At 35.5% G+C, this 144179-nt stretch overlaps 2 non-coding genes and 2 pseudogenes across 2 annotated transcripts; all 4 read left to right on the top strand.

Moving 5' to 3' along the window:
• The first annotated feature begins 16049 nt into the window (after positions 1-16049).
• LOC141662807 (small nucleolar RNA R71) lies at positions 16050-16156 on the top strand. Its single transcript, XR_012550904.1, has one exon. It is a non-coding gene; the product is annotated as a small nucleolar RNA R71 (small nucleolar RNA).
• A 9706-nt stretch (positions 16157-25862) lies between these two features.
• LOC141662790 (small nucleolar RNA R71) lies at positions 25863-25969 on the top strand. The gene has a single exon (XR_012550884.1). It is a non-coding gene; the product is annotated as a small nucleolar RNA R71 (small nucleolar RNA).
• Positions 25970-52248: 26279 nt separating this feature from the next.
• LOC141660885 (serine/threonine-protein phosphatase PP1 isozyme 3-like) lies at positions 52249-90563 on the top strand (annotated as a pseudogene).
• Positions 90564-91519: 956 nt separating this feature from the next.
• On the top strand, positions 91520-93211 carry LOC141660884 (AP2-like ethylene-responsive transcription factor PLT2; annotated as a pseudogene).
• Positions 93212-144179: the final 50968 nt, after the last annotated feature.

Here is a 144179-nt window from a genome sequence, read left to right as displayed (position 1 = left end):
TTCGGCTGATTCACATTAACTGGACGGTTGCCCTGGCCTCCGTCGCCTGCATTTTGTCTCTTGAAATTAAAATTTCTCCCTGGCTGAAACTTGCCCTTCTTAAAATTTGGAAACTTCCCTGGTTGTGGTTGACCTTCATTCCCTTCAAACTTCCTCTTCTTACTTTCCTTCTCTTTCTGGGACATCTCGCTCTCTGTCTGTGCAATCATGGCCTTCTGTACAACTCCTGCATAGGTATCCAATTCAAAAAAGGCTACCTTCCCTCTGATCCATGGCTTCAGACCTTGCTGGAATCTTTTAGCCTTCTTCCTATCAATATCCACATATGACGACACATACCTTGATAACTCTTCAAACTTACTCTCATAATCTGCCACCGACATATTTCCTTTCTTTAACTCTAAAAACTTCAACTCCATATGATCCTGGACAAACTGAGGAAAATACTTTTCTAAAAACAATTCCTTAAACCTCTCCCAAGTAATATTATCTGTACCTTCTAATGTCTTCACAGTCTCCCACCAATAGGTGGCCTCATTCTTCAAGTAATAACTCGCAAACTCAACCTTTTGTTCTTCCTTTACTTTCACTAAAGCAAATGACTTCTCTATTTCCTTTAACCAAACTCAACCTTTCGGTTCTAAGGAACGCTTAAATTCTGGTGGGTTTACCGCCTGAAAAGTTTTAAAAGTTACCTGGGGATTGGTCTGTCTTTGTTGTTGTTGTGCCAGGTGAACTGTTTGTTGAGCCAATATTTGAAGGATCTGGGCTATTGCTGGGTCTATGGGTCCTGGGTTTATATTCTGGTTTGTGTCATCTTGGTTGTTATTGTTGTTGTTGTTGGTTTCTTCATTCTGGGTGTTGGTGCAGGTATTTCTTCTGGGAGGCATTTTCTGTATAGAATCAAACAACTTATTTAGCTTTTAAATCAAATCCTTTGCATAAAAGAAAAGTTTTGGAAAATAGAAATATCTCTTTTTGAAAACAGTTGTGACAGTTGAACTAAGTAAATTGCGTGCTTCTTTATAGAATATAAATAGTATGGGAATAGGGTACATGGTATCACAGGGGTATTACTGGTACAATAAATAAGGTAAAGTAAAACAGGTGCAGTAAAGTAAATAACAATGCTGGAAAGGAAAAGATACTGATATATATAGATCAAAAGTTTTAGGCAGTACAAGCGTAAAGACGCTTCGGAAGTAAAAGCAAAAGGGTACAACAAACCTACTCACCAATCAGCAGATCTAGTCTATAAGTACAACCCAAAAGTCTACCGATACATACCACACACTACTGTACATACTACATAACCATAACAACACTGATCAGCATCTCCATCTCTGGATCTCTGACTCAACTCCAAGGAAACTCTGGTCCTCCCAGCCTCTCAAAGTCTTCCATCACCTCAGGAGCCCATCCCATAAGTGCATCGGGGCCTCGGCCAGGTAGTGTAGCTCCATATAGCCTAGCCTCAAGAATTCTGCGTGTCACATGGATCTCTTCTCGAAGCTCCCTCACACCACGATCAAAATCTGTAGTCCTAATGATATGTTGTAGCTCTCGGATCTAGGCCAACAAGGAATCACGCTCCAATAGAAGAGCCTCATACTGGTAATAAGGAACTGGGTGCAATGTAGACTGGAATGGGGCACCTGCAACTGAATGCCCAGTGGAATCTAAGTCAGCTGGTGGGGGTCCTCTGATAGGTGGCCTCATGCCTGGGGGTGGAATAGCCTGCAGTGGTACGGGCTGCAATACAGGTGGGGGTAGAATAGCCAACACTGGTGGAACAATAGGACGTGGATCTGAAGATGGTACTCCAACTGAAGGCTCTGAGTGATCAGCTGATACGGGGATGAATGAGTCGGCCATCGCTGCTATTTGAAATCATATCGTAATATAAGAATCTCGGACCACAACGCGAATCATACTAATACCTATTATACCATATCACTCAACCTCTCGATGTTCTATTTTTCTATTCCTTTCTTCTAATCCTACCCCTCTACCCATTCCCGTCAACCTAGGCTTGTGTCAGTGACTTATAACCTGTAACTCTGATACCAAACCTGTGGCGCCCTCCAAACCCGGGTCAGAAGTTTGGGGTCCACACACACACACCTTATTTATATCCTGCTTAACAATAATAAAGATAATAATAATATGCAGTGACCCTACTTACCAACGACCACGGACCGCAACAGGTTAAAGTATGCACACAAGCCAAACACACAATTATATTACAAACCGTTCAAATCCCAACTATCCAAACTCAGAACTGAGTATTAAACATTATTACAAACTTTTACAAACTTAAATTACTCTAAAAGGTGCCTACTAGCTAAACTCGATCAACCTGAACCCCTAGCTCTCGCGCTGGACTGGGGATCCGCGTTACCAACAGGTTCCTTCTTAACTGGAAAAGAACATAAACAACATCGCATAAATGAGCTAACTAGCTCACCAAGTCACAATGACAAAACTGAGAATAATGATCATCAAGTGAAAAGGGTTATGATATCAAGTGAACAATGAATTATGATTTAAAGTTGGATATTATATTTTCATTTTAAAAACAAAGGTTAGGCTGCTGATCAGTCACGCACTAACCCCTGTTGGATTTTAATCGCAGCGGGGGCATGGCAAAATACTTTTACACATATAAAATCCGAATAAAAGTATATAAATCGTGAATAAAAATTCGAGGGATCGAATCTAACCTTTTAAAATAATTCGGAGACAACGATCAGAGATCCTTAGCAGTTGCTCCTCAAGTGTGAAGCACTCCACCGGTATCCACCAAGAAAACGATGTTAAGGAGGAGGAAGGAGGTGGAGAGAATTGGGTTTTCCAAACTTTTTGGATTTTCGAGTTTGATGTGGGTTAGAATAAAATAGGGTCTATAATAGTGTATTTATAGGGAAAATTTTCAGCTGAAATATTCCCATAAATAATATTATTATTATCCCATTTATTATTCTCATTAATAATTAAAACACCTTTTAATTATTAATCCTTTTTCTAAACACTTTAAAAATAATTCTCTCTCTTGATTTAATTTCCAAAAATTAAATCCTTAATTAATAATATTAAGAACTTTTCTTAATTAATTTATAATCAATTAAATCTCATTTAATCAATTATTAAATTTTCCAATTAATTATTTATTTCATAAATAAATAATTATTAGCCATTATTAATTAATTCCTCCACCATTAAATCATTCTCTTTTTATGGTGTGACCCTGTAGGTTCAATATTAAGCCGGTAGTAGAAATAAATAATAATAAAACTATTTTATCATTATTTATATAAATTCTCTAATTTATTAAATATGATTAATTAATTAATCACATTTATTCTACATCGTGAGGGATACTTCTTAGCATATCGCGACTATCCGGATAATATGAATTCACTGCTTAGAATACCAAGAACCTATTCAGCGAATAGTTACTGTACAATAAACTCCTCCTACCCTACAATGTCCCGATTAAATACTAGGCATGGATCTCGTGTCAAGCCTATCTAATTTAATCACTTGCTTACCATTTACTATGCGTAGTTCTATGCAAATTAGAAACTCCTTTCTAATTTCATTTACTCTGGCCAGAGATTCCTGAACTAGCATAAGTGGATCAGTCTTGAACATTCGCTTCCTTCACTGGAAGGGGTAGATCCTATATTGATCAAACATTATCTTCGTGTACAAATTCCTATACCCAGTAGAGCCCTAATAATTGTTCCTGGAGACTAAGAACTATAACCAAAGCATAGTTTAGTGTACACAAGATGACTATGATGACCTCAAGTCTAAGGATACTTGTACAACTATCACTATGTGAACAACTGCTGACACGTGAGTGAACTCCATCAGTTGTTCAGCTGTGCGAGTCATGTTCAGTGAACTTATTCTATAATAAGCACCTACATACTAGCTATAGTGTCACCACACAAATGTCTATGAGAACAGACATCCTTCATAATGAAGCAAGCATAGTATGTACCGATCTTTGCGGATTATTAATTACCAGTTAGTAATCCTATGACCAGTAACTATTTAAGTTTAGAGTTATCATCTTTTAGGTCTCACTATTATGATCTCATCATAATCCATAAAAAGCTTTACTCTAAACTATGGTATATCTTATTTAAACACTTAAATAGATAGAGCCCGTAATAAAAACAAAACAAGTCTTTTATTAATATCAATGAAATCAAAACAGATTGCACAGGAAGTTATTCCTAAATCCTAATACATGATTGGACTTAGGACATATTCCTTTCAATCTCCCACTTGTACTAAAGCCAATCACTCTGGTATCTAATACCCATCTTGTCTTTATGATGATCAAAGTGACTTTCATAAAGTAGCTTTGTGAGTGGGTCTGCTATGTTGTTATGTGTGTCAACTCTAATTCAATACAATATAAGAAATGTTACCGCGCTCCCACTAACCCTTTTTGTAGACGCATGGTTCATCTACGTTTTTGATAGAATAAAACTCTTTGATTGTCTCATCAAAACGGATATTCCATATACGAGAAGCTTGCTTTAAACCACATATGGTTCGCAGCAGCTTACATACTAGGTTTTCATTTCTCTTGGAAAGAAAACCATCTGGCTAATTGCCAGATCTCATAGTCGTAATAAGCAGCAATCGCAAGCAAAATCCGAACTGATTTTAACAGGGCTACATGTAAAAGGTTTCATCAAAGTCAATCCATTGCCTTTGTTTGAATCCTTTTGCCACAAGCCTGGCCTTATAGGTCTCCACCTGGCCATCTTCTATAATCTATCTTTTGTATACCGTATACATAGATTCCATTCCGGATTTCATGGCACTATGCCATTTTTCTGAGTCAACACTACTCATAGCCTCATTATAGGTCACAGGGTCGTCATCATCAATGATAGACAACTCATTGTCATTCTCAATGACAAGGCCATATTACCTCTCAGGTGGGCGAGACACTCTCCCTGATCTATGAATGGGCTGTTTCACAAAAGGTTGTTCAGTCAGAACAGGTGTTTCCACTTGATCCGTAGTAGTTTGTGCTTCTTAAACTTCATCAAGTTCAATTTTGCTCCCACTGTTTCCTTCAAGGATAAACTCCTTTTCCAAGAAGGTAGCATGTCTGGAGACAAACACCCGATGATGGGTGTAAAAGTAATACCCTAAAGTCTCTTTAGGATATCCCATAAAACTATATTTTACGGATCGATATTCCAGCTTATCTGGGTCAACTTACTTGACATAAGCTGGACATCCCCAAATCTTAACGTGTTTAAGACTCAGTTTCCTTTCTTTCCATATCTCATACGAAGTTTGAGGAACAGATTTTGGAAGGCACCTTATTCAGTAAATATGCTGAGGTTTCCAATGCATAACCCCATAGGAATACTGGAAGATTTGCATAGCTCATCATGGACCGAACTATGTCTAACAAAGTTCGATTTCTCCTTTCAGATACCAATCTGGAGGAGTCCACTGGGAGACTATACCATTTACTTTGAGATAATCTAGAAACACTCCATTAAAGTATTCACCACCTTGATCTAATCGAAGAATTATAATACTATGTTTGGTTTGTTTCTCCACTTCATACTTATATTCTTTGAACTTTTCAAAGGCTTCAGACTTGTGTTTCATCAAACACATATCCAAATCTAGATCTATCATCTATGAAAGTAATGAAGTATGAAAATCCACCCATGGCTTGCTTAGACATTGGTCCACATACATCTGTGTGTACCATTCCTAGCAAATTTGCAGTCCTCTCTCCATGTCTACTAAATGGAGACTGCAGTGCCACTATAAAGTGAGATTTTCATCATCCCTTTTCTTTTATTAGTTTGTTCAATCTGAAGTAAATTATGTCACATATATACAGACCATTATTTAAAGCACCACGTCCATAAAGAATATTATCTCAAAGAATAGAACATTCATTATTCTCAATAATAAATAAAAATCCAGCCAAGTCTAACATGGGAATAATATTCCTCACAATCGAGGGAACAAAATAACAATTATTTAAAACAATAGTCTTGCCCGTAGGCATATGTAAATGAAATGATTCTACATCTTCGGAAGCAACTCTTGCTCCATATCCCATCAGTAGAATCACCTCCTCTTCCTCAAGAGTCCTACTTCTCCTTGGTCCCTGCAACAAATTGCAGATATGAGAACCACAGGCGGTATCTAATACCCAAGTAGAAATGACATATTCACTTCTATCATGAACATACCTGAATCAGAAGCAGTAGTCTCACTACCCTTCTTCTTCAATTCTGTAAGGTAAACCTTGCAGTTCCTCTTTCAGTGCCCCACCTTGTTACAGTGAAAGCAAACAACTTTGCTCTTGGGGTCTTCAGCTTTTGGTGGAACCAGCGTTTTCTCACCTACTTTCTTCTTCTTGGAAGAGTTCCTCTTCCTTTTCTTAGGATTGAAACCTTCACCAACTAGAAGAACAGAACTCTTCTTAGGGGGAAAATTCGATTCCGCAGACTTCAATATGTTGTGGAGTTCAGGCAGGCTGACATCCAACTTATTCATGTGAAAGTTCACAACAAACTGCGAGAACGAACTCGGAAGCGATTGCAAGACCAAGTCTTGGCTCAACTCCCCATCCATGGCAAAACCAAGTTGTCCAAGACGTTCAATCAAATTGATCATCTTAAGTACATGGTCATTCACAGATGATCCCTCAGACATCCTACACCCGAACAGCTCCTTCGATATCTCATATCGAGCTGTCCTCCCCGCCACATCATACAACTCTTGTAGATGCATGAGGATAGTGTGAGCATCCAAATGCTCATGTTTCTTCTGTAGCTCAATGTTCATGGAAGCTAGCATGATGCATTGAGCAACATTTGCATCATCTATCCACTTACGATACACAACATGTTCATCATTATGTACATCATCTAGCAGGTTCAGTAGGCTTAGGTGAGTCAATCACGTATTCCAGCTTCTCAATCCTGAGAACAATTCTCAAGTTTCGAAGCCAGTCAGCATAATTAGGACCAGTCAATTTGTGAGCATCTTGTATGCTCCTTAGTGATAGTGCAGAAGACATAACGTACAAAGTAAATCTGTAAATGATAAACACATAACAACAGTTAGCAAATATTCGATTTCATTTCAAAACACTATATGAATCGGGTCTTTATTCATAAGTGGATCCCACTAGTTTTCCTAATTTATTCAACCCCCTACGTGAAAAATTAAGCATTCATAATGCTAGTGGGAATAGGGATCCTACATTCCATTACACGACCCCGGCTGTAGCACGAACCGCCATGTAATGTTCAATAGGCAGACAATTCTTGTCAATTACATCTCATGTTATTCCCTAATCAAACTTTAGCCTCTTGAATAATTGAGTCTCGGCTGTAGCACGACAAACTCAATATTCTAAGTCAAGTCTAACCCAACATTCCGTACAGTTGAATCAGTCCCCAAAGGCCCACGGCTGTAGCACGTACCGACCTTTAGATTCTTATTCAATGTACACATCTCTATGTAATAGACAAGTATTACTTATTTCGAAATCAAAGCCCTCGGCTGTAGCACGAACCGACAATGATTCAAAAATAAGAACTACTTTTCTATCATGTTGGAAGGCTATGACCGACACAAGCCCGTTGTGTCATTGGCCAATTACTACTTGATATTATTTAATTTTAGAGGGATTATATTACGTTACAATCATAATCATATTATAAAGAAATTCTTCCTTTTAAATTAAATATTTCAAATCAATAATCAATAATCAGATGATTCCCAGATCGGGTGGAGCATTGTCAAGAGGCGTCACTTAATAACCCTTTCTTACAGATAGAAATCTGTTGTTGACAGAATCATCCTTTCTCTCATATCGAAAATTCATATTCAATTACGTGTTTCACAAACACAAGAATCTCATGATTGTATTCATAATATTGTTATTAAGGTTATCAAACAATTTCACTATACTAGGTTGTCTAACAAACGCCTTATGTTCATTTAAGTTCACCTAAATCTATCATCGCATGATAAACTAAGCATATATCACATATATCAACATGAATAAACATCAAGGTAGGCATGTTCTATCATCTAGCACATTAGTCTAAGCATTATACATCTCTATGTATCACATGAAGCATTTAAAAGCAATTAAAAACAGTCAAAAACAGCTTTAAAACACTTCATGGAAATATAAACAGTTCAAAACTTTTATATAAACTAAAATTGATCACTCCATTAGATCCGTCTCGGAAAATCGAATCCAACGGTATATTGCACGCCCAAAACGGAGTTACGAAACTCCCAGAAAATCAATTTTAAAATCAACAAAGGGGCTGTAACGCATTACAGGAACGCGTTAAAGGACTTGTAACGCCTTCCGGTGATACGTTACACCCCTTTTAAGCCATTAAAGGGTGTAACGCATTCCGTGAATGCGCCACAGATGTGTAACGCATTCCCGGAATGCGTTACACCCCTATTTTTTTTTGTTTTACAGCCGCCTGACAGATTCTTTTCTCGGTTGTCGTGCCTGACAACTGACCTATACCTGTAGCTATTCTATCCGTGCAGCAGAAGATAGAATACAACACGGACAGTACAAATATATATACATACATGCAATTTATATATATATATGATTATTTAATTACAAATTTAATTGAAATAACTTCAAAAATTCATAATAAAAAATCTATGCATCATAAAATTATGAAAAAAATACCCAGACGATCTACAACACTTGTAGAACCCAGATCAACAATCAAAATTATTCTGAGAAATGATTTCTCATCAGACAAAATTAATCCATAATATAACTTGTAAAAATCATAATTAATTCATACAAGCACATAAAATTCTGAAATTTTTACCACAGATCTATATGCATACAACCTGGCTCTGATACCATTGTTGGATTTTAATCGCAGCGGGGGCATGGCAAAATACTTTTACACATATAAAATCCGAATAAAAGCATATAAATCGTGAATAAAAATTCGAGGGATCGAATCTAACCTTTTAAAATAATTCGGAGACAACGATCAGAGATCCTTAGCAGTTGATCCTCAAGTGTGAAGCACTCCACCGGTATCCACCAAGAAAACGATGTTAAGGAGGAGGAAGGAGGTGGAGAGAATTGGGTTTTCCAAACTTTTTGGGTTTTCGGGTTTGATGTGGGTTAGAATAAAATAGGGTCTATAATAGTGTATTTATAAGCAAAATTTTCAGCTGAAATTTTCCCATAAATATTATTATTATTATACCATTTATTATTCTCATTAATAATTAAAACACCTTTTAATTATTAATCCTTTTTCTTAACACTTTAGAAATAATTCTCTCTCTTGATTTAATTTCCAAAAATTAAATCCTTAATTAATAATATTAAGAACTTTTCTTAATTAATTTATAATCAATTAAATCTCATTTAATCAATTATTAAATTTGCCAATCAATTATTTATTTCATAAATAAATAATTATTAGCCATTATTAATTAATTCCTCCACCATTAAAACATTCTCTTTTTATGGTGTGACCCTGTAGGTTCAATATTAAGCCGGTAGTATAAATAAATAATAATAAAACTAATTTATCATTATTTATATAAATTCTCTAATTTATTAAATATGATTAATTAATTAATCATATTTATTCTACATCGTGAGGGATACTTCTCAGCATATCGCGACTATCCGGATAATATGAATTCACTGCTTAGAATACCAAGAACCTATTCAGTGAATAGTTACTGTACAATAAACTCCTTCTACCCTACACTGTCCCGATTAAATACAAGGCATGGATCTCGTGTCAAGCCTATCTAATTTAATCACTTGCTTACCATTTATTATGCGTAGTTCTATGCAAATTAGAAACGCCTTTCTAATTTCATTTACTCTGGCCAGAGATTCCTGAACTAGCATAAGTGGATCAGCCTTGAACATTCGCTTCCTTCACTGGAAGGGGTAGATCCTATATTGATCAAACATTATCTTCGTGTATAAATTCCTATACCCAGTAGAGCCCTAATAATTGTCCCTGGAGACTAAGAACTATAACCAAAGCATAGTTCAGTGTACACAAGATGACTATGATGACCTCAAGTCTAAGAATACTTGTACAACTATCACTATGTGAACAACTGCTGACACGTTAGTGAACTCCATCAGTTGTTCATCTGTGCGAGTCATGTTCAGTGAACTTATTCTATAATAAGCACCTACATACTAGCTATAGTGTCACCACACAAATGTCTATGAGAACAAACATCCTTCATAATGAAGTAAGCATAGTATGTACCGATCTTTGCGGATTATTAATTACCAGTTAGTAATCCTATGACCAGGAACTATTTAAGTTTAGAGTTATCATCTTTTAGGTCTCACTATTATGATCTCATCATAATCCATAAAAAGCTTTACTCTAAACTATGGTATATCTTATTTAAACATTTAAATAGATAGAGCCCGTAATAAAAACAAAACAAGTCTTTTATTAATATCAATGAAATCAAAACAGATTACACAGGAAGTTATTCCTAAATCCTAATACATGATTGGACTTAGGACATATTCCTTTCAACCCCGAGCAAAGCACACAGCACTGCTCTTAACTACTGGATCCAAGGCACACATTGGCCTAACTTGACCATTTATATGGTCTGGCCACGAATCTGGTCCACAATTTTATAAAATAATCCAATTCCAACATAATAACAGAATAAACAATGTAAATCAATAAACAGAATCATAAACAACACTGGATGTTCGATAATAAAATGGTTTCAATCTTCATAAGGATCAATATGGCATTTTCAAAGTTTGGCTGTTAGATAATAAAATCTGGAATCAGGGTTTAGCGCTCAGTGCTTTAGGGCACTTGCAATATAAAATAGGATTATCAATTAACTATAGTATATCTCGAGAAAGTTCAGAACACTTGCCTGGTACTAGCTTGCTATACTGCACTAACTTCCAATCACAACCGTCTACTCCTCGACTATCTGTTTCCCTTTCCTACGCCTTGCCTCTTCTGCTCATTTATTATAAGCATCTATCAATATTTAACTCATACGATTTTATTCGAAACACACTTTTATCTACCCTTCGTTTCACCCAAATCCGATTAACGGATTGAAAGTTACGCTATAACCAAGTAAACATCGAACATATAGATCGACAGTTAACCAACAAGTCACATATTGCACATAACAAGTTAAACCATCAATGATATATCATTTATAAAGAAGTCTTGGGTCATAAACAGGCTTTCGGGTATTTAAAATGATTTTTAAAACATTTTTCGGAATTAAAATAGGTCGTTGGATCAATTTCAGAGTAATAAACAAGGTTCGGTTGGCCAAATCTGGCTTCAAAACAATTTTCTGATAATTATCGAGCCTTGAAAATAAGTTAAAATAATATTTTAAAGCTCGAAACTATTTTTCGGAATTTTTAAATCATTTTTAAATAATTAAATCTAATTAAATAATTAACTAAAATCAATTAATAATTAATTAAATCAATTAATCGATTAATTTTTGAATTAATTGACCAATTAATCAATTAAATATTAACTGAAATTAATTAACTAATTAATTCAGATTTATTTTTGAATTAAAAATAATTTTTGGAATTAAAATAATAATTTCTGGAATTTTCAGAAATTAAAAACGGATTTTTTATAAATAAAATAAATAGAAAATATGATTTTTAAATAATTTTAAAACAGGAATCCAAAATATGCAAATTCTGGAAAGTTCAGGGACTGAACTTCACCATCTTCAAAAGTACAGGGACTAAACTGTAATTTTGCAGTTTAGTCGCCGGAAAATTTCGGGGATGGCCGGAGAACACGATTCCGGCATCCTCACCCCACCATCTACTTCAGATATGATCTACACAACACCAGGAACACAACCATGCAATCAAATCACATCAATAACCCCTGACCTGGCCGGAAAATGGCCAAAAACATCACCGGTTTCCGGTGAACCGACGAAAACTTCAAAACACAACTCCCTTCGATTCAGACATCATCTGTTAACGAGCTATAAACCAATCGATTGCAAATTTCATAAGGAACACAACCCACTATAATACAACAGCTAATAAACCCTAAATCAAAAAGCCCCAAATTCAATTGAAAACATTCATACGGGTTATAAATCCTAATTTTAAAATTCGAAGATTAAACTCAATTTTGAACATGTTATTGAACTCAAAATCAGTCATATGACATATGAAAATCATCAGGACAACAAGCTCTACAGCATGCAATTATCAAATCATTCAAACAATCATCCGAACAAAAATTCATATTTTTAATAAAATTAATTCAAAAATAAATAAATTTCCAGAAAATAAACCTTTGATTTTGCAGTTCTGGAACTTGTATAATCTGATAGTACTCTTCAAAACCTCCATTTTGGTTACTAGAGCTTCCCGAGCAGATTCCAATAACACCTCCAAATAGTAGTTTGATTTTCAGAAAGGTTTATGAATATATGTATTTTCTTTGGAAAATTATATAATTACTGTCTGCAAATGATTTTTGATACGGAATAAAATACGGTAAAGGCTATTTATAATTACGGAAAATTATTATCCCGTTGGATCATTCCAGATACAAAATGGTATGTTTATTTATAACAACTGATCCAAACGGTATCGGTTTTCGGGATAATTATCCAAACCAGTACAATTTATACTGCGGTCTTGGTCTCAGCGCCTGGTTACACGTATTACGAGGTGATAATTGTGATAGTTTAATAAAAAGATCCCGTTTATCAAAAATACTAGTTTTATTGATTTACCGAAACGAATAATGTATCGAAAATGTTGCGCCGGGACCCGCGCAGGACAAACCGTACGCCAGATCGAAAAAGTTGAAACATGGAAAATGCTCGGAATATTGTAATTAGGTTAGGAAGGAGTTTTCGGAAGAGTTTCGGATTATAAAAACGCAACAACGGATGGCGTCGGTTGGTTCCCGATTGTATAAAATAGTTTTTAAATACTCGGAAAAAGATTTTATAAAATCCATATATTTCCTATAAAATCATAAATCAACATAAAAATAATTAGGAAGATATGACAATTATCTATATTTTATTTTGGACATATAAAAATGAAAATACTCAATTAATATTATTTTTAAACATCCAAACACATTTAACACTTAAAAAATAATTCGTAGAATAGATACTGAACACATATAATAATTGTCTATTAGCAAAAATAATTACACGATATATCCTAGATATTACAGATAGCGTCTGTTAGTGTGAGTGTAAGTCTAGTATCGATTCTAAAAATAATTACGAGTCTAAAATCAATTGTGTGCCTTATATGCTATGTGTTTTACGTGATTATGTGAACCTTATGTCCTATATAATTATATATTTATATATGTGAGTCTGATAAGATCGGATGGGTAGATGATTAGGACTACGTGGTATCAATTCGAGATACGCATATGAAGTAAGTTATCTAAACGAATATCTTTCCATGATAGATTCCATATCCGCAAGGCGAATCAAGCCAGAGACCGAAGACAGTGAGGCATACGAGGTGAAGTCCACACTAGGCAAGTTTTTCCCCTATTCTAAGTTCAGAATAGTGAAATATACCCCACTTTTCCATATCAATTATATCTTGATAATTCTTGTTCATATAAACTGATACACAATTATTGATTCTTGTTTCTATTTCATTTCAATTCTTGATTTCTCCCAATTTATTGAATCCTCTATTCATATTCCAATACTTTTACCCTTGTTATATATATTCTGATATATCCTGATGTTGGGATACATCGAAAGCATATCGATTATTCCAGATGTTAAGCTATGGACTGGATAGTTACGATGCGAGCTGGGTATTAACCAAACCCTTGATTATGAGGCCATAGTTGCATGGGTACCCCTTATGTTGGTTAGGTCTATGCAGTTGGGTATAGATCTGCACTGTATCCTAACTGATCAGCAGGTTATAGTGCATATGTTGGTTCTTATTTCCAGTCTTGTTCATTTGGCACTCGCCAGTAATGGCAAATTATTATACAGATGGTTGTTCAAACCAGTAGATTACCGGTTCATTTATTCTTTTTTCTTTATACTATACATTTTGTTGCAGGCTTGTTGAGCAATTTTAGCTCACCCCTTTTATTGTTATTCCCATTGTTTTTCAGTCAAGGTAGAGAATGAAACCCATCAGACCCACATAGTTAAGAAGCGAGTCAAGCAGCGGGACCATCTTATACCAAGGGTGTTTGTCCCTATCCCAGAAGAGAGCTTTGAGTTACCAGATCAGGTGTAACAGGATAAGTAATAACGATGGTTTGAAAAAAAGTGGTTTAGTTTAGAATGTAAATAGAATAATGTTTTGTAACAAAGAGAGTTCTTGAGATAGTTGATCCAGTTTGGGTTGTAATAAAGTTGGTTTGTGGTTCTTGTTTTCAATCCTTAACCTTGAAAAGATCCTGAGTAGTAGTAGTTCGGGGTAATTATTTTATATATATTATGCTTGTACAGGTTTAGTGAGTAGTTAGTGTTCATAATACCTCAAATCTAAATGCCGGATTTGGAGGGTGTTACAATTGGCATCAGAGCTTAGGTTTTGGCCCTTGAAAACAAGAACATTAGAGTTAAGATAAGATAGGAAGATCGCATGAGATAGGAGTATTGGTATTAGGGGTTGTTTGTTAATTAGATTAGGAGTTTGTGAGTTCTAGGCTTGTGATTTGATTTTTTTCTATGTTGTGATTATTATGTTAGATGGCTTCTTCAGTATCGTCTTCCAAGTGTACAACATCAGACCCGGTATTACCCCCAGCATCAGTCCAGGAGTTTCCTACATTACCACCACCTCCACCTCTGCCACATGGACCAGTGCCGGATCAGTTACCTGCACCCGAGGTACCAGATTTTGTTAATTACTTTCCTTATTTTGAGCCTGAGATACCGGAGCTTCCTCCATTAGAGTTTCCCGTATTTGATATTCCTCACATGGATAATTTACCTCAGGGGGAGGATTTGGATCCCCAGGGTCTAGTGGAGCAGCCTCAGTTGCCACAGTTTGAGCCAGAGCCAGAGCCACCGATGTATGCACCTCAGGAGCCGCCTGTACTATTCCCAGCACCATTGGCTATCTATGCCCCTGTGCCTGAGATATATCAGTTCCTGCAGCAGGAGTTTATGGATGAGATTGTGGATCAGCCAGTACCCTTGTCTTCTCGAGGTTCTCGCACGGATCTTCACGAGCCCCCCGTGCTGTCTTACCAGAGGTTTCAGAGTGAGAGGGAGGATAAAGTGAGATGGCAGGATCAGTGCCGAGAGATCCTTGGATTATTTGAGAGACAGGAAGATGGACCAGTCCGAGTGCCGAGGTCTTGATAGAGACCACCTGACTTTTGCACAACAGCTTAAGTTCCTCAAAATCGGCACTAGAGGGTGGAGCTGCACCTCCTTGTTAAGGATATGATTGCCTTTGAGCATAATGCTATGGTTGCTGGAATCCAGGTGGATTGAACTATTTACTTACGCCTTGCTGATATGGTTGCTGAATAGCATTCTGATTATTACTCCAGCTGAAGTTTGGATGATTTCTGTAGTTAGGATGATAAGTAGCTGGTACAGGCTGCTGCGGTCGCTGATAATTGTTCACATACTGAACAGATTCTTTAACAAGAGAACACTGATCCGTAGCATGAGAACCTGCACAAAACTCACAGACCATAACTATCTGATTGACTCCATAAGTGGCTAGAGAATCGACCTTCATAGACAGCGCTTGGAGCTACGCTGCAATAGCTGTAGCTGCATCAACTTCCAAAATGATTGCTACCTTCCCAGGGATCATCCTTTGAGTCGGGTTTTGATGCTCATTTGCAGCCATAGTCTCAATAAGATTATAAACCTCAGTATAGCTTTTGGCCCACAAGGCGCCTCCAGGTGCTGCATCGAGCATGGGCCGAGATTGGGCCCCCAAACCATTATGTAAACCAGTGATCACCATCCAATCAGGCATTCCATGATATGGACACTTTCTCAACATCTCCTTGTAGCGCTCCCAAGCTTCGCACATAGATTCTGTAGGTTGCTGCGCAAACTGAGTAAGAGCACTCCTCATAGCCGCAGTCTTCGCCATTGGATAAAACTTTACCAGAAACTTTTGCGCAAGATCTTGCCAAGTAGTGATAGACCCAGCTGGTTCAGAATATAACCAGTCCTTAGCTTTATCCCTCAGTGAGAATGGGAAAAGCCTCAGCTTGATAGCCTCATCAGTCATACCATTATATTTGAAAGTACTACAGATCTCGACAAAATTCCTTATGTGCATGTTGGGGTCTTCAATCGCAGCACCTCCAAAAGAAACATAATTCTGCACCATCTGAATAGTGCCCGGCTTGATTTTAAAGTTATTGGCCTCAATAGCCGGGTGCATGATGCTAGACTGAATGTCATCAATTTTAGGCCGAGAAAAGTCCATAAGAGCTGGATCTGCGGGAACAATACGATCACCCATGATTACTGGCTCTTTCTGCTCACTTCCTGAATCTGAATCTTCAAAATCTATCTTCTCCGGAATATCAAGAACTTCGTCTGTCTCCTCAGCCGTATTTAAAGTCCTCTTGCGAGTACGAGAACGTGTTTGCATAAACGCTCGCTAAAGTACCTGAAACACAACTGGAAAAAATAAGTAACACATCTTAATCACTGAGTCCTAATGACCAATGATGGTAATTACATAAACTAAACAAAAACGCCGAGTCCCCGACAGCGGCGCCAAAAACTTGTTAAGGCGAAAACACGCACTAATAACACACGCAAGTATACGCGTTCGCAAGTAATATAGAATACTTTCTAGTTCGTTCCCACAGAGACTCAGACTAATTATGTTCAATTACACTCACTCACCAATGTATGATTACTTCTCAATGTTAAAACAATAACACTTAAATTTGATTAACTAATTATTAACTACAATTAACTACTAGAATTAAGCACTTAATTGACACTTGAATTAATATTATTAAACACACATGAGATCATAACTTCATTACTACTTCCTTCAATAGTCATTGTTATTACCCTTAGCATGCAACGGTGATGATATTAATCGAACAACACGAAACTGATAAAAGCCAACTTTCGTTATACTAATACAATTCTACCAAACATCCACAATTAAGATAGAAGTTGAATAGGCATCAATTATGTTGAGACCCTATATATCTACAGAATTTGACAACATAATGATTTAAGCACAAGTTATTCCTTTTATTTACACAGGGCGAATAAAACGGCTAGAGTTACCCACTAATCATGTATACTCATACACGAACCTATGCTAGCATGGCAAGTTCTAAATCTCAAGATCCACCGTCGCTTCACAAGAGATTAACACCCTATCCTATATGTTCGCGAAGCACATAAGAAGATTAAGCACCACCAATACTAGATATCATACAATCATCACACACTAAGGTATTAAACAACTAACTAAAGAATTCCATAATAAATCCGTTACGACCCCATGATCACGACTAGCCCATGATAGCACTCATCGTCATCATGGGTTCATATGAAAACATGATAATAACACACAAGAATAATAACTAAAACTACTTATATTAAACCAGAGTACATCACAAGAGTAAAGAGGTTTAAAGGAAAGAAAACTAGCATCCAACGTTACAACGAAACAAAGAATCACAAGAAAATATGCTTCCTCTTCATTGCGGTGTGCTAAAACGGACTTCTTCCTTATCTCCTCACTCTTCGATTAATACTACGATCCAACCTTTTTGAAACGTCTCTGAAAACTACTTATATAGGAGTCCCATAATACCCAGCTAACTCAGAAGTTGGAAGTTAAACAGAACTAGGAGTCCAAAATAATTATTCAAATTTTCCGTCCCTGAGCGGCCGCTCAGCATTCCTGAGCGGGCTTTCAGCTTCCTGAGCGGTCGCTCTGCAGAGCTGAGCGGGCGCTCAGCTCCCTACTGGAAACTGCTATGTTTTTCTCCCGTTTCTTCGCTGCAATCTGCTCCTATCTTCCCGCTTACAATGCCAAACACATGCCAAGGCTTATTATTGATGAAATCTCTCCAAAAATGCAATAAATACCCTGAAATTGCACAAACACTAGAAAAATGTATCAAATACATAAAATACTTGATTTCAAGACATCAATTCAAGCCATTATAAGACGTTCTAAGTGGTATAAAATGCCACTTATCACACCCCCAAACTTAAATCGATGCTTGTCCTCAAGCGTCACAGACTCAAAAACAAAACAAAAACATGCCTGAATGCAATCTATATGAAATGCAGCGGTCCCCCTTACTACGACCAAACCAACCAACTTACGACATCCCAACAAATGCAATTAGGCGAATAAAGATCAATCAAACCATGCAAACTAACATACAGCCGGAAATGTGGTGTGTGCAGATGCTTAACAGATATGCTTCGAAACTAGATCAATTACTATAACTCGACTATCCTCAAGGTAATCACATGATTATACGAAAAATAAAATTCTAGGCACAAAATGACTTACAACACTTCAAGATTACTGGAGCTTATTACGGAATCACGCTTTTTATTTATTACAACAACAATGCTTATTTGACCGTGCAATGAGTGAGGTCCATAAAAGACTTATACAATGGCATCCATGTAGCGAGCATTAGGTTAGCGGATCCCAGACTATAAAAGCCTTAGGTCACTAGGCACAAAGTCCCCTAAGAACTTAATAACTCGAATACCAAAGAGCCCACTCATGATCAATTATGCATTAACTCTCTATTTTTTTTCTTTTTTTTTCTTCTTTTTTTCTATTTTTTCTATTTTTTTATTTATTATTTTTTTTTTCACAATTTCTGAGCAAGTGCGCTTCGTTCCATCTTGCTCAACCCTAGACTACTCGCATAAAAATACGAGCCGGCTACTAGCCATTTGACGCCTAGCCTAATTAGCAATGAATTCCACTTTTTACTCTAATTTTTCTTTTCATGCCTTTTATCACTAAGAACCTATTATAAATTCTAAGCATAATCAATAGATTAACCTCGAAAACCATCAAACCATAACAACAATCTAGTCCCTAAGCATTCTCCAAGACTTAGTGAAATTATAAGTGTTTCTAGCTTGCATGTCAACCTACAAGACTCAACATCACTTTAACGCTATCACTACACTCCCATCAATATCACAAATTAATTGGTAAATCAACGCAAAAGGGATCATGGTATATGCATGAGCTAGATGACATGATAAATAAATTTATAAATAAAAATAAAAATCATAATAAAAAAAACTATATGGCAAAAATATGCAACTATATGAACTAAACTATCATGAATATGCAACTATATGACACACACAAAATATTCCTTAACTACCACCCCCAAACTTAAAATCTTCACTGTCCCCAGTGAAGGTAGTAGAAAGGAACACAGGGTATACCTACTCAGAGAGATCATCATCATCACCACCCTCAAAGGGTGGAGTATCAGGAGGCGGATATGCAGAGTCCTCACCAAAAAACTGGCCACTGGATGTCAGCTCCAAGGCCTTTGAAAGCAGTCCCAAGCGCAAGGGTGAGCTCCTGAGCAAACCTGCTCTGCGTCTCGTACATAGCATCCATCCTCCTCGACAGCCTCCTATACTGGGCATCATCCATCCCAACACCCTCCTGAGCTCTAGAAGAACCAGCCTCATCTCGCCTTGGCCTCTCCATGGCAGCACCTCATGCTGGATGCCCTCCTGGAAGACGATAACCTAGCCCATGCTCCTCGGGCTCTCCACCAGTCCACTCCTGCATCGCATGCAGAGTCGCGGAGTCAATAGGAGCGGCCGGCAACTGCAACTGCTCGTGAGACGGCCACTGAACTCCCACTGCTCGGCAAAGCTTTGTAACCGTGGATGCATAAGGGATGTTCATGTGCTTAGCTCCCCTCAAAAACTTCAGAATTCCTTGGTAGATGAACTCACCAAGGTCCACATAGTACTCCTCATTCAAAATTCCCCATAACAACTGTACTCTCTCAACTGTGACCTCATGTGCATGCAAAGTAGGCAGAATATTAGCGCAAATAAAAGCATTCCATGCACGTGCATACCTATTCATCGCAATCGCCGGAAAGTGGCGATACTCGTTAGTCCCAGTCTTGAAGGTCCAAACTGTGCCCGGCCTATAGAGAGTAGCACAAATCAAATCCAAGTCAAAATCCTCAGTAGTCTTCTCATTCCAATTCTCCTCCGTGGGCTTCCTCTGTCGCTGCCTAATCACACGGCGAATCGCCACAGGGTGATAATCCACCATCATCCCCCTCACAACAGAATACCCATTCTTTTCAGCTTTCGCGTTCACATAGAACTCGCGAACAACGCTCATCGGAACTGCTTCAGGAGACTCACAGAAAGCAATCCAACCCTTCTCAGCAATCATAGGCAACAACTCACCATCCCTCCCCGATGGTAAGAACCCCCTCTCCTTCAAAATTGGCTTACCCAGAAGCCTAGTATACTCCTCCTCAGCAGCCCTATCAAACAAACGAGGCCTCGCAGCAGTACCCCTCGAAGAATCAGCAGTAGGAACACTGCTGCTATCAATAGTCCTGGATCTCTTGGGTGCCATCAAAACTGAGAAAAAGTGTTTAAGATTTGTGTTTTTGAATATGGGAGAGAGTTTAAGGTTTGAAAGTGTATGGGGAGTATATGGAATAGTTGTATGTATATATAAGGTAGAGATTAGGGTAAAATTTGATTAGGAGTGGGTTTGAGGGTTAAAAACATGGGATAATGGGGAAATAGGTCGTGGGTAATGGGGCTGTGTTTTGTTTTTTTATTTTTCATTTTTTTTTGGATTTTTATAAAGCTTAAAAAATTCTGCCAGTCGGCCCCTGAGCGTTCGCTCAGCAGAGCTGAGCGGCGCTCAGGGGTCTTCTGGAAAAAAAAATTCTTTGCCCTGTTTTTCAGATTTTTTTGTGGTTTTGGATATGTTACTAACTTCTAAGGGATCCTGTAACAACAAATCATGGGTTGCCTCCCAAGAAGCGCTTATTTTTCGTCATTAGCTTGACGTAGCGTACCTTAATCAAGTTGACAACAAAACGGCACTAACCACTTCCCGGTTTGCCGTGTCCCCATAGTAATGCTTCAAACGCTGACCATTAACCTTGAATGCTTGGTCCGGATTATTCTCAAAAATCTCCACCGCTCCATGTGGAAACACAGTTTTGACAATAAAAGGTCTAGACCACCTTGATTTCAACTTCCCAGGAAAAAGTCGGAGACGAGAGTTGAATAAAAGAACTTGCTGCCCCGACATAAATGACTTAGGATATAACTTCCTGTCGTGCCACCTTTTTACTTTTTCCTTGTACATTTTGTTGTTCTCGTACGCTTGGAGTTGAAATTCATCAAGTTCATTTAGCTGAAGCATTCGCTTCTTTCCAGCTGCATCTAGATCCAGGTTCAACTTCTTCCATGCCCAATAAGCCTTATGCTCAAGCTCCGCAGGTAAATGACATCCCTTACCATACACAAGTTGAAATGGGGACATCCCAAGTGGAGTCTTATATGCTGTTCTGTAAGCCCAAACAGCTTCATCGAGCTTTAAAGACCAATCCTTCCTTGACGGACAAACAACCTTCTCTAAAATGCGATTGATCTCTCTATTAGACACTTCCGCTTGACCATTTGTTTGCGGATGATAGGTAGTAGCAACACGATGATTCACATTATAGCACTGCATCATTGAAGTGAACTTACGGTTGCAGAAATGCGACCCTTCATCACTTATGATTACTCGTGGCGTTCCAAACCTTGTGAAAATCTGTTTAAGAAGAAAATTCAACACTACCTTTGCATCATTCGTTGGCAGAGCTTTGACTTCTACCCATTTTGAGACATAATCGACTGCCAGCAAGATGTACTGATTATTGTCGGACGAGACAAATGGCCCCATGAAATCGATTCCACAAACATCAAAGACCTCGACTTCAAGCATCACATTTAACGGCATCTCATCCTCTCGTAAGATTTCCCACTCTTTGGCAACAATCACACCTTAAAACGAACTGATGAGCATCCTTAAACAAAGTAGGCCAGAAAAAACCTGCTTGTAGAATACGAGCTGCCGTCTTCTCACCACCATAATGTCCATCATAAACCGTGGAGTGGCAGTCTTGTAATATCCCCTCCGTCTCACAGAATGGGATACATCTCCTGATGATCTGATCAGTCCCTGTCAAAATAAATACGGTTCATCCCACATATACCACTTTACCTCATGGAGAAACTTCTTCTTTTGAGCTGTATTCAAATGAGGAGGCATTATATTGCTGACAAAATAATTCACAATATCTGCGAACCATGGCTCTTCCTCCTGAACTGCGTACAACTGCTCATCAGGAAAAGATTCGTTGATCAATATTTTATCATGTGAAGTAGACTCGGGATTCTCCAATCTAGGGAGATGGTCAGCTACTTGATTCTCAGTACCTTTTCGATCCTTGATCTCTAACTCAAATTCCTGTAGCAAGAGCACCCAACGAATGAGTCTAGGCTTCGAATCCTTCTTGGAAACCAAATAGCGAATGGCTGCATGATCAGTGAACACTGTCACCTTTATCCCAAGCAAATAAAATCAAAATTTTTCGAAACCAAAGACTATAGCCAAGAGCTCTTTCTCAGTAGTGGTGTAGTTCATTTGGGCTCCATTTAAGGTCTTGCTAGCATAGTAGACCACATGAAAGAGATTATTCTTGCACTGCCCAAGAACTGCGCCCACCGCATAATCACTCGCATCACACATCATCTCAAAAGGCTCTGTCTAGTCAGGTGCTGTAATAACTGGTGCAGTTATCAAACTCTTCTTGAGAGTCTCGAATGCCGTCAAGCATTCATCATCAAATTTGAAAGGCACATCCTTCTCAAGAAAGTTGCACAACGGCTTAGATATTTTTGAAAAGTCTTTGATGAAACGCCGATAAAAACCCGCATGACCAAGAAAACTACGGATTCCTTTCACAGAAACAGGTGGTGGGAGATTTTCAATGACTCCCACCTTGGCTTTGTCCACCTCAAGACCCTTGCTCGAGACCTTATGCCCAAGAATAATGCCTTCACGCACCATAAAGTGATATTTTTCCCAATTGAGCACCAAATTAGTTTCCACACATCTTTTGAGTACTGCACGAAGATTATTCAAACATTCATCATACGAATGTCCAAAGACGGAGAAGTCGTCCATGAACACCTCGACATTATTTCCAATCATATCAGAGAATATAGCCGTCATACATCTCTGAAAAGTGGCTGGTGCACCACATAAGCCAAACGAAACTCTGCGAAAAGCAAACGTGCCAAATGGACAAGTGAAGGTAGTCTTTTATTGATCCTCTGGTGTAATACATATCTGATTATACCCCGAATAACCATCCAGAAGACAATAATACTCATGACCGGCCAACCTGTCAAGCATCTGATCAATAAATGGGAGAGGGAATTGATCCTTCCTCGTGGCCTTGTTCAACTTTCTGTATTCCATGCATACCCTCCATCCTGTGACTGTTCGAGTGGGGATGAGCTTGTTCTTCTCATTTGCTACCACAGTAATACCTCTTTTCTTAGGTACACATTGTACGGGGCTCACCCAAGAATTGTCAGAAAAAGGATAAATGATTCCTGCATCCAGCCACTTCATAATTTCTTTCTTTACCACTTCTTTCATGATAGGATTAAGTCTGCGTTGTTGCTCAACAGTCGGCTTACTACCCTCCTCTAGCAGAATCTTATGCATGTAATATGAAGGGCTGATCACTTTGATGTCTGCTATAGTCCATCCGATAGCCGATTTAAATTCTCTCAAGATCCTTAAAAGCTTGTCCTCCTCACTACCTGAAAGGTCAGATGCAATAATAACAGGTAAAGTAGATGCATCACCTAAAAAAACATACCTCAAGTGTTCAGGCAATGGTTTAAGCTCCAAGATAGGTGCTTCCTCAATAGATGGTTTGAGCTTTCCTTCAGCATTTTTGAGGTCGAAAGTACCAAGAGATTCGAATGGCATGTCTAGCTTTCGCCTCCAAGGAGAAGGATTTAGATATTGTAGTTGCTCATTGCCATCCTCATCATCACTGTCAAAATCCCCCACTAAGGCCTTCTCTAATGCATCAGACATTAGCATATGATCAAGTTCTGAAGTAACCGTAGAATCAATCAAATCCACTTTTAAGCACTCCTCATCTTCTATAGGGAATTTCATTGCTTTGAATACATTGAATGTCACATCCTAATCCTGCACCCTCATAGTAAGTTCACCTTTCTACACATCTATCAAGGTATGGCCTGTAGCCAAGAAAGGTCTCCCCAAGATTATGGGAATTTTCTTATCTTCCTCGAAATCCAGAATAACAAAGTCTGCAGGGAAGAAGAGCTTATCCACCTTTACTAGCACATCATCCACTATGCCTCGTGGGTATATAATAGAACGATCATCCAATTGTAGAGACATGTAGGTGGGCTTTGGATCAGGTAAATTCAACTTTTTGAAGATCGACAACGGCATCAGATTGATACTTGCTCCCAAATCACAAAGGCACTTGTCAAAAGACAACTTGCCAATGGTGCAAGGAATGGTGAAGCTACCTGGATCTTTAAGCTTTGGAGGTAACTTTTGTTGCAGTACAGCACTGCATTCTTCCGTTAAAGCAACGGTCTCAAGATCATCCAGTTTCACCTTCCTTGAAAGAATACTCTTCATAAATTTCGCATAACTAGGCATTTGCTCCAGAGCCTCAGCGAAAGGTATGTTGATGTGAAGTTTCTTGAAAACCTCCAGAAACTTATCGAACTGCTTATCCAGCTTTTGTTGTTGCAATCTCTTAGGGAAAGGTGGTGGAGGATAGAGCTGTTTCTCCCCTATATTACCCTCAGGCAGAGTGTGTTCAACAGTAGTCTTCCTTGGTTCCGCCGCTTTCTCCTTTTGCTTAGCTTCTTCATCACCAACTTCAGCTTCTCCTTCTTTTACTTTTTCAGCATCAGCAACTTTTCCAGACCTTAAGGTAATAGCCTTGACTTGCTCTTTAGCTTCCTTCCTGCCTGGCATTTTAGTATCACTGGGAAGTGTGCCAGGTTGACGATTAAGCACTGTATTGGCTATTTGACCGATTTGATTTTCCAAGGTCTTGATAAAGTCCACCTGACTTTTGCACAACAGCTTAAGTTCCTCAAAATCAGCACTAGAGGGTGGAGCTGCACCTCCTTATTGAAGATATGATTGCCTTTGAGCATAATGCTATGGTTGCTGGAATCCAGGTGGATTGAACTGTTTACTTACGCCTTGCTGATATGGTTGCTGAATAGCATTCTGATTATTACTCCAACTGAAGTTTGGATGAATTTTGTTGTTAGGATGATAAGTAGCTGGTACAGGCTGCTGCGGTCACTGATAATTGTTCACATACTAAACAGATTCGTTAACAAGAGAACACTGATCCGTAGCATGAGAACCTGCACAAAGCTCACATACCATAGCTATTTGATTGACTCCATAAGTGGCTAGAGAATCGACCTTCATAGACAGCGCTTGGAGCTGCGCTGCAATAGCTGTAGCTGCATCAACTTCCAAAATACCTGCTAACTTCCCAGGGATCATCCTTTGAGTCGGGTTTTGATGCTCATTTGCAGCCATAGTCTCAATAAGATTATAAACCTCAGTATAGCTTTTGGCCCAAAAGGCGCCTCCAGCTGTTGTATCAAGCATTGGCCGAGATTGGGCCCCCAAACTATTATAGAAACCAGTGATCACCATCCAATCAGGCATTCCATGATATGGACACTTTCTCAACATCTCCTTGTAGCGCTCCCAAGCTTCGCACATAGATTCTGTAGGTTGCTGCACAAACTGAGTAAGAGCACTCCTCATAGCCGCAGTCTTCGCCATTGGATAAAACTTTACCAGAAACTTTTGTGCAAGATCTTGCCAAGTAGTGATAGATCGAGCTGGTTCAGAATGTAACCAGTCCTTAGCTTTATCCCTCAGTGAGAATTGGAAAAGCCTCAGCTTGATAGCCTCATCAGTCACACCATTATATTTGAAAGTACTACAAATCTCGACAAAATTCCTTATGTGCATGTTGGGGTCTTCAGTCGCAGCACCTCCAAAAGAAACAGAATTCTGCACCATCTGAATAATGCCCAGCTTGTTTTCAAAGTTATTGGCCTCAATAGCCGGGTGCATGATGCTAGACTGAAAGTCATCAATTTTAGGCCGAGAAAAGTCCATAAGAGCTGGATCTGCCGGAACAATACGATCACCCATGATTACTGGCTCTTTCTGCTCACTTCCTGAATCCGAATCTTCAAAATCTATCTTCTCCGGAATATCAAGAACTTCGTCTGTCTCCTCAGCCGTATCTAAAGTCATCTTGCGAGTACGAGAACGTGTTTGCATAAACGCTCGCTAAAGTACCTGAAATACAACTGGAAACAATAAGTAACACGTCTTAATCACTGAGTCCTAATGACCAATGATGGTAAGTACATAAACTAAACAAAAACGTCGAGTCCCCGACAGCGGCTCCAAAAACTTGTTAAGGTGAAAACACGTACTAATAACACACACAAGTATACGCGTTCGCAAGTAATATAGAATACTTTCTAGTTCGTTCCCACAGAGACTCAGACTAATTATGTTCAATTACACTCACTCACCAATGTATGATTACTTCTCAATATTAAAACAATAACACTTAAATTTGATTAACTAATTATTAACTACAATTAACTACTAGAATTAAGCACTTAATTGACACTTGAATTAAAAATATTAAACACACATGAGATCATAACTTCATTACTACTTCCTTCAATAGTCATTGTTATTACCCTTAGCATGCAACGGTGATGATATTAATCGAACAACACGAAACTGATAAAAGCCAACTTTCGTTGTACTAATACCATTCTACCAAACATCCACAATTAAGATAGAAGTTGAATAGGCATCAATTATATTGAGACCCTATATATCTACAGAATTTGACTACATAACGATTTAAGCAAAAGTTATTCCTTTTGATTACACAGGGCGAATAAAACGGCTAAAGTTACCCACTAATCATGTATACTCATATACGAACCTATGCTAGCATGACAAGTTCTAAATTTCAAGATCCACAGTCGCTTCATAAGAGATTAACACCCTATCCTATATGTTCGCGAAGCACATAAGACGATTAAGCACCACCAATACTAGATATCATACAATCATCTCACACTAAGGTATTAAACAACTAACTAAAGAATTCCATAATAAATCCATACGACCCCATGATCACGACTAGCCCATGATAGCACTCATCGTCATCATGGGTTCATATGAAAACATGATAATAACACACAAGAATAATAACTAAAACTACTTATATTAAACCAGAGTACGTCACAAGAGTAAATAGGATCAAAGTAAAGAAAACTAGAATCTAACGTTACAACGAAATAAAGAATCACAAGAAAATATGCTTCCTCTTCATTGCGGTGTGCTAAAATGGTCTTCTTCCTTATCTCCTCATGCTTCGATTAATACTACGATCCAACCTTTTTGAAACGTCTCTGAAAACTACTTATATAGGAGTCCCATAATACCCAGCTAACTCAGAAGTTGGAATTTAAACAAAACTAGGAGTCCAAAATAATTATTCAAATTTTCCGTCCCTGAGCGGCCGCTCAGCATTCCTGAGCGGGCGCTCAGCTTCCTGAGCTGTCGCTCAGCAGAGCTGAGCTGGCGCTCAGCTCCCTACTGGAAACTGCTCTGTTTTTCTCCCGTTTCTTCGCTGCAATCTGCTCCTATCTTCCCGCTTACAATGCCAAACACATGCCAAGGCTTATTATTGATGAAATCTCTCCAGAAATGCAATTAATAACCTGAAATGCACAAACACTAGAAAAACGCATCAAATACACAAAATACTTGATTTCAAGATATAAATTCAAGCCATTATATGACGTTCTAAGTGGTATAAAATGCCACTTATCATGCAGCAAGAGATGCAACAGCAACAACAGCGGTTTCAACAACAAATGTTATAGCAAGCCGCTCATCCAGAGCAACAAGCGCCACCAGCAGCACCGGTAGTTACTTTCAAGCAATTCCAGTCGGTAAAGCCTCCAGAATTCGAAGGTTCCGCAGATCCTACAAAGGAGAGAGCTTGGTTAAAGGAAATAGAAATGGCTTTTTCATTAGTTAAAGTTGAGGAAGGTCATAAGAAGGATTTTGCTAGTTACTTTTTGAAGGGTGAAGCCAATTACTGGTGGGAATCGAAGAAAGCTTTGGAGGGCAAAGGTGTGGTAACTTGGGATAGATTTACTGATCTTTTTTTGGAAAAATATTTTCCTCGCTACATGAAGAATCAGATGGAGATTAAGTTCTTGGAGTTGAAGCAGGGTAATTTATCGGTCACGGATTATAAAGCCAAGTTTACTGAATTGGCCAGATTTGTTCCCGAGCAGGTAGATGCGGATGAAAAGCAAGCTAAGAGGTTTCAGCAGGGATTGAAGCCATGGATCCGTAGGAGGGTAGCAGTGTTTGAGCTGACAACTTACTCAGCTGTGGTTCAGAAGGCCATGATCATTGAAGGTGAGAGTGAAGCATCTTAAAAAGAGAAAGGACCCGGAAGTTTCCAGAACTGTACAAACAGAAGGCCGGGATTTCAAGCCCGGGGAAATATGAACTTCAGAAGAACAAAGCAGGGCAATCAGAGGACGGGTCACCGACTTCCAGCCTCAAATCAGCAGAGACTTGTCCGACCACCTATACCTGATTGCAGACCATGTGGTAAGAAGCATACTAGGATTTGCAACAAGCCAAACATCACGTGCTTCAAGTGTAAACATAAGGGACACTACTCTGGAGAATGTCCGGTGGGAAAGGCAGAAGTCACTTATTTCCAATGTGGAAGGAAATGATACATTGCCAAGGACTATAGAGGAGCAGCAATGGCCGTCAGCATTCCAAGGGTTTTAACACTACCTCCGCCACCACTACCACCACAGAATCAGCCCAGGGCAAGGACTTTCAACATGTCAATGAAAGAAGTGGTACAGAGTCCGAATGTGGTTGCAGGTACGCTTCCTGTGAATTCTGTAAATGCTCAAGTATTGATTGATTCAGGAGCTATGAGATCTTTTATTTCTAAGAACTTTATTTCTAAGATAGATTGTGAGGTTCAGTGGTTAGATGAAGTGTTAGCCATAAAGTTAGCAAATGATGATCATGTTATGGTAGATCGAGTATGTCCAGGTTGTGATATTAAGATAGGGGGACGTCATTTCTCAGTTGACTTGATACCTTTCAAATTAGGAGAATTTGATGTTATTATAGGAATGGATTGGCTAGCTAATAATAATGCTCAGATCGATTGCGCAAATAAGAAGGTAAAACTACAAACCGAAGAAAATGCAACAGTAACGTTAAAAGGTGAAAAGCAAAAGCAGAGATTCTTAACAGTGATGCAAACGAAGTGATTGTTATGTCAAGAATGTCAAGCTTATCTAGCCTACATGTTGAATATGGAAAAAAAAAGCCCCAAGACTGAAGTTATTCCTGTAGTTTGTGAGTTAACCGATGTCTTTCCAGATGAACTTTCAGGATTACCTCCGGATCGAGAGATCGAGTTCACTATTGATTTGGAACTAGGGACTAAACCAATTTCAATGGCTCAGTATCGAATGGCGCCTGTTAAAATGAAAGAATTGGCAAAGTAATTGCAGGATCTTCTTGACAAAGGAATCATAAGACCTAGTGTATCCCCATGGGGCGCACCAGTGTTGTTTGTGAAAAAGAAGGATGGTAGTATGCGACTATGTATCGATTATCATGAGCTGAATAAGTTGACTATTAAGAACAAATATCCTTTGCATTGAATCGATGACTTGTTTGATCAATTAAAAAAAGTGGCATGTATTTCAAAAATCGATTTGCGATCATGCTATCATCAATTGAAGATCAAGGCAGAAGATATTCCAAAGACTGCGTTCCGAACGAGATATGGACACTACGAATTTCTTATGATGGCATTTGGACTAACTAATGCACCTGTAGCATTCATGGACTTGATAAACCGAGTATTCAAGAAGTACCTATATAAGTTTATCATTGTACTTATTGATGACATCTTGATCTATTGGAAGACTAAAGACGAGCATGCAGCATACTTGAGAATGATATTGGAGACATTGAGGGAGGAACAACTTTATGCAAAATTTTCAAAATGTGAATTTTGGTTGAAGGAAGTGCAATTTCTAGGACACATCATCAGTGTTGAAGGAATTCAAGTCGATCTAGCAAAGATTGAAGCTATTTTAAACTGGGAGAGACCGAAGACTCTGAAGGAAGTCAGAAGTATCTTAGGATTAGCAGGTTATTACAGAAGATTTATTAAAGATTTACAAAGATAGCCACGCCATTGACAAAGTTGACCTGGAAAAATGAAAAGTTCGAATGGAATGAGAAATGCGAAGAAATTTTCCAAGAATTGAAGAATCGATTGGTAACTGCGCCTGTACTTGTTTTACCTGATGATCAAGGAGACTTTGTCATTTACAGCGACGCTTCTTATCGAGGACTTGGATGTGTTTTGATGCAACATGGCAACGTAATCACATACGCTTCTAGACAATTAAAGCCTCATGAGCAAATATATCCGACGCGTGATCTGGAACTAGCAGCAATCGTATTCGCACTGAAGCTCTGGAGACACTATCTGTATGGTGAAAGATGTGAGATTTACACGGATCATAAAAGTTTGAAGTATATTTTCACGCAAAAAGAACTCAACATGCGACAGCGATGTTGGCTAGAGCTAATCAAAGATTACGATGTCTCGATTAACCATCATCCAGGCAAAGCTAATGTTGTAGCAGATGCGTTGAGTCGAAAGGAGAGGTTGAACTTGTTAACATCTTCGGAAGGCTTGATCAAAGAGTTCGATAAATTAGAAATTGAAGTTTATATTCCAGAAAGCTCTACTGAAATGATTTATGCAATGACTTTTTAGCCAGAACTATTGGAGAAGATAAGAAGATGTCAAGAAGAAGTAATGAATCATGAAATTGATAATTTTTCAGGAGAAGGGATTACCAGCCAAAAAGATGATAAGGGAATTTTCGAGTTGCTTCGAGAATCTGGATACCAAACGTACCGGAATTGAAAGCGGAAATTTTGCAAGACACTTATAGTTCAAGATATTCAATTCATCCCGGAAGCACCAAGATGTACAGAGATCTGAAAGAAAACTTTTGGTGTCCATATATGAAGAAAGAGATAGCGGAATGGGTCATTAAGTGTTACACGTGTCAAAGAGTCAAAGCTGAACATCAACGCCCGAGCGGATTACTACAACCACTAGATATTCCAGAATGGAAATGGGAACACTTAGCTATGGATTTCGTAGTGGGACTTCCAAGAACCAAAGCAAATCACGATACGATTTGGGTTATTATCGACAGATTAACGAAGTTAGCACATTTTCTTCCGATCAACGAAAGGTTTTTACTAGACAAGTTAGTACATCTATATCTCAAAGAAATTGTGATGCGTCATAGAGTACCTGTATCTATTGTATCAGATCAAGATCCCCGTTTTAATTCGGGATTTTGGAGATAATTCCAAGAATGTCTAGGGACCAAGTTGAACATGAGTGTCGCTTATCATCCACAGATGAACGGGCAAAGTGAAAGGACTATTCAGACTATTGAAGATATGTTACGTGTATGCGCGATAGATTTTGAAGGCAATTGGGATGAGCACTTACCGCTAGTGGAATTCTCTTACAACAACAACTATTATGCGATTATCGGAATGTCACCTTATGAAGCTTTATATGGAAGAAAATGCAGATCTCCTACATATTGGGATGAAGTGGGAGAGCACAAGATTCTAGGTCCAGAAATAATTCAGCAGACCAAGAAAAAGGTAGAACTTATTCGCAAGCAACTCGAAGCAGCGCAGAATTGATAGCGTAAATATGTAAATCCAGCCAGAAAGGATGTGAACTATAAAGAAGGAGAGCATGTACTATTAAAAGTCTCGCCATGGAAGGGATTGACTAGATTTGGCAACAAGGGCAAGCTAAAGCCTCGTTATGTCGGTCCATTTGAAATTCGAAAGAGAGTTGGAAAAGTTGCATACGAATTAGCTTTACCACCCCATATGCAGCATATTCATAATGTATTCCATGTGTCCATGCTTAAGAAGTATAACCCTGATACAAGGCATGTAATAGAGTATGAGCCGATGGAGCTTCAGGCAGATTTATCGTATATAGAGCTGCTGGTAAGAATTTTAGATCGGCAAGACAGAGTATTAAGGAATAAGTATGTACCATTAGTGAGAGTTTTGTGGAGAAACCCAGTGGTTAAAGAATCAACCTAGGAGCTTGAGAGTGATATGTTAGAAAAGTATCCTCAGTTATTTTCATAGTGTGATTCTGATGACAAAATCCTATTAAGGGGGAGAATGTAACGACCGAGAAAATTACACTTGTATTATAATCTAATAAAGATAATTATGTGTATTATTATGTAATTAAATGTGTTAAGTCATAAAACCCTAATTGCTATGTGCTACGTGTTGTCTGTTTTGATCGGATTTTGTTTCGGGCAATTATTGATTGTTTTATCATAAGTTATAGGTTTTATATCAAAACCCGTACAACTCAAATCGTGTTTTAAAAGCCCGTATTTCAAACAAAATCATTGACCCTATTTTGCCAAGAACGACCTATACTATATCGTTATTTTGAACCCCTAGACGTTTTACAAATTTACCTCGTTTGCGAAAAATGACTTTTCCGGACCCATTCGGAAGTCAAAAACCCCACAAAAATCACATTTTTATTTTTATATGATCATGAAATTATCAAACATCATTTTTCTTTGTATTTTTGTAATATTCACAATTTTTGGGAATTTTTGACATTTATTTTGTATTTATTGTATAATTAAAAATTCATAATTGGTACCCAATAATTATAAAAAATTGGGGCCAAATATTTTTATTAGATGTGTAATTAGCTCCTTAATTTTATTTAGGGATATTATTTTCATAAGTATAAATACTTGTTTTATTATTAATTAATTAGTTAATTATTATTAAAAATCAGAAATATCCAAGAACATTGTGTGGGTGAAGAAAAGTTCTTCAGATTCAATCACATATTTCATCGTGTTTCCGTTCACCAAATCGATCATGTGAGTAACCAAAATGATCCTCTCGATCTCTATTTTCTATTCATATCATCAATTTGATGTGTTGTTGAGTTGATTTTCAATTTGTGTTTTTAGGGTTTATGTTCGATTTAGGTGTTTGTTATTTAGGAGTTGTTTGTTTGTTTTGATGATTCCAATAGCTTTATTTTTAGTTAAGGAATGATTTTGCATAGTTAATTGATTCGTATAACCCCGGGAAGATAGTTCCCGAGTTCTTGGTTTTTATTAATTTTTGATTTCATTTTTGTTAATTTATGGACGTTTTTGGTTGCTGTAAGTTGTAGGAATTGATTTAAGAACTTAAGAGCTTTAATTTCATTTATAAATTGTTGACTTTGGTGTACAAACATGAAGGATCGTATTTTTCGCCATAGTTTTGCCATTTTTTGCCTGGTTTAGCCGGAGAAGACGACGGAGTAACAGGTGGTTCACTACTAAAAATAGTAGATACGACATTGGTGCTTAGACATCGGTATGTAATGGACCCGATGTTAAAAGCCTATTTAACATCAGTTTTAAAAAAAGCGATGTTAAAAGCCTGTTTAACATCAGTTTTGCATAGTAGCCGCTGTCTATGTTCAATTTTAAAATAATAACAAATTTATGTTTTTCACTTTAACATCGGTTATTTATGCTAACCATTGTCTATAAACATTAATAAAAAATGATTAAATAAATGTTTCAGTTTCCCCGCTAAGTACCAAAATTTTCCCCCGTAACAAAAAAGTTAAAAAATTATTTCCCCCTTCCCCCTTTACTCACACACCCATACATCTCTATCTCTCTCTCTTCATCTCCATCTTTATCTCTCTCCCCCAAACCTCGACTCACACATCAGGGCTCTCTCAAACTCGCGGCTCTCTCTCTTTGTTGTCTCTCTCTCAGACCACGATTGTAATTCTCTCTAAAACCTTCAGTACTCTATCTCAAAAACTCTGATTCTCTCTCTCAAATATTAAACTTCATCTCCTTCAGCTCTCCTCTCTCCCTCTCTGTCTTTCTGTCTCTCTCTGTCTCCTTTCTTACTGCTCCTTTCTTGTAAAACCCAATTTAAACCTAATACAAAATCACTGAATCGAGTTTTGCTCTCTCTTTCTCCACTCTACTATTGTATTCTTTATTACCATCTCTTTCTCCTCTCTCTTCGGTCTCCCTATCTAGATCTTGGTAAAAGATTCTGGCCATGGTAAAAGCGATTGACGATGGTTTGAAAAAGGGAAGGAGTTTTCCGTTACAAATCGGGCTAGAAATTGGTGGTCTTTTTTAATTTAGTAGCTTAAAATCGAGCCGAGAAAGCAAATGTTTGGTTTGATTATGTATGTAAATTTTAAATTTATTTTAAAATTTTATGTTTTGATTTTAATGAAGCTTTTATTATAGGTCTGAAGCTTTGGAGCTTGAAACCAACCTTCAATCGGTAACATATATCTCTCTCTCTTTTAGCTTTATTTACATCCATTGTGTATTTATATAGATATGTCGGTGTATATTTATATTTGTATGTTCAGTTTTGTTTATTCTATTATGTTCTACAATTAAGTTTAGGTGTTATTAACACATTTAGCTCTAGATTTTTTGTATTAGATCTCTATGTTTTTATCATTGAGAGCTATGTCATTTGGACTGTTGTAGATGCAGTTCTTTTGAAGCATATATGGAAGTGGTGTGGCATTGTTCTCAAGAGCTCTGTATTATTGTCGATATGGGTAAGAATCTGTTCTTTGATTATAACTTCTCTAGTTTATTTTATCGACTCTGACATTGATTTATCTCCCCAGATTTTTGTCATCCCAGTTTTGATTGGATTGCTCTTTGAACTTTTGGTAATTGTGCCAATGCTGGTAGCAGTAGATGAAAAACCTGCATTCCTTTTGTATCAGGATTGGGCTCTAGGACTAATTTTTCTCAAGATCTGTACCAGACTGGTGAGTTATATATCGCCTCTTATGTCTTTATTAGAGGGTATGTATATAAATCTTAAATGTATAAGAGTAGGAACTCTGAGTGCCCCGTTTTTTATGTGATTTCTGTCACATTCATTACATAGTCCAAAGAAAAGGCTGGTCTGTTGGCCACATTTGAATAATAATGTTGAGAGCCACAGATTCATGCCTCACCTAATTCTGTGTTGAACTGATAAGATGGCATAAGTAGAATTTTGCTCAAATGGACCAACTAACAGGTCTCATTCTGATGTTGACGTCTTTAATAAGAAAAGTAGATAACTAGCAACATCCAGTAATATTCTTTTGTGATATCTATATGTTCTGTGTTATTTTAAATGATTAAACAGACACTTAATAATCCTTTACTGTTTTTAGTAATTCAGATGATACATCGTCTCATTTTTCTTTGTTAAGTGATAAGTGATGATATATATTCTAATGGTACCTGTAATGTGTTAATAATCAAACCTTATTTCTGTGTATAACATGGTACCTGTATATTTTCCAGTCATTCTTTCTTCTTCTTGTTTCACCTTGTGATTATAAAGATGAATATTTTCACGTCGATATACTAATTTTTTGACCTATATTTCTCAGGAAGAACTGAAATCTGTTGGACATATTGAAACTGCTTCGCGGTCCTGCAAATAGTATGTATTTGGTCTTACATATGTATTACCCTCCTTCCACCTGTTCATTATTAAAGATATTATTTTTTGTACCATCACCTTCAGCATTTGAAACTACTAACATTATCCAGTATCTATGTTGTAAAATATACTGTCTGCTAAATTTAGTTTTTATCCATAATTGGACAGGGTTGTTGATTATGTGATCGTAAGTTTTGATCCTTTAATTGATACGTAAGAACATTATGTTTGATTGTATGAATTCGCAAAGGTAAATGTATCTAATCCTTGCCACTAATTTCTTATTCATGTGTGCAAAAGCTGTAATAACCTTTTCTAATATATCACCAATTATTGGTAAAAGCTAGCCTTTTTGCATATTATCTTTTACAACTTGCTTGAGATTTAGTATATATATTTACTTTAGGCTTGACTTGCTGGTGAATATGTAGTATGAAACTATAAATCTTTCTAATTTACTCCACTTGGTATACTTGAAAGGCTTTCACCACCAGTCTTTCATATGTTAAGGGGTCTATGTGATTTACTACTTTTTGTTCACATGAATCAGGGATGAAATGCTAGGGTTGTGTTTTTAACTCTCTTTATAAAATTACTGCAGCATTTATCCAACTGCCCTTCCCTCTATTTGAACTAACATACAGACCTCAATTTACAACATATTTTGCTTAGCAAAGAAAATGGTAGTCCTTTGGATTGTATGGACAACAAATACAATTATGAAAAGATTGAATCATTGTGAACCAAATGAAAGAATCTGTCTCACTATTGAATTTATTCTTTCAACGACATAAATTAATGTCATTTCTGGTTCAAGAACTCTAATATGTATCCAGTTAATTATCTAGAGCTTGTACTTGTATCATTTTGCAATCAATGTATCTCTGTACATCCTGGCTGCTTTTGTCACTTGAGATGTTGGTTCTGTAAGTATTGCTAAACTGTGACAAGGATACCTGGATTAGTTGTGGGTACTAGTTACAGTGTTACACTCATTTTGAGAAAATGTATACAGCCCTATCTAATATATGAGTACATTCTCTGTTTTCTTATGCTCTCACTGTGTAAAGACCAATTGATTTGTCCGGACTATAGAGATAGCATTGCTAATAGCATGTTCATGTATTGTACAGATGTATGCAGTTTTTCTGCCAATTGCTGTATTCTGCCTCTTCTATATCCGGAGAAGAAGTGTCTATGACTGCACCATAGTATTTTAGGTGGGTACATATTGACTATATAATCTCAGCAGTTAAAGATAAACTGCTCTTTCATCACCTAGTCAATATCCTACTGAAAATCTTGTACACTGTTGATGAGCTAATGATAAATACTCATTATGCAGGCCTCTTATCCGCTGTACTGATAACTGGTTTTATTACGGATTCTATTAAGAACACAGTTGGTCTCCCTCGACCTGATTAGTTTATAGGAAATGCTTTATGAATGTGGTTTATTGATGACTGGACATTATTGTTGGTGTTTGACACTCACTATGATTGTCTGTTTAGATTGTTCAATATATCTAAGATAAATACAATTTGGGAGCTCAAGTTGCTGCTTGTTTGATGGTTGCTTTTTTAAATACAATTCTGCAAACATACCCCTTATATTTATCAGTAGACATTAAATCCTCTTTGTGTTTTCTTCAGTTATATTGGAATCTAATTTCAAACTTTTCACTCTGTTAATTTTTCTGTATCAGGTTTTGCTATACGGCTAGAGGAGGATTCTGCAATACAGAAGATAACATATTTGAATTTGGTACAGGTATTAGTGATATTGTATTCTCAAATAATCAAATAATAAAATTTGTTCACACGGTAATAAGACTGTTTTATATCTCTATTTCTTTTTTTTATGAAATCATATTATCATCTAACATAAACTTTGTATTAATTCTAGTTTATATATCAAATATTCTACAGTAATGATTGATATTGTTTATTTTTATTACAGTCTAAATCATCGGCACCATTAGAACCAGACGTACACATTATCGGCCTGCAGGGTTGATTTGCTGCTCTTTGGTTTGATCATGCAGAAGTCAGACTCTTCTTTAGTTTGTCGGAATTGAGTTGATTGGCTAAATTGGATGGAGTTGTCGGAATTTAAGAATAGGGTACTTAAAAATTAGTATAGTATAAGTTGGTTAATGGAATGCTTGTATTTTATTTGAAATGTATGTATAGTATGATATGAGTAATATTTTGGTATTACACTTGTAATTTGGATGAATACCTTTATGTTTCTGTTTAGATGTTTTTTGTTGGGATGTTGCATTGTTTTGGTTCCCTATGGCTATAAATAGTACCAGGATGGCATGCAATTTACAGAACATTAACATCACAATGGTGCATGTAAACCGATGTAAAAAAATGTACAAAAGACATCATGTAAAATAATATTAAACGAAAAAGAACTAAAAAAACCGATGTGAAATAGTCATTTGACATCGGTTCTGAAAAGAAACATAATATATTTTAAGTCAAATAATATCGGTTAGAGAAATTGGCTGATGTTAAACAAAAAGATTTAACATCGGTTTCATGAAGAAAACCCATGTCTTATCCATCATTTCAAATCGGGGGGCTAACTTAACCGATGTCTGATCAAATATTTCACATCGGGCAACTAATCTAATCGATGTCTGATCTAGCATTTCACATCGGTTTGTTTGAAAGAATTTTAATAAATGGCATTTAGAGCTTGTAGATATCATGTTTTAATGGATAAATACCTCATAATATACCCATATTCACCTAGAAATAATGTAATATAAGCTGAAATTTGTTGCAAAGACATCACATTTAATCTTAAAACCGATGTATAGCACTGTAATAGACATCGGCTGTTAACCGATGTCAAAGGCTGATGACATTTAACATCACACGCGAAGACATCGGTTCAGATTTTTTTAACATCGGTTCTGAACCGATGTCTGATCCCATATTTCTAGTAGTGGTTGCAGAGGAATCGACGACGGTGTTGCGGAGAAGAAGTGGAGTGAGTCTGCAGTTGAACCGTACTGAAATCGTTGTGTTTAAGCCCCGTTTTTGTCTCGCCGAAAAAAGCCGCCAGTGCCGAATTCTGGGCAGCCGGCCGTCCTGTTCTTGTTCAATCCGGAGTCGACCCGGTTTCGACCCGGGAAACGACCCAGGTTTGATCTTCAAAACCTTGATTAAAAACCCTGAATTATGTTTCTGAAAAATCAATTTAATTACTTTTATTTTTCTAAAATAGAAAATAGTTTAATAATTCCAAAAATTTATTAAAAATCAGTTTTAAATTCTAAAAATTATTATAAATAATTTCTAAATTATTTAATTAATTTAGAAATTTGAAGTGGATTATTCATTTATTTAATTATTTATTTATTTAATTATTTATTTATATACCTATTATTTAATAAGTAAGTAATTAATTAATAAATAAGGTTAAAAATAATCGAATAATATGACTAATGGTTCGATAATTAGTCGAATAATGTGAGTAACTCGTAGTGATACGTGTAGTTGATCGATGAGTTGGATTATTATTCGAGCGATAATTTATTTATTCAATTAGATTATAATATTCATAGCAAATAATTATTCGTAAATAGTCGGGTTAATCTTATAATTGATAATAATTTATGATTAATTGCAATAATTTGTAATTAATTCTAATAATTAAGGATTAATTATTTTAAAATAAAATAAATATTAAATAATTATTTAAAAATATAATTAAGGTTGATTTAATTATAATTAATTATTTATAATTGATTTATAATTAATTAAATCTTGTTTATTGTGTAATAATTAAATCGTTAGTCCGATTTAAGTGAAACGAAGACCCTTAGACTTAGAAAAATAAAACGATTTCATTAAAAAAATAATTATAAATCCTAATTTCTTCTGAAAGCGAGTCGTCTTGTGATAGTTAATGTTTATAGGCCCTATTAGGGGTATAATCGAGCTTAATAAATCCCGAAAAAATTATAAATCGAACTAGATAGTGTCTGTTAGTGTGAGTATATGTGTAGTATCGATTCTAAAAATAATTACGAGTTTAAAATCAATTATGTGCCTTATGTGCTATGTGTTTTACGTGATTATGTGAACCTTATGTGCTATATAATTATATATTTATATATGCGAGTCTGATGAGATCGTATGGGTAGATGATTAGGACTGCGTGGTATCAATTCGAGATACGCGTATGAAGTAAGTTATCTAAACGAATATCTTTCCATGATAGATTCCATATATGCAAGGCGAATCAAGTTAGAGACCGAAGGCAGTAAGGCATACGAGGTGAAGTGCTCACCAGGAAAGTTTTTCCCCTATTCTAAATTCAGAATAGTGAAATATACCCCACTTTTCCATATCAATTATACATTGATAATTCTTGTTCATATATACTGATACACAATTATTTATTCTTGTTTCTATTTCATTTTGATTCTTGATTTCTCCCAATTTATTGAATCCTCTATTCATATTCCAATACTTTTACCATTGTTACATATATTCTGATATATCTTGATGTTGGGATACATCGAAAGCATATCGATTGTTCCGGATGCTAAGTTATGGACTAGATAGTTACGATGCGGGCTGGGTATTAACCAGACCCTTGATTATGAGGCCATAGTTTCCTGGGTACCCCTTATATTGGTTGGGTCTATGCAGTTGGGTATAGATTGACATTGTATCCTGACTGATCAGTAGGTTATAGTGAATATGTTGGTTCTTATTTCCAGTCTTGTTCATTTGGCACTCGCCAGTAATGGCAAATTAATATACAGATGGTCGTTCAAACTAGCAGATTACCAGTTCATTTATTCTTTTCTCTTTATACTATACATATTGTTGCAGGCTTGTTGAGCAATTTTGGCTCACCCCCTTTTATTGTTATTCTCATTATTTTTCAGTCAAGGTAGAGAATGAAACCCATCAGACCCGCATATTCAAGAAGCGAGTCAAGCAGCGGGACCCTCTTATACCAAGGGTGTTTGTCCCTATCCCAGAAGAGAGATTTGAGTTACCAGATCAGGTGTAGCAGGATAAGTAATAGCGATGGTTTGAATAGAAGTGGTTTAGTTTAGAATGTAAATAAAATAATATTTTGTAACAAAGAGAGTTCTTGAGATATTTGATCCAGTTTGGGTTGTAATAAAGTTGGTTTGTGGTTCTTATTTTCAATCCTTAATCTTGAAAAGATCCAAAGTAGTAGTAGTTCGGGGTAATAATTTAATTTATATTATGCTTGTACAGGTTTACTGAGTAGTTAGTGATAATAATGCCCCAAATCTATACCCCGGATTTGGAGGGTGTTACACCTAAACTCCTTGGCGGCATGTCCGAACTTTTCACAAGTGAAGCAATTCCTTTTAAACTGTCTTCTCCCGTTGAAGTTCTTATTCATTTTAGTGTCATGAAGCTGATTTGGACCCTTATCTTTTGAACCTATTTTATAACATGCATCTTTTGACTCAACAAGATTAGCAGCAAAATAAGAATGAACAAATGATGTCTCGTTTGTTTGAATTTGATTTTGTTCCTCAATCTTGATATGAGACTCTAAGTCATGAAGAGTAAAATCCTTTTATTTATACTTCATCGCATGAACATATAGTTGCTAAGATGGTGGTAATTTCTCAAGAAGACAATTAGCTTGAAACATTTCACAAATTTTTATTCCTTCGACAATAATATCAGCACATAAATATTCATATTCATGAACTTGTTGAAAAACAAGCTTATCATTAGACATACAAAAATTTAGCCAGCAACTACATGCATATTTCTTAGTCCCAAAATCATCGGAACCATACTTGGTTTTTAAAGCATCCCATATTTCTTTAGCCTTCAAAAATTTACTATATATTAAATATAATGCAATAACATTCCACGACAAGTCTTATTATCCTTCTCAAAATCTCTCTTAGAATTTTCGGCATTAGTAAGACAATAATCTACTATGCTCTGATAAAAAAACTTCATCTTATTATACCACATTTTATAATTTTTTCCATCAAAGGGGTCTAATTTAGACATATCAGAAATAAAAGTATTGGAAGTTATAGTGGTAAATAAGATATGTAATAACACTAAATTCAATTTTAGAATATAAGACAAGGTGAGAAAGCAAACTGAATAACTGGTGAGAATGACATAGTCGTGGCGTGAATTAACACTGTCTTGATCATTGCCCAAAAGTATGTTTATATTTATATGAGAGTACTAGAATATCTTATTTGTGTGTCCCAAAATAAATGATTTTATAACTAAAAGTCTTGCACATTATTTTCTTTTGAAGCAAATTTATTTTTAAAATAATATTTATATTTTATTATTCCAACACGTTTGTAACTAAATTACCTTGTAGGTCTTCTCCAAGTTTTCGGAGACTTGCATGTATGATTTCTCGAATTAATGAAAGTCATCTTTTATTCAAAAAATAACTACGAGCCGTGTTTTCATTTTTCTAATTTTAGAAAATATGAAAATATTTTTTAACACTTTTAATATTTGTAGTTATAATATCAAAAATATGGAAAAACAGTGTTTTCTATTTTTCAAGTTTTTGTTTAAAATTTTACATTTGAACATGTTTTTAGTTTTTTCACTTTTCTTAGAAAAATTTTCTCGAAAACAGTCGAAGTTAGGAACCAAGCATTTACCGAACAAAAAATGATTATAAAATTTTTAAAAAAATCACGCATATAAACAAGTCTTTACTAATATTATAAATACATACTTGTTTGTATTAAATTCGGGTTTCTTTCAAACTATTAAAAATTATCAAAAAAAATTATAAATATACAAGATAACACTTGCTATAACTGAATTTGTATTATTTTTTTAAAAAAAATATAATTGTAAATGTACTAATTTTGTCTATTTAAAAAAATTAATTTTGGTGTGTCATAGTAATAATTTTCCAGGAGAAGTCCGAAATAATTATGTTTAAATAAATAAATATAAAATATATAATTCTTGACATATTTTTGAAGCCTCGGAAAAAAACAGTTGGAAAATATGTGATTTTACTTTTAATAAAATTTCAAAATTATATTTGTGTGGTAAATGTAGATGTGGTAGTAATTTAACCTATAATATTTTAAACTGATACCATATGTAGATGTGGTAGTAATTTAACCTATAATATTTTAAACTGATACCATATGTTACTCTTTAAAAAATTATAGAAATATATTTATATAATTCAGATGCTATGACATTGAAGAATTTAAGCTAAATAAAGCTACACATCTTAAGGAGGGGCACAATTTACTAAATCTTTTAGGCAGATAGGTAAAATCTTTCTACCACACGGTTAAGATCTAAATGTTTAGATTTTTTGAACAAGCAACCTAATATCTTCTATATATAATAGCACAAGAAGGAGATAATATTTTGAGATTAAAAAGTCTCCCTGTTTTTAATATTTATATATATAAAAGTTGTGTTTAGTGATAATCGAACTCGAGTTGCTTTATTATTCTATACAACCCCGTACCACTGCACCATATTGTCATATGAGTTTTTTATCATACACATAATATATAAGTGTACTAAAGTAATATTTTATTTAACTTTAAAGATAGCTACTTGAATTCCGCAAAAAAAAATGATAGTTACTTGAATATTTGTACAATTAATTTTAAAGAACTGAATTACAGATATAAAGTTAGGCATAGTACATAAATGGATTATTATTTTATTTATTATTATTTTTTAGTATGAAAATATATCTCATATATTTTTAACATATTTTTTATTATAAAAAATAATTAAAATGTACATATATAATTTTTAAAGAAAATATTGAAAATAGAATCGCCTATATATATTAATAATCTAGATTGGTATTAAATATTTAGATAAGTTCGAATTATAATGAGTCAATGAATTTTAGTTTATTTTGAATTTGAAATCTGAATTTGGCCCATTGTTCAAAAAATACTAGAAATTTGACTTTATGACTAACCGAAAAATATTGTCACATTCTACGTTTAGTAAATTTAAATTACAAGTTCGACGAGAATATCTTACCAATAATGTGAAATTTTTTGATATCTTATATTAATATAAATTGATGTATTTTGGGACTTGTCCCGATTTTAAAAATATTTGAAATTTGATATGAGATCTCACAAGATTTGTTAAAACTACGATGATAGATTAAATCGATTTATTTTTATTTTTCATTTAAAAAAAACTAGCTTTTAAAAAGAATTCTTTTAGATAAACAATATTCATTGATCAAGATAATATTGTACAAATATTTTGAATAATTTTAAAATTTTGAATAATTCAAATAAAAGTTATATATATAATATATTGTAGCATTTGATTAAATGCATTTTATGTTATTTAAAGAAAAAATATATATTTATCAATGATTTGAAGAAATTAACCAGTTCAACTGATATTTATAAAACTTTATCCAATTGAAAATATTTAATTTTAGGAGAATAGTATCGTAATGAAATAAACTTAAAAATGGTTTAAATAACGATATGATTACAATTTTTCCTTCGAATTCTTGAAAAAAAATCATGAATATCAATAATAAGTCTTTATAATATATAATTTATTTTTAAGTTATAACCATGATTGATACTCGATTGCGTAAAAATTGATATGGATTGTTTGTCACTAATATGTGAATACCAAATATATATTATTGCAATCTATTTATTACATAATTTTAATTTTTGAATGATCCATGTTATTTAAGTAATCAATTATCTCACTAGATGTTAATAATGATTATACATGTACACAAATCAGATATTTAGCATATAAATAATTAAAACCATCGTAATTTACTAAAAAATGTAATATACAATAATTTACATGTTGACACGCATACATAAACTTAATCTTACTTTGTTAACAATAGTATAAATAAAAAACTAACATTTTTCCATACATACATATGTTGAATTTTAAAAACTAACATTTTTCATTAAAATCAACTTTTATATTAACAACAGTAGTGTAAATTTTATATTATTGTATATTATGATTGCAAGTCATTCTCACTTCAGTTCTGCATTTTTTATCTTTTTAAATTAAGTAAGTTAATTGTAAGTTAGTAGTGAACTCGGTAATAATATAGCCCACTACATATAATTTATTTAAATAAAATTCAATTTTTTTGGTCAACTGTGTATACCACATATATGTTTATTTTTAGTTTTTTATTTGTAAACATACTAATGACATTCTATAGATTAAGTTTAATCGTTTCGTTTTAAACTACACTGACTACCCTTTTTATATTCATTCATTAAATACAAATTATACAACACAAACAAGAATATATATATATATATGTTGCTTAATGAGCTATATTTGAAACGTTGTGTAATTTGGTAATATTCTGTATGAAAATAATACACATTCATAAACAATCAACTTGTATTTGATATACGTTAGACATTGTAAAATATTTACAAATAAAAAAATAGCTAAAACATAATAATTGTATGATGCATAAGTAAACGCATGGGTTGTTATGCTAGTAGAAACTAAAACCTTACATGCACACTCAAAAGCAAAACTACAAATTTTAAAAAAACTAACATTAAAACACTTTAGTATATATATAAGTTACAAATCTATGTCTTTATATTTATAAATTATATACATTTATAAATTTATAATTGTATATTAATTATTTTACTTCCTAACATCAAATTAAGAAAAAATAATACAATAATTGAAAAAATATCTTATTTTTGTAATGATCATATTTAGTTAAAAATAAAATATTAATTATAATATTGTTATAGATTAAAATATTATTATAATTCTAACCAATCACAAAAAAAAGTAAACAAAAAGAATATTATTTATAATCAACTAAACTTAATATATTAATTTACTTCAATAATTTAGAAATTTTTACACATTTCTAAAGTTTCAAACAACATAACCAAAATAAATAATATTACAATTAAACTTTGAAACATACTTTTTCTTTAAATATTATTTTATACCAAGTTCAAGCATATTATTCTTTTACTCACATTTATACTTAACCTAACGTAATAAATATTCATATTTTCCTCATAACTTACACAAAAATTTTGTAATATTAACCAAGTATAACAATGTAATGTTGTAAACCAAATTCAACCGAGTACTTTTAAATAAAATACAAATTAAAGTAGGATAAATACTACAATGTTTTTATATATTCTGAAACATAAATATAGAGTTCTCGGCACTACTTTTTTTACATATTATAATACCAGACTATCTAATTATAAATATTGAAATTAAATATTCTGAAACATAAATATAGAGTTCTCAACAGTACATTCTCTTATAATATTATAATATCAGACTACCTAATTATAAATATTGAAATTAAAATGTAACTAAAATAATTAATTAACTATAAAAAATTTATTTTTTATTTACAAATTTTATTAATAAATCAAACATTTACAATGATATCATTAAAAGAGTCATTGAAATACTTAGCAAAAAAAAAAGTCATTGAAACTAAGCAGTTCACAGACATAAATTCCCAATGCTAATTTTTATTTATTTTAACATTATTTGTATCTGGTGAAAAACTAAAATAACCATCATCTGGGGCTTAATATCCAAAATATTATTTGACGGGAGGGAATGCTCAAATTACCTGTTAAATACGCATGTCCAACATGCGTATTCAATTTTTTGTTTTTAGCGAATACGCATATTCGACATGCGTATTTCTTGTCTTTCAAAACGTGAATACGCATAGCACACATGCGTATTCTTTACAAAAAACTCAAGGTTGTATACGCACTGTTATAATACGTAATAGGTTGGTATTTCAGATAGTCCGCACGTATCTCAGTATTTTGGGCACGGACTGGAAAATGGGGTATTGATAAATATAGAGTTCTCAACTGTACATTCTCTTATAATATTATAATATCAGACTACCTAATTATAAATATTGAAATTAAAATGTAACTAAAATAATTAATTAACTATAAAAAAATATTTTTTATTTTTTATTTACAAATTCTATTAATAACTCAAACATTTACAATGATATCATTAAAAGAGTCATTCAAACTAAGCACTTCAGATATAAATTCCCAATGCTAATTTTTATTTATTTTAACATGATTTCTATTAGTGCTTTTTCAATTTATACGACTTATTCAAGATAAAAATTAAAAGATACTTTTAAATTTACAATATTTTTCAATGACTTTTCATTTACAATTTTTTTATTCTTAAAAACAAAAATTATATATATTTTTCTAAACTTTTTTTTCATATTTTTTAGTACACCTACATAAAAAAATTGTCCTACTGTATTAAAGAGCCCTACATTAAACAGCCTGTTCAATGGCGAACAGCTCGCTCCCCCTCATGTTATGGCCCCCTTGATCAATTAACCGCCACTGGATCCTTAAATTTATATCGCCTCATGAAGAAGAAAAATGTAGCAATAAATATCAAATTATATCAATATATCATGGTCAATATAATACTAAACAAGTATAGATAAGAATCTATTAATTGGTTGATAAGTTCAATCCAGACAATTTTTGAATCATGCATACAATGCTCGTGTCTTCTGTAGATTGTTCTAATTATCAGCAGTGAATAAAGTTTCTTTGTAAAAATATTCGCACGTACAGAATAATAAGCTGATATGAACATCTTCCATCATGAGTCCTTGACTGCATGTTATAAGGATGTCCTCTAATAAATGTTAAAAATAGACTACTGTTTTTGCTAAGAAAAAGGAATACAAGTGGAAAGTGATGCAAGCATCTATATAAAAATTAACAAAGGTATTCGTTAGATCTGCAAAATCTTCTTTCAGCAGGGAACAATATATTTTATAAATAAAAACATATGTTTAATGTGAGCAATTGCCTAGGTGACGTTCTTATTGGCACCACTTTGATGAGGTTTGGCGTTCCGGAAATGTCAGCGTGAAGTAACTGTTTTCTAATTTTAATTTGTAAGAACAGTTTATAATATGATGAATATCAGTGATTTAACAGATCATTTTATCTTACAATTTTTAAAAATAATTCTTATATCAACTCTTTATTTTTATACTAATAATTTATTTATAATAAATGGAGAAAAAATGAAGGAAGAGAGAGAAAATAAGTAAAAATGAAGGATAAAATGAATTTGTGTTTTGTTATTAATAAAGTACGATATGATTCTCTTAACTGGATGTTTGAGCACCACTTTCAATCAAGATTCTTATAATTTAGGTTAGAGAATCATATATAAGTTGTCTATTGAACTTTCTCTAACCTGTATGTTATGTTAAACTATAATATAATATCTACCTATTAAGATTTATTTTTTTAAAATGGTAATGTAGTTGGGGTTTATAAAAGAATGAACATAAATTGATAGAAAGCCTGTAGTATAAAAAAATTTCCCAAGTCGATTGAAACGGTCATAAATTTGATTAAAACAGCCCAATTCGAAAAAATTGGTCAACACTAAAAAACTTAATTATTTTTAAAACAATAATGAAATTTTAAAAACTCTTCTTTCCAACAAATATTCAAATAGAACCTTAATTATAACGGAAAGGAATAGATGTAAAGATTATCAAATTTGACTAAACAACAAGTAAAAGATCAACACCCCGGTGACAATAGTGAGTGTAATACTAGTGAAGAAAATATATAACACAATTTTATATATACTCTTGTTTACAAATCTCCAAAAGGAAAGTTTTTATTTTTGGTGGTACTGTGAGTTCCTAAATGAAAAACCACCTAGCCTCCAGGCGATTGATATTATTACTACTCAATATTTTACACATGTCTGCTGTTTTATATTCGCTACCGGTTGGTTTCCAAATCAAAATGTCTTCCTGGGTGCTAGTGACAATAATTAGGTTGTGTACTATGTCTGCGTAATGGAGTCCTTGTTGTTTGAGTGATCTTTGCCAAATCTAAAGATTAGGAACCTGTAATGTTTGCCATATTTCGACCATGTCTTTTATGTAAACGTGTTTGTATTTCAGTCTGTACAGACGTGGAAAACTGTCCCTTAATACCCAATTCCCGGTCCATATGTCCTCCCAGAAAAAAATCTCTCTCTCTTTCTAGCTTTTCAACTGTTGTTTACTGAAGTAAATAAAATCCTTGTGTCTTTATTATTATGCAGGTTCTCTAGGTTTTTAATGAGTGTGGAGTTGTTTCCTCTCTCACTGTTAGTTATCCAAGTATCAATTTCCTCTCCGTATATGTTCTCAGGCCTGATTCACGGAGAGTCCTTATTTTCTTTTATCTGCCATCACATTTTACCCAGCATAGCTAGATTTCTCTTTTTAAGTCAGTGATGCCAAGTCCCCCTTCTTTATTTTAAAATGAATCTTAGATTAATTATTTATTTTGATAATTTCATAATTTAACATAAAATTTAAAACGCTTAATCCTCTCGAAATATGCATGAATTTAATCGACACAAATCTACACAATCAAAAGTCAAAAAAAGCCATCTCCAGTAAAATATTTTTAAAAATGTCTTCATGTGTATTTAAAAATAAATACAAGATATTCCAATTTGCTAAAAAAAATCAAAATATACTTTTTTAAGTAATATACTCTTAAATTCAAATCAATGAGATCGTAAAAGATTTATCGAAAAATGATATTTTTTAGGCTCTGTTGCAATATTTATTAGGCAACAAGTTTGAAAAAAAAGGATATTAAGATTCAGATATTATTTAAAAGGCTCGTGCTAAATTTGTTTTAAAAACAGATGTTTTTAAAAGGATAAAATATAAATCTTACACACCATAAATTTTTTATAATATATAGGTAACTTTGAAGGTTTTTCAAAGTCGTCGTATTTAATGGTGCTAATTATTTAATTAATTAAGTAATTAATGATTAGTTGAAAAGACTAAAATATCATTATTATATAATTAAATTAGATGAGATTTTTTCTCCATAAACTTGTTTGTCTGTTATGCAAGTTGCAAACAAACACAACTAAACCTTCAATCAATCCACAACACTCTCTTCATCCACCATTCATTTTAACTCAATCTCAACTACTCCCTTTACCAAACTCCTTCTATAAATAAACACCTACCCCCATCATTTCTTACACAAGCTAAAAGCTAATTAATTGATGGGCATTTTCAAGAAGTATTCTCTCTACACATTCTAAAATTCACTCCATCTCAAAACCTTATCTCTTACAAATATATATCATATATTCAAGATTTTTGACCTGCATAACAGCATGGTTAAGTACTAGATATATAACCACAGAAATATATAAAAAAAAATTGCATAGTAGTTTAAAGGAAAAAACATACTTTATCAAGCCCAGTATCTCATGTTCGAGCTTCATCCGCATTTCTTCTTCAATATTTACATCTTGTAGGATCTCCGGTAACTTTACTATAATTGGAGAATGTAATCAAATTAACAAAAAAAAGAATATTGTGGCATAAATATAGCTTAGTTCCTGTTAGGGTATATACTGAACTATTCATTTGAAAGTATATAATAATCTTTTAAGAATCTTGAATGCATGTTTTCACAATGTCTGTATATTATATATTGTAGACAATTTAGTATCAAATGGGATAACAGAAAATTAGATTGTCAGACTCCTTATATAATATAGTAAAGGTTCACTGTCTAAGTGGTGTTAGACAAATCACTGGAACGACTGAAATATTATTTAGAAATAGTTTATCTTGACTATTGAATGATACTTGTGTATAATTGAACATGAACGCGACTAAGTTAGAATCTCGTACATAAGTAAGGCTGTTTGTAGGTTACCCCATGGGAACGAAATATTTATTTTATAGTCCGAAGAATCGGGATGTCACTGTAAGCACCAATGCTAGATTCTTAGAGCAAGACTATATAATAAATCAAAAACCCATGAGTAGTGTCGTTTTAGAGGAACTAGTGGGAGGGACAGATAATACCCAGAAACCGATAGTACAAGTAGAAGAGCCAAAACAAAATGCACAACATGTCACTAATACCGCACAAGTGCCTCGTCAAAGTGGGAGGGTTGTTCGTCAGCCTGATAGATTCATGTTTTTGGGAGAGTCTTCGGACTTGGTCTCTGGTGAACATGATGATGATCTTTGGACATAAGAAGATGCACTGCAAGGCAAAGATGCAGATCTTTAGCAAAAGGCAATGGAATCTGAGATTGAATCGATGTATTCAAATCAGGTCTGGGAGCTCGTGGAACCACCCAAAGGTGTAAAACCCATTGGATGTAAGTGGATCTACAAGAAAAATAGGGGATCAGATAAAAATGTGAAAGCCTGGAAAGCAAGACTTGTTGCGAAAGGGTATACTCAGAAAGAAGGTATCGATTATGAGAAAACTTTTTCGCCAGTGGTCATGCTTAAGTCAATCTGTATTCTTTTATCTATAACAGCTCATCTCGATTATGAGATTTGGAAAATGGATGTCAAGACAGCTTTCCTTTATGGAAGTCTTGAAGAAACCATCTATATGCAGCAACCAGAGGGATTCATTAAGGAAGGCCAAGAGCATCTTGTATGTAAGCTTAAGAATTCTATTTATGGACTTAAACAAGCTTCTAGGTATTGGAACATTCATTTTGATCATTGATCAGGCAGCCCAGTCGTATGGGTTTGATCAAAGTTTAAGGGAAGCATGCCTGTATAAGAGATGTGAGGGAAATGCAGTGGTATTTCTAGTGCTATATGTTGATGACATTTTACTCATTGGAAACAATGTTAAGATATTGTCTTCAATAAAGACATGGTTGTTCAAAAAATTTGAAATGAAGGACTTAGGTGAAGCGGCATACATCCTTGGGATCAGAGTCATAAGGGATCGCAAGAAAATGATGTTGGCTTTATCTCAGGAGCCCTACATAGATGGCGTATTAGCTCGTTTTAACATGCAAGTCTCCAAGAAGGGTAATTTAACTCTCAGACATGGAGTTTCTCTGTCAAAGAGTCAGTGTCCTTCGACACCTAAGGAGACAGAGGACATGAAGATAGTTCTTTATGCTTCCACATATGGAAGCCTAATGTATGCGATGTTATGTACGAGGCCTAATATCTGCTTTTTCATGGGCATGGTTAGCAGATACCAGTCTAACCCAGGACAGGAACATTGGAGTGCAGTAAAAACAATACTCAAGTACTTGCGCAGGACTAAGGAGTATATGTTAGTTTACAGGTCCTCGGATTTATTGCCCGTGGGATATACCGATTCAGATTTCCAGACTGATAAGGATAAGAGAAAGTCCACCTTGGGATGTGTTTTTACTTTGGGAGGTGGAGCTGTAATATGGAGGAGTGTGAAGCAGAAATGCATTGCAGACTCAACCATGAAAGCCCAGTATGTGGCAGCTAGTGAGGCAGCCAAAGAGGCTATATGGTTCCGAAACTTCCTGCTGGATTTGGATGTAGTTCCTAATTTACCACGGCAAATCACGATTTATTGTGATAATACTGGTATTGTGGCGAATACCAAGGAGTCACGGGCCCATAAGGCAGCAAAACACATAGAGCGTAAGTATCACCTAATACGGAAGTTCATTAAGCGAAGAGATATTATTGTTGCTGATATAGCGTCAAAGGATAACCGGGAAGATCCTTTCATAAAGAGCTTACAAGCTAGGGCTTTTCAGGAGCATGTGGAAGCGATAGGAGTCAGACATTTGGTCACATAGTTATATAGTTGGTGGTGGATTGATTGTAATAAACACTGATATACTCAAAGAATAGCTTAAGTATAAGTGGGAGATTGTTAGGGTATATATTACACTATTTGTTTAAAAGTATATAATAATCTTTTAAGAATCTTGAATGCATGATTTCACAATATCTGTATATTATATATTATAGACAATCTAGTATCAAATGGGATAACAGAAAATTAGATTGTCAGACTCCTTATATAATATAGTAAAGGTTTACAGTCTAAGTGGTGTTAGACAAACCACTGGAACGACTGAAGTATTATTTAGAAATAATTTATCTTGACTATTGAATAATACTTGTGTATAATTGAACGGGATCGAAATAGTAGAATAGTTACAGACAATCTAGTATCAAATGGGATAACAGAAAATTAGATTGTCAGACTCCTTATATAATATAGTAAAGGTTTACAGTCTAAGTGGTGTTAGACAAACCACTGGAACGACTGAAGTATTATTTAGAAATAATTTATCTTGACTATTGAATAATACTTGTGTATAATTGAACGGGATCGAAATAGTAGAATAGTTATGCATTAGTCCTGCAGGCAGATTTGTTTTTGCACAATTATAAGGTTGAGTGGATGATCAAGGATGTAAGATATTGATTAAATTGATTGTTAGAAATTAATTTAATCAATGGACATGCGATTTCTTAAACATAGGGAATTTTACGGAATTAACAAAGGTAGTGCAAATATTAATTCTTTAGTGGATTGAATTAATATATAATTACATTGGGCTTGGCCTAGAATATCATTCGGAGGCCCTACCTAATTATCCATGATCCCTATTGTAGCCTAAAAATATTCTAATTCTTGTGAAGCCGAAAAAAGGGGTGCATGCATGTGTGTGCAAGAACACATAAAATAACATCCTAGGGTTTGAGAGAGGCAAACATTTTTCTCAAGGAGCCAGTTAGGGTTTTGGATTTTCGGAGCTATCAAGAGAGGTAAACCTTGGGAGATCGAAGCCCACAGTTCGTCCAAGGAGAATCGAGGAATACAGTAGAAGACGTGGAATTGAATCGCTTCCGCCGTAGCGATTAAGGTTAACGTTCTGTTCGAACTCTCTATACAAATTCATATCATAAAACGCAGGGCCGAGATCCGTTGTCCCAACAGTTCCACCAAACAATCTCTCTCAAGCCAAGAAAAACTCATCCATACTACTTCCTTGCCTCCCGAAGGGCTGCCCAAGTTCGACCAACAAGCCAAAATTCGGCCGAATCTCCAGCGAACTTTTTCGGCCAATTTTTCCAGCAAATTTTTCCGTTTATCTTTTAAAAGTGATAATTCTTAACTTTTTTTAACCAAGTCTTATCGACCATACTTTATATTCATATAAGAAGTTTTGTACTACCTTCTCTTCATCTTTATCGAGCTCTTACATGGAATCTATAAACAAAAATAAATCCATACAAGAATTTTTTAATCGAACACCGATTCGAGAAATTATACAACTTCTACCACGAAGTGATAATTTAACACACATAGCTTAATTTAAATTCCTTACTAGCACCTTAGTGTTTCATGGGAAAATAAATCACAAAAGCTAGCATTTCATTCAGTAAACTTAAACGCATTTAATTTGGCCATATATTAATATAATTTCTATAATTGTTTAAAAGACTTAAGCAACTTCCCTTAGTAGCACATTTAGTATTTCGTGGGAAAAAATTAAGGATTCTGTTATATATCCATATATACTTGTTACATTTAGTTAAGAGATTTTAAGTGAATTCCCTTACCAACACCTCTAGTGTTTTGGGGGAATATCTTAAAGCTTTTAAGTTAAAATAAGTGTATATATATAATCGTATAAGAATTAAGAGACTTCCCTTACTAGCACCTTTAATGTTTCGTTGGGAAAACTTAAAACTTATATTGTACTATATATATATACATATAAATTATGCTAATATAACTTAAACTCTGCTCTTATAAATTGTGATATATTGTGTTTAAGTTATGCACATTTTCTTTCGTCGACCAAAAAAATTATAAGTGCAAATAGTTAAAGAATATTTGTTACACTCTCGATTTATAAAAGTCTATACATGACTATATTAAAAGATAAGTTGTTTTATCAAACATCTAAAAGCTACAACACTTCACTAAGAACTTGATATATTTATTACTTAAGAAATAAGATATATTTTTCAAATCAAAGTAATATCAGGTATACTTTAACATTTATATAAGTCGAAAGAAAGTATACATTCATAAATCCTTAAGTCATCATACTTAAATAACGTTACATTTATTACTCCCACACTACAAATTATCCACCTAGAGTAATAAATAAATGTACTTTTATTACAACATAAAATCTTACGAAAAGTATACACTAATATTCTTTTAAGAATATTATAAGTTACCTCGATCTAGTTAGTTATTATACTAGTCCAAAAACTCTTTTTATTTTAAGGTATTGTTTCGTAGAGATTGTCTTCTATGTTTTGTAGTGAGGTGAAGTATATTGAGGTGATTCTCGTTCTGAGACCCAAGTCCTAAACGTACTAACGGGGAGTTAGTAGTCTTCACAATGTGAGAAAGAGGAAAGATCCAAGACCAACAAAATCCAAGACCAAGAGTTCTACATCAACTTTGAAGAAATAGCGCGGAGTTATTGTCTAAGAGAGGTTGTGTAGGTTTACACATTTATTTTGAGGTGGTAACCCGGAGTTACGCACCAAGATAAATATTTATGGGCTTCCAAAGGCTTCTCCGCCTACGAAAAGTATGAGGTTATTTTAAGGGAAAATATCGAGTCCTGGAGAGGAGCTTGAGGACTGGACGTAGGGGTGAGCGAATCTATTAGAGGTTGTGCCATCGCGAACCAGGATAAATCTCAAGTGTGGTATTTTATTTCCTTTTCTTTTATTTACGCATCTATAATCTGCACAACTACTCGCTAAAATATTTAAAATAGGATAAATATTCTTAAAACACTCTAATATTTTTTAAATTGGTAATTAAGCCCTTTTACGGGACCTAACAATTTGTATCAGAGTGGTGCTTTTTAACGTGTTTGTTAAGTGATTTGCAGATTTACAAACACAATAAAAAGTGATTCGGAATGGTGTATCTAAATACCATCAGCTATGGTGAAGCTCTCTCCCTCCTCTATTTGATGGCACCAACTATGCAACATGGAAAATGAGGCTTCGCATCTATGCTAGATCTCAAGAAGTCATAATAGAAGATGGAGTTATCATTCCTACCCAAACGGTTGATGACATCATTATCAAAAAGAAGGTCAGTGAATATAACTCAATAGAGGAAGATAGAATGAGTATAGATGCTAAGGCCAAAATGGTACTCACAAGTGCACTTGTTGAAAAAGAATATAAAAGAGTAAATAATTGCAAGTCAGCACAAGAAATGTGGGATAAACTAGTGATTACCTACGAAGGAACCACTGACATAAAAGATTCTCAAATGGAAAAGCTGATCCCCAAATACGAGAACTTTAAACTCCAAGAAGGAGAAAATATCATCGACATGGAAACTAGATTTACACGCATTGTCGATGAATTATCACAACTCGAAAAGAGTTATACACAAAATAAAAAGAACTGAAGAGTTCTTAAGTCATTACCTCCAAGTTGGAAGATTAAAGTAAAAAATAATCAAAGAGATGCACAATATTAATGATTATAAAATAGATAATCTATTTAGAAATCTTCGTGCTTACGAAGAAGATAATTTACAAGAAAAAGTCATTCCAAAAGTGGAAGACAAAAGAAAATATATGGCTTTAAAATCTATACTTATACATTCTAAACAACGATGATGAATTAAACGAAGAAATATAAAATCTTGATGAAAGCGAAATTGCTTTACTTACGAGACAACTTCGCCGTGTGCTTTAAAGCAATGCTCAAAGAAACGGAAAAGGCTTCCTTAAATCAAATAATCAACAAAGAGTTTTTAACTCTAACGGAAGGCCAAATTACTCTCAAATTTACATTCCTAATTATAACAGTAATTTTCCATCGACGATCTACAATAAAGGAAAAGGTATGCAAAATACTACTGTCTATAATAATAACACTCCTACTTACACTCCTCCTAAATAAAAGGAACAAAATCCAGAGGAAATACAAGAGGTATTGTTAGGTCCCAATGTGTTTGTAGAAGGGGGGTTGAATACAAACAATATCGAATAATCGAATTTAATGCGGAATAAAAAAAATGTGAAATAAAATTCAAGTTAAATAAGAATATTATTAAACTTGAAAAGTGTTACAACAACTGTATCAATTACAAGGGATTAATCTCAAATTAATTATCACAAATCTAGAATAAATTCGACATGAACTTTTTCTATTTTTTCAATAAAAAGAATCAAATGCTAAACGCAATTTGAGATTAAGTTCTAGGGATTTTGATCCGCTAGATAGTTACACAAGAACAAGAGAATGATTCCTAGTTGTTTGGCTTTAACTTTAAAACTAGAAATTGTGATCTTGAAGTTTGCAGATGAAGGATGAAATATTGGCTGCTTCTTTTCTTTTTGTTCTTGAATGGTTGACTTGTGTTCTGTTGGATGATTGTGTCTTCTGCTGTTTCTGTCTTTTTAATTCAATCAACAGAATCACTTGAACTGGAATGACAATCGGTTGAACTAGCAAGACAATCTGTTGAACCAGTAGAACTTTCGGTATGACAATCAGTTTAAGCTAGTATGACTTTCGGCAAGACTATCTGTTGAACTAGCAAGACTATCAAACTGAACTAGCAAGACTATCTCCTTCCAGTAGAACTTTCGGTGAGACAATTGAAAAAGGCCTAGCATGACAATCGGTATGACAATCCAGATTGTCATGCTAGTTCAATTTCAATTGTCTTGTTGAATTAAAACTGATTTTAATCCACTTAAAATTCTGACAATTCTTAATATTAATTCAGAATTAATTAATCAATTAATTCAATTAATCAATAAATTAATCTTTGCAGATATAATTTATTTTCTTAATTAAACTATATGACTTAATTAATTAATAGAGAATTAATACTACTCTTGAACTGCAACCATTCTTCTAAAAATCTTCTAAAAATCACTGAAAATTATGAATCAATTCCACCACTTCAATGTTGACACTCGATGTACTGTCTGGTTCATGGGTGACTAACTTTCGTGACGTTTCTTCATGTCTTGACTTTGATACTTGATTTTCTTCAGATTAAATCCCTGTAATTATCTGATACCCTGACGAGATCTCTGTCACTTGATTAAATCCACAATCTTGATTTGTATCACTGAGGCTTGATCAATTTCTTGAACTTCTTCCAGTGAAGTAATTTCTCAAGTCTGTAGATGAACCTTGTTTCTGAATCCTTTGACAGATGTTACTTTGTGAGATCTCTTTGACGGTAGATCCACTATTTACTTGTTACATTCTTATTTGAGTTGAGTTAAATCCTCGAATAAACAAATAGGCTATGACATATGCCTAACAATCTCCCCCTATTTGTTTGTTAGACAATAACAATAAATACCTAGAGGATAACTCAACTAACAAATAAGAAAAAGATATAAACAGAAATGCAAAGTAAATAGCAGAAAAGTTCTGGATAACATTTAACATTTTCCAGATTCCAAATAGATGTTCCTCTAGACTTAACATATCTTCAAGTAGTTTCATCTTCATTTGTACAACCACATTTCCTGTTGAGAAGCGCATATCTCTCTTGCTTCTCCCCCTATGAGAATCAACTGCTTAAAAGAGATCACCTTCGTTTACCACATCTCCCGTACAATAGGATCCGCAGATAAAAACCAATGGTACTCCCCTTTTGGAAAACAGCTTCTTCCCTTACTAGAAAATCACCTTGTGTTTACCACCTCTCCCGTACAATAGGACCCGTAGTTACAAACAACAATGGTGTGGTGTAGTGTACATATGTAGGATCTTTTTCTTCCTCCCTGCTATTTCTCCCCCTTAGTTGAAGAATCTTCCAAACTATTACTAAAGCTTTTATCTCCCCCTTAGAGAAGGAATGTATGCCGTTGTCTGAAGGAGTTCTCATATTTCATTTGGTTGGAAAAGAAATAACAAGTAGTTTCTCTTTCTTCCTCACTGTGAGTGTGTGATTCTGTTTAGTGTGCCTCACATGTGTTTCACTCTTCTCTCCACTCGTGTTTACACTCATTCTCACAAGTGTATCACTCCTTTCATAGTTCCAACATTCAGCTGTACCTGCAAGGAAAATCACCTTAGCCATCCTTAAGGAGGTAACATGTGGTGCAATGGGAGTTCGCAAATCCCCATCCTTGTTAAACTCATCTAGATAAATCTGAGTCATAATCTACAAGTTGCTAGTTTCCCTTTTAGGGTTCCAGATTTGAATTCTGGGAAGGTAAACAATGATCCAACAAATTTTAGCATAAAGATCAAAGTTCCCTTCTAATGTCTGTGAAGACATTTCCTTGTGACTCATCAGGTAATATCTGAATCATTGTCAACAAGTTGCCGATCTGCAGCTATGTCAGATCCACTATCCGTAGATGCATCCAGGGGATTTAAGCCTGGGGAGGTAGACACTGACCACTGACATATGGCTTTTGGATCAGTATCCTCTCCTAACACCTGTAAAGATAATTGGTCCATTAACGAACCTTGAACAATCGAATCTGACCTTAAAATGGTCGAAACTTTTGTTTCTGTCAACTTGTCCTTTGTGTGTGTAACCTTTCCTTGTGCATCAAGAATTGTTTATGTTTGAGGTGGTGACACTACAACGGATACCCAGGCCGATAGGCAAATTTCAATAGACGCACCCTGTTGAGAGAATGAATCTAGTAACTATTTTTGTGCCTTTTCAGCCATTACATCTTTTTGAGAAGATGTATGGGAGCTAGCAGTTGTCTCGGTTTAAATACTACTCATCTTTGTAGGAGACAGAGCTGCTGGGTTGACTTCAGAACCTTCCTTATATGGTGCACTAAGGCACTATCTCCCTCACGCTTATTCATACTACATTTTAGTGGTAAGAGAGTGTTGGTTGGTTCTGTTTCTGTGTTTGTCTTTACAGTCTGGGATAGATGTCAATGAAAGAAAGCCATTGGAGACTGAACCTGTATCACAGAACATATGGCAATAGAGAGATAAAATGTACTTGAGATATATAATGAATGAAAATTATACATTTAATCTTTTGAGAGAAATGATGTACAATAGTGATTTCAAAAGATTTTAATGAAATAAGAAATCACTAATGTAGAAAGAAGTTTGATTTTCTCCTAAAACTCACTGCACATATAAAACAATATGTTTGTGCCTAGTGATAAGAGAGATATTAATATGACGACTCTACTAGTTCATATTAAATTATAACTTCAGTTAGAGTGCCATACCATGTCCTTGACGATTGCTTGAGTAGTACACTAGTTCATACCAACCTGAAGTGAGATTGTGAAGTAGAAATTGCATAGTCCAATAGATCTGCAGCTGCAAAGTCCATGAACTGTGGTGCACTGACTTCCTCTTTTGACTCACCAACCAGGAGTACACTTGTACACATCTTACTAGAGTCCAATTCCAAGTGTAATGTGCATCAGGTGCCTGATATGTCATAATATCCTCAAGTCTCGTCACTGGTGCTATATGATAGATATCGCTTCCTGATAATAACCTAGCACAATATACACATTTTCAATGATAACATTTCCATCTTACAAACAACCATATCCCTTAGTTAAACCTTTGCTGTTATCTCCAAAGGTAACCAGTGAGCCAGCTTTCTCAACCACATTTTATAGCAGGGCTCTATCTCCGGTCATATGTCTTGATGATCCACTGTCAAGGATTTACACTACCGGTTCCACCTGTTTAATGCCCTGCACTATAAATGGATTAGACCTTTTTCGGAACCCAAACTTGGTTGGGCCCGACATACTTGTAAAATTATCCTTTGTCAGGCAAAACAACATTTTAATTTTAATGGTCTCAACTTTCTCAATGACTGAACATTTGACCTTGTAAACAGCCTTAACAAATTTCTGTTTAGGCTTAGGCACAAATGTCTCCTTTCTAGCCTTAGAAGGACTAGCAGTCTTAGACCTATCATGCTTCATATTATTCACATGTTGACGAGGAGTAGTCTTATCACTAGAAACATGCTTACCATTAAAATAAGCATACATCAAATTGAAAGCACAAGACATACAATTAACAACACCACATGCTTTATGAGAGGGATTAACAATATGCAAATTATGCATGGTAAACATGGCATTTTTGTTATCCAACTCATGTGTGTCTGAGTTAGTCTCAGTTGCTTTCACAACTTTGACTGGAAATTTCGACATACTTGACTTGGAAACAACCTTCTCATTAACATGATCTTTAGCACGAATTTCATCTTGAATAATAGAGGAGGTCGCATCAAATGGTTCAGCAATTGATGCTTTATATAGGGGTTTATCAACACCCTTAAGCACATGTGGTACTTCCCTACCTTTAGCACAGACATGAGGAGGGGAGTTTATGCCTAATTCTCCAATAGCAGCATTGTAATCATAACCTATTCCAGATGTTTGATTAACAGCTTGCTTACTGTAGAACTCTTTAGCCTTCGAACAAGAATTGAACTAGGCTTTAACCTTAGTCTTAAGACCGGTGATCTTGTCTTTGAGAATAGTTTTGAGTTGTCTATAATAGTTAACTCTATTCTCTAGAAAAGATACTTGTTCTTTTAACTTGTCTTGATTAATGTGCACAAGTCTTAATTCATTGACCTCTTTCTCAAGGTCTTTGATCTGTTGACTTAACAGTTCATTATCATGACGAGCACAATCTAAGGAACCTCCTAGATGATAAACTAATTCAGCATCAGTATATTTTACCTCTTTTCTTGATGATGAAGCTTTTCCATCAATAGCCATAAGAGCAAGATTCCCTTCTTCTTCATCTTCACTATCAGTATCATCCCAGCTTCTTCCCTTTTCCAGATAAGCCCTTTCAGAGTTACTCTTCTGATTTGAATCATAAGAGTTCTTCCTTACTTGCTTTGGCTTCCTACATTATGTGGCAAAGTGTCCCAACTCATTGCAGTTATAGCATCTAATGGTGCTCCAATCAACCATCCCTGTTTTGTATCCACCACAACTGGTGTTAGAGGATGAAGATCCACCTTTCTGGAATATGTTGTAGTTGGACTTGTACTTGAACTTGGGATTTCTCTTAAATCTGACATTAGAGAATCTCTTGACAATTTGGGCCATTGACTCATCTTCCAATTGCTCCAGCTCTTTCAAGGAGTAGAAATCATCACTGGATTGATTTGTAGTAGGAGGATCATATTCTGCTACTAACACATTTTCCTCAGCCATGGAAGACTGTACCATTTTCTCTGACTGTTAAGATGGTTGTTGTTGTTGTTGTTGACCTTCAGCTACTAGAACAGTAGGTGTGCTTGTTATTCCTAGTGAACTAACAATGAGATTTACAGAAGGGGGGTTGAATGTAAATCTCAAAACTTTTTCAAGTTTTGAGCAGTTTCAAAGGCTGTGTGTTTAAGATAAACAAGTGTGTGAATTACTTTAAGCTAATACAGACAGATATATATTAAAGCACAAAAGTACAGAACACAACAGACCTTAAAAACTTTTCTGGTGGATTTGTTGTTCCACCAGAGATGGTATTTCAGAAAATCTGTGATTCAAGAAGTTGATCACAGCTGCATCCTAGTACAAACTAGATAATTTTTCTCAAGATTTTTCTAAACAGCTCTGGAAAAATTCTCTTCTAATTACTAGCTGCTACTTGGTTTATATAACACCAAGTTTACAAGTGAAGACAAAGATAAAAGTACAATAATAAAATAAGTTCTCCACTTGTTTCTTCTCCATTTTACTCCAGTGCATTGTTGACTATTGCCTCTTTATACTAGAGTAGAACGGATGCTTTTTCTGATGTTCCTGAAATAGGCTACCACATCTCAGTTGTCTCTGTCAACCCATGTGCCTCTGTTTGTAGGTACAACTACCACTTGTCAACTGCTATTTAACAGAACATCCGTTGAAGCCTTCATCCGTTGATGGCTTTATCCGTTGATGTGTTAGCAGTTGAAGCTCTATCCGTTGATGCACTCATCCGTTGAAGGATGTTATCCGTTGAAGCTTTAGAGACATCCGTTGAAGCTTTATTTCTCATCCGTTGAAGGTCTTTAAGTTATCCGTTGACACCATTTCATTTATACAAAATTACAAGGCATGAAATATTTACAATTGGCCTTCCTATCTGCATATCCTTTAGTAGTCAACATGACTTATAATTTCCCTCAACATTTAAGAATTATATCTCAAATTCAGAGACTGAAATGTGCTACAACACTAGACTTATTTCTAAGTAAAGCTACACCATCAACGGATAGCCAAAGTGGTCTTATCCGTTGAGGCTACAAACACTTGATTTCTACTTAAGTGTTTTGTTAAACATATCATCAAACTAATGCACATATATTCCTAACAATCTCCCCCTATTTATGTCTATAAGAATTGTAGACATAAATTCAAGGTTAACTTGATGATAACAAAACACTTAACAAATATATGAACTGAAACTAAGTAGAAATTTAAAAGTGCTACAAAAGTGTATGTACTAGAAGGTAATTGAAGATTTACAGTGTTTCCAAGGGTGCTCCTCTAGCCTGAGCAAATCATCTTTTTCTTCTTTGATCCCTGGTTTTCTTTCTTAGCCCTTTGTCATTTTCCTCAATTTGGAGTTGGAGTTGTCAGAAGAATTCAGCTTCATCTTCATCACTGATATCCAACTTAGATTGCATTTCTTTGAGAGTTTCATTGCTGGAAATCTTGAGTTGGTCTTCAAGTCTGAAAAATCTTCTGACTCCTTTATCATCTCTGAATTCCATCAACCAATGAGGTGATTTGTGAATTATAGTTCCCCTTTCTTGAATGAGTAAGGTTCTGGGCAAAGCATTGGGCTCCCTCCAAGTTTTCCTTATGTTGGCAATCTTGTTGAGAATTTCAGTCTTGGCAGTCCTGGTAAAGCCAGAATCCTTTTGTATGGCTGAAAAGACTCTGATCAAGGTAGAGTAGCCTTCATTCAGAATCCTGTAGAGAGGCCATGTTCTTTCCCCAGCTCCTTTGTATCTGAACACCAATCTCTCTGGTAGCTGTCTGTAAGCAGCAATTCCCCTTACATCCTCCAGCTCATCCAGATAGAGTTCAATGTCTGAAATTTCTTTTATGTCACAGATGTGAACATAATCATCTTTAGAAATGGGTGGCTTAGGGTTAGGTTTATGTTTTTGAGTGAATTTCTTAGAGTTTAGGGGAGGTGTAGATTTGGATTTTCTTTTCTGTTTCTTTGGTAGTGGAAGAGTGGTTAAAAAGGTAGGCAAATTGATGGTGTCCCAATCAATAGGTTCCTCTTTTGGGATGATTGGTTCACCATGGATGTTTATAGTGGGATCAGCAACAAAGGGTTCAGGTATGGAAGGTAGAGATTTAGTTTCTTCAGTGTTGCCTTCACTCCTTCTATGTGCCTTGGCCTTTCTTCTGTTTCCCTTCTGCCATTCCTCTTTTTCCTCCATGCTTTCACCAAATATACTCCCAAAAACCTCATCTAAGTTTGCAATCTTGTCTTCACCCCTGACTTCAATTCCTTTCTCATTTTCAACTAGACTTGACTTTAGCTTTTGTTCAAGCTTTGCTTGTGCTCTTTTGTCAGCCTTGAGTTTTTCAGCTTCTTTCTTTAACCTTTTGGTTTCTTCCCTCTTGGCTATTGAGAATTTGGGATGTCCTTGCATCACACATATGCTCTTTCCCTCTCTAAAGATAATAGCCATGTTTCTCCTTACTGCCTCATCCATGGTCTCCTTGTGTTTTATGATGCTTGTACTCAAAACTTTGTCTTCATCAGGCTTTGGAAGAGGAAAGTCCACTTCTTTCATCTGAGCAAAGTCTAGAGGGTTCTTTGTGGAGTCCTTGCTGGATCTGGTGTTGGGCTTGAGAACCATAGGTTTTAGATTCTTGAAAGAAGTCTCTCCAACCTTATTTCTCCTTTCTGGCTTGTGCTCCATATTGATTGGTTCAACCTTTGTGCTATGTTTCACAGATATTGATTTATCTTGTGTTGAGCCAAACAGCTGTTGCATCCTTTCATCAATTCTCCTCCTTTGCTCTTTCACTTGAATTTCAGCTGCTGCTAGCTGGATTAAATCAATTCCATCAGGCTTTCCTTTGATTTGAATGATTGGAGAAGTAGTGATGGCAGGAACTAGCACTTTAGATATTTGGATTTTTGTAGATGGCTCTCCTTCCTCTTCCCTTTTACTCTCCCCCTTTTTGTTATCATCAAGGAGAGGGGTCAAGCCCTGTGCTTTTGCCAGCTGCATAAGTAGATTTGTTTGAGATTGTTGGTTGTGAAGAATGGTGGCCACAGAATCTTCAATAACTTGAACTCTTTCTTCCAATTTGGCCAGCCTCTTTTCAGTATGTGATTCCTTTTTCAATCTCAACAAAATGTCCTGAATTGTACCAAAGGGCATGACTGAATCCAATTTTTCAGAATTGTAGGATTTCAAGTCAGCAATATCCTTTCTGAGTTCATCCACACTCAGATTCTGTTTTACTTGCTTCAACTTCATGAGATGCAGTGAGTCCAAGTGAGCTGTAAGGATAGCCTTTGTACCAGCATGAGAAGTTTTCTGAATGGCCTGTTTGATAGTACTGATTTGTTTGACTAAGGAGACATTGAATTGCCCTGTTGTAGACTCCTTTGTGAAAGTCCATTCAGGTAGATTTGGAATAGAACTAGGGCCTTCATCTCCCCCTAAGTTCATGCTTCCATCAGAAGAAACAAAGTCATCATCATCAGAATTTACTCCAAATTCTTCAAATGACTCACCAGCTGTTGAAGGCATCTTGTTAATAGCAGTTTTGTCCCTTTAAAGAGATGCTGTTGTATGTACTAGATGTAGTGTCTTTTCTGCCTCCACATTGCCCTGTGCAGCCAATACTTGATAGGCTGAAACAGGATGAGTAAAAGTGTCAGCATCCAAGGAAATGTTATCAATTACAGCTTTGTAATGTTGCTGAAATTATCTTTCCTTTTCAGCATCATTCACAATCATTGACTCACTAGCAATGGCTGGATCCATCCTTATATCTGCTGTACCTGCCTTTCTCTCATTTTCTCTATGTTCTTGCATCAGGGGCTCCCCCTGGCTCACACAACTCACTCCCTCACCTTCACCTACTAAGGTGGTACTCCTCTCACTTACTTTTGCCATGCTGGAAGAAATAGCATGCATATTTGAGCTCTCAATCTCTCCTTTTGCCTGGGAGCAACCCAGCCTCTCACTCAAATTGTCACTCCCTTCCCTCAGTCCTAGAAGTGATTGTACAGTAATCAAGTGTTCTACACTTGGAATTGTTTCAGTTGTGTGTGTAGAGACTATCAACGGATGAGGAATAGCCGTTGAAGGTGAAACTGATGGTATCAACGGATAACTGCTGTTAAGCTTATCCGTTGAAGAACAACCACTTGTCAACGGATGAGTGATATCCGTTGAAGAAGGAAAAGAAATAGAACTTGAAAGTGATATAACTGTTGAATCTGTGTAGATTGATATGAGTTTTGGTGACACAGATCCTTCAATTACATCTGAAAGAATTTGCGGGTGATCCAACAAATCATCTAAAAGATGATGATCACCTATATTTGAGTGGGGCTCCTCCCTGAGTTGTAAAGAGGGAGAATCAGGAATTGATGGGAATAACATATCCACATCTAGAGATGGTGAAGAAGTGTGTGGTGATTGATGTGTGTTAATTGTGAGAGAATGGGGCTGTGACTCCACATTTGTTGGAGCCACATCAAACTGAGTTTGAGAAGTCATAGATACAGATGGATGTATCTGTGCAGTGTGTGCACCCTATGTAGAAGATTGGGTTCTAGCTCTCTTTCTTCTAATAAAGGCTTTTGTTGGTGAGTGTTTGGCTTTAGTGTCCCTCCCTCGTTTGTGTGTTCCTGGTTGGGAACTATTTTCAATAGTTACATCCTTTTGGGAGGATGCAGCTAGGGATATGCTAGTAACCTTTTCAACCACCACAGCTTTTTGAGAAACTGTGGCTTGGCTAGCTTGGGAAGCACTTTTCTCTCCTTCCTTATCCTGGGGGTTTCTTTGATGTTCACCCCTCCCCTCACCACTCACACCCTGTTCACTCCCCTCAGGGTTAATGGTAGGTGTTACAACTGTTGTCTTTTGAGAAACAACAGAGGTGGTTTTCTTTGTCTTTGATTTTGAAAGTTTAGTTTTGGTGACCTTGGTAGGTATCTGTTGGGGCATTGTCACAGATTCCATGGCCACACTAGAAGATAAAGAAATAGAGGGGTTGGAAGAAGTAGGAGTTGTAGAAGCAATTACCTCACCTACCTGTGGTGCATTTATGATTGGTAAATATACCAATGGCACACTGCTGTTGAGATCCATTCTCAATAAATCTGCAAGAACTCTTTTCTCTTGTGCCCAGCACTTGAGTTTATTATTCTCATTCGTAATGACCAAACCTTCAGCAACATGGTTAGCCAATAACATAAAGAATCTAGCATAATAGATGTTATTAGGTCTATTAGCTTTGTTACCTAATCTAGTACCCAATTCTAGCATAATATAGTTGCTAAAATTAAAATACATATCAGAAACAAGCATATAGAGCATATTAACAAGAGATGAAGTTATGGCATCAAAATTGCTAATTTTCCCAGAGAAAACCTTGATAAAGGCATCCCCAAGAAAACTCCATTATTTCCTAAGGCCTTTTCTTCTAATACTCCCTAAACTAGCAGAGTTAAGAGAGTAACCTATGGAATCTAACATGCTGGATACATCATTATCAGTGTGTGGTGTCATGGCATTGTTCTCAGGTAATTTAAAACATGCTAGTAAGTCATCACAGTTAACACAGTGATTTTTACCTTTGAGAGTGAAGGAGATAGTCATATCTATGGAGTTGAACTCAGCAGATGTCCAAATCTCCTCAACTACTTCACAGTAAATCGTTGGGGCTTCCAGCATTGCATAGCTAAGTTTACAGTTTTTGATGAAGTCCATCATTTTGTGATAATCTGAGTGGGCTTCATTCTTTTCTACCAGAGCTATGAAATTGTTCTTCTCATAGATGAACCCAGATTGAGACATAATCTTTACTACTGGTGCCATTGTTGTGAGTAGAAATTACAGAGAATAACTTGAAGGTTTTGCATAGAGAAAATGGTAAAAGCTTTGAAATTTCAAGAAAGCGTAAAGTAAAAATGAAAAATCAGAAGGGCTTATATACTTTCTCAAATAAAAAAAAACATAAATAAGAGATTAAACAATAAATATGTGTAAGTGAATTTCAGCCGTTTAAGAATAAACTGTAAGTATTCTGAAAACTACCTTTAAAACAAATACATACAGCTGTATGTATGAGTATCAACGGTTAAGACAATAGAATCAACGGCTGTGAAACACTTGAATCGACTGATGTGATATTTCAACGGATAAGGTAAACTGTCATCCGTTGAAGAGCACTTCAGTTTTATCCGTTGACGGATAAAAATTCCAGAAATGTATATGACTTTCAACGGATAATGAACATCCGTTTGACAGAACAGTTTTGACTTTCAACGGATAGGGAATATCCGTTGATGAAATAATCTATGTCAAAAATCAAATTTGTTCTTGTAGCTAATACATTTCAGGCTTCAATTCAAATTGCAATAAGGACATGAATTTTAAGAGTAATTAAGCATACCTAGCTCACTTACCAATCTTGTGAATGTTGATTCATCAAGTGGCTTGGTAAATATGTCTGCAATTTGTTGTTCACTTGGAACAAAATGAAGTTCCACTGTACCTTTCATCACATGTTCCCTAATGAAGTGGTACTTGATATCAATGTGCTTGGTCCTTGAGTGCTGCACAGGATTCTCTGTTATGGCTATGGCACTTGTGTTGTCACAAAAAATAGGAATTCTATCAACATGTAGTCCATAATCAAGGAGTTGATTCCTCATCCATAACACTTGAGAGCAGCAACTTCCAGCAGCAATGTATTCAGCCTCAGCTGTAGAAGTAGAGACTGAATTTTGCTTTTTGCTAAACCATGATACAAGCTTGTTTCCCAGGAATTGGCAGGAGCCTGTTATACTTTTCCTGTCTATTTTGCAACCTCTAGTGAAGTGATTCTCCAAAAGGAATTTTGATAAGGTTTCGTACCAGGCTCTAGGTGCTTGCTTCAGTCCATAGAGTGCTTTCAACAAATAATACACATAGTCTGGAAAATTTGGATCTTCAAACCCTGGAGGTTGACTTACATAAACTTCTTCCTCCAATTTCCCATTTAGAAATGCACTCTTGACATCCATTTGATAGACTTTGAAATTGGCATGGGCTGCATAGGCTAGAAAAATTCTGATGGCTTCAAGTCTTGCAACAGGAGCATATGTCTCATCAAAATCTATTCCCTCTTGTTGAGAATAGCCTTTAGCAACCAATCTGGCTTTATTCCTTATGACAATGCCATTTTCATCCATCTTGTTTCTGAATACCCATTTTGTGTCAATAGGACTCTTGTTCTTTGGTTTGGGTACCAGCTTCCAAACTATGTTTCTCTCAAATTGGTTCAGCTCTTCCTGCATAGCTAATATCCAATCTGGATCCAATAAAGCTTCTTCCACTTTCTTTGGTTCCTCCTGAGATAGAAAACTACTATACATACATTCATCTTGAGTAGCTTTTCTTGTTTTCACTTTAGATGATGCATCACCAATGATCAGTTCAAAGGGATGATTCTTGGTCCATTTCCTTTGAGGTGGAAGATATACTCTAGATGAGGTGGCCTCAGTATTGTCATGATGTGAGACAGAGTGTTGATTAGTTGAAACTCCCCCTGAGTTGTTGGTCCTTTGCAGGGAACTTGGAGTTCTATCAAATGATGATGTAAATCAATTATCCGTTGATGAACTATGATCAACGGATGCTTCATTTTGTACTTCAACGGATGATGCACTATGTCTTTCAACGGATACTGCATTGCCTCTATCAACGGATGCAGAATCTTGTGCATTATCCAAGGGCATGTTTTGAATCCCTTTTGAAGTGTCATCTCCATCAATCTCCTCTTCACTATCATCACAATATATCTCAATGTTGTCAAATTTGAGTTTCTCATGGTGTCCCTCATCTGTTAGTCCATCAATCTTTTTATCATCAAACACAACATGCACAGATTCCATAACAATGTTGGTTCTTAGATTGTAGACCCTATAAGATTTTCCAGCTGAGTAACCAACAAATATCCCTTCATCAGCCTTTGCATCAAACTTCCCTTTATGGTCAGATTGATTTCTCAGTATAAAGCATTTACATCCAAAGACATGAAGAAAGTTTAGAGTTGGTTTTCTTCTTTTGAACAACTGATAAGGAGTCATGCCTTTAGCTTGATTGATCAAAGAAATATTATGAGTGTAGCAGGCACAATTAACAGTTTCAGCCCAGAAATATGTTGGTAACTTTGATTCTTCAAGCATTGTTCTAGCAGCCTCAATTAAAGATCTGTTCTTTCTTTCAACTACCCCATTTTGCTGAGGTGTTCTTGGAGCTGAGAACTCATGCATGATTCCATTTTCTTCACAGAACAGCCTCATTGTTAAATTCTTGAACTCAGTTCCATTGTCACTCCTGATATTCCTAACCTTCAAGTCAGGATGATTATTGACTTGCCTGATGTGATTGATAATGATTTCACTTGCTTCATCCTTTGATCCAAGAAAATAGACCCATGAAAACTTTGAGAAATCATCTACAATCACTAAGCAATATCTTTTTCTTGCAATTGTCAATACATTGACTAGTCCAAACAAATCCATATGTAGCAGCTGTAATGGTTCATCAATTGTTGTTTCAAGCTTCTTTTTGAATGATGCTTTCCTTTGTTTGCCTTTCTGACAAGCATCACACAAACCATCCCTTGAGAATTCAACAAGAGGAATTCCTCTAACTAAGTCCTTTTTGACTAGATCATTCATTGTCTTGAAATTCAAGTGGGATAGCTTCTTGTGCCATAGCCAACTTTCAACTGGACTTGCTTTGCTGAAGAGACAAGTAATAGATTCTGCATCAGTAGAGTTGAAGTCAGCTAAGTACACATTTCCTTTTCTAACTCCAGTTAGAACCACTTTGTTGTCTTTCTTACTGGTGACAACACAGGCTTCAGAATTGAAGGAAATTGTATTCCCTCTATCACATAGTTGACTGATGCTCAGTAAGTTGTGCTTGAGACCATCAACTAATGCAACTTCATCAATGATGACATTCCTTGTTGAAATCAAGCCATATCCCATAGTAAACCCTTTGCTGTCATCTCCAAAGGTTATGCTAGGGCCAGCTTTCTCCTTAAACTCTGTGAGCAGGGAGAAATCTCCTGTCATGTGTCTTGAACAGCCACTGTCCAAGTACCATAGATTTCTTTTGTTTCCCTGCACACCATAAAATCAATCAAGTTGATTTTGGTACCCAAGTTTCCTTGGGTCCATTCATGTTAGCCTTTCTCCTAGACTTCATTCCTCCTGCATCTTTAGACTTAGGTAACTTTGAGTCAACCTTGATCTTAGATGTAGTTGGTTGAGGTGTAGGGTTAGTCACAGAATCATTTAGCACATTTGGAATTTGATAAGGCATGAATTGTGCAAACATGTTATTCCACATAGGCATATTGTATGGCATTTGAGGCATACTAAATGCAGCAAGATAAGGATTGTTAAAATATGGCATGTTTGCAAAATGTGCATAAGGATTCTGTTGAGACATAACAGACATAGCATGCAGAGGTGATGCAGACATATTAGGCATGGAAGAGGGTATAGGTATGGGAGTTTTCTTAATAGATTTGCAATTAGCAGATAGATGATTAACACTATTACAATGCACACAGCTTTTTCTAGGAGCATACTTATCAGGTGTGTAATTGTTATGTTTATTAACCCCTACCTTCCCATTTTTATTAGATTTTCTTTTAGTTTCCTTTTTATCCTCAACCACTTTGAGCCTATTCTTTAACTGTTCTAAGGTCATGTGTCCTATATTCACCTTACTGAAATCTTTGGATGTGCTTACTTCTTCTTTGACAAAGTTCTTGGAAGTTGAACCAAACTTTTTGTTGAGTTTCTTTAGATTTTCACTTTTAGAAACATCTGCCTGTTTTAATTGAGGAACCTTCAACGGATGCTCCTTTTCTTCCTTCAACGGATAATTTTCATCATCCGTTGATTCCACATCCGTTGACAGCCCATCAATTAATTCCATTTTCTTTTTGTTTTTATCCCAGGCAGCCTCACAAAATGATTCAATTCCTTGTACCTTGACAATTTGAGCACTAACATCCCTAGATGTCTTCCAGGCTTTAATCACCTCTTGCTCTCTCTCTAATTGATTAGAAAGTATTTCTACTTTCTTAACAGATTCAGCTAGTTCATTTTCAACAGATATACAATATAGCTTAGTTTTCTCTAGGTCAATCAACTTATCTTCTAACACAGCATTTCTATTACTTAAAAACAGATTGTTCTCTTTAATCCTACTATTTTCTTTAGCAAGAGATTTAAGAGACACACGCAAGTGATACAATTCAGTAGACATGTCATTAAAAGCATCATTGCACTCTTCTTTAGTAAGCTGTGTTAAATCAGTAGTGATTACCTGGTTGCTTGATGAACTAACTTCATTTTCCTCAGAATCAGCCATGAGAGCCAAGTTAAAATATTCCATATCTTCATCCTCTTCTTCTCCATCAGCTGCCCAGTCTTTTTCTTGAGTAATGAAAGCCTTCTCCTTTTGCTTGAGCAGATCAAAATATTTCTTTTTGTAATCTACTTGGTCAAATTTCTTCTTTTCAGTAGTTGGCTTTCTGCACTCACTTGCAAAGTGTCCACTTATACCACAATTAAAACACTTGAACTTGGATTTGTCCACCATGTTCTTATGAGGTTTAGTGGCTCTAGTGTTTTTCTTAAATTTCATCTTTGCAAATCTTCTGGACAGAAATGCAAGATGCTCATCAATACCATCAGAGTCATCTTGGTTGGAGTTGTCTTCATTCTCAGCAACTTGCTCCTTACCCTTGCTTGATTCTAATTTGCTTGTGCCATCTTTGGAGTTTAATGTTGATCTCACAGTTTCTCGTCTACATTCTTTCTCATTTTCAGCTACCAAGGCAACTAAACCTCCTTTCTTTCTTCCCTTCTCCAATACCTCATCCTGTTCCAGCTCTAGTTCATAAGTCTTCAAGATTCCATATAATCTTTCAAGAGTGAAGTCCTTATAATCTTGAGAGTTTCTCAAGGAGACAGTCATGGGTTTCCATTCCTTTGGCAAGGATCTTAAAAATTTAAGATTTGAATCCTTCACCTGGTACACTCTACCATACAGCTTCAGTCCATTCAACAGCTTTTGGAATCTATTGAATGTGTCATTTAAAGATTCATTTTCTTCAAAATGAAAATACTCATACTGTTGAATGAGAAGCTGCATTTTGTTTTCTTTTACTTGTTCTGTACCTTCACACAGTAGCTGAACTGTGTCCCAAACCTCTTTGGCAGTTGTGCAATTTATCACATTATCAAACATATCCTTGTCAAGACCATTAAACAAAATGTTCATAGCCTTCTTATCCTTGTGGACTTCTTCTGTGTCTTCCATTGTCCATTCTGCTCTAGGTTGTGGAATGGATTGACCAACAACAATTGTGGCTGTAGCAACTGTGGCTACTTTGTGGGGAATGTGAGGACCATTTTCAATGCAGTTTACATAACCTTCATCTTGGGAGAGTAGATGAAGGTGCATTTTCACCTTCCAATGGTGATAACTGTCTTTGTCAAGAACTGGGATTTTTACTCCAATATCCTTCTTACTCATCTTTGTTAGTTTCCAAGAACTTTAAACTCTTTATATGTCAAGAGCCTGCTCTGATACCAATTGTTATTCCTAGTGAACTAACAATGAGATTTACAGAAGGGGGCTTGAATGTAAATCTCAAAACTTTTTCAAGTTTTGAGCAGTTTCAAAGGCTGTGTGTTTAAGATAAACAAGTGTGTGAATTGCTTTAAGCTAATATAGACAGATATATATTCAAGCACAAAAGTACAGAACACAACAGACCTTAAAAACTTTTCTGGTGGATTTGTTGTTCCACTAGAGATGGTATTTCAGAAAATCTGTGATTCAAGAAGTTGATCACAGCTGCATCCTAGTACAAACTAGATAATTTTTCTCAAGATTTTTCTAAACAGCTCTGGAAAAATTCTCTTCTAATTACTAGCTGCTACTTGGTTTATATAACACCAAGTTTACAAGTGAAGACAAAGATAAAAGTACAATAATAAAATAAGTTCTCCACTTGTTTCTTCTCCATTTTACTCCAGTGCATCGTTGACTATTGCCTCTTTATACTAGAGTAGAACGGCTGCTTTTTCTGATGTTCCTGAAATAGGCTACCACATCTCAGTTGTCTCTGTCAACCCATGTGCCTCTGTTTGTAGGTACAACTACCACTTGTCAACTGCTATTTAACAGAACATCCGTTGAAGCCTTCATCCGTTGATGGCTTTATCCGTTGATGTGTTAGCAGTTGAAGCTCTATCCGTTGATGCACTCATCCGTTGAAGGATGTTATCCGTTGAAGCTTTAGAGACATCCGTTGAAGCTTTGTTTCTCATCCGTTGAAGGTCTTTAAGTTATCCGTTGACACCATTTCATTTATACAAAATTACAAGGCATGAAATATTTAGAATTGGCCTTCCTATCTGCATATCCTTTAGTAGTCAACATGACTTATAATTTCCCTCAACATTTAAGAATTATATCTCAAATTCAGAGACTGAAATGTGCTACAACACTAGACTTATTTCTAAGTAAAGCTACACCATCAACGGATAGCCAAAGTGGTCTTATCCGTTGAGGCTACAAACACTAGATTTCTACTTAAGTGTTTTGTTAAACATATCATCAAACTAATGCACATATATTCCTAACAGTGCTGACCATTCTATCTTTCCCGTAGACTTCCTTCTGCTGAATCTTCTCCAACTCATAGGTTTTTAACACACCATAAAGTCTATCCAAAGAAATCTCACTCAGATCTCTAGCTTCTCTTATGGCAGTGATTCTATATTCAAGATGAGTTGGCAGTATTAAAAGGAACTTTTTGTTGACCTCCCTGATTGAATAATATTTTCCATTTATGTTCAGGTTGTTAATCAATGCATTGTACCTCTCAAACACTTCAGTAATTCCTTCTCCTGGATTAGATTTAAAATGTTCATAATCAGAGGTTAGGATCTCTAACTTGTTCTCCCTAACTTCCTTTGTGCCTTCATTAATCACCTCAATAGTTTCCCACATGTGTTTGGAATTTTTACAATTCATCACATGTCTGTTCATCAAGGGATCAAGGGAATCAATTAAAATTAATTGAAGGCTGGCATCCAAGGAGGCTTCTTCCTTTTCAGCAAGAGTAAAATCTTCAGGCTCTTTTGCATAGGTTCTAGCTTTGGTAATTACAACATCATCTACTATCACCTCTGGTTCAATAACCATCGGAGTTTTTGGACCCTTCCTTAACAAGTTCAGATATTTGGGATTTGCAACTTGTAAAAACAAGAGCATCTTCTTCTTCCACATGATATAATTTTCTTTATCAAATAGTGAAATTTTAACGGTTCCAACTTTTTGTGAAGTCATTATGAATTTTTGAATAAATAAAAATTCAAGGAGTTGAAAAATCACAAAAGTCTAGGATCTTTATTTGTTCGTTAATCAGAAGGCTCTGATACCAATTGTTAGGTCCCAATGTGTTTGTAGAAGGGGGAGTTGAATACAAACAATACCGAATAATCAAATTTAATGCGGAATAAAAAAAATGTAAAACAAAATTCAAGTTAAATAAGAATATTATTAAACTTGAAAGGTGTTACAACAACGGTATCGATTACAAGGGATTAATCTAAAATTAATTATCTCAAATCTAGAATAAATTCGACATGAACTTTTTCTATTTTTGCAATAAAAAGAATCAAATACTAAACGCAATTTGAGATTAAGTTCTAGGGATTTTGATCCGCTAGATAGTTACACAAGAATAAGACACTACAAGAATAATGTCAATAGACATCACACATTAGACATCGATTAACTTTGCCACTGATGTTAAAAGAAATATTGACATCACCCCGTGTTTTTGTGATGTCTTTGTTCTTTGTAGACATCGGTTATAATTAAACCGATGTCTAAAATTTACTAAAAAAAATAATTTCACGCCCACCTTTTCTTTCCCCCCTTAGTCAAATTTTCATTCAGTTATAATTCTAAATTCCCCCCAATCCCAAAATTCTCCCCCCAACCAAATTTTGGTTCCCCCCAATCAATTTCAGATACAAAATCAAAACAAAAAACTAAAAAATCAAAACTAAAAACTAAAAAACAGTCTCTCTCTCTCTCTCTATTGAACCTCTCTCTCTCGATCGAACCTCTCTCCCCTCACAATATAACGACTCATGTATTTTTGAATTATTTAAATATGTGAATATGGAAATTATTAAATAAATAAAATATGTATGTTGGTTTTGACCGCTATATGTTGTTTGGTTATTATCCATATGTGATTTATGGTTTACCGGGTTACCCGCGTGATTAATTATGGGATCGTATTGAATTATTTTCACTTTCAGAAGTGGATTTAGTGCAAATTTATTTGCATAAATATTGGGAGTGTCTCTAAAATTGTTTTATGGTTTTATAGTTACAATAATTATTTTTAGGATTTTATAAAATTGAGAAATCAATATTTTATTAATTATTTATCTTTAAATGATTTTCTGAATGCTTTTATTTGTAAAATCCATATTTAATTCAAGATCTCTTCAAAAATTATGAAACTCATATTTATTGAAGTTCGGAATATTCCGAGAATTTTAAAATTATCTTGGTAATTTTTGGGATTAATTTTACCCGCGCATTGTTTCATTTTATTTATAAAAGCGGGTATAAGTGGTATTTCAAAAATTGTGTTAAAATTATGAAAATTACATTTTTATAAACTTCGGGATATTTGTAATATTTTAAGACTCTTCTCGTAATTTTCTGACTTCGTTCTAAGGGCAATTTAATTCGTTATACTGCAAATTTCGAATTAAAAATCGGAATTTCGGAAAGAACATGACACGTGTCAAACTGTTATACTACTGCTATACACTCGTTGCACACAGACTGGCTGAGGTTTTGTGAAAATAAAAAAAAATAAATGAAATAAATATGAACACACACAACTTCTGTGTGTGCATCTCAGTCCTCTTTGTTTCTCTCTAACTCAGTGTTGTTCTCTCTCGCACTTTCACGAATCTCTCCTCCCCTGCCTTCACTCTTCTGTTTCTTTTATTCCTTGGCTCATTCCGTTTACCTGGGTAAGTCCAGCCCGTTTGTTCCTTGCTTTCCGATCGCCGCCGTCCCTCGTTTTCCGGCAAGGCGGCTATTGTGGCATGACTCGTTTCTGTGCTTATATGTGTGTGTATTCACGTATGGGGATCAGTTAGTGTTAGTTTGCTCTATTTCTTCCTGGTATCACCTGTTTTATTTTCTGGTTACCGCCGGTTTCATTCCGGCGTGGTGACCGGCGCGTGTGCGCGTGCTCTTGTGTGTCTGTTTGTGATGATTCTGTGCCTGGTTGTGCTACTGTTCTGTCCTGATCGATTAAAGTTTTATTATTTTGTTCTGCAGGAATTGACTGAGTAACATTCATGAAATAATAAATAATTCCAAGCGAGAAATAATAATAATAATAATCGGTGGAAGTATTGCGTTGGAAACCCAGGATTTAATCGGGCACCCGCAAAATTTCGCCGTCGTCGGCGATGAGCCTCGGCGAGCCGACGGTGGACTATGATGTTTATTCTGAGTCCTAATATTTTAAAATAAATAAATTAGTTCATGAGATTATCGTTAAAACGAGAATTTGATTTTACATTAAAGTCGAGTACGTAAATTAGTTGATGAATTGTGATTGGATTTATTGTTGAATTGAACTGGTGGTTGGGATTATAGTTGTGAATTTGGTTATTGTTGGTTTGACGTTGATTGATGTTTCGACGGGTAGTCCGATAAACAAAGGGGACGCTGCCCGATTTCCAGGAAAATCAAACTACGGAAATACGGGAGCGTATCCGAGGATTATCGGGACGTCGAGCGAATATAAGTAAATACATATACACATTTTTTATACAGAACCTGATTGTATGTTGTGTTGTATGTTTTGACCAAAACACAATAACCCTAATTTTGTAAAATGACGAGTATACGTATTTTCTGAAAATAAACACTAGATCGATTTCGAGAATGTGAACCCTAATTGTTTTCTGTGTTATTCTAATATGAATAATTACGAGTTGGGTTTGAATATCGTTGTGTAAGAATTAGTATCGAGGATATGTCAAGCATACCTAAACGTCTAACGTAGGGTATTTCAACCTTGTAGGTTATAGTCGGGAACCTGAAAGTGGACGATGGACTAAAGATAACCTAGTGGTCAGTTGACGAGCTCAGTAGAGTTTCAACAGGAGGACCTGAGTGTCGAGGTCGAATCCAGAGTGATATAGTGGTTGGACGTAAAAGCCTAAGCGGCAGAGTTGGTCCAGAATTGATCAGTAATAGTTATAAAGCCTTGTAAGGCAAGTATTTCTGAACTTTTCTTCAAGATATATTACCAATGTTTTCGAAACTGTTTTATAACATATTGTTATCATTAAACATAACTCCTGTTTTATAATGCATATGCTTCAAACTATTTACCCTTAAACCCTGATTCTTTCTTGATCTTGAGCCGTTAGCCTTATTCTTTGCAAACCGTACTTTGTTGATCCTCAGACACCAAACCACACAAATATGATACTACTTCTCAAATGTATAACTACCAAACTTCAAACACTGAAACAAAATTGTTTGAAAACACAAAAGTTTTATATCTCAACCATTCTTTACAACATCAAAGAACTATACCTTGAACAATCATTATTTGTTTAATACCTGATCATTTTACAAACTGAAAACCATTTCTTATACGTACCCTGATATACCCCTGTGATGCATCTTGAATTGCATTATGTTTTAATACCGATGTTTTATCACTGTTGATTTTGATCTTGCTTATTGAATTACATTGTTATTACACTGAATTGTTTTAGAATTGGATAGTTTTCTTTATGTGGACCAGATTCTTGGTCAGACTAGATTTGTGGTCAAATTAGGCCAATATGTGCCTTGGATCAAGTAATTATTGCAGTGCTGTGTGCTTGCTCGGGGTTAGTGCGTTACTGATCAGCAGCCTAACCTTGGTTTTTAAAACTTAAAATGAATATCCAATTCTGATGATTAGTTTAAAAGAAATTTGATTCCTTGGAATCATCTCATTTGATCATTGTTTAACCTCAGTTATCACTATTATGACTTGCTGAGCTAGTTAGCTCACCCTTGCGATTCTTGTATATATTTTACAGTTGAAAAGAATATGGATGATAGTGAAGTTCCTCGGTCCAAAGTGCGGGCTAAGGTTCCAGTTGAGTTAAATCGAGCTAGCAGAAGCTTCATGCGGTATAGAGATAGTCAGATTGTAAGAATGATTTTATTATCAATTGTAAGTTGAATTAGTTGGGATTTGGTAAGTTGTAATAAAGATTAGGATTGTGGCTTATTTTCATACTTTAACCTATTGCGATCCGTGGTTATATAAAACAGGGTCATTGCAAATAATATTTCCTATACATGTTCGTATATTAGGTATGTGTTGTGGACCCCAAACTTCTGACCCGGGTTTGGAGGGCGCCACAGGTTGGTATCAAAGCTACAGGTTATAAGTCACTGAAACAAGCCTAGATTGTCGGGAATGGATAGAGGGTTAAGATTAGGAGTAGGAAATAGAAAGATAAGACGTTGTGAGGTTGAGTGCGATGGTATAGTAGGTCTCCGGCACAGTTCATATTGCGATTCGGGATTCTCAGCTTGCGACGTGATTTCCAGACAACGGCGATGTCAGATCCTGATTTCCCGATGTCATTCGATCATTTGGAGCTTTCCGTTCGAGGATCGTCATCTTCTCTCAGATTTGATTTGCACCTTGTTCCTGCACCAGTATTAATGGCACTACCTTCTGTTATAACGGCTGCACTTCTTCAAGCTATTCTACGCTAAAAATTTTCTGCCTCTTGATATGAGATTACCTATTCAAGAACCTCCATCTGTTTATTCTTGTTTCACTGGACATTCGGCTGTGAGTTTATCTCTTTAGTTTACCCTACATCCTGTTCTATACCCCCAGTTTAGAATTTGTCCTATGAAACGATTGTATCTACGAGGATGGATTCGAGAGTTATAGTAAATAGGGAGCGCTTGAGAGATAAATAAAGGTGAGAAGAAGTTTAGAGGGAAGATTTAAGTATTTCAAAGGATAACTGTTATCGGGTTAAAAGAAGCCATTAGTGACTAAGCCACCCGTGAATAATTATGGGATGAATTAGGTGAATTTTGAAGGAGTTAGAGAGAAAGGTATAAATCTGGAATTTTTGGTGGAATTAAATGATGGTGTTATGATAAATACGATATGTAAAGTAGTGATGTGATGTGATATGAGCAAATTTTGGTTCTATGAAATAGACTTGTTGATTATTAGATAGTCTGTTCTACTTAGTGATTGCAAAGTTGATAACGGGAGTATTACCGGTATGGAAATTTTAATGTGAAGCTACGAATATAATAACATGTAACAACACTTGAAATGATCGTCGATTAAGGAAGGCAAATGGACCCAATAAAGGAGAGAAGGTAGATTGAAGTGAATGGACCTTTATATGATCGTTCCATTAATTTGGTACCCTATTATAGGTCGGAAGGACAACAACCAACTCATATAGTAAGGACAACCAGGTTTGTGATTTTTCCAAACTTTTTAAACAAGTTTTCGAAAAAGATTTTTCTTTACAAATTTTTAAAAGCCTTTTCGAATAAAATGATTTTTAAACATTGGTTGTCAAGTTACTACTTGAGTTTCTTGTTTGTTGGAAAGCCCAGATTACCTGGAAGGATGCTGTTTCAGACTTAGTATTACTAATTTCGAGAATAAAATAACCTACGATTATGAAGAAGTTGATTATTCCTAACAGTAAAGTGCAAGTATTGTTTGATAAAATTTACAACAGAATCAGCGTACGGAGTAACTATACATTCAATTATTAGGACTATCAGAGTTCGAAGAATTCATTGATTTAGCAGAAGCCGGAGCGTGATCGCAGAAGATTGGAAAGATTTCCAGATCTCTCTAAAAGCAGAATATTATTAATGAAAGGATCGTTATGTCGAATGGTACGTGGTTATTCTAAATTAAAAGAGGAATCTTGAAGTTATCTGGTAAGGAATTCCATTATGATCGAATTGTTAAAGTATCATCCGTGTGGGTGCGATATTAAAGACGTAAGACGTGACAAGTAGGAATTTACCATAATGCTTAATTTGCAAAAGCATTTCAGTGTACCCTCTAAAGTGGCTATATGATGCAATTGGGATGTGATCGAACAAACTCGAAAGATGAATACAAGTGAAATGTGGATGGTGACCAATGGTATCGTTCTTGCCTTCAATATTACAGCATATATTCCTATTCAATTCCTAAAAATGTATGAACTTCTTTTCTTAAATAAACTCTTTGCTATGATATCGAAAAGAGGATATTGCATTCCTTTCAAATTTATTTGCTTCCCTCAAGTCTTGCTTTCTGATTGGGACAAACAGTGTTATGGTGAAACACTTTGTCAGAATGATGAAGAGTCGGGTGGGACGTCACCTAATCATGTGTTGTATGCCATATGGTATGAAAGACTGGCCATCTTAAGTACCAATGTGGTTGTCTCATTCATATTCAAATCCTTGTTTCTTCTTTCTTTTCAATCCTAAATTTTGTTGGACTTTGAACCCTTTTAGTCATTTCGTTGCATTGTCGTTCTTTGCAAGAAGTTTTCAAACAGAAATCAACATATCCTGAAATAAGTGGACGCAGTTCCATCTACATTTTACGCATGGAAAGCAAATAAAGGCATATGACGAAAATTGCAAATCACTAGCCCAGTCAGGGATGAACTAAGAGTCAAGGGTATCTACTCCAATAAGGAATACGTCTCCAAGAACGAGAATATGCGATTTTCCTGTGAAATATGTTATTCAGAATACGGATGTGATAATATGGATGATCAGGGTGAATACCTTATGCAAAGATGTGGGAGAAACTTAATTATTTATCTCTCAAAGTTTTGTTGAAAAGATTAATTACCCTATTGAATTGATAAGATTGTGATTAAAGGACTAGCAAGTCAAGAACGTGAAGTTGTTAAATAATTGGGTACCAATGGTGAAATTGAGATTCCTGGCAATAAGTTGTGTAGAATTGATATCTTGGAAGATAAGAGGATTTGATATTATTCTAAGGAATGGATTAACTACTAAAACATGATGTCTAGACAGTCCGCCGTGACGAAAAGATAATTCTGAGGATGCCAAATAAGAAGGTGAGGAGGTTCAGAAGATGAAAGAAGGTAACGAATCTGTTAATAATGATTACGGTAAACAAGATATGAGCATTATGGTGATTATGGAATACATAAAAGTCGGAAGTAAATAAAGGTTGAAGATTTTATAGTAATTAAGGAGTTTCAAGATATATTTTTGGATGAGTTATCAACATTTCCTTCGAATATAGAAATTGAGTTCGTGACTGACTTAGCACCTGAAATGAAGCCAGTGTCCAAGGCCTTGCACAAAATGGCGCCAGTTAAAGTGAAGGAGTTAGCAAAGTAAATGCAAGAAATGCTAGAAGAAAAAAACGATTAGACCTAGTGTGCCCCATAAGGTGCATCGGTATTAAATGTCAATAAGAAAGATGGAAGTATGTGATTATGCGTCGACTAACGAGAGCTCAACAAGTTTGCTATCAAAAGCAAGTATCTGTTACCTCGACCCAATGATTTGTTTGATCAAAACGAAAGAAGCAAAGTACTTTTATGAGATTGATTTAGGACTTGGTATTTCACCAATTAAAGATTAAACCTATGGATATATCAAAGATAATTTTCAGAACTATGTATTATTTTCGTATCGTCAATTGGATTAACCAATATACTAGTAATATTTGAACTGGATGGACAGCACCTTTAAGGAATATCCGAATAAGCTATAGTTGTGATAATTAAAGTCAACGGAGGACCATGCAAAGCATTTAATGATGGCTGGGAAGTTGGAGAAGAAAGAAATTGTATGACATATAATTCATAAAATAAATAGTCAATATAGAGAAGATCAAAAGAGATTCAGCAGAAGTTAAAATTTCTATGAATAAAAAGAGAATAGAAACACCAACAAAAGTAAGAAGTTTTATCATGGGTCGGTTACTATTGGAAATTTGCGCAAGAAATTCTTGAACGTTATAATATCTTGGACGAAGCTAACCATGAAAAGCAAGAAGTTTTGTGAAATGGAGAAGGGTAAAGGGAAAGTTTTGCGGAGTTAAGTGAAAGAAAGGTTTCAGCATCTGTTTTATCAATTTAAAAGTATCAAGGAGGTTTGGTAGTTTATAGTGATGCTTCTCATTAGGAAATAGGATGTGTGTTGATGCAGCATAATAAAGTTATTGTATATGCACCCAGACAACCAAAACCTTATGAGCAGAAGTATCCTACTCATAATTGGGATTAACAGTAATAATATTTGTTTTGAAAGATTGGGAAACATGATATGTATGGAGAAAAGTGTAAGATCTATATGGACCATAAAAAAATTTTGAAGTATGTACTCACGAGAAAAAGCAAATGTAGAGGCAGGCGATAAACAAAAAGGAGAGAACGAACATAGAAACTGTACCAGAAGAATTATCCATAGAATTTTAGAAGTTGGAGTTGGAAGTCAGATATATAGTCCCAAGGAAACAAGGATGAGTAGTACGACCTTTCAGTCAGAATTATTAAGAAAAGATAAGGAGATGTCAAGGGAAGATAATGGATCACGATGTTAACAGTTAGTAAGAGGAAGATTATGCACCCAGAAGAACGATCACGATGTTCCTAGGTTTTCTTCCAGCACTTAGATGCTACAATTAAAAGAATTAAGAAATAAGATCCTACCGGGAATTCACAATATAAAGTATTTAACTTATTGAAGAAAAGCCAAGATCTACGGAATTTTAAAGAAAAATAGTGATAACCAGGTATAAGGAAGAAATTTCAAGATGGATTAGGAAGTGTTGGACATGTCAAAGGATTAAGGTGAAGTATTGGATGCCTAGTGGATAAGGCAGACCCCAGGAGTGGTTTTATAAAAAGCGAATCGTGAAGTGTACCAGTGATGTTAAGGGAGAAAAAGGAATAAAATTATGAGAGTATGTACTGACTATCAGGAGTTTAATGAAACGACGAATAAGAATAAGTGACACCCATGAAAAATTGATTACCTACGAGGCCTAATTCAAGAAGTATGTTATATCTCGGGGACCAACTTAAGATCCGACCTGAGAACATATCAGAGATTACGATTGAAGTGAGTTAAGAGCATAGCAAGCTTTGGTGATATTATATGAAATAACAAGGGTATCAGGTGACTATAAGGAATTAAGGATCATGGTTTATAAGGAGTACTTAGATAAGCAAACTGTATTTATTGATAACCTCCTCAGCTACTCAAAAAATAAGGAAGTCTGCGTGGAATACCCAAGAATTTTCTCCAAGGATCAGAAGGAAAGCAACTATGCGTTAAGTTTTCAAGAATGAAATTTTGACTAGGGTTAACAAAAGGTTCTGAATTAATCCATTAACAACTACCTAAGCAAAGCCGTATGATAACAGGTGCCCTATACTGACAGGAAGGGGTGGATGTAGTTAAGACTACCAAGGAGTTAATAAACGAATTGGAAAGAGTGAAATCTGAAGTTCAAATAACTAAAGGTGATAATATGTGAGTATATGAGATTACTTTTCAGCCTTAACTGATGAAAAAAAAGGGTAAAAGATATTTAAATGTTTGGAAACCAAGTTGAAAACGAGCACCGCCTATTATCCTTAAGCGGAGAATCCAAGTACGAAAGTAATTCAGGAAATGTAAGATATGTTGAGAGGTTGAGTTTTAAGGAAACACTGGAATGATCATTTATCAGCAATGTCAGCTTTAGAATGCTATTTTATTAAGCTTCATGCGAACGCGAGTGTAAGTTCCCATTTTTATTGAGATAAAGTGAGAGAAAGGAAGTTGTTAAACTTTAAGTTAATTCTACACACCAAGAGCGTAGTGCTATTGGTTAAAGCAGCTCGGAGTAGACAAAGAAAGAAGACGAAATTGTATTGAGAGAAAGTATGAGTATAGAAATAGGACCAGTAGTGTTAGTAAAAGTATCGTCTTGAAAGAGATTGGATAAGTTTGAGTAGAAGGGACAAGCTAAGTCCTAAAATTAGTGAACCATTCGATGTATTGATAAATATAGATAAAGTTGTTCATAAATGATATGACCATCACACCCGTGTGTACACCTAATGTATTTTACTTGTCAATATTAAAGTGATAAGTATTGGGTTTGAATTAAGTGATTGATCAGGAGCCAATGGGACTCTTGTCCAAGTTGTTCTGCATATAGTGATCAATCCAAATTCTTGATTGTCAAAGGCAAGTCCTTGGAAATGAGTGCATACCTATTGTGAGTACGTTTGAACCCTTGAGTAGAAGGGTCTACTTAGAAATTAGAGTCAGATATGCTTGACAAATATCCTCACTTGTGTAACTAAGACCAGATTCTGAGGACATAATCTTTTTAAGGGGGGAAGGATATAACGACTCATGTATTTTTGAATTATTTAAATATGTGATTATGGAAATTATTAAATAAATAAAATATGTATGTTGGTTTTGACCGCTATGTGTTGTTTGGTTATTATCCATATGTGATTTATGGTGTACCGGGTTGCCCACGTGATTAATTATGGGATCGTATTGAATTATTTTCACTTTCAAAAGTGGATTTAGTGCAAATTTATTTGCATAAATATTGGGAGTGTCTCTAAAATTGTTTTTATGGTTTTATAGTTACAATAATTATTTTTAGGATTTTATAAAATTGAGAAATCAATATTTTATTAATTATTTATCTTTAAATGATTTTCTGAATGCTTTTATTTGTAAAATCCATATTTAATTCAAGAACTCTTCAAAAATTATGAAACTCATATTTATTGAAGTTTGGAATATTCCGAGAATTTTAAAATTATCTTGGTAATTTTTGGGATTAATTTTACCCACGCGTTGTTTCGTTTTATTTATAAAAGCGGGTATAAGTGGTATTTCAAAAATTGTGTTAAAATTATGAAAATTACGTTTTTATAAACTTCGGGATATTTGTAATATTTTAAGACTCTTCTCGTAATTTTCTGACTTCGTTCTAAGGGCAATTTAATTCGTTATATTGCAAATTTCGAATTAAAAATCGGACTTTCGGAAAGAACAGGACACGTGTCAAACTGTTATACTACTGCTATACACTCGCTGCACACAGATTGGCTGAGGTTTTGTGAAAATAAAATAAAATAAATAAAATAAATATGAACACACACAACTTCTGTGTGTGCATCTCGGTCCTCTTTGTTTCTCTCTAACTCAGTGGTGTTCTCTCTCGCACTTTCACGAATCTCTCCTCCCCTGCCTTCACTCTTCTGTTTCTTTTAGTCCTTGGCTCATTCCGTTTACCTGGGTAAGTCCAGCCCGTTTGTTCCTTGCTTTCCGATCGCCGCCGTCCCTCATTTTCCGGGGAGGCGGCTATGGTGGCATACTCTTTTCTGTGCTTATATGTGTGTGTATTCACGTATGGGGATCAGTTAGTGCTAGTTTGCTCTATTTCTTCCTGGTATCACCTGTTTTATTTTCTGGTTACCGCCGGTTTCATTCCGGCGTAGTGACCGGCGCGTGTGCGCGTGCTCTGGCGTGTCTGTTTGTGATGATTCTGTGCCTGGTTGTGCTACTGTTCTGTCCTGATCGATTAAAGTTTTATTATTTTGTTCTGCAGGAATTGACTGAGTAACATTCGTGAAATAATAAATAATTCCAAGCGAGAAATAATAATAATAATCGGTGGAAGTATTGTGTTGGAAATTTCGCCGCCGTCGGCGATGAGCCTCGGCGAGCCGACGGTGGACTATGATGTTTATTCTGAGTCCTAATATTTTAAAATAAATAAACTAGTTCGTGAGATTATCGTTAAAACGAGAATTTGATTTTACATTAAAGTCGAGTACGTAAATTAGTTGACGAATTGTGATTGGATTGATTGTTGAATTGAACTGGTGGTTGGGATTATAGTTGTGAATTTGGTTATTATTGGTTTGACGTCGATTGATGTTTAGACGGGTAGTCCGATAAACAAAGGGGACGTTGCCCGATTTCCGGGAAAATCAAACTACGGAAATACGGGAGCGTATCTGAGGATTATCGGGACGTCGAGCGAATATAAGTAAATACATATACGCATGTTTCATACAGAACCTGATTGTATGTTGTGTTGTATGTTTTGACCAAAACACAGTAACCCTAATTTCGTAAAATGACGAATATACGTATTTTCTGAAAATAAACAATAGATCGATTTTGAGAATGTGAACCCTAATTATTTTCTATGTTATTCTAATATGAATAATTACGAGTTGGGTTTGAATATCGTTGGGTAAGAATTAGTATCGAGGATATGTCAAGCATACCTAAACGTCTAACGTAGGGTATTTCGACCCTGTAGGTTATAGTCGGGAACCTGAAAGTGGATGATGGACTAAAGATAACCTAGTGGTCAGTTGACGAGCTCAGTAGAGTTTCAACAGGAGGACCTGAGTGTCGAGGTCGAATCCAGAGTGATATAGTGGTTGGACGTAAAAGCCTAAGCGGCAGAGTTGGTCCAGAATTGATCAGTAATAGTTATAAAGCCTTGTAAGGCAAGTATTTCTGAACTTTTCTTCAAGATATATTACCAATGTTTTCGAACTGTTTTATAACATATTGTTATCATTAAACATAACTCCTGTTTTATAATGCATATGCTTCAAACTATTTACCCTTAAACCCTGATTCTTTCTTGATCTTGAGCCGTAAGCCTTATTCTTTGCAAACCGTACTTTGTTGATCCTCAGACACCAAACCACACAAATATGATACTACTTCTCAAATGTATAACTACCAAACTTCAAACACTGAAACAAAATTGTTTGAAAACACAAAAGTTTTATATCTCAACCATTCTTTACAACATCAAAGAACTATACCTTGAACAATCATTATTTGTTTAATACCTGATCATTTTACAAACTGAAAATCGTTTCTTATACGTACCCTGATATACCCCTGTGATGCATCTTGAATTGCATTATGTTTTAATACCGATGTTTTATCACTGTTGATTATGATCTTGCTTATTGAATTACATTGTTATTACACTGAATTGTTTTAGAATTGGATAGTTTTCTTTATGTGGACCAGATTCATGGTCAGACTAGATTTGTGGTCAAATTAGGCCAATATGTGCCTTGGATCAAGTAATTAGAGCAGTGATGTGTGCTTGCTCGGGGTTAGTGCGTTACTGATCAGTAGCCTAACCTTGGTTTTTAAACTTAAAATGAATATCCAATTCTGATGATTAGTTTAAAAGAAATTTGATTCCTTGGAATCATCTCATTTGATCATTGTTTAACCTCAGTTATCATTATTATGACTTGCTGAGCTAGTTAGCTCACCCTTGCGATTCTTTTATATATTTTATAGTTGAAAAGAATATGGATGATAGTGAAGTTCCTCGGTCAAAGTGCGGGCTAAGGTTCCAGTTGAGTTGAATCGAGCTAGCAGAAGCTTCATGCGGTATAGAGATAGTCAGATTGTAAGAATGATTTTATTATCAATTGTAAGTTGAATTAGTTGGGATTTGGTAAGTTGTAATAAAGATTAGGATTGTGGCTTGTTTTCATACTTTAACCTGTGGCGATATGTGGTTATGTAAAGCAGGGTCATTGCAAATAATATTTCCTATACAGGTTCATATATTAGGTATGTGTTGTGGACCCCAAACTTCTGACCCGGATTTGGAGGGCGCCACACACAATCTCTCTGAACTCCCGCCATCATCTCACCATCACAATCTCTCGAACCTCTCTCTCTCTCGAACCTGTCTCTGGAACCTCTCTCTCTCTCTCTCTGAACCTCTCTCCGCTCTCAATCTCTCCGTTAAGCCTCTTTCAGTTAACCTCACTACTTCGGTAAGTGTTGTATCTACTTGAATCGAACTGGTCTTCTCTGCATGAAGACTAGTTTTAAAAGTTGAGGATTTTTGAATTCAAAACCCTAATTTTGTAAATTGGGGTTTTTTCTAATTCGAAACCCTTATTTTTTTATTAATTTACTGTCTAAACTTGTTGCTAATACTTTTCTTCTTGTTGTATACAGGTTCTAATCTGAGAAAAAGATTTAAAGCTTTAGGTAATTTGGGTTTTTTTGGTTGTTCAATTGTATTTTTGTTTTTTTTCTAATTTTTGTAAATTGTGTAAAGTTAACGATCCTTTCATCTCTACTGATTACATGGTATTTTTTAACTTTAATCCTCATTTTTTGCTTTAGTTGTAATTTGTGATTTGATTTAGTGTTGTTTATCTTATTTTGCTCGTTATAAATGTTGATCTATTATTTTATTACGGATATGATTAGGTTTTAAATGTTTTGATTTGGTGCTTGGTGCTTGTTATAGATTTCATATCTTGATTTAGCTCTACAACATCAAATTGAATTATAGCAATAACTGTAAAAATGTTATATGTAATGTGTGCAATTTAAGGCTTGTACCTTTGATTTGGATAAAAGGTGAAGCTATTTACACTTTACACTTCAACGTCTGGCTTTTTTGTTTATATTTTTTTAAATTTTCTGCTACACAAGACTGCTATGGTTCACTTAATACTAAGATTTGTGCTTGCTGAAAATATATAATGTACACTCGTTTGTATTTCAGGTGACATCCATGGGCAATATAGTGATTTGTTACGACTCTTTGAATATGGTGGCTTTCCTCCTCAATCAAATTATCTGTTTTTAGGGGATTATGTGGACCGTGGAAAACAAAGTTTAGAAACAATATGCCTCTTGCTTGCTTATAAAATTAAGTATCCGGATAACTTTTTTCTTCTTAGGGGAAACCATTAATGCGCCTCTATCAATAGAATATATGGATTTTATGATGAATGTAAGCGCCGATTCAATGTTAAACTATGGAAAACCTTTACTAACTGTTTCAACTGTCTTCCTGTGGCTGCTGTTGTTGATGATAAGATATTGTGCATGCATGGTGGTCTGTCCCCTGATCTTAACAATTTGGATCAGATCAAAAACCTGCCACGACCAACTGTTATACCTGACACATGTTTGCTCTATGATTTACTTTGGTCAGATCCCAGTAATGATGTCAAGGTATAGGGATTGAATGATAGAGGAGTATCATTCACCTTTGGCCCTGATAAGATGTCAGAGTTCTTAGCGAAGCATGACTTGGACCTTGTTTGTTGTGCTCATCAGGTAAAACCAATAATTTTCTCTTTTTCAACAATTAATTTACACCGGAGTTGATGACTTGACGTTATGCTTGTGCAGGTTGTGGAGGATGGTTATGAATTCTTTGCTGAAAGATAGCTTGTTACCATATTTTTAGCTCCCAACTATTGCAGTGAATTTGATAATGCTGGTGCAATGATGAGCGTTGATGGAAATTTGATTTGCTCTTTCCAAGTACTGAAGCCAGCTGAAAAAAAGAATAATTTTTTAATGTCCACAAAAATGTAACTGGTATATACTTTTTCTTGCCTTTCCTTTCTGGGTATATTGCCAATTTGCCATTAGCAGGTTTATGGTAGTTTAGACCTTGTTGGTTAGACTGGTTCACCTTTTAATAAAGAAGTACTATTCATATTTTAAACTATAAAACAAGTTAGATTATTAAGTATGATTTGAACTTCAATGTATTGCAACTACCACAATTGGCAAGACCTGCTACTATTATTAACTTAGTTTATTCGTCGCTTCTTGTAGTGTTTGTTTTGCTTCTTTATATTTATATAAAGGGTCTTTCTTCAAGAACCATCATCCGAATGAGAAGAGATGGAATTCTGACTATTGTATTTACACATATAGTCCCCTGTCCTGGTGTTTCAAACGTAAACAATTAGTAAAAGTCAGTTAGCCTTAAGTTATAGATATGTAATTTTCCCCCTATAACTATTGAAATTACAAAGTAACAATTGCTTGCTTGACTGCTCAAAATCTAATGATTATTAAAGTTACGTCATTAGGATATTATAATTCATCTTTCTAAAATCCTGTCCTACATCACTATTTCTGGTTGCGGTTAGTTATCTTATGTAATCAGCAGCAGCATAATTGCACATAATTTGCTCTATTATTTTTCTAAATGCAGAAGTTGCCACATTGAAAGATTATAATATTTATACATTCAATATTAGATATTACATATTAGAATGCATTCTTACATACCTCCGACCTCTACAGGCCTATGCTTTTGTGTGTGTGTTTTGAAATGATAATGAAAATCCAAGTTAAATATATTCTACTAAGGAAATATTATCTGAAAAAGTTAATTCAATACCAGATTTTGTTTTACATTAAATGAAAAATGTTGAAGATATTAACATGCTTCTTAATTCCAAAAGAAGTAATAAATTAAATTAAATTACAACATATAACTACCACCTAATTAGCCTATTGCACAAGTAGATGGAATTATGTATCTGTATTATTTACCAAAGGCACATTTGTGGGATAATAGTTGCAGAAGAGAAGGACAAACTCGTAAAGGGAGACAAGGTATATATATATTTGAATTTGTATATTATCATTTTAATATATCTAATTACTTTAATAAAAAATTAGAAAAATATTCTCTAACTTGAGTTTCCTTTTCTGGATTCTGTCAAATCTTGGAATGGATTCACCTGCAGTGTATTTGGGTAAGAGAAACTTTCTCAACTTTTTCTTTTTATTCATGTCATGATTTTACATTTAAACTGCTCCTTTTTTGTTTTTACTTTGTGTATATATGTTTCAAATTTTTATTCCTCGCCTGATTTGTATTGTATTAATCGGGAGGTTATGTCAAGGAAGCTAAAGCTGCTAGGGCTTATGATTTAGCTGCACTCAAGTACTGGGGTACCACCACCACTACCAATTTTCCTGTAGGTTTAAATTCTTTTAAGTTTATCGGTTTTTCAGATATGCACTGCAACAAAAATGGCTAAATTTATAAACAGTGTCAATAAGGTTGAATTTAGTAATCATTTAACAGGAAATGCACTAGCCAGGGGCCCAGGGCCTAGAATAATGTTATTAGAATTGGTTTTGTAATATTTCTCTATTTTGAAAATTGTAGATTACTAGTTATGAGAAAGAGGTTGAAGATATGAAGCATATGACTAGGCAAGAGTTCATTGCATCCTTAAGAAGGTACATTGTGTTTTACTTCTCCAGAATGATGCTACCAAAATCAATTATGTAGTGCAGATCAACTACAACTTTCTATTTATTTTCTCAATTCAGGAAAAGCTGTGGCTTCTCTCGTGGCGCATCCATTTACCATGGAGTGACCAGGTATCAGATAAATAAAAGTAGTGGCTCAAGTACTGTAATTATTTGCAAAGGGATCAATCTATGGTCACTTCTCATAAGATTTAGTGTTTACGGTTGAAGATGTCATCGTTTACAGGCACCACCAACATGGGAGGTGGCAAGCAAGGATCGGAAGGGTTGCTGGAAACAAGGACCAGTACTTGGGAACCTTTAGTAAGCGTCTTTTTTAATCGTCTTTATATGATAGTTTTAATTAGTACTGAATTATTACTGATTGAATCATGCTTATCAAAAATGAATTTATATTAGGGAGAATGTGTGTGTGGTCTAATTAAGAATACTCTCTCGCGATCTCATTCAGTTTTTACCATGACTATTTAATAGGCACTCAGGAAGAAGCAGTAGAAGCGTATAACATTGCTGCTATCAAGTTTCGTGGTCTGAATGCAGTGACAAACTTTGAAATAAACAGATACGATGTCAAAAACATTCTTGAAAGTGCCACATTGCCTATTGGTGGTGCAGCGAAGCATTTAAAGGAGGCTGAACAAGCTCAAATGACTCTCGAAGCTCTGACTAAAGATAGTAGCCTTACTTCACATATGCAGAACTATGGTTCCCACCATACTAACTAGCCTACTATCGCATTCCAGCAAACGAAGTCTCCAATTACTATGCACTACCTGTACGCTGATCACCAAAGGCTCTGGTGTAAACAAGAAATACAAGATGTCGATTCTTCCTCCCAAAGCTATCAAGGATTTCACCAACTTCAATTAGGCAGCAGTAACCACAACTTTTATCAACCTTCCATGTTACATATGTTTAGAAGCGAGAATGTAATAGTTTAGATTTCAGATCATATGTTTTACTATTTTGGTTGACGTTCTCAGAAAATAATTACACAATTAGTGATGTAAAACTTTACACAATTTGGTCTATAAACTTCTTACACATCACTTTCAATTCAGAAAAGCTGATGTCAAAAAAGATAATATACATCACTTTAAGATAAAAAACGGATGTCAAAGAAATCCAGGTTCAAGTCTAAATGAAACATAGAAATCACTTTGTTTAAGATAAAACTGATGTCAAGTAACATTATAAACATCACTTTTAACCAAACAAAACTGATGTCAAAAAACACAATGTACATCAGTTTTAGACAAACAACTGATGTTAAAGACTAACATGTTCAAGTCTAAATGATACATGGACATCACTTCATTCTAGAAAACACTGACGTCTATACGCTAAATTAGACATCACCTTTCATTAAAGAAATGGATGTTTAATATGTCATTTTACATCACCTCTGTCAAAATTATCGATGTTTTTGTGACAAAAAAACATAGCTCAATATATGTTTAATATGTTTTAATAGTTGTAATTTAGTTATTAAATAATTTTGTTATAGCATTTTTTATAAAAAATCATCACATAGACATTAGTGTTTTTCATTAAAATCGATGTTTTTGTGACAAAAAAGATAGCTCATGATATGTTTAACATGTTTAATTAGGTGTAATTTAGTTATTAAATAATTTATTTATAGCATTTTATGTAAATAATCAACACATAAACATCTGTTTTTAACTAAAATCGATGTCTAATCGAGTATAGACATCGGCTATTCACCGATGTCTAGAATAGACATCACCGACATCAACATCAGTTGGAAAACATCATAGACATCGGTCAAAAAGCGATGTCTATGGACTTTTTTCTTGTAGTGAGAGAATGATTCCTAGTTGTTTGGATTTAACTTTAAAACTAAAAATTGTGATCTTGAAGTTTGCAGATGAAGGATGAAATATTAGTTGTTTCTATTCTTTTTGTTCTTAAATGGTTGACTTGTGTTCTGTTGGATGATTGTGTCTTCTGCGGTTTCTGTCTTTTTAATTCAATCAACAGAATCACTTGAACTGGAATGACAATCGGTTGAACTAGCAAGACAATCTGCTGAACCAGTAGAACTTTCGATATGACAATCAGTTTAAGCTAGTATGACTTTCGGCAAGACTATCTGTTAAACTAGCAAGACTATCAAACTGAACTAGCAAGACTATCTCCTTCCAGTAGAACTTTTGGTGAGACAGTTGAAAAAGGCCTGGCATGACAATCGGTATGACAATCCAGATTGTCATGCTAGTTCAATTTCAATTGTCTTGCTGAATTAAAACTGATTTTAATCGACTTCAAATTCTGACAATTCTTAATATTAATTCAGAATTAATTAATCAATCAATTCAATTAATCAATATATTAATCTTTGCAGATATAATTTATTTTCTTAATTAAACTATATGACTTAATTAATTAATAGAGAATTAATACTACTTTTGAACTGCAACCACTCTTCTGAAAATCTTTTAAAAATCAATGAAAATTATGAATCAATTCCACCACTTCAATGTTGACACTCGATGTACTATCCGGTTCATGAGTGACTAACTTCTGTGACATTTCTTCATGTCTTGACTTTGATACTTCATTTTATTCAGATTAAATCCCTGTAATTATCTGATACCCTGAAGAGATCTCTGTCACTTGATTAAATCCACAATCTTGATTTGTTTTACTGAGGCTTGATCAATTTCTTGAACTTCTTCCAGTGAAGTAATTTCTCAAGTCTGTAGATGAACCGTGTTTCTGAATCCTTTGACAGATGTTACTTTGTGAGATCTCTTTGACGGTAGATCCACTATTTACTTGTTACATTCTTATTTGAGTTGAGTTAAATCCTCGAATAAACAAATAGGCTATGACATATGCCTAACAGGTATGTTACGAATGTAAACAACCCGGTGACTTTAAACGAGAATGTCCAAAACTTATAAAAGGACGATCTCTCGTGACTGAAAACGGGTGGGATTTAAGTTAAGATGAAGAATCTCTGGAAGCTAGTAAAGAAATTGTGAATTTATGTTTAATGGCTATCGGGGATGAATCTACCTCAAAGGAAACCTTCACTTCAAATCAAGAGGTAACTACTTCTTCAAACTTTATTCAATTACATGAATCCAATTTAAATCTTGTAGATATGAATAAACATCATTTAATTGAAATTGTGGTAAACATTAACAACAAGTACAAAGATCTTGACAAAAGACATAATTTATTATGGCCCGAGAAAATGAAGCTCGAGGATACATTATACTCAAAGTAAAGAGTTTACTCGGATGATGGAATTGTGTAATTCGTTGTGAAGTTGTGTTGTGTCACTTTTGTATTTAAAGGTGATTTTATTCAGGATTTATTTTCATAAATACTTGAGTTATCTCTAAAATCATTTTTATGGCTTCATAATTTTATTAATTATTTTTAGGAGTTTTCAAAATTGAGAAATCAATATTTCATCAATTATTTAGCCATATATGATTTTCTGATTTCAATTATTTGTTAAATCCGTATTTAACTCCAAAATTCTTCAAAAATTATGAAATTTATATTTTATTTGGTTTAGAATATTTCGAGAATTTTCAAATTTATTCCGAAATTTTTAGGGATTAGTTCGACCCGCGTGTTGTTTTATTTAATCGATAAATTCTGATATGAGTTGCATTTTTTTAAAAAAAAAATTTCAAATAATGGAAAAATTATTTTAAATAACTTTTAATTATTTGTAATATTTTATAAAATATTTTGTCGATGTTCGGATTTTAAGTTCCCGTGAATTGTTCGTTTAGACTAAATTTCGGGTCAGATAAAGTTCTTGTTGCGAGGTTTATATGATAAATGATAATAAAAGAAAAGGGGCGGGGGGACTGTTGTTGTTAATCGGGTATAACCCGACTTTTTCCTCTTCAATCTCTCTTTTGATTCTCTCTCTCTCGTGAATCTCTCCTTCTATTTTCCTCGTCCCCTCTGATTTCGCGGTTACTCCGGTGAGTTTCCGGCTTGATTTCTCTGGTGGTCTCTTGGTTGTTTCGGTTCCTGAATATATATATACATATGTTGTGTGTATATCTGTGCTCTGTGTGTCTATGCGCGCGCCTTGCGTGCGTGTCTCTATGTGTGGCCGGTGCTTGGGCCGTGGTTGATTCATGTTCTGTGTTGGGCTTTAATTTTGCTCCGTTCTCCGCCGGTTGTTTTCTGGCTGGGTGACGGGGGTGCGTGTCTATCGCGCGGCTTGTGTTCTGTTGCCCTGTTTTGCAGCGCGTATGCGTGTTATTGTCCTGTGATTTATTTCATGTTACTGAATATTTTAATTTCCAGTTAATTTGTGATGGAAATTTTTGGATTTTGCGGAATTTAATTATTAATGTAATCGATGAGATTCGTGTCGGAAACCCGTATTTATCGGGTACCCATGAGTTTTATCGTCGTCGGCGATGAGCTGCGGCGAGCCGACGGTGGACTGTGATGATTCAATCTGAGTCCTACAATTTAACATACAAAATATGATTTAAAATACGAATTACGAATAAAACTGTAAAATGCGATTAAAATTATAAAATGGGACTGATAATTAATAATTGTATTTAAGTTGTATTGGTGAATTTGCGAATTGTTGTTGTTGACTGAAGTTGGTAATTGGAATTTGGATTGGGTTGGGTTGTTGTTGTGGTCAATTTGGCGTTGGGATGTTCGACGGGTTAGCCGATAATCAAAGAAGGTGCTGCCCGATTTCTGAAAAATTAAATTACGGGAATACGAGGCCGTACCCAATGACTATCGGAACGTTGATCAGTTATATTATCGTACCTTATACAAAATCTGATTATGTGTTGTGATGAAATACTTTACGAAAAACCGATAACCCTAGTTTCATAAAAGGATAAATATACCTATTTTCTGAAAATGCACACTGAACCGACTTTCGAAGACGTGAACCCTAATTGATACGTGTATTATTATATGAAGTATGTTACGAGTCGGGTTTTGTTAACGTTCAGGTAGATTGTTAGCGAGGATATGTCAAGTATAATCGAAAGTCTAAATTAGGGTATTTCGACTTTGTAGGTGCTAGACGGAAAGCCCAAAAGTTGGTGTTGGATAGCCTAGTGGACAATCGACAAGTTCAGTAAGGTTCCAATCGAAGGACCTGAGTGTTGGAGTCGAATCCAGGGTAATCTAGTGGTTAGACGTTAAAGTCTGAGCATCCGTGTCGGCTCAAGGTCAATCAATAATATTTGTAAAGCTCTGCAAAGCAAGTACCCCTGAACAAATCTTTTACAATTCAGTACTATATGAATAATTGTTGATTTAAATTTACGTACTGGAACAGAACGATTTAAGTTATGTATCCCCTGGGTTTCAAATTATTTTATTAACTTGTGTTTTGGGGGAAAAGTAACTTCTGAAAATACCTATCTCTAAGTTTTAAATAAAACGAAAATGTTTTGGGAAAATGTGCTGTGTTATAATTATTTTGACGAGAGATAGGTAAGTGATTTGGAAAAACTGGATAAAAATGATCAGATAATTGGATGAGTGTGCGAAGAAGGCTCGTAACGGCCTGGAAGTTAGCGTAAGAGGCGAAGTGGTTGTGCACCCTGTTATAACCACCAGCCCAGCATGACAGAGACCTAGCTAGTCTCTGAGTTCCGGAACAAGTTTCATAAGATAGCCTGATCAGCTGTCTCACCAGGGATCATCCAATACTTTTATATATGACAAGTTTTATAGGTCCTGTGATGGGACAAGTTTTATAGGTCCTGTGATGGGACAAGTTTTATGGTTCCCGTAACGGAACAAATGATTTTGGGTCCCCGTAACGGGATAAATGGTTTATGGGTCCTGCGATGGGACGTAAGATTTGAAAATGAAAGAAGCATGCTAAGAAATTGAAATTGATATTTATGCACAGCACACAACTAATGATTTGGTGTTACAGAGCATGCTAGTTTTGATATCCAGTTCACACATGTTTTACTTGTTTTCTAGCAAGTTATAATTTTTGTTCCTATAATTGTTTATCATAAACTGTTTTTGATTATTATTCATATAGTGGTACTGCTGAGCAATTGATTGCTCACCCTTGCAAAATGTTTTATATATGTATTGCAGATACCTAGGAGATTCTTCAGTGGTAGTCGGGGTAGAGTTCCAGTTCCTTCTGTGTCAGGCTCCTCTGAGGTAGTTGTGTTGGACCCAAGCGGGTCTGTTGAGTTGCTGAATAAAGATAGTATTGTTTGGATTGTCTTTAGTAAGTTGTTTTTTTTACGGTTGTAACCTAAGTCATACTTAAACCTGGAAAAGGTCTTGGTAAAGGGGGTCGAAATTATGTATATTTAATAATTTAGGTTATATTGTTTATTAGTATTGTTGTTGGTGACGTGAACTCCTGACCCCGGGGTTGAGGCCGTCACAGTTGGTATCAGAGCTACTGGTTTGAGTCCCTGATTTAGGTTAGGATTAGAGTCAGAAGAGTGCAAGGAGGTTTATTCTATATAGATTTGAGTCAGCAACTCAACCAGAGGAGCGAGTCTGTGAGTTTAGTCAAGGGTTCGAAGGCGTAACCCTGATGTCTGTTGAGGATTGGTTAGAACTGCCCTAGATTTTAGTAAGTCTCCCTTATATATAGGTATCATTGGCAATGTCTAGTTGAGGTTTCTAGTTTCTTTTCTTGAGCGAGCGAATCTGATCATGAAAGTTCAGGTGGAAGGATAATAGTTAGCGGCTGCCATGACAGCCGAGTCCCATAGTGAATATGGATTAGTACTGAGGTTTATACCTTGAGCCCTTATATTTCTTCCCTCGGAGGTTCTATCGGTGGATTGGGGCATACAATACATATGATGTGACTATTTGTCTCTGTGACAAAGGGTCTGGTGGGACGCCACTGAATTATGTGTTGTAAACTGTATGGTACTAAGATTGGTCATCTTATGTACTTGTATGGTTGCTCCCAGTCATATCCGCATTTCCTTCAGGTTTCTTTTAGAATGAATTTTCCTGATCTCAAAATTTTATTTTGTATTTTATGGCAATGAATTTCCTTCGGTAACCACTGTGGTCAGATCGTTCTAGTTCTGGAAAGTAAACGAAGAATTGACCGTCAGGAGAAATAAAAGTTATGTGACTGGTTGCTACTTTGGAATGATGGAAACAGTAAGGATTTGTGACCCATTGGAAAAAGGTTGTTTTTTTATAAAAGTTAATTCAGTAGTTGTCGAGTCCATGGAAAATGATAGGAAACCGCCTTTAGAGGTATGGGTGGCTGAAACTGGGATTATTATGCCTAGCAGAGGTCCTTAAGTTGACCTAGTTTGTGAAGTTGCTTGTTGGTAGATGTGGCTGAAATAGCCAACCCGTTTTATTATATTGGTTAGTGATACATACGATTATTAACATGTTATGTGTTACAGTATTGTGAACCGTGGAGTTGAGTGATGAAAGATGGTTAGTATGCTTGTTGGTGGTTTGATTGATGTTGATAAATTGATATGGTTGTTGGTTGATTGTTGGTGTCAGCTTGAGTCTGACTGGTAGTCAGTAATATAGAGTTGGTTAATTTTATCAGTTAATGGTCAGTTATATAGAAGTCGGTTCCAATTATATGAAGTTAATTGCTAACGTGGTTTTCAAATTCGAAAACAAAGAATGTTCAATATTTCGAATGCGGTCAAGGGTCAGGCTGTGTTGGAGTGTAATCCAGAAAGATCCAGGAGTTATTTGCTACCATCATAGGAAGGTTGGGCATATTGCAAGAAGTTGTGGAATGGTTACTCAAGGTACGACATCCCAAGGTCCAATACCCAGCACGGCTAGAGGTAGAACTTCCAGAGTAACCAAAAGTTCGAGCGGTTAGAATTTGGACGTAGTGTAGCTGATCTGACACCCTTAAAGTTAGAGGAGTTTGATACGATTTTAGTAACGAATTGGTTGTCCTGTCATAAGGCAAGGATTAATTCGGGAAAAGCGAATTGTAAAGTGTATGGAAGTCACTAGTGGGGTGAATTGCTAAAGGAAGGAGCAGGATAAGAAGCTCTTCCAATCATGCGAAGAAAGAAGTTAATAAGCTAAGGATATCAAGTAGATCCACCATGTGTAAAGTTACGAAGAAGATAATACTTGAGCTGAGGAAAGATGAGTAATATATGAGTGCCTGGAGTTTTTGAAGATTAATGGGATGAAATAATTAGCTCAATAATTGTAAAAGATATTAGTAAGGAAGGTGAACATACCAGATATAGTCTCTTGGGTTATGCCAGAAATGCTGTTGAAAAAAAGGATGAAATGATAAGAATGTGTAATGATTATCGGGAGTTTAATAAAATGATGAACAAGAATCAGTAACCCTATCATGAATTGATTAATTATGTAACCTAATTCAAGGAGTGTGTTATTTCTCGGGGATTGACTTAAGATCCAGCCGGAGAACGTATCGAAGACTGCAGTTAAAATGAAATATGGGTATCACAATTTTTTCATAATGTTATTTGGATTAACAAATGTATCAGTTAGTGAACCTGGTGTATAAGGAGTGCTTGAATAAGCATGATTGTTTTTATTTATAACATCCTTAGCTATTCAAAGGCCAAAGACATCTATGTGAAACGCCCTAGGATTTCCCTACGAAGATTCGAAGAAAACAACTATATTTTAAGCTTCGAGTATGAATTTTGGCTGAGAGTAACAAATGATTTCGATTATTCCATTAACGAACATTTAAGCAAAGCTGGTGTAGTAACAGATACCCTGTATAGAAGACAAAGATTGAATGTGATTAAAATCGCTAAGGAGATAATAAAGGAATAGGGAAAAGTGGAATGTGAAGTTCAAATATCTGAAGGTGAGAAGAAGTGAAGATATGAGATTAATTTCCAGTCTAAACTGATGGAGAGAAGCAAGAGATGTTCGAATATTTGAAAACTAAATTGAAAATGAGCACCGCCTATTATCCGTAGATGAAGGGTCAGAGTGGAAGGACGATTTAGGCAATATAAGATATGTTGAAAGTATATAGTTCGAATTTAAAAAGAAACTGTGGTAATCACCTACCATTGATTGAGTCCTTTATGTTAATAATTATCATGTTAGTAGCGAATGCTACCTTGCGAAGCCTGTATGAGCATAAGTGTGAGTTCCCCTCTATTGAGAGAAAGTGGGAGTAGAAATATTGTTGGAACCTGCGTAAATTTAGCGCACCAAGGACGTAGTGGTGTTGATTCAGAAAAGAGTTGAAGCAGCTTGGGATGGACAAAGAAAGAAGAAGGATTTGCATCGAAAGAGTATGGATATAAAAGTAGGATTGTGGGTGTTGATAAAATTTCACCTTGAAAGAAATTGGTTAGGTTTAATTAGAAGGGGCGAGTTGAGCCCTAAATATATGTACCCATGGGGTATCGAGGAAGATAGATGAAGTGCTCATGAATTAGCATTATCATTACAGTTGCAGACATTTATAATGTGTTGTGCATGTCATTATTAAAGCGATATGTTCTTGATTCGAACCAAATCGTTGAGTAGGAGTCAATGGGCTCTTGTCCAAATTGTTTTGCGTGGAATGATTGACCCAAAACCTAGATCGTTACGAGTGAGTCCTTAGGAATGAGTCTATATCCTTAGTGAGTGTGCTTAGAATGAATCCTCGAGTAGAAGAATCTACTTGGGTGTTAAAGTCAGTTATGCTTGACAAATATCCTCACTTGTTGGTTAAAAATCAGATTCTGAGGACAGGATCTTTTTAAGGGGGAAGATTATAACGACTCGTACATTCCTGTAATATTAAATGTGTAATTATTAAATAATTGCATTAATAAAATAGGTCTGTGGGTTCTGTCAGCTGAATATTATTTTGTTAATATTTTAAGTAATTATGTGTGATTGTGGTGTTCGTGTATTAATTGTGTAATTCGTTGTGAAGTTGTGTTGTGTCACTTTTGTATTTAAAGGTGATTTTATTCAGGATTTATTTTCATAAATACTTGAGTTATCTCTAAAATCATTTTTATGGCTTCATAATTTTATTAATTATTTTTAGGAGTTTTCAAAATTGAGAAATCAATATTTCATCAATTATTTAGCCATATATGATTTTCTGATTTCAATTATTTGTTAAATCCGTATTTAACTCCAAAATTCTTCAAAAATTATGAAATTCATATTTTATTTGGTTTAGAATATTTTGAGAATTTTAAAATTTATTCCGAAATTTTTAGGGATTAGTTCGACCCGCGTGTTGTTTTATTTGATCGATAAATTCTGATATGAGTTGCATTTTTTTAAAAAAAATAATTTCAAATTATGGAAAAATGATTTTAAATAACTTTTAATTATTTGTAATATTTTATAAAATATTTTGTCGATGTTCGGATTTTAAGTTCCCGTGAATTGTTCGTTTAGACTAAATTTCGGGTCAGATAAAGTTCCTGTTGCGAGGTTTATATGATAAATGATAATAAAAGAAAGGGGGGGCTGTTGTTGTTAATCGGGTATAACCCGACTTTTTCCTCTCCAATCTCTCTTTTGATTCTCTCTCTCTCTCGTGAATCTCTCCTTCTATTTTCCTCATCCCCTCAGATTTCGCGGTTACTCCGGTGAGTTTCCGGCTTGATTTCTCTGGTGGTCTCTTGGTTGTTTCGGTTCCTGAATATATATATACATATATTGTGTGTATATCTGTGCTCTGTGTGTCTATGCGCGTGCCTTACGTGCGTGTCTCTGTGCGTGCTCGGTGCTTGGGCCGTGGTTGATTCATGTTCTGTGTTGGGCTTTAATTTTGCTCCGTTCGCCGCTGGTTGTTTTCCGGCTGGGTGACGGGGGCGCGTGTCTATCGCGCGGCTTGTGTTCTGTTGCCCTGTTTTACAGCGCGTATGCGTGTTGTTGTCCTGTGATTTATTTCATGTTACTGAATATTTTAATTTCCAGTTATTTTGTGATGGAAATTATTGGATTTTGCGGAATTTAATTATTAATGTAATCGATGAGATTCGTGTCGGAAACCCGTATTTATCGGGTACCCACGAGTTTTATCGCCGTCGGTGATGAGCTGCGGGGAGCCGACGGTGGACTGTGATGATTCAATCCGAGTCCTACAATTTAAAATACAAAATATGATTTAAAATATGAATTGCGAATAAAACTGTAAAATGCGATTAAAATTATAAAACGGGACTGATAATTAATAATTGTATTTAAGTGGTATTGGTGAATTTGCGAATTGTTGTTGTTGACTGAAGTTGGTGATTGGAATTTGGATTGGATTGGGTTGGGTTGTTGTTGTGGTCAATTTGGCGTCGGGATGTTCGACGGGTTAGCCGATAATCAAAGAAGGTGCTGCCCGATTTCCGAAAAATTAAATTACGGGAATACGAGGCCGTACCCAATGACTATCGGAACGTTGATCAGTTATATTATCGTACCTTATACAAAATCTGATTATGTGTTGTGATGAAATACTTTACGAAAAACCGATAACCCTAGTTTCATAAAAGGATAAATATAACTATTTTCTGAAAATGAACATCGAACCGACTTTCGAAGACGTGAACCCTAATTGATACGTGTATTATTATATGAAGTATGATACGAGTCGGGTTTTGTTAACGTTCGGGTAGATTGTTAGCGAGGATATGTCAAGCATAATCGAAAGTCTAAATTAGGGTATTTCGACTTTGTAGGTGCTAGAGGGAAAGCCCAAAAGTTGGCGTTGGATAGCCTAGTGGACAATCGACAATTTCAGTAAGGTTCCAATCGAAGGACCTGAGTGTTGGAGTCGAATCCCGGGTAATCTAGTGGTTAGACGTTAAAGTCTGAGCGTCCGTGTCGGCTCAAGGTCAATCAATAATATTTGTAAAGCTCTGCAAGGCAAGTACCCCTGAACAAATCTTTTACAATTCAGTACTATATGAATAATTGTTGATTTAAATTTACGTACTGGAACAGAACGATTTAAGTTATGTATCCCCTGGGTTTCAAATTATTTTATTAACTTGTGTTTTGGGGGAAAAGTAACTTCTGAAAATACCTATCTCTAAGTTTTGAATAAAATGAAAATGTTTTGGGAAAACGTGTTGTGTTATAATTATTTTGACGAGAGATAGGTAAGTGATTTGGAAAAACTGGATAAAAATGATCAGATAATTAGATGAGTGTGCGCAGAAGGCCCGTAACGGCCTGGAAGTTAGCGTAAGAAGCGAAGTGGTTGCGCACCCTGTTATAACCACCAGCCCAGCGTGACAGAGACCTAGCTAGTCTCTGACTTCCGGAACAAGTTTCATAAGATAGCCTGATCAGCTGTCTCACCAGGGATCATCCAATACTTTTATATCTGACAAGTTTTATAGGTCCTATGATGGGACAAGTTATATAGGTCATGTGATGGGACAAGTTTTATGGTTCCTGTAACGGAACAAATGATTTTGGGTCCCCGTAACGGGACAAATGGTTTATGGGTCCTGTGATGGGACGTAAGATTTGAAAATGAAAGAAGCATGCTAAGAAATTGAAATTGATATTTATGCACAACACACAACTAATGATTTGGTGTTACAGAGCATGCTAGTTTTGATATCCAGTTTACACATGTTTTACTTGTTTTCTAGCAAGTTATAATTTCTGTTCATATAATTGTTTATCATAAACTGTTTTTGATTATTATTCATATAGTGGTACTTCTGAGCAATTGATTGCTCACCCTTGCAAAATGTTTTATATATGTATTGCAGATACCTAGGAGATTCTTCAGTGGTAGTCGGGGAAGAGTTCCAGTTCCTTCTGTGTCAGGCTCCTCTGAGGTAGTTGTGTTGGACCCAAGCGGGTCTGTTGAGTTGTTGAATAAAGATAGTATTGTTTGGATTGTCTTTAGTAAGTTGTTTTTTTTACGGTTGTAACCTAAGTCATACTTAAACCTGGAAAAGGTCTTGGTAAAGGGGGTCGAAATTATGTATAATTAATAATTTAGGTTATATTGTTTATTAGTATTGTTATTGGTGACGTCAACTCCTGACCCCGGGGTTGAGGCCGTCACAAAAAGAACTACTACAAACTAATGACCTCAAAGAAAAAGATTTGGAATTAGAAGCTAAACGGTGAAAATAAGAAAATTTCAAACTAAAGATCAAGAAAGATTCCTTAACAACAAGATTGATGTCTTAGAAAAAGAAAAAGAAAATCTTGAAATTGTTTTTCAAAGATTTACGAAAGGCAATGGGATATTAAACAAACTGGTACATTCTAAAAATTCCTTTAACCATGAAAGTTTAGGATATGATAAGAATGTTCAACCACATAAAGTTTTTCAATAACATGAATAAACTAAAAATGTTGCTCCTAAATCACCTCCATTTACATGTTCTTTTTAAAATAAACAAAGACATACCATTTCATATTGTAAATTTAAGAATGGAAGGATTCAAAAAGGGTCTAAGTTTTACAAAATGTTGAAAAGAATGTATTACATCACAAGGTTGCTAATAACAACCAAAGGCAACCTAGATCTTAATACTTTCAACAACCTATTAGGTTTCAAGATGGAAACACTAACTATCATAGCATATATCCTAAAAATAATGTGTATTATCCAAATGATAAAAGCATGATATATCAACGCAGTAATTCTAAAAAATATGCTAGTATAAGAAGTTCAAAATCGAATGTTAATACTACATATCAACGGGGGACACATTATAATGTTAGGAAAAATGCACCTAGAAATCTCTACATGACTAATAATTCTTATCCAATTCCTAGATTTTCCCATGCAAATTCAAATTTTATTTATGATGTACTAACCCCAAGACTCTCAAGACAAAAGCGTACCTATGTACTAATTAATTTATTTTGTAGGTATGTCTTACTGCTAAGCAAGACTTGTGGTACCTTGATAGTGGATGTTCGAGATATATGATTTTTGATAAGTCACTCTTGAACAATATTAAAAAGGTCACTGCCGGAAGTGTCACGTTCGGAGATAATAGTAAATGTATCATTATCGGCATCGGGGACATCGGGAACGAGCACTTTAAGATATCTAACGTACAACTAGTCACGGGACTAAAGTACAACCTTCTCTCAATAATTCAACTTTGTGATAAAGGAAATAAGGTAATTTTCTATCCCATTCATTTTTCTAATCTTAACAAAGATGAAAAATTTGTTATTACTTGTCCTCGAGTCAAAAAATTTTACACATGCGATATGAGTAAGTATGTTAATATATGCCTACTCACTACTATTGATGACCCTTGGTTGTATATGAGTAATTAGTTATTACTTGTCCTCGAGACAAAAGATTTGGACACACAAAAATGAAGTTGATTAAAATATATTAACTAAAGATCATGTATGAGGGATACCAAAATTAAACTATAAAAAGGATCTTTTTGTGAAGCTTGTGAAATTGGAAAAAAATACGAGCCTCTCATAAAACAAAATTTATGGTATCTACCTCACGACCTCTCAAGTTTTTACACATGGATCTTATCGGTCCAGTTCCAATACAAAGTTTCGGAGGATGTACATATACTTTGGTATTTGTTGATGACTATTCAGGATTTACGTGGACGAAATTCCTCAAAACCAAAAGTGATGCTTTTGAATTATTTTCCTCTTTATGCAAAAGGATTCAAAATCAACAAAATAATAGCATAGTCTATATAAGAACTTATCATGATTAAGAATTTGAAAATTCAAATTTTATAGGTTTTTGTGATAAACATGGTATCACTTATAACTTTCCTGCTCCTTACACTCCTCAATCTTACGGAGTGGTTGAAAGGAAAAACATGACATTACAAGAAATGGCAAATACAATGATAAATGAATATCGACATCCTAAATATTTTTGGGCCGAAGCGATGTCAACCGCATATTGTTGTGCAAGACATGCCTGTACAATAACAAGTCTAAGTCAAATTGACAACCCTCCGTAAGTTGTATTGTAATCTTAGTTTGCATTTTGTACTTGTAACTTTTAAAGTCTGTAAAAATGTCAAAAGAGCAGACTAGTGTCTTTTTCTTTAAATAGTGTCAAGCCTAAGAATTCTATCTGGAAGAAGATCAAGTAGATCATGCCTCGGAAGAATTATGAAGAAGCTTGGAGTTGAATTAATTTGTTTTTGGAAAAATATTCTAAGTCAAGATCTCTACAAGTCACAGATTTAATGTTATAGAGAGGTCACTCGAGAACTCCAAATGACTTATAAAGAAATTAGGAAAGCTACTAGAGAACTCAAAGATATCGACAAGTCAAATTGAAGACATGAAGATTGGAGATATCGACAAGTCAATTCTTCACTAGAGAACTCAGAGTTATCGAGAAGTCAACATTCATTAGAGAAGTCTGAGTTATCGATAAGTCAAATTTCACTAGAGAACTCAGAGATATCGATAAGCCAAAATTCACTAGAGAACTCTGAGTTATCGACAAGTCAAAATTGACTAGAGAACTCTGAGTTATCAACAAATCAATTTGTCACTAGAGAACTCAGAGATATCGATAAGTCAAAGTGAAGATATGAAGATTAGAGATCTCGATAAGACAAATTCTCTTATAGAGAACTCAAAGACTCTACAAGTCAAACCAACTATGGAGTATTAGAGATCTCGATAAGTCATTATACTTATCGAGATGACAAGATCTCTACATGCCTAACTGGAGATCTCGAGGTAAATTCTCAAAGTACAAATTGCAGACCAGTTCAATATCCAAGATTAACAATCAACAAACAATCCAACCAACTGGATTAACAAGTCTATAAAAAGCAGCTTGAAGAATGTGCAAGATCAAGGGTGAAGATTAACTGACAAAGGAAGATCAAAGTTAACATAGTATGCAAAGATATGCTAAGCCAAAAATGGAAGATATATTTTTCCTAAAATTGAATGATTAGTGACACTTTACTAAAGTTAATAGCATGTCTTATTATACACTATGTAAACCAGTAGTTAACTGAGATATAAAGTTAACACTGGTCCTTTGTTAGAAGTAATAATGAGATAAGAAATTCTTATATTCTCTCAAGATAGAAGCTAAGCTCTTTAACAACAAAGAGCCTAGAAATTTTGTAGTAAAACATTCTTAATTTTAATATAAAATTAATTGAGTTTTGAAAGATCCGTGTTATTCATAGCTGCATGTTTTATTTCTGTTATAACACATCTTACTATAAGATTTGATGTACTTTGTTCAAAAACCAAAATAGTTCAAAAAAAGCATAAAAACTTAAAAACACATTCACCCCCCCCCCTCTATGTGTAATTCATTACCTAACAAGTGATATCAGAGCAAAATCTGAAAGTAAACATGTTTGTTTCCTCTTAATGCATTCTACATAGACTTGAAAGTCACTTGAATCTATGAAATCAAGAATTTTATCATTCACAAGCCTTTGAATTCTTTGTTTAAAGATATCACCTAATCGCTTGCGCCACAACATGGCATAATTTTCAGTTAACTTACGCTTTGTACCTCTTGCACTTGAGTGTAAAATCTCATTGTTAAAAGTAATAGTATCAAACATATAAAGATTAACAATTAAAGAACCAATATCAACCACATTTGAATTTAAAATGAAACAAACTTTATTTTTTTCCAAAAGAATAAGTTTAGCCATATTTTTCCAAACCAGAAATAAAAATAAGATTCCGTCAAAAAGATGGTGCAACAAATATTTCAAATAAATCCAAATAAACATCGGATTTTAATAATAATCTAAATGTTCCAACAACTTCAACCAAAACTTTATTGTCGTCGCCCACATAGATGAATCTTTCAGCATCAAATAGAGGTCAGCTCACAGGCAACCCTGCATAGATACACTTATGTGAGTAGTAGCACCATAATCTACCCACCAAGTATCCTTAGATACATAAGCCAAATTAACTTCAGAATAAACAAAGATCGAAGTCTTACCCTTCTTCACAGGCAAAGCAGCATATTTGGAAAACTCTTTCTTCATGTGTCCAGCCTTCTTACAAAAATAGTAGGTTGTTCCCTTATCCTACTTCTCTTGCAACTGATGCTTGGGTTTTCCACTTGCAATATCCTTACCTCTCTTACTTTTCTTATGATGAGAGCTTGATGCCAAATGAGCATTCTCAGTCTTCTCTCGCAAAACCCTCTCTTCCTCTTCCACACAATGTGAAATGAGCTCACTAAAAGTCCATTTTTCCTTTTGAGTATTGTAACTCACCACAAAGTGTCCAAACTGAGGAGGCAGAGAAATAAGAACTAAGTGAACAAGTAACTCATTCCAAAGTTCTAACTTGAGTTCCTTGAGTTTGCCAGCAAGATCAGATATCCCAATGATGTGCTCCCTTATGTTCCCCTTTCCCTTATACCTCATGGTCACGAGTTTTGAAATAAGATTAATCATTTTCCCTTTCTCATTCTTAAAAAAAAATTGCTCAATTTCAGAGATGAACTTCTTGGAACTTGTGCTCTCAGCAATAGAGCCCCGAAAGCCATTTGTTCTATTTTTGGATCATCATAAGTTGGAACTGGTTGATCTTTCCTTAGCGCAAGGTCAAGATCCATACACCCAAGAACAATTTCAACATTCTCTGTCCATGTGACATAATTTGTCCCGTTCAACATTGCACTTATGCTCAGTTGAGCGGAAGCAAAATTAACAGTAGCTGAAACTGAAATATAAAACAAATATACAACAAATTCTCAAATCTAGTATATATAATAATGTGATAAATTTTAAATATTGGAAACACCATCACAAGATACCTAGCGTAACATTAAATTTTAGTCTTTGGACAAAAAACTTAATTTGCAGTTGGCACTCTCCACACAACAATCAAGTGTTAACAATTGGTTTTTATCAAAAAATAAACCTTTCTTTCGACCGACTTATTATTCACATGAAAAAAATTGATGTTACATAATTTTTATCACAAGAATATTTTAATTTTAGCCAAACATTACCTTTCTTTTGGGCCAATAAAATTTGCATAAAATCAAATATACTGTTAGTTCCGTAGTACAACTGTAGCGGGGTGAATACAGTTTATGCAAATAATTCGATAAAGCTTTAGCAGAATCAACAATTTTTATATTAATCTGATAAAAACTGTTACATAAGTACTCTCTCAAAGGATGAACAATTATCCTTGAGAGCTGCTAGATTATATGAAAGATATAACAATTCGTGAACACATATAATGTAAACCTAATATGTGCTTATATGGTGCACAGTTACACAATCAATAAGCAATCCCATTCTATTACAATAAGGAAACCTAATACATATCCATGTATGATTGTGATGGGGAGTAAAATAAGGCCTGAGTATGTGAATAATATGGAATTAATTATATCATAATTGGGCCGACAACCAGGCCCATTTGAGAGGGCCCAAAACCCTAAATATTAATTAATTTCGTAATTAATTAATAAGGGGTAAGTCAGCTGATAAGATGAGTCCTGGTGGAGAAATAAATCCTTGTAGATTGGCCTCCAAGGAACCTCATGGGATAAGGAATCAGCTTCCTACCTCTCAGGACTCCAAAGTCCATTCTAATTCTGAGACTTGCCCACCAAGTCTCCCAACTCTAGTCCAATTCAAGGACTCCCAACACCTATATAAGAGGTCTCACCCCCACCAATCAGAACTACATTTTTGACTTGATCCTTGGCAATTAGCAAGGTACGTAGGCATCTTGTTAAGGTAGATCGAGACACGAGACATAAGAGCAGTCAAATCGAGTCTCGAAGCTCACGTTCCCTAGTAATAAATACATCAATTATTATACCTTATTTTTTGATCCATAACATTTGGCGCCGTCTATGGGAATAACGCAACAGCAACCATGGTGAGAACACGGAGAGGAAGCAGCACCCTAGAAGGAGGAACACCAGCGGGGACAACCTAAATGATTTCGTCAACCGTGGAGGTACCTCTGTATTCAACCTATGCCACCACCCAAGGAGGAGGCCAGGTAGGGATATCTGAACCTCAACCAGCTGCTCAAAGGACGAATCCTCAACTTCAACAGCTACAAACACCTGTGAATTCTCGACCCCTTGGGTATGAGTATTCAACTATTGTGACCACTAACCCCCCTTATGGGATGCCCCTTTACCCCGAGATTGGAGGAAGTGGACATGCTGGACAAAGTGAAGCACGGGGGAAAACACCCCCTTACATACAAGGTTTGGCTCCTATCCCGGAGGATCAGGAATTTTCTGGTCCTTATACTGAGAGAGACTCTGAATCTTCGGATGATGAAGTGGCCCCAAGAAGGAGACGTGCTGGTAAAGAGCCGATGCCTGATGGTAACCAACGTCCCAGGAGCACCCGAGGGACGAATCCCCAAGAAGTGCAAGAGAGAATCAGGGCTCACGAGGCTGAGATTCAAAGGCTGAGCGCGACTTGGAGGCGCACCAGGCTCCTAGACCCCCACTACCACCTAGGGGGAGAAATCCTCCTCCAATCATAAACCTGGATGGTCTGTCACAAAGAAGGACTGTAGTCCCAAGGGATGATGCAAGCAACCTTCTCCCCCTTGGAGATCCTGATGATCCTACTCCACCATTCACTGAAGAGATAATGAATGCCCATATCTCAAGGAAGTTCAAGATACCCACTATCAAAGCTTATGATGGCACTGGAGATCCCACTAATCATGTCCGGACATTTTCTAATGCACTGTTATTGTAGCCCGTGAATGACGCTATTAAGTGTCGGGCCTTTCCTCAAACCCTGTCGGGAATGGCTCAAAGATGATATAGTCGTTTGCCCCCGAACTCTATTGGGTATTTCAGAGAATTAAGTCAGGCTTTAATTAAGCAATTTATCAGTGAGAGAGTGCATGAGAAAAGTTCAGCATCCCTCATGAGCATTCAACAGGGAGCAAAGGAATCCTTAAGAGACTATCTGAATCATTTCACAAAGGAAGCTTTAAAAGTCCTGGACCTTGATGACAAGGTAGCTATGATAACACTGCAACAGGGAACTAAGGATGAATTCTTCAAGATGTCCTTGGCCAAGCGCCCCCCTGAAAGCATGTCGCAGCTCCAAGATAGGGCCGAGAAGTACATCAAAGTGGAGGAGAGTATGAAAAAGACCGTAGTAAGTAACGAGCCCACTGGAGGCAAGAAGCGGAAAACTGATCTGGAATTATCACTAAGGACAAGTATCCTAGAACTGAGCAAAACCCTGATTCAACCACAAAGAAGGGAGGACCTGGGCAAAAGTTCACTGAATATGCTAAGCTAAATGCTCCTAAAAGCTAGATCTTGATGGAAATCGAGAAAGATCGAGATATTCGTTGGCCTAAACCCTTGAAGGCTGATCCTACCAAACTAGATAAGAGCAAATATTGTAGATTTCACAAAGACGTTGGTCATGACACCGATGAGCGTAGGCAACTGAAAGACGAAATAGAGTTTCTCATTCGAAAAGGAAGATTGAACAAGTACACTAGGGAAGGAGGAGATAGGAGTAACAATGGGAGAAAAAAATTTGAAGATCGTAGGAGGGACCAAGATGATCAGGGGCGGAATTTCCAGCCTAGGGGACCGGTTATAAATGCAATCTTTGAAGGACCGCGACCGTGAGGGCCTATGATAAATATAATTTTTGGAGGACCAACTGCTGCTGGGTTATCAGGAACTCCAGGAAAGCATATACTAGAGAGGTTATGCATATTGTTGGGGAAGCCCCGAAGAGAGCCAGGACAGGAGTAACAATGACATTTGATGATTCTGACTTGGAGGGTGTGAAATTTCCTCATGATGACCCGCTGGTCATAACACCAATAATAGGGAACAGCCCGGTGAAGAGGGTCCTTGTAGATAATGGTGCTTCAGTGGATATCTTGCTCCATGACACCTTTTTAAGGATGGGTTATAATGATTCTCAATTGACCCCAACCGATATGCCGATATATGGATTTACGGGAGTGGAGTGCCCCGTGGAAGGGATAATCAAGTTTCCAACAACCATAGGTCAGGAACCAAGGCAAGCAACGCAGATGTTGGACTTTGTTGTGGTGAAGGCTAGTTCAACTTACAACACTATCATAGGAAGTAACAGGGATACATGCCTTCAAGGCAGTCCCTTCTTCCTACCATTCAGTTATGAAGTTTCCCACCCGGAATGGGATTGTAGAAGAGATAGAAGATCAAAAAATGGCTAGAAGTTGTTATGTGGCCTCTCTGAGGGCAGATAGAGTTGGGGGCAGGTTCTGCCTATTGAAGATCTGGATATCTGAGAGAATGATGAGAAAAGAGGGAAGCCAGGAGAAGACTTGGTTTCGGTTCCTTTAGCCCCCGAGGATTGTCTTTAGTAAGTTGTTTTTTTTACGGTTGTAACCTAAGTCATACTTAAACCTGGAAAAGGTCTTGGTAAAGGGGGTCGAAATTATGTATAATTAATAATTTAGGTTATATTGTTTATTAGTATTGTTATTGGTGATGTCAACTCCTGACCCCGGGGTTGAGGCCGTCACAGAAAGAAATACTACAAACCAATGACCTCAAAGAAAAAGATTTGGAATTAGAAGCTAAACGGTGAAAATAAGAAAATTTCAAACTAAAGATCAAGAAAGATTCCTTAACAACAAGATTGATGTCTTAGAAAAAGAAAAAGAAAATCTTGAAATTGTTTTTCAAAGATTTACGAAAGGCAATGGGATATTAAACAAAATGGTACATTCTAAAAATTCCTTTAACCATGAAAGTTTAGGATATGATAAGAATGTTCAACCACATAAAGTTTTTCAACAACATGAATAAACTAAAAATGTTGCTCCTAAATCACCTCCATTTACATGTTCTTTTTAAAATAAACAAAGACATACCATTTCATATTGTAAATTCAAGAATGGAAGAATTCAAAAAGGGTCTAAGTTTTACAAAAATGTTGAAAAGAATGTATTACATCACAAGGTTGCTAATAACAACCAAAGGCAACCTAGATCTCAATACTTTCAACAACCTATTAGGTTTCAAGATGGAAACACTAACTATCATAGCATATATCCTAAAAATAATGTGTATTATCCAAATGATAAAAGCATGATATATCAACGCAGTAATTCTAAAAAATATGCTAGTATAAGAAGTTCAAAATCGAATGTTAATACTACATATCAACGGGGGACACATTATAATGTTAGGAAAAATGCACCTAGAAATCTCTACATGACTAATAATTCTTATCCAATTCCTAATTTTCCCATGCAAATTCAAATTTTATTTATGTTGTACTAACCCCAAGACTCTCAAGACAAAAGCGTACCTATGTACTAATTAATTTATTTTGTAGGTATGTCTTACTGCTAAGCAAGACTTATGGTACCTTGATAGTGGATGTTCGAGATATATGATTTTTGATAAGTCACTCTTGAACAATATTAAAAAGGTCATTGCCGGAAGTGTCACGTTCGGAGATAATAGTAAATGTATCATTATCGGCATCGGGGACATCGGGAACGAGCACTTTAAGATATCTAACGTACAACTAGTCACGGGACTAAAGTACAACCTTCTCTCGATAATTCAACTTTGTGATAATGGAAATAAGGTAATTTTCTATCCCATTCATTTTTCTAATCTTAACAAAGATGAAAAATTTGTTATTACTTGTCCTCGAGAAAAAAAATTTTACACATGCGATATGAGTAAGTATGTTAATATATGCCTACTCACTACTATTGATGACCCTTGGTTGTATATGAGTAATTAGTTATTACTTGTCCTCGAGACAAAAGATTTGGACACACAAAAATGAAGTTGATTAAAATATATTAACTAAAGATCATGTATGAGGGATACCAAAATTAAACTATAAAAAGGATCTTTTTGTGAAGCTTGTGAAATTGGAAAAAAATACGAGCCTCTCATAAAACAAAATTTATGGTATCTACCTCACGACCTCTCAAGTTTTTACACATGGATCTTATCGGTCCAGTTCCAATACAAAGTTTCGGAGGATGTACATATACTTTGGTATTTGTTGATGACTATTCAGGATTTACGTGGACGAAATTCCTCAAAACCAAAAGTGATGCTTTTGAATTATTTTCCTCTTTATGCAAAAGGATTCAAAATCAACAAAATAATAGCATAGTCTATATAAGAACTTATCATGATTAAGAATTTGAAAATTCAAATTTTATAGGTTTTTGTGATAAACATGGTATCACTTATAACTTTCCTGCTCCTTACACTCCTCAATCTTACGGAGTGGTTGAAAGGAAAAACATGACATTACAAGAAATGGCAAATACAATGATAAATGAATATCGACATCCTAAATATTTTTGGGCCAAAGCGATGTCAACCGCATGTTGTTGTGCAAGACATGCCTGTACAATAACAAGTCTAAGTCAAATCGACAACCCTACGTAAGTTGTATTGTAATCTTAGTTTGCATTTTGTACTTGTAACTTTTAAAGTCTGTAAAAATGTCAAAAGAGCAGACTAGTGTCTTTTTCTTTAAATAGTGTCAAGCCTAAGAATTCTATCTGGAAGAAGATCAAGAAGATCATGCCTCGGAAGAATTATGAAGAAGCTTGGAATTGAATAAATTTGTTTTTGGAAAAATATTCTAAGTCAAGATCTCTACAAGTCACAGATTTAATGTTATAGAGAGGTCACTCGAGAACTCCAAATGACTTATAAAGAACTCAGGAAAGCTACTAGAGAACTCAAAGATATCGACAAGTCAAATTGAAGACATGAAGATTGGAGATATTGACAAGTCAATTCTTCACTAGAGAACTAAGAGTTATCGACAAGTCAACATTCATTAGAGAAGTCTGAGTTATCGATAAGTCAAATTTCACTAGAGAACTCAGAGATATCGATAAGCCAAAATTCACTAGAGAACTCTGAGTTATCGACAAGTCAAAATTGACTAGAGAACTCTGAGTTATCAACAAATCAATTTGTCACTAGAGAACTCAGAGATATCGATAAGTCAAAGTGAAGATATGAAGATTAGAGATCTCGATAAGACAAATTCTCTTATAGAGAACTCAAAGACCTCTACAAGTCAAACCAACTATGGGGTATTAGAGATCTCGATAAGTCATTATACTTATCGAGATGACAAGATCTCTATATGCCTAACTGGAGATCTCGAGGTAAATTCTCAAAGTACAAATTGCATACCAGTTCAATATCCAAGATTAACAATCAACAAACAATCCAACCAGCTGGATTAACAAGTCTATAAAAAGCAGCTTGAAGAATGTGCAAGATCAAGGGTGAAGATTAACTGACAAAGGAAGATCAAAGTTAACACAGTATGCAAAGATATGCTAAGCCAGAAATGGAAGATATATTTTTCCTAAAATTGAATGATTAGTGACAGTTTACTAAAGTTAATAGCATGTCTTATTATACACTATGTAAACCAGTAGTTAACTGAGATATAAAGTTAACACTGGTCCTTTGTTAGAAGTAATAATGAGATAAGAAATTCTTATATTCTGTCAAGATAGAAGCTAAGCTCTTTAACAACAAAGAGCCTAGAAATTTTGTAGTAAAACATTCTTAATTTTAATATAAAATTAATTGAGTTTTGAAAGATCCGTGTTATTCATAGCTGCATGTTTTATTTCTGTTATAACACATCTTACTATAAGATTTGATGTACTTTGTTCAAAAACCAAAATAGTTCAAAAAAAGCATAAAAACTTAAAAACACATTCACCCACCCCCTCTATGTGTAATTCATTACCTAACAAGTGGTATCAGAGCAAAATCTGAAAGTAAACATGTTTGTTTCCTCTTAATGCATTCTACATAGACTTGAAAGTCACTTGAATCTAAGAAATCAAGAATTTTATCATTCGCAAGCCTTTGAATTCTTTGTTTAAAGATATGACCTAATCGCTTGCGCCACAACATGGCATAATTTTCAGTTAACTTACGCTTTGTACCTCTTGCACTTGAGTGTAAAATCTCATTATTAAAAGTAATAGTATCAAACATATAAAGATTAACAATTAAAGAACCAATATCAACCACATTTGAATTTAAAATGAAACAAACTTTATTTTTTTCCAAAAGAATAAGTTTAGCCATATTTTTCCAAACCAGAAATAAAAATAAGATTCCGTCAAAAAGATGGTGCAACAAATATTTCAAATAAATCCAAATAAACATCGGATTTTAATAATAATCTAAATGTTCCAACAACTTCAACCAAAACTTTATTGTCGTCGCCTACATAGATGAATCTTTCAGCATCAAATAGAGGTCAGCTCACAGGTAACCCTGCATAGATACACTTATGTGAGTATTAGCACCATAATCTACCCACCAAGTATCCTTAGATACATAAGCCAAATTAACTTCAGAATAAACAAAGACCGAAGTCTTACCCTTCTTCACATACAAAGCAGCATATTTGGAAAACTCTTTCTTCATGTGTCCAGCCTTCTTACAAAAATAGCAGGTTGTTCCCTTATCCTACTTCTCTTGCAACTGATGCTTGGGTTTTCCACTTGCAATATCCTTACCTCTCTTACTTTTCTTATGATGAGAGCTTGATGCCAAATGAGCATTCTCAGTCTTCTCTCGCAAAACCCTCTCTTCCTCTTCCACACAATGTGAAATGAGCTCACTAAAAGTCCATTTTTCCTTTTGAGTATTGTAACTCACCACAAAGTGTCCAAACTGAGGAGGCAGAGAAATAAGAACTAAGTGAACAAGTAACTCATCCCAAAGTTCTAACTTGAGTTCCTTGAGTTTGCCAGCAAGATCAGATATCCCAATGATGTGCTCCCTTATGTTCCCATTTCCCTTATACCTCATGGTCACGAGTTTTGAAATAAGATTAATCATTTCCCCTTTCTCATTCTTAAAAAAAAATTGCTCAATTTCAGAGATGAACTTCTTGGAACTTGTGCTCTCAGCAATAGAGCCCCGAAATCCATTTGTTCTATTTTTGGATCATCATAAGTTGGAACTGGTTGCTCTTTCCTTAGCGCAAGGTCAAGATCCATACACCCAAGAACAATTTCAACATTCTCTGTCCATGTGACATAATTTGTCCCGTTCAACATTGCACTTATGCTCTGTTGAGCGGAAGCAAAATTAACAGTAGCTGAAACTGAAATATAAAACAAATATACAACAAATGCTCAAATCTAGTATATATAATAATGTGATAAATTTTAAATATTGGAAACACCATCACAAGATACCTAGCGTAACATTAAATTTTAGTCTTTGGACAAAAAACTTAATTTGCAGTTGGCACTCTCCACACAACAATCAAGTGTTAACAATTGGTTTTTATCAAAAAATAAACCTTTCTTTCGACCGACTTATTATTCACATGAAAAAAATTGATTTTACATAATTTTTATCACAAGAATATTTTAATTTTAGCCAAACATTACCTTTCTTTTGGGCCAATAAAATTTGCATAAAATCAAATATACTGTTAGTTCCGTAGTACAATTGTAGGGGGGGTGAATACAGTTTATGCAAATAATTCGATAAAGCTCTAACAGAATCAACAATTTTTATATTAATCTGATAAAAACTATTACATAAGTACTCTCTCAAAGGATGAACAATTATCCTTGAGAGCTGCTAGATTATATGAAAGATATAACAATTCATGAACACATATAATGTAAACCTAATATGTGCTTATATGGTGCACAGTTACACAATCAATAAGCAATCCCATTCTATTACAATAAGGAAACCTAATACATATCCATGTACGATTGTGATTGGGAGTAAAATAAGGCCTGAGTATGTGAATAATATGGAATTAATTATATCATAATTGGGCCGACAACCAGGCCCATTTGAGAGGGCCCAAAACCCTAAATATTAATTAATTTCATAATTAATTAATAAGGGATAAGTCAGCTGATAAGATGAGTCCTAGTGGAGAAATAAATCCTTGAAGATTGGCCTCCAAAGAACCTCATGGGATAAGGAATCAGCTTCCTACCTCTCAGGACTCCAAAGTCCATTCTAATTCTGAGACTTGCCCACCAAGTCTCCCAACTCTAGTCCAATTCAAGGACACCCAACACCTATATAAGGGGTCTCACCCCCACCAATCAGAACTACATTTTTGACTTGATCCTTGGCAATTAGCAAGGTACGTAGGTATCTTGTTAAGGTAGATCGAGACACGAGACATAAGAGCAGTCAAATCGAGTCTCGAAGCTCACGTTCCCTAGTAATAAATACATCAATTATTATACCTTAGTTTTTGATCCATAATATTTGGCGCCGTCTATGGGAATAACGCAACAGCAACCATGGTGAGAACACGGAAAGGACGCAGCACCCTAGAAGGAGGAACACCAGCGGGGACAACCTAAATGATTTCGTCAACCGTGGAGGTACCTCCGTATTCAACCTATGCCACCACCCAAGGAGGAGGCCAGGTAGGGACAACTGAACCTCAACCTCAAGGGACGATTCCCCAGCTGCTCAAAGGACGAATCCTCAACTTCAACAGCTACATACACCTGTGAATTCTCGACCCCTTGAGTATGAGTATTCAACTATTTTGACCACTAACCCCCCTTATGGGATGCCCCTTTACCCCGAGATTGGAGGAAGTGGACATGCTGGACAAAGTGAAGCACGGGGGCAAACACCCCCTTACATACAAGGTTTGGCTCCTATCCCGGAGGATCAGGAATTTTCTGGTCCTTATACTGAGAGAGACTCCGAATCTTCGGATGATGAAGTGGCCCCAAGAAGGAGACGTGCTGGTAAAGAGCCGATGCCTAATGGTAACCAATGTCCCAGGAGCACCCGAGGGACGAATCCCCAAGAAGTGCAAGAGAGAATCAGGGCTCACGAGGCTGAGATTCAAAGGTTGAGGCGCGACTTGGAGGCGCACCAGGCTCCTAGACCCCCACTACCACCTAGGGGGAGAAATCCTCCTCCAATCATAAACCTGGATGGTCTGTCACAAAGAAGGACTGTAGTCCCAAGGGATGATGCAAGCAACCTTCTCCCCCTTGGAGATCCTGATGATCCTACTCCACCATTCACTGAAGAGATAATGAATGCCCATATCTCAAGGAAGTTCAAGATGCCCACTATCAAAGCTTATGATGGCACTGGAGATCCCACTAATCATGTCCGGACATTTTCTAATGCACAGTTATTGTAGCCCGTGAATGACGCTATTAAATGTCGGGCTTTTCCTCAAACCCTGTCGGGAATGGCTCAAAGATGATATAGTCGTTTGCCCCCGAACTCTATTGGGTATTTCAGAGAATTAAGTCAGGCATTAATTAAGCAATTTATCAGTGGGAGAGTGCATGAGAAAAGTTCAACATCCCTCCTGAGCATTCAACAGGGAGCAAAGGAATCCTTGAGAGACTATCTGAATCGTTTCACAAAGGAAGCTTTAAAAGTCCTGGACCTTGATGACAAGGTAGCTATGATAACACTGTAACAGGGAACTAAGGATGAGTTCTTCAAGATGTCCTTGGCCAAGCCCCCCCCTGAAAGCATGTCGCAGCTCCAAGATAGGGCCGGGAAGTACATCAAAGTGGAGGAGAGTATGAAAAAGACCGTAGTAAGTAACGAGCCCACTGGAGGCAAGAAGCGGAAAACTGATCTGGAATATATCACTAAGGACAAGTATCCTAGAACTGAGCAAAACCCTGATTCAACCACAAAGAAGGGAGGACCTGGGCAAAAGTTCACTGAATATGCTAAGCTAAATGCTCCTAAAAGCCAGATCTTGATGGAAATCGAGAAAGATCGAGATATTCGTTGGCCTAAACCCTTGAAGGCTGATCCTACCAAACTAGATAAGAGCAAATATTGTAGATTTCACAAAGACGTTGTTCATGACACTGATGAGTGTAGGCAACTGAAAGACGAAATAGAGTTTCTCATTCGAAAAGGAAGATTTAACAAGTACACTAGGGAAGGAGGAGATAGGAGTAACAATGGGAGAAAAAATTTTGAAGATCGTAGGAGGGACCAAGATGATCAGGGGCGGAATCCCCAGCCTAGGGGACCGGTTATAAATGCAATCTTTGAAGGACCGCGACCCCGAGGGCCTATGATGAATATAATTTTTGGAGGACCAACTGCTGCTGGGTTATCAGGAACTCCAGGAAAGCATATACTAGAGAGGTTATGCATATTGTTGGGGAAGCCCCGAAGAGAGCCAGGACAGGAGTAACAATGACATTTGATGATTCTGACTTGGAGGGTGTGAAATTTCCTCATGATGACCCGCTGGTCATAACACCAATAATAGGGAACAGCCCGGTGAAGAGGGTCCTTGTAGATAATGGTGCTTCAGTGGATATCTTGCTCCATGACACCTTTTTAAGGATGGGTTATATTGATTCTCAATTGACCCCAACCGATATGCCGATATATGGATTTACGGGAGTGGAGTGCCCCGTGGAAGGGATAATCAAGTTTCCAACAACCATAGGTCAGGAACCAAGGCAAGCAACGCAGATGTTCGACTTTGTGGTGGTGAAGGCTAGTTCAACTTACAACACTATCATGGGAAGTAACAAGGATACATGCCTTCAAGGCAGTCCCTTTTCCTACCATTCAGTTATGAAGTTTCCCACCCGGAATGGGATTGGAGAAGAGAGAGGAGATCAAAAAATGGCTAGAAGTTGTTATGTGGCATCTCTGAGGGCAGATGGAGTTGGGGGCAGGTTCTGCCTATTGAAGATCTGGATATCTGAGAGAATGATGAGAAAAGAGGGAAGCCAGGAGAAGACTTGGTTTCGGTTCCTTTAGCCCCCGAGGATCCTGAGAAAGTGACCTTTGTTGGAGCCAAACTAGTGTAACCCCTTAGAGGGAAGTTGGTGAAATTTTTGCAAGAAAATAGTGATATGTTTGTATGGTCGGCAGCTGATATGCCAGGTATAGACCCAGAACTGATCACTCACAAGCTGAATGTGGATCCAAATCGGAAGACAGTGAAGCAAAAGAAAAGAAGTTTTGCTCCAGAGAGGCAAGAAGCTATAAAACAAGAAGTAGAGAAGCTCTTAGAGGCTGGTTTCATCGAGGATATACAATTTCCAAAATGGTTAGCAAACTCTATGATGGTAAAGAAAGCTAATGGGAAATGGAGGATGTATATGGATTTTACTGATTTGAATGATGCATGCCCCAAGGATTGTTTCCCGCTGCCAAGGATATATACATTGATAAATGCTACCGCTGGACATGAGATGCTGAGCTTCATGGATGGATTCAGTGGATACAATCAAATCAAGATGCACAAGGACGACATTGGTGTTTATCATTCATCACTGACTTTGGTGTTTATTGCTATCTTGTTAAGGCATTTGGTCTCAAGAATGCAGGAGCCACCTATCAAAGGTTGGTAAATAAGATTTTTAAGGATCTTATTGGCAAAACCATGGAGGTTTATGTCAATGACATGTTAGTCAAGAGCCTAGTAAAGACTGACCATATAACCCATTTGAGGGAAGCTTTTGAGGTCCTGAGATACCACAAGATGATGTTAAATCCTGCAAAGTGTGCTTTCGGAGTGGGATCTGGAAAGTTTTTGGGATTGATGGTCTCCAAGAGAGGAATCAAGGCCAATCCTGATAAAATAAAGGCAATCCTAGACATGGAGCCACCAAAAACTATCAAAGATGTTCAAAAGCTCACTAGAAGGGTTGCTGCATTGGAGCGATTCATCTCCAAGTCTGGGGACAAATTCTTATCATTCTTCAAGTCCTTGGAGAAGGTTAAGGATTTTGTATGGAGTGAGGAAAGCCAGAAGGCATTCGAAGAATTAAAGAAATATATGGCCCAGGCCCCGTTGTTGGCCAAGCCAGCTCTGAATGAAGTTTTATACTTGTACTTGGTCGTTTCAGAAAATGCCTTGAGCGTTGTATTGGTTAAGGAGGAACTTAAAGTCCAGAGAAATATTATTCATAGTCCCAAAGCTAGTGGGAGGCTGATCAAGTGGACAATAGAGTTGGGAGAATTTGACATCAAGTATAAGCCGCGAACGGCAATAAAAGCCCAGGCATTGAATGACTTCGTGGTGGAATGTACCATACCCAACCAAGAAGTCGGGGGCAGGAAGATACTATACCTCAAGAAAAGGATGATAAGGAGAAGGAATATTGGGTTCTCTATTTTAATGGAGCATCAAAAACAAATTCAAGTGGAGCAGGGTTAGTTTTACAAAGCCCCGATGGGTTCTTGATTGAATATGCTATGAAGTTAGACTTTCCAACCACAAATAATGAGGCAGAATATGAACCTCTAATAGCTGGCCTCGGCCTAGCTGGGACACTAAGAGTCAAGAACTTGAAGGTCTGTGGAGACTCGAAGTTGGTCATATCCCAGGTGAAGGGAGAGTTTGAGGCAAGAGATGATAATATGGCTAAATATGTCCTCCTAGTAAGAGCTGTGATGACTCAATTCGATGAATGCCATGTTGAGCACATCTCAAGGGAGGAAAATGATAAGGCAGATGCATTGTCAAAATTTGCTTCGTCTGAGATAGAGGAAAGTTTAGAAAGCATATACTTTCGCGTTTCGAAGACACAAAGCATTGATGTTAAACTCGTAGCTCCTATAGGGCTGGGGACTTCATGGATAGATCCCATTAAGGCCCATATTCAAACTGATTGACTTCCAAATGATGTAACTGAAGCACGGAAGTTGGCTGTTTGAGCACTAAGATACTCCTTGATAGATGGGATTTTGTATAAAAGATCTTATGTAGTTCCTTACTTAAGATGTCTCAGGCCCGATGAGGCACGCCTCAAATTCAGAATACATACAAGTTCAATATTCAAGATTATCAGTCAACAAACAATTCATTCACTGAATTGGAAAGTCTACAAAGCAGCTTGAAGAATACAAGATCAAGGGCCAAGATTAATTGGACAAAGGGTGGTCACAGACCTGCAAGATTCTGCACAGATATGCTAACACCAGAAAAGGAAATAGACAAGGTTGCTTTAGAAATTAGTTTAGTAAATTTTAGTGCAAGTTTTGTAAACCCGTGCTGCTAGTCTATAAAGCATGCACGGGTCCTTAGTTCACAAAAAACAAACAGATCTAGATTTTCTTGTATTCTCTCAAGATAGAAGTTGAAAGGAAGATCAAAATGAACACGGGATGCTAAAAATATGCTAAGCCAGAAATAGAAGATCTACTATTCTATAAATAGAAATGACAAGTGACAGTTTAAAAAGCTAATAGCATGTCTTATTGTACACTATGTAAACCATCAGTTAACTAAGTTATAAAGTTAACACTGGTCCTTTAGTCAGTTGCAAAAATTGAGATCAAATTTCTTGTAACACTCTCAAGGAGAAGCTAAGCTCTTTATCAACAAAGAGCCTAGAAATTTTGTAGCAAAACAGTCTTCATTTTAATATAAAATTAAGCGAGTTTTGAAGATCTGTGTTCTTTATTTTCTGTAAGCTTAAAATTCTGCAAGAACACATTTCATTACATTATTTAGTTTACTTTGTTCAACCATAAACATTCAACAAAAGCACAAAAACAGTAAAACACATTCACCCCCCTCTGTGTGTTATTCATTTCCTAACAAGTGGTATCAGAGCAAAACCTAAAACTAAACAGATTCAAGATCTTGGAAGAATGAATACACAGAAAATCAGTAGCATCAAAATTCTTACCTTTGACAAAGCTAACTACACTCTTTGGAAAAAGAAAATAATGTTGTTTATCAAGATGGCCAATCCACTCTACATTCAGATCCTCAAGAATGGACCCTTCATTCTTATGGTTAGAGTTGAGGAATTTTGTAATAACCCCAAAAATTTTGGACTTTTTGTAATCCTCATGAATAGTGAATTTGCTGATTAAGGAAATTTTTCATGCCACGCTAGGTAGGGGTTCTTTTATTGATATTCTGAGATCTTATTAGTACTCCATAGAATATATGAGTGTATGTAAAGATCGTCAGAATCCAAATTCGAACACTTTGATTTTTCTCAAAAATTCCCCAGATACCGAAAGAATTGAGTATAAGGTAACATGATTAAAAGGATTTAAATTTAAGGATTATAAGAGAGGATCATAAAAGGAATATAAAATATTGAGAAAGGTTTAGGGGAACCCAAGTAATAAGATCCCGGATATGATCCCTCAAATGACGAACGAGAACGAAAGTTAAGCGAACCGTATAACAGATAAGCGGTCATTAGCCAAGTAATTAAGGTTTAATCAAAGAGTTTAGTGGATGATGATGTCATCAAACCATAAGATAAAGACATATGGAAAATGGATGACATAAGGAAGATGACATAAGCATGACAAGTAGATTTTTTTGGTTGGTTAATTATTAGCCAAGCATTATTTACCATGGTAAATTTTAATTAACCAAGCTAACAAAACCACCACAATAAGAAGCATTTCTCTCTCTTTTTCTTCATGAAGCTCTCGGCTTCTTTCTTAGCAAAAGGGAAGTCCAAGCTCTTCCACTTGCTAATTTACAAGGTAATTATCCTAGTTTCTCCTAGTTAAGTTACATACTTCCTAGGAATCTTAGCTTCAAAATCCTTTCCTAGCATTTCCTATAAATCATTCAAGAAGATGGTGAATAGTACTTTCTTGAAATTAATTTTTGTGTTCTTGATTTCTTTGAAAGATCAAGCTTGTAGGAGGTTAGATCAAGGCTCCTTAAGGCTTCCTAGCAACTTATCACTCACCAAGGAAGGTAAAACGTCATACCCTAGATTTACTTTTGAGTATTTAGGAGTGGTTTTGATTGATATAGTTTATGAGAAGCATGATTCTTGTTTGTTTAAAGTTTGGTTGGATTTGTAGTGATTTTGGGTTATGAATCTTGGTTGTTGGTTAATAAATCTTAAGTATAGTTAGTAGCTCATGTTTGTGATTGAATGAGTTGGAAAATCTTGAGGTTATGGACTGATGTGGTGAGGTTTAGATGAAGTTTGGTTGTATTGATGGTTATGAGTTGGTTTGTGGTTAATTAGAGTAGTATAAACATTTGTAATCGCGTAAACATAGCCGTCGTAATGCCCATTTTCATTCAACTGCTTGTTCTTAGTATCCCGGTTTTTTGAAAATGGGACAGAAAGATCACTGACCAATCTGTAACTTTACCATGTTTAGCTAGATCATGTCGTAAGCTTCATTTTGATATGTGGTTCGCTTGGATCCAATGTACGGTTTAGGAGAAACGACCGTTTTAAGTAACGGCATTTTGCGAGCGAACCATTACCCCTCGCCTTTGAAACCGCCTTACTTTGAAACCTTGGTTAAGGTCTTTAAATGACCAATTAGAGTATGAAACAATTATGTAAGATTAATTGGTCATTTGGTAGAGTATTCGCGAAAGAGTCGCATTAAAAAGTTGAACGGTTAATTTTATAACAATGGTGGAGCCGAGGGTACTCGAGCGACTTATGTGAATCGTTAAGCGCAAAAGCGAACGTTAGGGTCCAATTGGTTAAAGTCTAGTTTCTTAAGAGACCATGGTCTAATTCCGGCTTATGTTGTTGTTCATAGGTTACCGGACCCACTCTAAGCTTAAGTCTACCCCGGAACGCTCAGGCAAATTTTCTACCCGTTATACTGTTGTTGTGATGTAAATATATGTTGGATTTTTAAACGCAGCGGGGCGTGAAAAAATACTTTTACACACACAAAATCCAAATAAAAGCATATAAAATGTGAATAAAAATTCGAGGGATCGAATCTAACCTTTAAAAATAATTCGGAGACAACGATCAGAGATCCTTAGCAGTTGCTCCTCAAGTGTGAAGCACTCCACCGGTATCCACCAAGAAAACGACTTTTAGGAGGAGGAGGAGGTGGAGAGAATTTGGTTTTCTGAAACTTTTGGGTTTCTGGGGTTAGAATAAAATAGGGTCTATAATAGTGTATTTATAGGCAAAATTTTCAGCTGAAATTTTCCCATAAATAATATTATTATTATCCCATTTATTATTCTCATTAATAATTAAAACACCTTTTAATTATTAATCTTTTTTCTAAACACTTTAGAATTAATTCTCTCTCTTGGTTTAATTTCCAAAAATTAAATCCTTAATTAATAATATTAAGAACTTTTCTTAATTAATTTATAATCAATTAAATCTCATTTAATCAATTATTAAATTTGCCAATTAATTATTTATTTCACAAATAAATAATTATTAGCCATTATTAATTAATTCCTCCACCATAAAATCATTCTCTTTTTATGGTGTGACCCTGTAGGTTCAATATTAAGCCGGTAGTAGAAATAAATAATAATAAAACTATTTTATCATTATTTATATAAATTCTCTAATTTATTAAATATGATTATTTAATTAATCACATTTATTCTACATCGTGAGTGATGCTTCTCAACATATCGCGACTATCCGGATAATATGAATTCACTGCTTAGAATACCAAGAACCTGTCAGTGAATAGTTACCGTACAATAAACTCCTTCTACCCTACAATGTCCCGATTAAATACAAGGCATGGATCTCGTGCCAAGCCTATCTAATTCAATCACTTGCTTACCATCTATTATGCGTAGTTCTATGCAAATTAGAAACTCCTTTCTAATTTCATTTACTCTGGCCAGAGATTCCTGAACTAGCATAAGTGGATCAGCCTCGAACATTCGCTTCCTTCACTAGAAGGGGTAGATCCTTTATTGATCATACACTATCTTCGTGTACAAATTCCTATACCCAGAAGAGCCCTAATAATTATCCCTGGAGACTAAGAACTAAACCAAAGCATAGTTCAGTGTACACAAGATGACTATGATGACCTCAAGTCTAAGGATACTTGTACAACTATCACTAAGCGAACAACTGCTGACACGTGAGTAACTCCATCAGTTGTTCAGCTGGGCGAGTCATGTTCAGTGAACTTATTCCATAATAAGCACCTACATACTAGCTATAGTGTCACCACACAAACGTCTATGAGAACAGACATCCTTCATAATGAAGCAAGCATAGTATGTACCGATCTTTGCGGATTATTAATTACCAGTTAGTAATCCTATGACCAGGAACTATTTAAGTTTAGAGTTATCATCTTTTTAGGTCTCACTATTATGATCTCATCATAATCCATAAAAAGCTTTACTCTAAACTATGGTATATCTTATTTAAACACTTAAATAGATAAAGCCCGTAATAAAAACAAAACAAGTCTTTATTAATATCAATGAAATCAAAACAGATTACATAAAAGTTATTCCTAAATCCTAATATATGATTGGACTTAGGACATATTCCTTTCAATCTCCCACTTGTACTAAAGCCAATCACTCTGGTATCTAATACCCATCTCATCTTTATGACGATCAAAGTGACTTTCAAAAAGTAGCTTTGTGAGTGGGTCTGCTATGTTGTTGTGTGTGTCAACTCTAATTTAATACAATATAAGAAATGTTACCGCGCTTCCACTAACCCTTTTGTAGACGCATGGTTCATCTACGTTTTCGATAAAATCAAACTCTTTGATTATCTCATCAAAATGAATGTTCCATCTTTCGAGAAGCTTGCTTTAAACCACATTAATCGCAAGCAAAATCCGAACTAATTTTAACAGGGCTTCATGTAAAAAGTTCATCAAAGTCAATCCATTGCCTTTGTTTGAATCCTTTTCCCAAAAGCCTGGCCTTTTAGGTCTCCACCTGGCCATCTACTATAATCTATCTTTTGTATACCGTATACATAGATTCCATTCTGGATTTCATGGCACTATGCCATTTCTCTGAGTCAACACTACTCATAGCCTCATTATAGGTCACAGGGTCGTCATCATCAAATGATTGACAACTCATTGTCATTCTCAATGACAAGGCCATATTACCTCTCAGGTTGGCGAGACACTCTCCCTGACCTATGAATGGGCTGTTCCACAAAAGGTTGTTCAGTCAGAACAGGTGTTTCCACTTGATCCGTAGTAGTTTGTGCTTCTTGAACTTCATCAAGTTCAATTTTTCTCCCACTGTTTCCTTCAAGGATAAACTCCTTTTCCAAGAAGGTAGCATGTCTGGAGACAAACACCCGATGATCGGTGCAAAAGTAATACCCTAAAGTCTCTTTAGGATATCCCACAAAACTACATTTTACGGATCGATATTCCAGCTTATCTGGGTCAACTTACTTGACATAAGCTGAACATCCCCAAATCTTAACGTGTTTAAGACTCGGTTTCCTTTCTTTCCATATCTCATACGGAGTTTGAGGAACAGATTTTGGAAAGCACCTTATTCAGTAAATATGCTGAGGTTTCCAATGCATAACCCCATAGGAATACTGGAAGATTTGCATAGCTCATCATGGACCGAACTATGTCTAACAAAGTTCGATTTCTCCTTTCAGATACTAATCTGGAGGAGTCCACTGGGAGACTATACCATTTACTTTGAGATAATCTAGAAACTCTCCGTTCAAGTATTCACCATCTCGATCTAATCGAAGAGTTATAATACTATGTTTGGTTGTTTCTCCACTTCATACTTATATTCTTTGAACTTTTCAAAGGCCTCAGACTTGTGTTTCATCAAACACATATCCGAATCCAGATCTAACATCTATGAAAGTAATGAAGTATGAAAATCCACCCATGGCTTGCGTAGACATTGGTCCACATACATCTGTGTGTACCATTCCTAGCAAATTTGCAGCCCTCTCTCCATGTCCACTAAATGGAGACTGCAGTGCCACTATAAAGTGAGATTTTCATCATCCCTTTTCTTTTATTAGTTTGTTCAATCTGAAGTAAATTATGTCACATATATTCAGACCATTATTTAAAGCACCACGTCCATAAAGAATATTATCTCCAAGAATAGAACATTCATTATTCTCAATAATAAATGAAAATCCAGCCAAGTCTAACATGGGAATAATATTCCTCACAATCGAGGGAACAAAATAACAATTATTTAAAATAATAGTCTTGCCCGTAGGCTTATGTAAATGAAATGATTCTACATCTTCAGCAGCAACTCTTGCTCCATTTCCATCAGTAGAATCACCTCCTCTTCCTCAAGAGTCCTACTTCTCCTTGGTCCCTACAACAAATTGCAGATATGAGAACCACAGGCGGTATCTAATACCCAAGTAGAAATGACATATTCACTTCTATCATGAACATACCTGAATCAGAAGCGGTAGTCTCACTACCCTTCTTCCTCAATTCTGCAAGGTAAACCTTGCAGTTCCTCTTCCAGTGCCCCACCTTGTTACAGTGAAAGCAAACAACTTTGCTCTTGGGGTCTTCAGCTTTTGGTGGAACCGGCATTTTCTCACCTACTTTCTTCTTCTTGGAAGAGTTCCTCTTCCTTTTCTTAGGATTGGAACCTTCACCAATTAGAAGAACAGAACTCTTCTTAGGGGGGAAATTCGATTCCGCAGTCTTCAACATGTTGTGGAGTTCAGGCAGGCTGACATCCAACTTATTCATGTGAAAGTTCACAACAAACTACGAGAACGAACTCGGAAGCGATTGCAAGACCAAGTCTTGGCTCAGCTCCCCATCCATGGCAAAACCAAGTTGTCCAAGACGTTCAATCAAATTGATCATCTTAAGTACATGGTCATTCACAGATGATCCCTCAGACATCCTACACCCGAACAGCTCCTTTGATATCTCATATCGAGCTGTCCTCCCTACCACATCATACAACTCTTGTAGATGCATGAGGATAGTGTGAGCATCCATATGCTCATGTTGCTTCTGTAGCTCAATGTTCATGGAAGCTAGCATGATGCATTGAGCAACATTTGCATTATCTATCCACTTACGATACACAACGTGTTCATCATTATGTGCATCACTAGCAGGTTCAGTAGGCTTAGGTGAGTCAATCACGTATTCCAGCTTCTCAATCCTGAGAACAATTCTCAAGTTTCGAAGCCAGTCAGCATAATTAGGACCAGTCAATTTGTGAGCATCCAGTATGCTCCTAAGTGATAGTGCAGAAGACATAACGTACAAAGTAAATCTGTAAATGATAAACACATAACAACACTTAGCAAATATTCGATTTCATTTCAAAACACTATATGAATCGGGTCTTTATTCATAAGTGGCTCCCACTAGTTTTCCTAATTTATTCAACCCCCTACATGAAAAATTAAGCATTCATAATGCTAGTGGGAATAGGGATCCTACATTCCATTACACGACCCCGGCTGTAGCACGAACCGCCATGTAATGTTCAATAGGCAGACAACTCTTGTCAATTACATCTCATGTTATTCCCTAATCAAACTTTAGCCTCTTGAATAATTGAGTCTCGACTGTAGCACGACAAACTCAATATTCTAAGTCAAGTCTAACCCAACATTCCGTACAGCTGAATCAGTCCCCAAAGGCCCACGGCTGTAGCACGTACCGACCTTTAGATTCTTATTCAATGTACACATCTCTATGTAATAGACAAGTATTTCTTATTTCGAAATCAAAGCCCTCGGCTGTAGCACGAACCGACAATGATTCAAAAATAAGAACTACTTTTCTATCATGTTGGAAGGCTATGACCGACACAAGCCCGTTGTATCATTGGCCAATTACTACTTGATATTATTTAATTTTAGAGGGATTATATTACGTTACAATCATAATCATATTATAAAGAGATTCTTCCTTTTAAATTAAATATTTCAAATCAATAATCAATAATCAGACGATTCCCAGATCGGGTGGAGCATTGTCAAGAGGCGTCACTTAATAACCCTTTCTTACAGATAGAAATCTGTTGTTGACAGAATCATCTTTTCTCTCATATCAAAAATTCATATTCAATTACGTGTTTCACAAACACAAGAATCTCATGATTGTATTCATAATATTATTATTAAGGTTATGAAACAATTTCACTATACTAGGTTGTCTAACAAACGCCTTATGTTCATTTAAGTTCACCTAAATCTATCATCGCATGATAAACTAAGCATATATCACATATATCAACATGAATAAACATCAAGGTAGGCATGTTACATCATCTAGCACATTAGTCTAAGCATTATACATCTCTATGTATCACATGAAGCATTTAAAAGCAATTAAAACAGTCAAAAACAACTTTAAAACACTTCATGGAAATATAAACAGTTCAAAACTTTTATATAAACTAAAATTGATCACTCCATCAGATCCTACTCGGAAAAACAAATCCAACGGTATATTGCACGCCTAAAACGGAGTTACGAAACTCCCAGAAAATCAATTTTAATATCAACAGACGGGCTGTAACGCATTACAGGAATGCGTTACAAGCCCTGTAACGCACTCCGGTGATGCGTTACAGCCTTTTAAGCCATTTAAAAGGTGTAACGCATTCCGTGAATGCGCCACAGGTGTGTAACGCATTCCCGGAATGCGTTACACCCCTATATTTTTTTTTTTAATTTTCTCAGCAGCCGTCTTTTTCTTCTCGGTTGTTGTGCCTGTCCTGTACTTCTCCTGACATGTCTGTTTTGTTTGCCTTTACTATCCATGCAAACAATAGTAACAATAGCAGACAAATATATACAGTACAGATATATATACATACAATACATATATATATATATAATTATTTAATTACGAATTTTAATTGCTAGAACTTCAAAAATTCATAATAAAAAATCTATACATCATAAAATTATGAAAAAAACACCCAGCCGATCTACAACACTTGTAGAACCCAAATCAACATTCAAAATTATTATGAGAAACGATTTCTCATCAGACAAAATTAATCCATAATATAACTTGTAAAAATCATAATTAATTCATTCAAGCACATAAAATTCTGAAATTTTTACCACAGATCTATATGCATACAACCTATGCTCTGATACCAATGTTGGATTTTTAAACGCAGCGGGGCGTGCAAAAACACTTTTACACACACAAAATCCAAATAAAAGCATATAAAACGTGAATAAAAATTCGAGGGATCGAATCTAACCTTTAAAAATAATTCGGAGACAACGATCAGAGATCCTTAGCAGTTGCTCCTCAAGTGTGAAGCACTCCACCGGTATCCACCAAGAAAACGACTTTTAGGAGGAGGAGGAGGTGGAGAGAATTTGGTTTTCTGAAACTTTTGGGTTTCTGGGGTTAGAATAAAATAGGGTCTATAATAGTGTATTTATAGGCAAAATTTTCAGCTGAAATTTTCCCATAAATAATATTATTATTATCCCATTTATTATTCTCATTAATAATTAAAACACCTTTTAATTATTAATCCTTTTTCTAAACACTTTAGAATTAATTCTCTCTCTTGGTTTAATTTCCAAAAATTAAATCCTTAATTAATAATATTAAGAACTTTTCTTAATTAATTTATAATCAATTAAATCTCATTTAATCAATTATTAAATTTGCCAATTAATTATTTATTTCACAAATAAATAATTATTAGCCATTATTAATTAATTCCTCCACCATAAAATCATTCTCTTTTTATGGTGTGACCCTGTAGGTTCAATATTAAGCCGGTAGTAGAAATAAATAATAATAAAACTATTTTATCATTATTTATATAAATTCTCTAATTTATTAAATATGATTATTTAATTAATCACATTTATTCTACATCGTGAGTGATGCTTCTCAACATATCGCGACTATCCGGATAATATGAATTCACTGCTTAGAATACCAAGAACCTGTCAGTGAATAGTTACCGTACAATAAACTCCTTCTACCCTACAATGTCCCGATTAAATACAAGGCATGGATCTCGTGTCAAGCCTATCTAATTCAATCACTTGCTTACCATCTATTATGCGTAGTTCTATGCAAATTAGAAACTCCTTTCTAATTTCATTTACTCTGGCCAGAGATTCCTGAACTAGCATAAGTGGATCAGTCTCGAACATTCGCTTCCTTCACTGGAAGGGGTAGATCCTTTATTGATCATACACTATCTTCGTGTACAAATTCTTATACCCAGAAGAGCCCTAATAATTATCCCTGGAGACTAAGAACTAAACCAAAGCATAGTTCAGTGTACACAAGATGACTATGATGACCTCAAGTCTAAGGATACTTGTACAACTATCACTAAGCGAACAACTGCTGACACGTGAGTGAACTCCATCAGTTGTTCAGCTGGGCGAGTCATGTTCAGTGAACTTATTCCATAATAAGCACCTACATACTAGCTATAGTGTCACCACACAAATGTCTATGAGAACAGACATCCTTCATAATGAAGCAAGCATAGTATGTACCGATCTTTGCGGATTATTAATTACCAGTTAGTAATCCTATGACCAGGAACTATTTAAGTTTAGAGTTATCATCTTTTTAGGTCTCACTATTATGATCTCATCATAATCCATAAAAAGCTTTACTCTAAACTATGGTATATCTTATTTAAACACTTAAATAGATAAAGCCCGTAATAAAAACAAAACAAGTCTTTATTAATATCAATGAAATCAAAACAGATTACATAAAAGTTATTCCTAAATCCTAATACATGATTGGACTTAGGACATATTCCTTTCAATATATTGATGCATTATCTTAAGATAAGCGCATGACTGTTATTAGAAAACCTTGCGATATATTGGAGCATGTTGATATGGTATATATATGCATGTTGTGAAATCTTGATATTCTATTATCAATTCAAATGCTTATAAACTGCATAATACCTATGTTAGAGATAAGCAGTAGTTGCGTATACCCTTAGTATAGGGGACCCGAAGGTGGACATTTTTCTAAACCGGGAGTCGATGTTCCCGAGTATAATATATATATATATATATATATATATATATATTTATTTATATATATAGTTTCTATAACTATTAATCGAATAAGGTATATTCGATAGTTTTGAATAATAATCAAACTTATTTTCGATTATTCAAATAAAGAACGTACTTTCGTATAAGTACATCTTTTGTTATTTATTATTCGTTTCAAGTATGAGTTTTTAAAACTTCTACTTCAATTATTTTTATAAAGATTATCCTTTACGAGAATATTATTTAAATAATAATATTCAGATATTTTCTATCATATCGGGACTGATTTATTTTATTAAATCATCCTTATTCCAAACGCTTTCAAAAATATTTTCGAGTCTTCAAAATGATTTTAAAGGCTAGAGTGGATCCCAAAATTCATTTTCAAATTTAAGTTCTTCCTTTCGAAGGAGATTTAAATACTCGCTTAAAAATCTGAGGGACTCGGCCCTGTGGTATATTTTATATTTGCAAAGAGGTTGCTATTTTGATAAAAGAAATTGATTACTTGCCCAACGTTCGGGAAGTAAGTCCATCTAAATGAGTCGGCATAAGCGACATGCCGGGGTACAGTCTATCAAAGTGTAAGTGGCTCAGTGGGAGTCCATCAAAGTGTAAGTGGCTCAGTGGGAGTCCAACATAAGGTCCTAATGCGTCCAGGGTGATGACCAGTGGGAGATTCATCCATCTACTAGTAGAAAAGTTTACTTAATTGGTATCCTTGCCTGATCAACAAGATATCGGGTTTATGCCAAAATTCTCTTCGTTCCAAATTCATTTGATATTACAACTCTGTTTATACTTTTCATAACAGAGGTTTTCAAGGAAAGTATGAGATATATATATAGGTGTGTATATATATCGGGAATTAATAAAGTATCTCGTAACTTCATTTCTTTTGAATGATATTTCAAAGATTGAATATATTCAAGTCTTATCTTGTAGTCTCATCTATGTGATGAACTTTTGAAACTGATTATAGCTTGAACGGTGGTAGTTCGAGTAGTATTCGGAAAAGATATAAGTATATTGGAGTATCTTGTAACTTCATCTTTTCAACTTATATCTAGTTAATGATTATCTTATGCATGACAAAGATTTTCAGAAAAACGTTGAGACAAGGTTAGATATATGAGATCACCTTGCAACGATATCTTTATACAGTTACAAACTGGAACTCTGTGTATACTATACATGTCAGAGAATTTCAAAGATTTTGAAAAGTATATACGTATATATACTGAATATTTTGTGACTTCTTCGTATTAAGATATCAAACTTGGTTCATTTCTGTTTGACCAAGACTTTCATGAGTACTATGAGAATGCTCATATATTGTTAATTATTATAAATATTATTTCGGTGGGCTTGTTGCTCACCCTTGCTTTCTTCTTTCATCACACAACAACATATAGACAATATGAACAGGACCAAGCTCCCAATTCGCAAGCGGATAGGAAAAGTTCCGCAGTTTCCTGTAGGCGTTGATGCCGCTGTAGCTGAGGTAGGAACTACCAATAGGTTAGGTTTTCACCTGTTAATTTACCAGACTTATGTATATTATGAAGTGTAATAATGGCAAAGAAAATGTAAATTTATTCAGAAACCCTTTTAAGGTGTAATGGTTTATAATTATGGAATAAAATGACTTGTGTTATTTTTGATATTCATCTCTGAGACTATAACTTGTGGTGTGTGTGTGTGTATATTGTGGGGTCACAGTACGCAGTAGTTGGTTGTTTATTAAGATCGAGTGTTATTAAGGGAAATAGAACTCGTGACAACCCGGATCCCCGACCCCGGATTTGGGGGTGTTACAGAAATGGTATCAGAGCTAAGCGTTATAAACCTCAGAGATGATGTGACGTTAAAATCATAACTTCACTAAGATAATAAGAACTTTTGCCAAGTTCATAGTCAGACTACCTAACGTAGTACTGATAGTTAAAACCCTTAAGGGAAACCTTATGAATATCGTGATAGAAGCGTAGTTCGTTATCGTATGTGGTAGCGGGACTCCGAACCCTAAAGTTTAAGAGCAATAATACGATGATATTTTACTATATATTGGGGATCAGATTGTGGATCCAATGGAGCACCCTAACGAGGGACCAGATGATGTTCATATTAAGAATGTAGAGGTTGAGGATGTTATCCTAGAAGGGATTATTACTGAGGAGGATCTCGTGAAGGATCCTAACAAGACTGGAGAGATGATCGCTAAGGAATTAATGACCGTAGTCAGGGTGACTACCAGAGATAGGATTGGCCTGTTACTAGCGTAGTTTCGTTCAAGTCTGCAAAGATAACAACCCCTTTAAACATGGCTTACTCGTAAGTCTGAGAAGTTCGAATGGACAGAGGAATGCGAGAATAGCTTCCAAGAATTGAAGAAAAGATTGGTGACGGCCCCTACGTTGGCGTTGCCGGAGGGAAAAATGAGATTTTGTGATGTATAGTGACGCTTTGCACAGGGGATTAGGGTGCGTACTTATGCAGCACGGTAAGGTAATCGCGTACGCATAAAAACAATTAAGGGAATATAAAATTTGAAATCCCCACCCATGATCATGAGCTCACGACAATAGTTTTACCCTAAAGATTGAAGGCACTACTTGTATGGAGAGAAGTGCGAGATTTACACAAACCATAAGAGCTCTTGTACATTTTCACGCAGAAAGAGCTCAAATGCGCCAGAGAAGGTGGTTAGAGCTAATCAAGGATTACGATTGTGAGATTCTTTATCATCCAAGAAAAGCCAATATGGTGGCTAACGCCCTTAGTAGAAAGGAGAGACTCAAGATGATAATGTCTTCGTAAGAGTTGATAAGAGATTTCGAGAAAATAGAAATAGAAGTGAAGGCAACCGGAGCCGGTACCCAAAAGCGGTTTGAGATTGCAATACAACCCGAATTATTAGAAAAAATTAGATTATGCCAAGAAAAAGTGATGAATGAAGGCAGAGATCCAATGACGGGAGAAGAGATTAATATCGAGAAAGATGATAAGGGAATAATGAGATACTCCTACAGAATTTAGGTTCCAAACGTTCAAGAGCTTAAGGACGGGATCTTAGATAAAAGCTATAGTTTGAGGATGTTAGTCCCTAAAAATACAACAAGAATTACAGAAGGGGGGGTTGATTGTAATTCTGGCTACTTTTTGAAATTAAAGAAAAATGGTTCTAACTTAATAATATATAAGTGTTTGATTTGCAAAGTGCGGAATGAAGAGTTAGATAAATCAAAACACAAGTAATTAAAAACACAAGTCTTTAAAAACTTTCTGGTGGATTTGAATGTATCCACCAGATATATATATATATATATATATATATATATATATATATATCAAGAGAACCATGTGTAGCTTCAATAGCTCACAACTGCTAACAAATATGAACAACTGAACTTACAGAGAAATGCTACAGGATAAAGCTGTTAGGTCACACACACTGTAGAAGGGGGTTGAATACAGTGTTTACTACAATTAAATCGAATATAAGAACTCAAGTAACATAACACAGATATTATTCAACACAATAAACTCTGTTACAAAGAACTGTTCTCTCTCAGTGATGAACAAATTATCACGAGAGCTGTTAGGGTTAAAAAGAATAATATTTTCGAATAAGATAACACATATAGTGTAAACCCTATGTCTGTGTTTATATACTACACAGTTACAAGATAATCTTCTAATTGATATTGAATATAATTCTGCTTTCTAAAATATATCAATCAGTTATCTTCTCTTCCAAGTATTCTATTCTTCATAGAATTCTTCTCCATACATATCTCTTTCTTGTTTTAGCTCGATCTTCTTTCCTTTCAATCAGCCGCCTTTCTTATCTGAAAGTCTCCTTAAGTCCTGATATTATCTCCTAATAAATATCTTCTGATAACTTAAGTTCTGACAACTTAAGTTCTGACTTCAGTATAAGTACTGATTTCTAGTTAAGTACTGATTTGTCCTGTTAAGTAAGATCTGAAAAACTAAACACAAATCATATTATTCATGACATCACAAATATATCTAACAATCTCCCCCAACTTGTAAATTAGCATAATATACAAGTTCAACAGATATTTGATGATGTCAAAAACATTAAGTACAAATGCATGAGAATTTGACTAGATAACTATAACTTACAGTCCTTATAGCTTTACCATCCTTAAAGTCTGATTTCAGTTTCAGTCTGTATATACTTCAGAATTTAAGCAGTTGTAGATCTTTGACTTGGATTCAATTTCTGATCTCTTTGATATCAGGAGTTGTTTTGAGATAGTTCTTCAAAAGACATCTCTCAGCATATTAAAGTTCATTGACCATCCTCCTTTTAGCATTTTTCAATTCAACTGTATCTTCACCAGTTTGAAAGATATCAGCCCTGAGATCATTTATTTTAGCTTTCCTTATATCCTGATCTAATCTGATTATAAGGGCTTTATCAGACTCTAGATTGAATTCAAGTCCCTTAATACCAGAAAATGTAGTGATGATCTTTGCGGTATTAGGCTTCATTTCAACAATATCTCCACTGTGAGATCTGTACTTATGACATTATAGGCTATCAGACTTTATAGAATAAAGCCTCTTCTGTCTTTGAATATTTGATTTTAAATAACCTGCAACACCATCTGTTGATCTGTTTTTCACTTGAAGTAGAAATAGAACATGTTCCAGTTCTTCAAAATACTTCAATGGAATAGCATTCTTCTTGATCTGGAATACCCTCCCATCTGTCATAAAGTATAACATAACATCTTCTTTCAAAATAGAGTGGTAAACCATTTGTACAGATTCAAGTTGATTCAATCTCTCAGGAGTTGTTCCTACTCCTTGTTCACTCAAGGAAGTTGGATCATTGGTAGTATTTTTTACTCTCTTCTCTTTAGAACTACCCAATCCTGATTTGTCTCTTGCTTCCTTTCCTGTAACATCTCTTGCTTCAAAACCACTTGATGTGGTCTTCAAAGGTTGAGTCTGTTGAACTTTGGTAAAACCAGGTAGTAACATCCTTGAAGGTTTAACATGAGCAATGTCAGAGGTTTCCTTTTCTTTATCTTCTGATATCAAGCCAACTTGAGCTATGTCAGAGGTTGCTTGCTTCACTATCATATCAGAATTTACTAAGTCCTGATCTTGAACAATATGAGCTCTGTCAGAGGTTGTTTGAATATCCTTTTTCTTCAAAATCAGACTAGCATCTTCATCAGATTTTGTCTCCAGATCCATAATTGGCATATATATCTTTACAGGTTCATCAATTTTAGCTTTGCCTTTTGATCGTGGATCTACCTCCACTTATGATTTGGCTTTGGTTGCCTCATAATTTGTCTTTTCTTTTATCACAATGCCCTTAGGCTTTGGAGGTTTCTTTTCAACAACAGAAGCTTTAGACTTGGAGTTGAAATTTTCTGCTTTAAGTCTAGCTTCTTCTTCCTTTAGACTTTCAAGTCCATTCCTGGATTTTCTTTGAAAAATAATCTCTTTGAAATTTCTTCATCAAGCTCCAGATGTCCAGTATAACTTATCCTTTTATCAGTATCATAACTTATTCTTCTCCCAGCATCAGAACTTGTTCTTTGACTTGTAATTCCAGCTTTGCTTGATGAAAAACCTTTGCCTTGACCATGACCTCTACCCATTCCAGAGTTTCCCTGGTCATTATTTCCATCATCCTTACCCTTCAGTACTTGACTAGATTTGCATTTGGACTTAATCACTTTCTCCCCCTTTTTGGCATCAGCAGGTAGAAGAAGAGAGACAAGCAATTCCACTGAGGATTGGATTTCATTGAGTTGAGTTTGCGGAGAAGCTTGATTCTTTAGAATTTCAGAAATCTGATCTTGTTGCTTCTCCTGAATCTTTTCAATATACCCAATTCGGTCAAAGACTGGTTTGAAAAATCTGTTCTTTTCCAATTTTACATTCATATCTTGCTGAATCAAAGTTTCTTGAATTTTGTTCACCTTGGCATGAGTTATTGAGTGTTGACCCTGAAAGTGCCTGGTACTCAATGCAGTAACTCTCAGCTGTGCCTTGAAATCATCATTTATCAGCATTTCATTAGCCTTAGCCAGGTGCTCAGCAAGAATTTTTTCAGTAGGAACGAAAGTAACTTTGTTTCATTCCTTAGTCCACTCCTTTCCTCTAGGAGTTTCACTCCAAGGTACTGGTGCATCCTCTCTAATAAACTTCTTGATCAAATCAGCTTTGTTAACTATTTGTTGAGGTGCATGTCCTTAAGGACTAGCTGTATCGGCATCTACATTTATAGCAGTTTCACCAGTAATTTCAGCATTTTCAGCATCAGAACTTACAGAGCCTGCAGTATTAGCATCCTCTGATAAAATAACAGTATGTGAGGCTATAGAGGCTTCAACATCATCCTCTAAATTCTGATCTGCAACTAAGTTCTGATCAACATCCAAATTTTGATGCCCACCTAAAATTTGATCTTCATCATCTAGATTCGGAACTGGTGTTGATGGAATATCTGCATTAAAATCAGCATCCAAAATTGGTGTTGTTGGTGGAGTGAGTTTAGTTGGTGGAGCTTCCAAGTACAGAACCTCAGGCACAACTAAGTTATGAATATCAATTTCAGCACTTGTACCTAAGTCTTCAGCATGTACTGGATCAATTACAGGAGACACGGGAACTCTGTCCTGAGAAGTTTCTTGAACTTGAGTTGGTGACAGTGGTGTTGTAGATTCAGTTGCTTCAGCAAATTCTGGTTGTACAGAAGGAAGAGATTCAATCACAATTGATTCTGTTGGGATCAGAGATTCCTGACCCCCTTCCTTAGCTGCTCCTTCCTAATCTTCTGAATCTGACTCAACTGTGTCCTTGTGAGCTCTTTGTTTCTTCACTTTCTTCAAGGGAGGAGACACTGTGTGAGCTTTATCATCAGAATTTATCTTTCTAAGCCTTTTGAGGGGCCTAGAACTCCCAGTTTCAGTATCTTTCTGAGAAGAGATCTTCTCAGCTTCTACAACAACAGGTTCTGATCTAGGAACCTATTCCTCATTATCTGACTCATATGTTTTCTCATTATCTGACTCATCTACTTTCTCAAATCATCAACATTTATAATTGACCATTATTGAATCAAAACATTCATCATAGGATAAAGTGAAAAATTGACGAAGTAAAGATTGACAATTGGCGAGTAAAGCATGCACAATCATATAATTTGAGAAATAAAGATCAAATCTTGCAATTAAATAAAATTTCATTAACATATCAAATGAGTACATTTGATGAAATTTATCAATTACATTCAAAAATTACAAGATAGACCTAATCTTAGAATCTTAACATCAACAGCCTTAGTCCTAGTCTATGAGAACCCTATTGACTAGTTCCTGTTGCTGCTGACGAAGAGCACTGCAAGATAGATGATCCATTCTTGCTGACGAAGAGCTTCTCTCCTTTCCTCTTCCAAATGATCAAGATGGAGGTAATATTCCATCGAAAAGAACAAGAGGTCTGTGAACCTCTTGCGGAACTGAATTCCAGAGTTCATCAGGAATGGCGGTGACATGCCACTCCTGCTGCCAGTCATCACAACTCAACTCTACATTGAAAGTTTCATAGTTCATGAACAAGTTGAAACCAACCATGTTTTTGATGAGTATGTAAAAAGAGTGAGTTTGTGAGAAAAATGGATGATGTATTGGCTGGAATGAATAGTTGGTTTAAATAGCCAATAGAATACCAAGAGACGCGAGGAGTATTTAATATTTACAAGTAAAAATTATGATACCTCATCTCCCTAGACCAATATGTAATAATAACAGTCAGTAAAAGATCTAAAGCCAGAGTTAATGGGCACGGGAAATAACGAACAATTACTGTGCACATGTAGGTTTTCAAGACATACACGTTAACCATTAACCCACAATTATTATGACTGATTTATCTCACATAATCCAATATTCTGAGAAAATATAACCGTTCAAGTAATGACCAAAAATAAACCAAGTAAGTAAATACTGCCACGTCAGCATCATAACTTGATTATTATCAGAAATTAAAGTCATCAGAATATGGCTCCTTAACTCGAAAAGTGAATGTTTATTCCTCTAATTCTTTACACAAATACTGATATGGGTACATCAGAACTTAATCATCAGAACTTGTCCTCAGAATTTATGCAACTGACACTTAAACTGTTCATCTAAAACAACATTGATCACCACAGTAATTTTCATCATTCATAAGGAGTGTAAGTGTGTGCATTTAGCTAAATATCAAATAAAGAGTAAAGTCTGATTCACTTCAGTACATCTTACAAATAAGGCATAACTAAGAACTTTGCTCAAAATCTGTTATTATTCTGAAGTCTACTATAGAATGAATTCATGCATGAGTTCACCTCAACTGTTTTGTGCTCATTTTATGCATATTTTGAAATTCCTTTTAACAGTGGCTTCTCAGTGTAAGTGAGTCACGGCTGCTTATCAGAATTTATGCTATTATCAGAGTATTTCTCCAGTATTCAGAGAATGTGAAAAGTCACCAAGAAAATTTTATTTTGCTTTTCTAATGCATATTACTTAATACCAGCAATGCACTTGGGTCTTCCCTTCCACATATATATTTCTCTAGATCTCAATGGAGTACCTGATATTTATTTCTTTTCTTTTTCTTTTTCTTTTGATAAGTGAGGTTTATCAGCACTTAGTACATCCATAAGATTTACCAACATCAGAACTTAACAGATAGGAAGCACTATTCTAGTTTTTGACTTAGTAATAAGATACACAAAGTAAACATAACTAAGCTCAGTATCAGAATTTGCTAGTGTTAAAAGATTTTTACATAAACAATTACTTCATACATGGGATCATCAGTATGTTAAAGACTACTAGGTCAGCATCTAGCACAGTTATCCTCATTAGATTGAATAGTCACAGAAATATTCATATCACTATCAGAGTTTAGAAATTCACATCAGACAACAATCAGTACTTAGAAAATTTCAATTTAAGCACAGAATACACAAAGATAGTAATATCTGTAAATACTAATCATAAAGTCTGATGTATCAGAACATAAACTAAGTAGATTTAGAGAAAGAACCTGAAACCATTCCAAGTTCATTTATCAATCTTGTAAAAGTAGCTTCACATAGTGGTTTTGTGAAGATATCTGCTAGTTGTTGATCTGTTGGAACAAAATGCAATTCCACTATACCCTCCATCACATGCTCCCTTATGAAGT

This window comes from Apium graveolens, chromosome 5, assembly GCF_009905375.1.
Source record: "Apium graveolens cultivar Ventura chromosome 5, ASM990537v1, whole genome shotgun sequence".
Lineage (NCBI taxonomy): Eukaryota > Viridiplantae > Streptophyta > Magnoliopsida > Apiales > Apiaceae > Apium > Apium graveolens.
The sequence above is the reverse complement of the archived record's forward strand: the minus strand, read 5'-3'. Positions and strand labels throughout refer to the sequence as shown.